General features: G+C 36.5%; 2 protein-coding genes across 2 annotated transcripts; both read right to left on the reverse strand.

The window, feature by feature from the left end:
* Positions 1-7,954: 7,954 nt before the first annotated feature.
* LOC127499478 (sucrase-isomaltase, intestinal-like) lies at positions 7,955-71,397 on the reverse strand. The gene is made up of 48 exons (XM_051869827.1): positions 71,246-71,397; positions 70,198-70,321; positions 66,954-67,039; positions 66,740-66,860; positions 64,024-64,133; positions 63,784-63,938; positions 59,319-59,490; positions 58,560-58,659; positions 58,209-58,321; positions 55,896-56,021; positions 55,139-55,270; positions 54,854-54,970; positions 52,413-52,526; positions 51,693-51,777; positions 51,472-51,589; positions 48,968-49,139; positions 46,869-46,985; positions 46,264-46,418; positions 45,406-45,490; positions 43,606-43,662; positions 42,276-42,400; positions 41,476-41,564; positions 40,768-40,817; positions 40,444-40,617; positions 39,345-39,488; positions 38,987-39,181; positions 38,586-38,740; positions 35,692-35,860; positions 34,708-34,804; positions 32,701-32,813; positions 32,244-32,369; positions 31,445-31,576; positions 29,783-29,899; positions 28,399-28,461; positions 27,784-27,900; positions 27,339-27,429; positions 27,073-27,211; positions 26,843-26,976; positions 24,646-24,680; positions 24,287-24,403; positions 16,276-16,424; positions 15,529-15,613; positions 15,015-15,071; positions 14,695-14,819; positions 12,641-12,729; positions 11,711-11,760; positions 10,912-11,073; positions 7,955-8,972 (listed from the first exon to the last, which is right to left on the reverse strand). Exons 2-48 carry the CDS (start codon positions 70,319-70,321, stop codon positions 8,892-8,894), a joined length of 5,439 nt encoding a protein of 1,812 aa, XP_051725787.1. The 5' UTR covers positions 71,246-71,397; the 3' UTR covers positions 7,955-8,891.
* Positions 71,398-103,771: 32,374 nt separating this feature from the next.
* On the reverse strand, positions 103,772-110,609 carry slitrk3a (SLIT and NTRK-like family, member 3a). The gene is made up of 3 exons (XM_051869835.1): positions 109,304-110,609; positions 108,899-108,973; positions 103,772-108,045 (listed from the first exon to the last, which is right to left on the reverse strand). Exon 3 carries the CDS (start codon positions 107,994-107,996, stop codon positions 105,381-105,383), a length of 2,616 nt encoding a protein of 871 aa, XP_051725795.1. The 5' UTR covers positions 107,997-108,045; positions 108,899-108,973; positions 109,304-110,609; the 3' UTR covers positions 103,772-105,380.
* Between the last annotated feature and the right edge of the window lie 33,570 nt (positions 110,610-144,179).

Below are 144,179 nucleotides of genomic sequence, written 5' to 3' on the forward strand. Positions count from 1 at the left end.
GCCATTTCAGACAAAACTGCATATCTCATTTGGTTGGTCATGGACGGTTGCACTGCGGGAACTGTAGTCTTTCAGCAAACTTCTTGAAAAATGTGTTTGAAGGAATTTAATGGACATTTTACATATACGAGCTATAACGTTATTATATTTAATAATACTATTAATTATAATTTATAATTATTTTATTTTGTATCGTTTTTTATAATTATATATAAAATAAAACTATACATTTACTATTAAACTAAAACTATAATTATATTTATTATATTTATTTTTTATTAAAAATATTTTATATTTTATAAAAATACAAAAAATATATAAAATTAAAATGAATTAAAATTAAATTAAATACTTTAAATAATATATTATTTAATGCTATATACTATATTCATATATTAAATTATAATATAATATATTTAAAACAACATAAAAAGCTAGTTACAACAATTTTCAAGAAACATGACAGTAAGTTTACTGTAAAAAAAACCCATTAAATTTACTGTATTAAAAAAAAAAAAAAAAAAAAAAAAAAAACCTTAAAGCTGTGGTTGCCAGAAATTCACTGTAAAAAAAATGTGAAAATGTAGTTTTACAGGATGCCTGCATATTTTACTTATACAGGATGAATTAGAGTTCATCGTAAGCAGCCTGTCCATAAAAAATGTCAATACCCGTGTATATATATATGTGCACAGGGTCATACACACAAAGACCATTAGTGCAACACACAACACTAAAATTTTGCAATCAACATTAATTAAATAACAGAAAATGTAACAAAACTCACTAATGTACATTACTGACAACAAAAATAAAAAGAAACAAAATTATTTATAAAAAATGTAATCATATGTGATGTGTAAAGCATGGACTTCTGTGTTTTTTTTTTGTTTTTTTTTGTTTTTTTTTGTTTTTACAGTAAATGATATGGTAGCTATTTCTGTAAAAAATACAAACATTTTTCAAGTGTTGCTGTTTTCAAAATATTGAAAGTTATCAGTTACAACATAATTTTCCTGAGTACCAATGTGGAAAGTTGTTCATTTGGACATAAAAAAACAATGTTATAAAATGGATAGTTCCAGCCCTTGATTTTGATTGGCTTAGCCGTGTTCGAAGCCGTTGTAAAACTCCTGAAAATATACAGCTGACCGCATTACATAAGTATAGCCAAAGTCCCTTTAAGACAAGTCATTTCACTCAGCGGCCATCTTTGAAACGCCCTTCGGGCATTCAAGTGCAGCTCTTATCTCTTTAAATGTGGAAACATCAAATTCTCCAAAGCTGTTTGCCAAGCTTTTGATTAAATTTGAGATCACCATTGAAATCTGACAACAACTGTCTCATAAATTGTTTCTAAATGCTCGAATCATGACAAAAAAAAACTGTATTTTTTAGGCTGGATCAAGCTAATGCGCATGCACAGTCCCAAATGCACGTCTCGCGTATAATTTCGGAGGCGTGCATCTGACTGTTTCTATAGAAACCGGAGCTTCTAACTGCTGCTGCAGTGATGTGATGACTTTACCAATTGTCGAAGAAGGCGGGACTTATTCCGCCATATTGAGTACCTCAGAGATGACGTGTTTTTGTATGCAAAACCCGGAAGCGAGTTAGCATTTTAGGACTTCCGGTTCCATCGCCCTCAAGTCTATGGGTTTTTTGAATGGGTTTTTGTTAAATCGCCTGAAATAAGGTCTGTGGTTAACAAAGCCTCTAAATATTTTCATGTTTTGATCTATGACATAAAACACACCAGTTATAACCCGCTTGTGATTTTTTAAACCTTTACTGTGTCTTAAAAACGGCGGTTGCTAACAAATTGCTAAAAGGGACTACTTCCTTTGGCGGGGACTTTAGACGTCATCATGACAAACAGGACATTTGGACAGCATTTCTCATGAAAAAGTTGATAAGTATTCATACACAGCGCAGATCATAATCAGCGAGCATGTTTTTAAACAAAGTTTGAGGGAGCTTGGTGGTGGTGACGTTGTTCCGCGACCATGGTGTGCTGTAGTCTGTTTATAGCCTACTGTTAGCTTTTTATATCTGATGACTTTATTTAGGCTTCAAAATGTATCAATGTTAACTTGTAAAGATTATCTTGATAGACAAAACGTGTAATTGTCATAACCCTTTGTTAAACACAGAGCTTGTGATTTTCCAAAAGTCTATGGGAAAAATGCATAGGCTTTCGATCGAGGGAACCCGTGCGCCGCTAACTTCCGGGTTGGCCTACAAAAACACGTCATCCCTGAGGTACTCTATTGCGCGTTGCACTTTCTCCCATTCAAAACAATACGAGTGATGCGTCTTGTGTTATTCTATAGTCTTTGGTATCGCTGTGCTACTGAGTGTGTATGTTGCTTAGCAACCACTCTTAGCAATGTAAACATATGTTTGTTCTCAACTGATTTTGTTCATTGAAGCCTACTGCATTATGTAAAAGAGTATTGTGAGAGTATTGTGAGAGACCGCATCGTGCCTAACAACGCCCCTTAGCGGTTATAAATTCACTGTAAACCACGGCTTCTTGGGGCTTACTGCTTTATTAAATAATTACATATTCAAATCCCTAATCTTGTAAAATATGTAGAAGAAAGCTGCTGTTCATCACTGTTTTCAACTCTAGTTTGTTAGTCATATTTAACAAACATTTATCTTTTAAGTTCATTGTGGTAACCCTAATCGAGATTGCCTATTTAATTAATGTCGTGCGACAGAAATACTGCTCTGATTAAATTCCAATTATATTATCTGATTATATTAAATTACAAATAGCTTATAGCCAAACTAGGGTTTCAAAATAGCTGAAGAATGGTTCTTGTAGTCTGGAACAGAGGTTAACAATGTGGAGCATCAATGAAGAAATTATAGCAGAATCAACTCTGTAAATGAGTAACATCTGGTTTGAAATGTAAAAGTTCACGCAGTGCTCTGTCTAAAAGAAATAACCTGACTGTGAGTGTATTTATGTGTCCTCAGGAGACTGTCAAAGGCATAGAGTTTTCCAAATCAACACTCTGCAGGGCAAAATCGAAACTAAAAGCAGATAAAATCACAACAAAATGAATGTGGAGGGTCAAACAGAGATGCCACATCAATACAAAGTTTTATGTCTTAGACCTACAGAGAAATACTTTAACACCCTTTGAAAATTTAGTGCAAACTTGTGTTCTTTCAATAGTGACAAAATCCTTCATTCTACAATATTTGCACATCATTTTGGAATAATATATAGATTGCAAAATTGTTTGCGTATATATTCCAAGCGTATATATTCTAAGCAGGTGCAATCAATGTCCATCGATTTAAACATTATTTATTATAAAAAATCTAATTGATTAAAGTATATGCAAATTAACTAATCGGATTTGATAAATAATATGTGCCTCCATTGTGTTGCATCTTGCAATTTTTCAGCACCTCAAACCATTTGTGCAAAATCAAAATGGAATATTCCACATAAGTGTACATTAAACAACATATATAATCTGATTGCCTGTCGGGCAGCTTTTTTTTATTTTTTTATGATAAATTACTATTTGTCATTGCAAACTACAAATCAGTATGTGAACAACATGGTAAAGCAAGCACACTCAATGCATTTTAAACATTGTTTACCTACATATTCATATCCAAACAGGAATGAAAGTCAAATCAGACTGAGTAGTTTCAGTTAGACTCAACAAACACGCACACGTACACACACCTGTCATAGCCGGTGTGAACTGAAGCATAAGCAGCTGCAATTACCAGGTACCGACCCCCTCTGCCCCCTGTCGTCAGTGGCCAGCCGTAATTGGCGTACGAGTGAAGGGAAAATTGCGTGGGCGCGCCGCGGTGTCACCGAGTGTCACGTGGTGAAATGACTCGTGAGGAACTGCTCAGACGGCCTGTTATTGGGCCTGTCAGCAATTTAGTGTTGCTTTAAGACTGACAATACAAGTGTGTGTGTGTGTTGGTGTTTGTGTGTGTGCTGACATAAACTCTGGCTTTTTGCATCTCATATTTCAATCTCAGCTTCAAATTTTAAGAAAAAACCTGCATCTTAGAAAATTTGTATTAGCTTCATTGCTAATAAATTAGCATATTGGAAAACTGTTGGTCTTGTAAGTTTATTTGACAAAATGTCTGACTAAAAATCAAGCTTCATTAGAAGTTTTATTTGAGGAAACTTTGGGGACATTTTTTTTTTTCTATAAATCATATTTAGATGTGTCGTCTTTTTAAGACAATATAATGCCATGTTCTTTTATTTATTTCAACAAATTGCTTGTTAATGAAATGGTAACACTTTACAATAAGTAAAGTCTCATTTCTTAACATTACTTAACTACATTATTTAAGATAAACTAACAATGCAACTTTTCTAGTATTTAGTAATACTAATACAAAGTTGGAACTGTTAACATTAATGCATTGTAAAACTAGTTATTTCCATACTATTTATTTACTTTTTTTTTTAAATTAGCTTTCATTTTAAATTTAGTTTTAGAATTTTGTCATGTGACTTTGTCATATGTATTTATTAGTTATTGTTTTTCTTTTTTCTTTTTTTTTTTTTTTTTTCAATATTTATATTTAACTTTAATATATACTTCATACTTAAAGGATTAGTTCACTTTCAAATGAAAATTGGAAGCTTTACTCACCCTCAAGCCATCCTTGGTGTATATGACACAATCGGAGAATAATTAATAAATATCTTGACGCATCCGAGCTTTATAATGGCAGTGAACCGGTGTCACGAGTATGAGCTGAAGAAAGTGTCTCCATCCACATCCATCCATCATAAACGTACTCCACATGGCTCCGGGGGTTAATAAAGGCCTTCTGAAGCGAATCGATGCGTTTGTGTACAAAAAAAAAAAAAAAAAAAAAAAAAATCCATATTTAACAAGTTATGAAGTAAAATATCTAGCTTCCACCAGACCGCCTTCCGTATTCTACTTATGAAGCAAGCATAAAACTCTGGCAGTTCAGCTTATGCTACGTCCTACGCCTTCCCTATTCAACTTATGGAAAAAGCGTAACTGACTCGACGCTAGTGCTGGGCGGTATACCCGTTCATAGACATTATAATGTCTATGTACCCGTTCATATGGTATACCGGTTTCAATTTCGAGACTGATATGTATTTTTCAAAAACCGACATACCGGTGCGTAGCTGAAACAGCTGCTGTCTCTATTCATTGGCCATGAAGCGCCATGTAGAGTGTATTGAGAGCGGACTTCTATTAACTGCATTCTTACACTAATGGAAATAACTTTATAACACAACAATAAATAACTCACAAAACTAACTCTCTTTAATACGTTACTGCAAATACCATGTAGAGCCATATGATTTCCGCGATGCAGAAAACACGGATGAAATCACGGAATCCAGTCAAAAATAGAACTTACTGTATAAAGCGGAACGTCACAGAATTTGACAATTTTTGGATGAATAAATCAAAAGTAGGGTTGTACAATGAATCAGATATCGATACGGACTAGTGTCTGTGAATATTTAAGCTAAAAAAGGCTGCTATTGAAATCTGAAGTCTGTATGAATGAGCGCCGTATTTTCGTCTACTACTACACATGCCACGCGTGACGCTCGCGATGATTTTTTAAGTGTCTGCTGTCTCACTCACTATATACATGAACTTCATCTGCAGAGCTGCTCTTAGAGTCACTTTATGAACATTTCACCATTATAAACTATCGACATTTGTCGTATCATATACACAGGAAGTCAAAGGTCTTCACGACCCTGTCAAAATAAAAGTTTGGTATAACTTGAAATAACAGAAATATACTATTGTACAATCGAGTATACTTTAACAGAGATAATAATAATAATAATAATAATAATAATAATAATAATAATAATAATAACAACACCGTTTATTAAAACACAAACTCAAAGGTCTTCATTGAAATGACAGAAATTGCACAGTAAAAATGTAGCCTACTTATTAATATTATTAATTTAATTAAATAATCTATATTGTTAGTTTTATGAGCTGATCTGATTACATTTTTAAATACATTTTTATTTGTCCTCACAATGTTTATATAATATATTCCCTGTATGCCTGAGAGTAAAATATGCCAAAATAAAGGTCCAGTGAAAAAAAAACGTGATATACCGTGAAACTGCCAGAATCTTAAAAAAAAAAAAAAAAACGTGATACAGAATTTTGGTCAAACCGCCCAGCACTACTCGACGGCACTTCTGTTTTGTTCATAATTTGAATACGGAAGGCAGTCTGGTGGAAGATAGGTATTTTACTTTATAACTTGTTAAATATGGATTTTTTTTTTTTTTTTACACAAACGCATTGCTCCACTTCAGAAGGCATTTATTAACCCCCCAGAGCCGTGTGAAATATGTTTATGATGGATGGATGTGGATGGAGACACTTTCTTCAGCTCATACTTGTTGATCCTCGCTCACTGCCATTATAAAGCTCGGATGCGTCAGGATATTTATTAATATTTCCCCGATTGTGTTCATCAGAAAGAAAAAAGTCATATACACCTAGGAAGGCTTGAGGGTGAGTATAAAGCTTGGGCCAATTTTCATTTGAAAGTGAACTAATCCTTTAATTTAAGTTTTAGTTTTAGTAATTTTAGCACTTTTTAGTACTGATTTTGTTTCAGATAGTTGCCAGGCAACATTTCTAATTTTCAGTTTTTAAGTTTAAGTTTTTCATCAAATATTCATGTTTTATTTTTTTCAGCTTTACTTCAATTAACAAAAACAAATTTTAGTAGTTTTAATGATAACACTGTGTAAAAACAATGAACAATTGATTTTTTATTAAAGGATTAGTTCATTTAAAAAAGGAAATTTCCCCATGAATTACTCACCCTCAAGCCATCCTAGGTGCATATCACTTTCTTCTTTCAGACAATACAATCGGAGTTATATTAATAAACACCCTGACACTATCAAGCTTTATAATGGCAGTGAATGGGGGTCACGAGTTTGAAGCTCAAATAAGTGCATTCATCCATCATGAATGTACTCCACACGGCTCCAGGGGGTTAATAAAGACCTTCTGAAGTGAAGCAATGCGTTTGTGTAAGAAAAAATATCCATATTTAACACGTTATAAAGTAAAATAACTACTGTAGCTTCCGGCCAAACTGCTATACGGAACATCCTACCTTATACGTCGCAGAAGTTTTGCTTAAGGTTTTTAATCCTTTAACTATTATCAAAGATTCATAAAAGCTGTAAAAATATCTTGCTTATTGTTAATTCATGTTAGCCAATGTGTTAAACACAAACACCTTACTGTTACACCAATGAAATAATTGTGTGCTATTCAACACTAAGTTAAACTACATTTCCAGAATTCTTAAAATTGCATGAAATTGAGATCATTGATCACACATGATTCTCCATCATGAAATTTCAGATACAGTATATTTTATATCTGTTATATTTCTTAATACTCCACGTGAAAACCTGCCCAACAGTAAATAGGAACCTGCTTGAAAACAAAGTGTGAGCATTCTGGTTCAGCTGACCTGTTATTTCAATGTTTTCTTTGCGGTTTTATCCCCAATCCATGTTTTTTTTTTTTCTAATGTACTCCAGCACGCATATATAGCAAACACTCAAAATCACATGTTGATGCTTTGAAGTCACTTGAGTGTATGTTTCATCTTTCATGTTGTCTTTTTGTTGTCTCCCCCCCCCACCAACCCCTATATTTATATATTTTGAGTACTTTAACAAAAAAGTCTTTGTTTGGAGGGTTGGTTAAATCAAGACAAAATTCTCTGTCTGTGTTTGATTTATCTGAATCAGATTGATTGTTTTAATGCACCTGAATTTTGACTGATGTCTGGTTTGCCTGTATGCAGGAAAGAAACAAAAGAAAGTTTGTTCAGAGATTAAAGCAAATATTACCATGAAATCAGCAAGTCAAATCAGTCACAACCTTCCTGAGGTTTAAATCACTTTATTGCAGTTTTAAAGTCTCTCTCCATGTTACAGCTGTATGATTCTTTCACATGTCGCTTAATGGACAGCAATGAACTTAAGATGGTTATGGTTACGACTTTGTATAAACTCCATGAATAATTGTACATTTGACTAAAGAAGAAACGTTGTTATATAAAAAACAGAATGCAGGACCACTTTTCTTTGCTAATTAAATACTGGATAAACACCTTTCGCGTAATAGAAAACCCAAATAATTACAGTCTCAGTCAGAACGGCTCCATCCTGTTTCACACTCAGATAAAAAAAAAAAAAAAAAAAAAAAAAAAAAGGTTCTCAATTATCATTGTTTTTGGCTAGTGTCTAAATATCGAAGGCACACCCTGAACGCCTCCTTCCCCGCGGCGTCCATGTTTCCAGCTCGCGATGATTGCCAATTAGAGCAGAAATCAATTTACAGTCTCCGTTGCTTAATTGATATCATTATGTTTACTGTAGAATGAATAATTGAATATTGTATCATTACATCAAAATGTAGTCGTGCATGAAGCGAGCCCGGCAGGTAGCCGTCGCTGAGAGGTTTTCTCGTTAAAAAGCAGTGATTGCTGATAATTAAGGGTTATCATTATATTCCCACTTCCCCAAATGCCGGCATTAGACATTCCGTCTTCAAAGTTCGGCCTAAAAAAAAACAAAAACAAAAAAAAAAAAACGCACAAATGCTAATAGTTTTTAATATGAGATCCGAATCAAAACAACATCAATGTATCTTCGGGAACAAAACATTTATATTAGAGGAAATTATTTCAGATTTTAAATATTTACCACAAAACGCTCTTAGTGGGAATGCTAAATAAATTACTAGCTGACTGAACATTCATAAATAAACAGAAATAATCATGCTTGGCTCAACCCCGTCTTCATAGACTTGTGTCCATGTCTAAGCTGTCCTCCAGGTGATTGTGAAAGGCTTTTCAATGGTGTGAGATTGTGATTCTACGTCAATCAGCAACTCCTGAACCTGAAGGAGAGGAAGAGAGAATTATTCAAACAGGAAAAAAATAGCACAAAGGAGATTGTGATGCAACTTTTCAGATGGAATGAATGCTAAACTACACACTCATGGTCAACAGTTACTACACAAATCCTCTTTAGGAGCTTAAACTCTTGTGTGATTACAGGCTGATTCCGTCAGTGACCTCGTAATGGCATGATGAAGAAAAATAAATGGTGTTCGAGCGAATCGTTGGAAAATGCCACCTCTGATCTGACATACGCCGCTGAGGGCAAACGCATGCATGGAGACAGATGGAGCTGCCTCGCCTCTTTCAGACTTATTATGCAGTCGGGAAATACTAAGAAAGATAAATGATTTGGTGTGGGCTGGAACACTAGTTATTCAGATTCACATGCACACAGTTTCTTTGTCATTTCCCCCCCTTCGATTCTTCTCATGGCTGGTATAAATCTCAGTCTCTGGAGCTCATGCCTGCATTCTTATTAATAGAAACGGTGCGGTCGATGCGCACACAACTTTTTAAAGGCATCTCTTTTTTAACAGCCCAGGAGAATGTAAACTCCTCTCTGTATTTCATCAAGCTCACTGCTTACAAAATACAAGGAGGAATCAATTAGGTGAATGCATTCAGATGTTTAGCTTTGAAATTATTCTTATTCTTAGCTATTATAGTGATTATTATTACTGTAATAAACAATATATTTTTATCGTTCTCAGCGTAATTTAAAGGTGGCAAACACATACTTCCATGATGCATAATAATCATGGATCATAAATAATTTGAATATTATTATAAACAATATAAATAATTTGCCATTTAAATAATATATGCCTGGTTTCACAGACAGGGCTTAGACTAAGCCAGGATTAGTTGCTTTCAGCTCAAATATGCATTTTAGTCTGGGACTAGCTTAAGCTTAAGCCTTGTCTGCGAAACTGGGGGATAATTATTTTTGCTTAATTGTCATGGAAATGATATCACTTAAAAGTATTAAAATTAAAATATTTTTTAAAAAATAATTTTAAATAAAACATAATTTTGTATTTCTTTGTATTGATTATGGGGTAAAATATGGGCAGGATCAATGAAAGGCAGCAAACAAATAGTTCCATGAAAATTTGAATTTTTCTAAAATTAAATTTAAAAACATATTATAAAGCATAATTTGAAGGCGGGCTGGCAAACACATACTTCCATGCTGCATAATAATCATGGATTATAAATAATTTGAATAATTAAATATTTTTATTGAAATATAATTAATTGTCATGAAAATAATATCTCTTAACATATTAACATTAAAATATTAAAAGTTCTTTCAAAATTTTGAAATCATTTTAAATAAAATATATTTTCATATTTCTTTGTATTGATTTTGGGGTGAAACATGACGAGGACATTTTCGTGAGATTTAAATGTGTATTCCAAAATGAAAAGTTGAAAATCACTTTATAATTTTTTTTTTTTTTTTTTCATTTTAAACATTCCATATAAAAATTATTACATGTATTAAATAATTATTACATTTCAATTTTATATTTAAATTACATTTTATATTTTTAAACATTGTGATCAGGGTTGCCAGGTTTTCACAACAAAACCCGCCCAATTGCTACTCAAAACTAGCACAAAAACTAGCCCAACCGCGTTTCACGGGGGGTAAAATCCGCAGTTTTGGCGGGGCTCCCCAGATAAAAGTCACATTCCAGGGGCTAAATATCATGTTATTTGGGGTCACTTCAACCCCCAGACTAGCAACAGTGTAGAAGTAGCACAATTTCGCAGGAAAACTGCAGACTTGGCGACACTGATTATGATATATTCAATTTTTTTATTTTCAAATTACTAAAACAGAATAAAAATTAAATAGATTCCATTTTTTAAAGCAGCACCTCTTGTCGTCCTCATGACTAAAGTATATGTTTGCATGAAGCATCTCACCTCAGCATTATATGTGAAATCCAAGGTGGCATTAGGCTTCTCAGCCGCAGTCATGGTAACATCAGTGATGGGCCCTGTTACACCCCACACCTTCACAACACCCAGGGTCAACCTGTCAGCCTCGGCCAGACCATCTGTGGTAACCGTGCTAGTAAGAACACCCTATAAACACACAGCACAACTGTTACACAAGATACACACAGATGCATATTTACAGTATGAGCAAAAATGCTATTGCAAGTGATAATTACTGACAGTAAAACATCTGGATACATTATATTAATGAATATTTGTGGGGGGAAATGTACTTAATTATCATGAAAATAATACCACAATGCAAAAACTCGAACATATGACCCGTTTCTTGAGATTCAGTCATTTAGATCTGACTAGAACAGAATGAAAAACAACAGAAAATTGTGTTGTTTCAGTATTAATGTAACATCTGTGCAGAGACAACTCAAACTAGCTGAGTCTGACCTCGTTTTACAAAGAGTTCTCAACTCCATAGGGCCGTGTTTTCCCCACCGCTCAAATAATCTCACCACATATGACATCAAACCCACAGGAAGTCCAGAGAGCTCTGACCTGGGCCAAGTGGCCTTGAGCTGCTACAGCATGAAATAGTTTTGGATCTGGATTTTGTTTCGAAATAGAGAGTGGCCACAGATGTTTGGCTTCAAGTGAGATGGACAATCTTGGATTCCCTATAGGATTTAATGGCAACTGTGCATGACCACTATCCAAATAAATCTGAAAGAACTGCACACATAGCTTTCTTCAAAACACATGAACGTACCGAAGAAACATCGAAAGATGTCAAGAGGAAACGCTTGTCCTGAACAGTATCTGTAAGGAGAAAGAAAGAAAAAAAGATTAAGAGAAGAACAGGAAAGGACATTTTTAAAACACTGTGGTAAAATTCATGACTTTAGAAAAAAAATACACAAACTAATATAAAAATATATACATGTTAAGAACACAGTTTTATTTTATTGCTTCAAATGCTGATGAGATCTTAAATTAAAATATGTTATCAGTAATAGTATTTACTATGAGGAAAAAGTAATAAATTCAACATAAGTTAATCTCCAAAATATATGTTGAAATGAACACTAGTGGAAGTAAAAGACCAACAATTTTAATTCCTTTTCACACAAATTATGATTACAAATATATGATTACAGGGACAGATTATTGTTTAATAATAACTTATTTTCAATATTATGTTATGATGACCTTAAAATGTTTTGTGCATGATTTGATATTCAAATCACGTAACCAGCTCCATACGTATGGCTTTTCTGATGTAGTAAACTGATGTAGTAAACTTGCACGTTAGCACACCTTATAGCACTTGCGATGCAAAGAATATTTTTTTTGTTTTTATCTCACATTTTCTTTTAACTCTATTGTTAAGGTTTAAGTATAGATGGTACGTTATTTTCAAACGCGATGGAACATTAATCTTTTAGCGCCACTTCTGCAATACGTACAACCACTGAACTGAATGCGCTTTTAAAGCCACTCACTGGACATTTCACTTTGAAAGTGCTGCGAAACGGTGCAAGAATCAACATAATATCATTTAGCAGAAATGTTGCCAGAGGCACATTTGTCCTATGAGTCCGGGTTGAAGAAATCATTAATGGAACTGGAATTATCAAGTTAAATCAAAACCATTCAATTCCTCACGATTCCCATCCCTGCACACACAAACATAACCCACCGATTCCCTCTCCATCATCCCAGAACAGGGATCCATGTGCTGAACCTGCATCATCAAGAGCAACGAGCAGACCCAGAGGATTCCGACGACTACAAGAAAAAACACAAAATAATGAAAACTACATTCGTGTTACAACATCACAACCATAAACATATGAACAAATATTTTTACATAATAATACTTATTATTCAATGTTCAGAATCTTGGTCATCTTGATAAACAACAGCGTGTACTCTTAAAGGCACAATATGTAGTTTTTCCTCACAGCTGGTGTAAAACAATCAGGACAGGACTCGGGCAGACATCACGTTCATGGATGAGATTATTAACGTTACTGTAGTATGAAGCAGAGCAGGGCCAAGTGCTGTGGGAGCAGAACGAGGCCGCTGGAACGATTGCTAATGAGAGACGAGCGCAACACATGGGTGGAGAGCAGCAGAACTTTTATTATGCCACAGCCGTTGCTTCCGCTTCTTCCGGTCAAGCGTATGTGGGGTAACGCAGTGCTTTTTTACATATTAGATACATTTGAGTGTGAGATACAAAATGATGTTATAACATTACTCTGAGCATTCACTCGGCGGCTGCTTTAAGACACCTGTTGCACACTGCAGTAAGCTAGATCGATATTAGAATATCATATTAATAAATGCTTATTAAATGGCATGCAATTAATTTTAAAACACATCGTATGACGGAGAGAATGCTGTATTACTGTTAAGACTAAACGTGTTGAGCTATATAACAATTAGTTTTTTGTCTATAATGTATCCAAGCAGTTCCCTGTCTAATAAAACATATAATATATTAAAGCGCCTTTGGTGTTTTTATGGTTTCTACAAAATAAAACCGGAAATCGAGGGTAACGCAGGTTTGTTGTCATTGATAGGCGACGCGCAGACATGGTCTGTGTCCTGGTTAAAATTGCTTATTTCTCTGGATTTAAACATTCTTGGAAACATCTGGGATAATGTAAGTATGCAAGTCAACAAAATATATAACACTGTTCTAGTAATTTTTGGACACATATTGTGCCTTTAAAGACACAGAGAGTGGGTGGAAAATGAGCATATGAAAAAAAATTGACTGTGTTGTAAGTAGGGTTAGGTATCGAGAACCGGTTCCATTTTAGAACCGGTTCCGAATTTCAAAGAACCGGGTATTCGATACGACGCGTGCATTTCGATTTTGTTTATCGATTCCTGACTTTTTTTCAGTCATTCTCGCACGGTAAACAGCAGTGAGCATTTTACAGTTGTATCTATCTGCTAGGACCCGCGACAAGGACCTTATCTCATTACGCACATACGCAGTTCATTACAATCGGCACTGACTTTTGCTTCAACACGGCATTAATCTGAAGGAATGCACCGTGTTTGGGGCCGTTCACATGTCGCGTCTAAAAACGCGTGGAAAGCACAGCCGCGCCACTTTCTCCTCCTTTCCAAAGCGCTTTCGCTCCCGTGGCATCTGTCGTTGCTATGCAACCTGCAAGATGACGAGCTGAGGAAGTATCAGGAAAGGATTAATTGATTTCTAGCCCTTGCATTAGCTTTACTAGATATATTTATGGAGATGAGAAATAAAACCCGGCTGAGCTTTTGATGTTGTTACGGAAAGGCCGAAGCTGATCGGTTGGTTCTTGTCACATGACCTGCGGTGCGCATTGAAATAACGAACATTTGAAATAACGAACATTTGAAATAACAAACTGTGAACTCTAACCCAGCCGCGAGTACAGTTACAGTTACAAAAACAGTTACAGCCTATTGGTTATAGCCTAAATGTGGCAAGAATAAAAGGTAAAAACATTATTCCCAAAGTATTTGCTCTTTTTTTCTCTCCATAAAAATAAATAAATAAATAAATAAATTCGATAAGAACCGGATTTGATAAGCAGAACCGGAATCGGAATCGTTAAAATTAAAACGATACCCAACCCTAGTTGTAAGAGACCTTTCGAAAGTGGAAAAGAATACTATGCAGCTATAGAAAAATGTACCAATTATACATTAAACAAGTCATTTAATAAAGATGCAGGGTAGCTTCTTCACCTGTAGTGTGTGTTGTTCTCTGGTTTCTGCCAGGGCAGGATGTAGCCTCCTCTCACGTGCAGGTTAATTTTCGTTAATGGTGTATTCATATCCACAAACTGTTCTCGTACTCCAACAACTTCACCCTGGATGATAAATCACATACAAGCAGATAAGATAGAGGACAAATATATAGAGGACAAAGTACCGCAGGTTGAAATTGTTTGGAAGCCAGCTGCATTATGACTGGTTGTTTAATTGACATGCTAATAAAATCTTGCTAATAAAGATTTGCATGTTTGCTAATAAAATGCTTGCTTGCATGCTGTTAAAATGCTTACCGTGTGGTAATCGTACCAGCGGGCATTTGGCACGTAGCCCCTGACCACAGTAACGCCCTTCACAAAACAAAATCAATGAGAAAAATAATAAATAACAACATAAACAACACTAAGAAGAACTGTCGATCTCTCTTTACTGATTGAATATAGTGCTATGTGACTGTGTGTGACATTATTAAAAGGCAAATAAATTTATTAATAAACTAATATATATATATATATATATATATATTATAATTATTACATAATAATTATAATAACAATTATTAAACAATAATTACATAATATTATAATTATTACATAATAAAATATTATATAATAATAATATAAAATGTATTAAATATATTTAATTACAAAATATAAATATAATAAATAATTTAATAAATTGATTAATAAATTAAACTATATATTTTTATATGTGAGTCAGTTTAGGGGCATCATTTATAAGGTTAAGTGAACAACCACAAAACAAATGACTTATATAAAAATAGCCAAGGTGTTGTTGTGAGCATACCTGGTCCAAAGCAGGTGTTATCAGAAGGGCAGGACCCCAGAGGAACTGCCTGTCGATGCTCCATGTGGTTTCATCAGTGACAAACCTACATTACAGAAAATAGCAGAGACCATTCAACACTGTACATGCAGATCATGATAGAAAATGAAAAAAAGTGAGAAAAAGAGAGGGAGGTTGAAATAAAAACATGAGATGATGAACAAAATAGGCACACAGAACATTCAGTCCAATAGATCAGGCTGCTAAAAACAGAGTGGAAGAGGAAGGTTACACAGGACAACGGGAAAGTGAAGAGCAACAATATCAAAGCAGGCTAAACAAAAAAAAATAATAATTAAATACAGGAACATAAGACCAATACACAGGCAGAGAATTTGGCCTGAGTTCTGATTAGTTATTCCTATGATGCTTTCAGGGGAAATGTAATTGAAACGAAAGGATGGACTGAAAATAGTGTCAGAAAGAAAATATGGTGTTAATGAAGATATATTTGGAGGGAAACTGAGGAGCAGAACATAAATGAAGGTCTTAAAGGGATAGTTCACACACACAAATGAAATTTTGTCATCATTTCCTCATAGGCATTGTTACTTTTACTTTTATTGCATGGAAAAAAGAATATCATGAACATTTTTTTTCTGGTAAACATCATGGTTTTGAAATAATATGAAGGTGAGCAAATGATGACAAAATTATTTTAATTTTTGGGTGAACTATTCAGAAACAGAAGTACTGGTAGACACTCACTCGTGCAGCATTGGTCTGACCACAGTGTTTCCGTAAACGTGAGCTTCATACATCAGTGTGTACAAATATGGCAGGAGGGTATAGCGAATATTCAGCACATCACGAGACATATTAGCAAACTCCTCTCCCCAGGCCACGGGATCCTGCCTCTGTGAAAGATCACAAAAACTCATGAGATTATAAATACCCAACACTACTTCTGAAGAAAACGTGAATGGGTTCTCCTCCAAACCTTGTCACCACAGTGTTTGACAGGTTGCTAGAGCATTACTAAGTGATTGTTCTGGGTGGTTACAAGTGGTTTCTAGTATTCTATTCTTTAATCAAGGTTCTTCACTGGCATCTATGATTAAATGAAGAATCTTTATAGATTCTTCATTTAATCTTTTATAGTGGAAAAAATGTTCTTTAGATTATTGAAATGTTCTTCAAACTAAGAAAAAGTTGAATGAAAGGTTTTTTAGGGAACCAAAAAATGTGTCTTCAATGGCATCTCTGCAAAAAAACAATTTTTGGAACCTTTATTTTTAAGTTCCTTGTAATGTACATGCTAAAGTAGTTTTGTTGTTTATTGGTGACATTTTTATGAATGTTTTCCTCATCAGTTTTGCCTTAAGCTAGTTCAGTAATTGTATTAAAGGATTAGTTCACTTCAGAATTAAAATTTCCTGATAATTTACTCACCCCTATGTCATCCAAGATGTTTCTGTCTTTTTTTCTTAAGTCAAAAAGAAATTAAGGTTTTTGAGGAAAACATTCCAGAATTTTTCTCCATATAGTGGACTTCATCAGGGGACAACAGGTTGAAGGTCCAAATTGCATTTCAGTGCAGCTTCAAAGGGCTCTACACGATCCCAGGCGAGGAATACGGGTCTTGTCTAGCGAAACGATTGGTCATTTTCTAAAAAAATATTAAAAAATTACTTTTAACCACAAATTCTTATCTTGCACTAGCTCTGCGATGCACCACGCATTACGTAATAACATTGGAAAGGTCACGCGTACTGCAGTAGAGCGAAAAACTCCATCTCATTTTCTCCTCCAACTTCAAAATCGTCCGACATTGTTGTTTTACCTTTTTTAGTAAAGGGCATTTGGTTTAGTCTTTGCATGTTCGCTTTGTATACACTGGATCTGTACTTTTGCCTACGTTACACGTGACCTTTCCAACGTGATTACGTAATGCGTGGCGCATCTCAGAGTTAGTGCAAGATGAGCATTTGTGGTTAAAAAGTATATTTTATTTATTTTTAGAAAATGACCGATCGTTTCGCCCTTTGAAGCTACATTGAAACTGCAATTTGGAACTTCAACCCATTGCACCCCATTGAAGTCCACTATATGGAGAAATCCTGGAATGTTTTCCTCAAAAACCTTGATTTCTTTTCGACTGAAGAAAGAAAGACATGAACATCTTGGATGGTATGGGGGTGAGTACATTTTCAGGAAATTTTAATTCTGAAGTGAACTAATCCTTTAACTGCATTTTAAAAATATATAGCTACACTTATATTTTAGAAATCATCATATTTAGCGGTTCTTGGCATTCAAATGTTTAAAGACCTCTGGAATATATAGCAACAGAAATGTAACAGATAGTGTTAATATCAAATTTTCAGTAAAGATGTGTATTATCTCAATAATCGATTTATTTATGATCCAGTTGCAAACAGATCAAACTGAAACAACACCACATTTCCAGCATTATCCATTATGACACCATGGGAATAAATACTTTAGCCCAGAACTATTTTTGCATGATCCAAATATGTACAGCTGTGTCCTGCTGAATCCAGATGTAACTGTACACCACACTGAGCATCTGTGCCCATGTATGTGTGAGCATCTGACTCCATATACAGGCAGAATGTTAATTGTCTGCCAGAAAGAGAATCAGTTTGCCCCCTTTGGCGGCCTGTACGTGGGTCTAGTGCTCACAATGAGTGGTGTTAAGAGTGGTGGGTGTGAGTTAATGTGCTCACAGATATAAAGGTGAACCATATCTGATAATTATTTCTCAAGTACCACACGTTCACAGGTCTGACTACTAATGTGTGCATGCTAACACTTAGTTCTTTCCTCGCCACTGATGGAATTTTCCATCATTTATCACACAACACTTCCCCGGCAATAACGAAAATTAGTATAGTATGGGTAGTATAGGTAGGTTTGGGTTTGGATTAGGCAATCAGGTAGTGGCTTCAATGAAGAGGGTAATAATTTGGCAGGGAGTCGAAATTTAGCACAACACTGGAAATCCATGTTTTCACTGTTATATGGTAGGGGGGCACGATTATGCATCTTCTTAAATATAGCACAGAATCTCCAGATCCAAAAACAAGTGAAAATTAAGCAGAAGCAAGCGATAGAAGCATTGCTTATGCACATGCAAGATAACGCGATCATCAAAGATTAAACAGCATATAAATCAAAACTGCCTAATGTTAGCAAATGAAATGTCAAAACCAAGAAGAGGTCTGTGAGGTCTATGTTTTGATCATTGTTCTGAATCCAATCCGGACATAGTCTTTGACAAAAAACATGACTTTCTCAGCTTTTTGTTCAAATTGTTTTTTAAATAAAACTTACCCACATTTAAGCGTTAATAAAAAAATAAAAAAAAAGGATAAAGCTAGAATGAAGACTGGCAATTAAGAAAAACTTAAGAAAATTAAGAAAAAATTAAAAAGAAGAAAAAAAAAACACTGGCAGGGAAAGTTGTAAGTTATAAAAACAACTGTTCGTGTCCTGTAAACGTCCTTTAAACCAGACACATTTAGCTGTTAAGCAAAACTGTGTGAGATATTAAGGCTTGTTTTCAGAAAATGTCTTCCACCTGCTCATGTTTAAAAGAAGTGAAAAAAAATGCAATTGCCTCAAGACAAAATAACTTTATATTAAAGATAAATTAACTGAAAACGAACCTTAATATCTTATGCAGTTTTACTTCTTAGATAAATTTGTCTTGTTTTAAGGATAAGAAAAATATTTTTGCATATGAACATTGCATATGAAAGTTGCTTTTTAAGGATTTATATATACATATATATATTAGTGAAATTGTGCTAAATACGTAACATATAAAGTCTTTTTTTTTTCACTAAAAAAAAAAAAAAAAAAAAACGTCATTTTGCAAGCAAAAAGCACAAATGTTTTTAGGACAATGGTTAGTATACTAAAACCATAAAAAAATGTTGTTACTTGATATAAAATAAATGTTAACTGAAATAAATGATATAATATATAATATATAATTTATTAAAAATATAAATATATGTAAATATATAACATATATAATAACTAACAGAAAATTAAAAAAAAGAAAAATAATCCAAATTATTAATAAAAGTTACAATAGTACATTATCTAAATTATACTAATTGAGATACGTTTGTAACTGTGTGGGACAACTGCTAAATTGAATTTGTTCAAAAGACCGAACCTTAACTATTGAGAAATAATAATAATAGTGATGCTAGGCTTAGTAAACACACTGAGTGTTGTATTGTTCTTAACCTGTAGATCCTCTAGTATTTTCTTCTCTCTTCCACGCAGAGCAAAAACTCCTTCTAATGTAATGGGTAAAGCTAATATCTCAGTGTTAAAGTGTTTGAATGAACTAGACCTTCCTCCTGTTAGAGCTAACTGCTTCTCGCAGACAAAAAGCCAAATTATTCCAAATGTACTGCTCTCTGACTCCATTAGCATGTGACTTAGTGTGATGGAGAGACAGCCGAACTTGGAAGCCTTGGCAGGAGCCTAAGAATTATGACCCTCACTGCAGAAGCTGGTTTCTCTCTCTCTCACTCTGGCAGCTGGCATCAGAGGGAACATTTGCACTGGCAACTGACTTTGCCAGACATTAGGAGTAAATAAGGTGGTCTTTTCAAACTTCTTTCGGTGGCTGTTCATCTGTTAACTCCCTCCTCTTTTGTTTTCCCTTCTGTACGAATTGTTATGTTTGCTCCCATGGTGCTTTTTAGGATTAGCCTATTTTACTCACTTGGGCAAACACTTCCTATTAAAACAGGAAGTTGGAGCTGGTGCTTGTCCCTTTTTTAAATAGCTAGTAGGCTTTAGTTTACTTCAAAGCCATGAACCATTTTCATTCAAAATCTGACAAAAATATGGTCACTAATATTAGTCAGTTTCCTGCAAAAGAAAAAAATAAATTTAAAATGAATTTATTCAACTTTCAAGCGTATCATACCATATAGATGAGCTTGGACAGACTAAAAGCTACTAAAGTTCCCTTTTTGATTTCATTAAGTGTGTCTCTGTCTCTTATTCAATATCTGACATGTCTTTCTCTCCATCACTTTGTAATTCAGGCCACCTTGACGCCCTCCATCCTGTCTCTGGATGACCTTCCATTTGCCTCCGTAGCCACATTAAAGCTAATGACATCTTGGAGGGGTAATTACAGTACCAAGGGGACGTGCAGGGATAAATACATCCGGGTAGAGGCGAGCTGAAGACAGTCTCTTATTGGAACTGTCATTGAGACACGCAGAGGGCACATCCACACCGGTGCAAGTGAATGACTCGGCAGAATAAAAGCAGAAAAAAATATGCAGACATGCTGTCTTGCAAGCGCTGTTGTGCACTTTTGTTTTAATAAAGCCCTCTAAATTCCCTGGTCACTGTCAGTGCGTGTCTAACTCTAGAATTAATACATATTATGCCATTTTAAAAGCGTTTTTGTTAGCATTTTTACTTTTGTGTTTTTCTTTTTCATACTCCAGCCAAAATCCCAAAAGACTACATATAATATTGCACAAATGTTTTTTTTTTATTATTATTATTATTATGCCTTTTTGCCCCTTTTTTTTTAAAGGGGTCATGACATGTATTTAATATAGTCGGCACTGCATCATCTTTTATTTTCAGTCTCTCTGAAAAGCCTGCGTCAAACTGCGTCTTATTTAAAAACAAATCTGTAGTAAAATGAAGCGAGAAAAACGAACAGTGTCTTACTGACGTGATCTGGAACTTCTTTAAAAATAAAGTTCATCCATGCTTTCTTAAAGGGTTAGTTCACCCAAAAATGAAAATAATGTCATTTATTACTCACCCTCATGCCGTTCCACACCCGTAAGACCTTCGTTAATCTTCGGAACACAAATTAAGATATTTTTGTTGAAATTTAATGGCTCAGTGAGGCCTCCATAGCCTGCAATGACATTTCCTCTCTCAAGATCCATTAATGTACTAAAAACATATTTAAATTAGTTCATGTGAGTACAGTGGTTCAATATTAATATTATAAAGCGACGAGAATATTTTTGGTGCGCCAAAAAAAAACAAAATAACGACTTCAGGAAGCTTCAGAGCATTATGAATCAGCGTATCGAATCAGCGGTTCGGAGCGCCAAAGTCACGTGATTTCAGCAGTTTGGCGGTTTGACACGCAATCCGAATCATCATTCGATATGCTGATTCATTACGCTCCGAAGCTTCCTGAAGCAGTATTTTGAAATCGGCCATCACTATATAAGTCGTTATTTTGTTTTTTTTGGCGCACCAAAAATATTCTCGTCGCTTTATAATATTAATATTGAACCACTGTACTCACATGAACTGATTTAAATACGTTTTTAGTACATTAATGGATCTTGAGAAAGGAAATGTCATTGCTGGCTATGGAGGCCTCACTGAGCCATCGGATTTCAACAATTTGTGTTCCGAAGATTAACGAAGGTCTTACAGGTGTGGAACGGCATGAGGGTGAGTAATAAATGACAGAATTTTCATTTTTGGGTGAACTAACCCTTTAACATTAGGATCATAAAGAAGGACTGTTCTTCCAAAACTTGAAGCATCTATATGGTTTTGTTGCTGGAATAATCATGTGTTTGTGTCTCTCGTATTTACTACTACATGACATGTGTGAATTGATGGGTGGGGCTAAAGAGGTAATGATGTAGAAGTAGGCGTTGGTCTTTCATCACACTATGACATCATACTGAATGCGAAACAAGTCATTTTGGCACCTTGGTTTCAATAAAAGCTGTTTTTAGACTAATGAGGACATTTTGAGTTCTGAAACTGAAAGGATATTTTTATAGTACAATGACTTTATATATTTTGAAAGATTAAGGAAAATCTGAATTCTCAATTCAAGACCCCTTTAACAAAGATAACAAAAAAGATAGGGAGTAGATAGCAAACGCTATGTCTCCAACTCTCCAATTTCTATCATAATTTGGAACAAATCCTGAAGGATTCTAATCTGAATTCATATATGATTCCAAAATAACACAAAACAAAAACTTGATCTTTTAGTTCCCAATATCCTGTTCCCAAAAGGTCTATTATAATTACCAACATGGATAAAAAGATGTTGTATGATAGCAAAAGAAATGTAAAGAAAATCCTTCCGGATTTTACAAATCCCAGAGTTTCCCTACAGATTTCCTTTAACCGTTCAGTAGCAAGACATTATTCCAATACAATATAAGTAGGATTCGGGTAAAAGTAAAAGTAAAGAAATATAAAACAACTTTCAACAACTCTAGAACTCTAAAAACCAAAAAAGAATAAAAATAAGATCAACAAGGTTTTTCTATTTATCTAGTAGAATCGTATTTGATTCCCATCGGATTACATTTACATTTATTCATTTTGACATACCATTTGTGTCCCATGCTCTACCACCTGAGCTACAGGATCCTTTAGGGCATTCTGTGCACAATCCTTTAGGATTTTTAGACTACACTTCCACTCCAAACTCTATTTCTGTTTGTTCGTCCTTTGTTTAATCACCCATTAGCAATTCATTTTTAAATGATTGAAGCCCAGAAGGGTTCTGGATAACTTTGAGCATTTAATTATACCCCCAAATGAATCTGTTAGCAACAAAGCTGCCACGTCCACTCACTGAAGAATTTTCCCCACGCCATATCGATCCCACTCACTCCTTGGGCTTATTGGATTTTTGTGACAGGTCCCAGCACTTGCAAAGGTCACATTTTAAACAAGTGCCAGAGTGAATACCTGACAGCCCACCTGTCTACAGATCCCAGATATTAGTCAGCAGCCGGTGCGGGGGGCCCTTTTCAAGTGCCGCCGTGAGTTTTGGGGCATCGTGATGGACTGCTGTCTGTCTCAGGGATTTAGAGATCATTTTCATACTCCCTCAGGGCGCCACACAGACAAGGATTCATGTAGGAAGTTGTCATGGCTGTCTGTACAGTAACAATATCTTGTTTCACCCTGTATTTTGATGCCTGTCACTCAGTGTCAGTGATTATCAGGCTTAACACCATTTAAGTCTCAATTAAGGGTCCGTTTCACACTGTCTGCTGAACAATGGCCCCACATGTCCACTGCCACATGTCCAATAATTTTCTGTCAGACCAAATTTCTAGATGTGCAAGATTATCTTGCTTTTCGTGATTGTTAATGGTTAAGTACAATTCTCAAATAGTAAAGGCTGCATTTTAATTAAATAAGTATATAGATTTAATTTGAAAATTAAGAAATGAAGACAGCCATAAATTTTAGTATTGTAGTTAGTATTGCAAAAGGTGTACTGTAAAATAAAATTATTATTATTATTTCTCTTAAATACTCTTTCTTTATAGTGAAATATTACAATAGTACTATTTCTTATTTTGTTTTATAATAGTAATAAATTATATTCTATTCATCATCATCATCATCATCATTATGATTATTATTATTATTATTATATAGTCATATTTATATATAATCACATTTTGGCCAAATTGTACAGCACTACAAACAAGCAAGGAGTTTTTGCTTCTTTTTTTAAGTCATTTTAAACTGCTTTTTTTTTCTTTTCTTTTTTCAAAAAATTCCCTTTTTCAGATGCAAACATTATTACAACGTGATTTAAAACATGAGAGTTTTTAAAAGGAAAAAGAGGTCTGACACAATTTGACTGACTAAACTCATATCTAAGCCTAAAATATGATATTTGTTTTGGTTAACACTGCTAAAAAAAAATAAATCTGTCTAAAAAAAAAGGTGCTGCGTGTGTTCTTACTGGCATGTTTATGGTGTTGTGGTTTCTGGAAAATGGGTAGAAAGCTCCAAGCTGCATCCAACGCAAGCACATCTCGTATTCGGCAGGGTTAAAGAAGCCACAGATATCAGCACCCGTCTGGAACGCAAGCGGAAAGGGAGAACGAGAAGGGAAAGGAGACATAGAGAGAGAAACATGATTATAGATCTCTGTAAAAACAGGGCCAACTCCAAAACATTAATAAATAAACTCTAGAGTCAGTGTAATGGCTACATGCTAGTGTAATGCACCCAAATGAACTAAAACATTGTTTGATAGGAAATAAAGCACAAATGAAAAATCAATAGCAAGTGCTGCGGTAGGATGAGAGAGGCACTTACGTAAGGGATGCCAAATATGCTGAACTCCATCATGCCTGAAAGACAGAAAGAGAGAGAGGGTTTATACACTGTACTGTACAGTAGACATTGTTCAACACAAAAAAAACAGCACAATTTAATGGAGGCAGGTCAAGAATAATATGCAAGGACAAAACAGATGTTTATAATATGTGAAAAAGTTATGACACCCTATTGAATTGCATGGTTTTCAGTATCAGGACTTCTTTAGAACGTTGCTTCAGTTCATTGAAGTTTGTGTCTATGCACAGATTTTTAGTCAGACTTTGACTGGGCCACTGCAACACCTTTATTCTTTTCTTTTTCAGCCATTCTGATTTGCTGGTGATCCTCAGATCATTGTCCAGTTGCATGACCCAATTTTGGCCAAGCTTTAGCTGTCAGATGGATGGCCTCACATTTGACTCCAGAATACTTTGGTATACAGAGGAGTTCATGGTCGACTCAATAACTGCAAGGTTCCCAGGGCCCATGGCTACAAAACAAGCCCAAAATCATCAACCCTCCACCAGCATGCTTGACTTTTGGTATGAGGTGTTTGTTCTGATAAGCTGTGTTTAGTTTTCACCAAACTTGGCGCTGTGAATTATGGCCAAAAATCTCCACTTGGTCTCGTCTGTCCAAAGGACTTTTTTTCCAGAAGTCTTGTGGTTTGTTCAGATGAAACTTTGCAAACCTAAGCCGTGCTGCCATGTTTTTTTTAGAGAGAAGAGGCTTTTCTCCTGGCAACCCTTCCAAACAAGCCATACTTGTTCTGTCTTTTTCTAATTGTACTGTCATGAACTTTATCATTTAAAGGAACACTCCACTTTTTTTGAAAATAGGCTCATTTTCCAACTCCCCTAGAGTTTTTCCGGGTCTGGCGGTACCACTTTTAGCATAGCTTAGCATAGTTCACTGAATATGATTAGACCGTTAGCATCTCGCTCAAATTACCAAAGAGTTTCGATATTTTTCCTATTTAAAACTTGACTCTTCTGTAGTTACATTGTGTACTAAGACCGACGGAAAATGAAAATTTGCGATTTTCTAGGTCGATATGGCTAGGAACTAATAATCAAGGAACTTTGCTGCCGTACCATGGGTGCAGCAGGCGCAATGATATTACGCAACACCTGTGACCCCCTGCTTGCACAGGAAGCGTGCCTTGCAACCATGGAGACATTTGTGAAAGACGCTGCATAATATCATTGCGCCTGCTGCACCCATGGTACAGCAGCAAAGTTCCTTGATTATTACGCCAGAATGAGAGTATAGTTCCTAGCAAAAAATAACTTTTCATTTTCCGTCGGTCTTAGTACACAATGTAACTACAAAAGAGTCAAAAGTGGTACCGCCAGACCCGGAGATCGGCTGAATGGATTCGAAAACGGTAAAACTCAACTGTTTAACTCTAGGGGAGTTAGAAAATGAGCCTATTTTCAAAAAAAAGTGGAGTGTTCCTTTAACATGTTAACTGAGGCCTGTCGAATCTGGGGTATAGTTCTTGGGTTGTCTGCAATTTCTCTGAGCATTACACGCTCTGATCTTGGGGTGAATTTGCTGGGATGTCCACTCCTTGGAAGATTGGTGTCTGTTTCCATTTATGAATAATCTTCCTCACTGTAGAATAATGGACTTCAAATTGTTTGGAAATGGCCATATAACCCTTCCCAGATTGATGGCAGCAACAATTGCTTCTCTACGATCATTGCTGATGTCTTTCCTCCTTAGTATTTTGTTAACACACACCTGAAGGCTCCAGACCAGCAAACTGCCAAAACTTCAGCTTTATAGAGGTGCTCACACTTGCTGATGATCGATTAATCAAAGACATTTGATTAGCAGCGCCTGACTGCTACTTACCCTCTTAAATCCTAAGGAAACTATAAGGGTGTCCTTAGTTTTTCACCCATGGCTTTTCCATTTTTCCCTAGTTTTTGTTAAATAAATAATGACACGGTGTGATATGTCATGTGTTGTTGTTTTATTTTCCAAATTTGAAGACCTGCCAAGGACCAGGTGATTTTTTATTATGTCCTGATATGGAAAACCATGGAATTCAATAGGGTGTCCTAACTTTTTCACATGACTGTATATATATATATATATATATATATATATATATATATATATATATATATATATATATATAAAAATATAGCATCATTACAAGAACCACTAATAAATAAACTCATACCTATGATGGACTTCAGAAGCTGGTCCCAGGCAGAGTAGTTGTCTCCCAGCCAATGTCCTGCCCACCGACCACTAGATGGGTATGTTGAACGGGTAATAACGACACCTCTCTTGCCAGTGGTACTGAGCAAAGCACTGTGACATACACATAAACACACACAGAAATTAAAACTCATTCCAGAAACCCAAGAAATAAATACATCAGTGAATATGGAGGAACAGAAAGCTCACTTGTAAGTGGGTTCCGTGTGAGACCAGCCGTACAAGTTGTGGACATCATAATGTTTGACAGTTGTGCCATCAGCAAGGATCTGCTGGCTGTTCATGCATAAAGTCTTATGGTTCAGACCTCTTTGCATGGATTCCAGTGCTGGGAATAAGTATTAACAGTATGCAGATTAATTTCAGATGCACAGTGCTAAATACAGGTTGATCATCTGTGTTGTAAAATCTCTCCAGCCATGTATACACGTCAGGATGCATTCATTGAAACTTACGGGGCATATATGGAGGATTTTCCAAATTGGGATCTCCTAGACAATTTCCTCCAACTGTGCCATGCACGAAACTGGCCGGCTCATTCATGTCCTTCAGAAAGGAAATCAGAATGACAATGAAGGCAAAAGAGAAAACGGTAATTATATGCATAAATGCATAGACAGTGGCTGTGCCTATGCTAAACCTTCACTCATTGCATGCTCACCATGACTTTCTCAAATAGGATGTTTTTCTGATTCAGTATCCTTGTTTGGGTTTCAACAACATTGTTATGAATCTAATATTTCACATTTGACTTTATTTAATGGTTATGGTTAGGGTTATGTTGTTTCAAGAGCAACAAATGTGAACACAGATGTCCTCAAAGAACATCTTGCACAATTGTAATTATTGAAATTGCTTTACTTTGCATTCAAACATTAAAAAAAGAGACAAAGCACTCACAATCCAAAGTCCGTCAAACTTAGTGATGTTGTTGTAAAAGTCTTTAATCTGATCCTGCCACCAATTTGCTGTGCTTTCCTTGAAGAAATCAGGGAATGCCACGAAAGCTCTGAATAGCTGAAAGTTGATGAAATAAAAAAGACATTTTTATAATTGTGCTTTAACCGTTACTACACTTCCACAAAGTGCTTTAACCATTGCTCCAGTATGTGCTGATTGGATATTACAGTAGTTAAACTACAACAAGCCAATTTGTTTAAATAATGATGTGCTGATTCGCTTTTATAGCAGTGAGTCTGCTATGTTCTGATAAGATGAAATGAGTTTGTTTACTACATGCTGATTGACAGATATACTAGTGGGTGATATAAAATAATATAATACTAGCAGTATAGTACAATGTGCTCATTGACAGATAACATGTCTTCTACATGCCGATTGACTGAAAGTATTCTAAGATGTCACACTCATCTCTCTTGACTGCATTTGCAATTATAGTCCATTGTACTGATGATTTCAGTATGAATAGGCTTGACTATGCGGGAACAAGAGAAAAGATGTATGGTTCTCTGATTAAAGTGAGATAGAAAGAGATGGGGGTGGGGTGGCAGATACCTCTACTTGAGTATCCCAGTCCAAGGTATTGTCCACAGTGATATTGGGATAGTCAGGCCACACCTATGACGGACAGAAACAATAGCTAAAACCTGTGTTTCAGGTTAGGCTAAAATAAAAGGATCATTCCTGCTTGCAGTACAGTACATGTCATTGGTCATCTCATTGGTCGGCCAGTTTTTAACGTGGCGCGTCAAAACCGAAAAAACGAACCTGAGGCGTTTTCTAAAAAATATAGGTGTGCATACTCACATTGGCGCCCTTTGTTTAGTCACGAGGCGTTAAACGTCATCAATAATCGTGAGAGATATTCGTCCCGGTGTGTACAGGCCTTTACACTGTAAGTCCTTGAGTTAATTTATCCGCGTTTTAATATGCCTCTGATTACAGAGGTTTTAAGATGGACTTCGAGGCTTTTTAGATTGGGTAGAATCTGCGATCTCTGAACCAGTTTACTGGCTTCCATGGCTACAATATGCTGTGTTTCCCACCAACTGGCAACCCAGAGTGTCGAAATACTAGGGAAAATTGGGAGTGGGTGGGATCACACAGACTAAAACAAAAACAGACATTCTGACACTGAACACACATTTCAAAGTAGAATAACTTGCTTTAGCATTGTTTTTCGAAGAAACAAGTATCTGAAGGACCATAGCATGTTTCCTAAATATGCAAACATATTATGTTATTTTTATGCTTTAGCACAGTCAAAAAAATAAAAATAAAAAATACATACAGCACCTTTAACTAATCGCATTCCAGATGAATTTGGAATTTCCCGTTCGGTTCCCGACAAATCGTAACTCTGAAATTCTAATTCTTCCAGCAACGCTTAAAAATAATCGATGGAATTCCGCTTCAGTCATCACCATTTTGGAGACCATTTTTTCACCATTTTTTATTAGCAATGAATTTTATGAATTTAGTGCTTTTTTTGTGGTATTATTTGGTTTGTTTCACTCTAAAACATTAATCCAGTATGAGAAAATCGGTATATGATAATATTACAATTTCAAAAAATCATCTAAAAATAGTTTTTATGTAAGCTAATGGTCTAACCCTCACTGAGCAATGGCGATCTGTCTTTATTTCCATCTTATCAGGCATCCTGTTGATTGTTTTCCTGTTGTGTAGATAATCAAAATATACGTCCCTAAAGCAAACCAATGTTTTAAAAGCCATAGTATGAAAGGTACTGCAGAACATGAAGGACCCCAAACTTGTGCCACAGAGTAGAGAAAAATTTAAGACCCCCATGAAAATGAAATAATGCATCTCAAGGGGTTTATCCTAAAGAATAAAATTTGTTACAAAAATACATTGTCAACAAAACTATGAGATATTGACACAGAATCAATAATGTTCCTCTTTGCGTTTGCCATACCTTTCCCCACACAATGTCACTGCTGAGCTCAGGAGGCCATTTGATGAAAACGTCTTGTTCCATCCCGAGTCGAAACGCAGGGTAGTCTTCTGTCTCATTGGCCGCTATAGCCGGGTCCTGAAGCACACAAACAAATAAAGCATGTAGCTCTGACAACCCTTATGAAAAAGAAGTATACTTCAAGTTCATTTTATGAAATAAGTATAGTAATATCAATGTACTAGTAGTAAGCTTGTAAGTGTACTATTTCAAATTTCTGCTTGGGACTAAATTGGCCCACTTTTTAGTATATAAAAGTATACGTTTAAGTGTACTATAAGTGTAACAGTAGTAAACTTTAAGTGCACAACTAGTTCACAAATACGTTTCTCATTTGTACTGCATCTGTATTATAAGTGAACTTGCAAGTATACTAGTAGTTTACTATTTTAATACTTGTAGCACATTTAGTAGTTTTATACTACAAGTATACTTTTCTTTAAGTGAACATAATATCATACTTATAGTTTACTATTTATATATTATTTTTGCACTTAAGTATACTACTATGTTCCTATTTAGGTGTTAATTTTGTTATACTTGAAATATACCTTTAACTGTACTTTAACTCTTTCCATTTATAAAAAAAAAAAAAAAAAAAAAAAAATTATTCTAGCTTCATGCATCCCTTTTTATCAATACTTAATTGTGGGTAAGTTTCATAAAAAAAACTGCATTTTTGTCAAAGTCTAGATCCGGATCAGACTTCAGAGTGATGATCAAAACACAGATGGAGTAGATCGCGTCCATCAACACCCCCAAAGCTTCACAGTCGTTTCCTCTTCGTGGGTTCAGCACTGCATTCAGTAACGTAGGCAGTTTTGATTTATATGCTGTGTAATGTTTGATGATCGTGTTGTTTTACATCTGTGCAAAGCAATCTTCTATCAATTGTTTCTGCTTCTTCACGCGTGTTTTGATCTGGAGATTCTGTACTAGAAGATGCTTAATAGCGCCCCCTACCATATAACAATGAAAACACAGATAGCTGGAAAATTCAGTCAGTGGCGGGGAAAGAGTAAAGTAAATTTTAAGTAAATTTTTATGTACACCAACAGTGGCCTTGCCTTCACAAAAATTAAGATACTCAGAATTAGGAACATATCTGTTTTCTTTATAAATCAATATTTTCAAACAATGTAAGTTTATAAAACTATGTGAAAAAAAGTATTTAATAGGCTGCTCAATCAAAAGATTAAACACAGCTACAAGCCAAGTATACTATGAATACTTAATTATACTTTTAAGTATATCTCGATCAAAAGATTGGGTAGCCTACATGTATAGTCCAAATATATTTACACTTTTCTGTCAGTATAAGTCAAGTATACTTAAGTGCAATTCTGAAAAGTGCATAAAGTATATTTCTGAGAAGTACATACAAAGTAGACTGAAAGTATACTTTTTAACTTTTAGTTTAAAAGAAGTATACTAATAGCACACTTGAATAAACTTCTTTTTCCTAAGGTAAGGTACAGAATAAATCTCACTGCATGCTCCTGGCCAGAATAAGAAGACAAGACTGATGTCAAGACCATACCAATCCATATTTATGAACTCTTTATGAATTTACCACTTTATGATAACAACTTTGTTTTTCTAGTAATTGAGAACTGTTTGTACCAAAATGAAGATGAAACGCATCCCCTCAGCCCTCATTTGGTCCACCAGAGCTGGCAGTCCCTTGAAGTTCGTTTGGTCCAGCGTAAAGTCCATCTGCCTCTCCATATAGTCAATGTCTGCATATTGCACATCCTTTAAGGGATCAAAGGTCAAATATTATGATCATTAAATCTGAATGTGAAGTTCCAAGTTAATTATTGAACAATTTAGTGAAAAACTAGCAATGCTTTGGTTTGAAACATGGCTTTAAACTTTACTGCAAATGCAGACAGTGAGATGGTATGCTGTTGCTAAGTGGTTACTTACGTGCCCATTTTCACAATTTTATCATCTACCTTGCAAAAATTGCCTTCTGAAAGCAACAGCAGACTTCTAAACAAGCCGAGCATTGGAAGTTTTATTCATTATCAGTAACCCAAATGGTGCAGGACAGGCTACATGATGAACTTAAATACATAGTGTTAGGGGTTTATTCAAGTCCTACTAGTGATGATTATCTTAGAAAGAACTGCCAATAAAAAGGACTAGGGGATTTTTGTGAAAAGATGCACTTTTATGAGTCACTAACACACTCCTGGTACCACTTTAAGTCTTAAAACGGTCACAGAATGTTTTGTGTTGTCATTCAAGTTGCACATTACAGTGAAATAACTTGATATTTATGGTGAGAAATGTAATATTCCTAAAATTCTAATGAAAGTTCTGAAGGTCGGTGAGAGTTACATAACTGTGCTTATTGTTACATTCAGGGGAAAACTGAACGACACACCTGCACACACTAAAAGATGAGATTGCTTACATAAGGAATTCCAGCAGCTTTCATGTCTTTGTAAAGATCTGCAATCTCCGTATCATTGGCGTAGCCGTAGCGACAAAGCTGGAATCCAAGTGACCAATAGGCTGGAAGAACCGGACGGCCAATCATCTGTCAGACAAAATGCACAAACCGAGAGAAAATTGTTTTACATTTTATGCAAATACATTTTAGAACATAAATATTCAAGTGGCTTAAGAGAATCTAATGGCCCCTTCTGTCTATGTGACAAGCGAGCTTCTTTTAGATAAATATTTATGTATTTCATTTATGCATGTGAGTTTTTGGATGTTATTTTGTGTGTGTGTTTAGATTGAGTACACTGTGGGCAATGAGGCAGAGAGACTCCAGCTGCTAAACCTCATCAAGCCAGGAATAACACACACACCCACATGCAAGCACACACACACACACACACACACACACACACACACACACACACCTCAGTGTACTGCTGAACCACAACTTCTGGAGTAGGTCCCATCACCATGTAGAAGTCCAAGATACCTCCGATGGTGCGGTAGGTCAAAGCTGGATTAGGCTGGAAGGACACATCTAAGAGCAAAACAAGCAAAAAAAAAAAAAAAAAAAAAAAACATTACATTACATCACCCTTGTGACTCAATGTAGCACCTTTGTTAACCCAACTACACATTACAAAAAATAATTGTATTAATATTATAACAATATTGTTAATAATGGATCAAGTGTACAGTTTATTTCAAATTTAGGCTTACAACCAGGGTATGGAGCTTCTACATCAGTGTTATTCACATATTATTTCCCTCTGATTTTAAAGACAAGTTATTGGTGGGGTTAGGTTTAGGGGTAGGGATAGGATTAGGCCGTGTGTCCACCAAAGCATTTTTTCCAGCAGCTAGCACACTTTTCCAATTGTTTTCAAAGGGAGCGCCACGTTTTTTTAAACACCAGGAGCGAGTCGCTGAGCGTCTTTTTCACGCTCAAGCGCTGAGAGCTTGGCGTTTTTTACCGGTTGAGTTGAAGAATGAGTAAAATGCTGCACTCATCACTGTCACTTTTTAGCCAGCCGTCCAATCAGAGTGGAGGAGAGGTGGGACAAATACAACACCGAACAACTGTCACAACATTCTTGCTATACAACGACATTAACAAGCAGAGAATGGAACAAAATGGATGAGAAATTAATATTGCTGGTCTCTGAACATACATAGCAAGTACTCTACATTGTGTTGACATTTTTAGTCTGAAACAAATTACCTGCGAAATCAGTTACAAGTAACAGTGCTTCCGTATCATAGCAACAAAGCGCCTCAACTGAAAAGCGCTATCAAGCGCTCAGATAGGCGTTTTCAGCAGAGCGCCTAGCATTTTCAGCTGGCTAAAAACTCTTAGGACTAATTTTTCTGACAGGAATGTTGTTCCAAGATCAACAAAATATGCCTTACTTCGCAAAATCACGGTGATAAAGGAAATATGTCAACATACTGTAGACAAGAAAACCTTCAAACCATTTCAGAGATCCTTACACCTCCTTTACCATCCATTTCTGCGTTATTATGTATGCAGTGAGGTGTTAAACACATCTGCATTCAAATTAAAGGGCACTACTTTGAACTTCTCTGAGTAAAGTGAACTACATCAAAGCTATTCTCCTGCTGCGGTTTTCAGGACGCTCATGTACTCGACTGCCAGTGCGTGTGTTTATGTAAGAATTAAAATGTGTGTGAGAGCATTTGTGAGACAGCAGCTGAATGCAGAACTTTCTGAGAGCACAACTCGGTTAAAAGCCCCGCTGCAGCTCCACCATTATGTGAAAGCAAAGTCCTGCAATAAGCATAACCGTTTCTCACACAAAAGCTCAATGACAGCCTCTCGCGTCTGATAAATAGCACCTGCTCTAATCACGACCTTAAGACCTGCTGAAAAACTCCAGTCAGTGTTGGAGCAAGTGGTGAGCGACAAATTTATTTGTTCCAATACTAAAGATGCAGCTAGTGGCCGACTGGCTGAGTTTAGACTCATAAATATACAATAAAAACATTGTTCCCGGACATACTGTAGTGCCCTTTACATAAAGATAAATGTGAGGGGCACATAAAATGATGTTTTCTACAACTTAATTGCAGTGGTGAATACATTAAGAACAACTTAATTAGGAACTTTGGGATGTTTCTCTCGATTCAACCCAATGCATTGTGGGATTGTCTATCCATTTAACAGAATATCAAACTACTTAATTGTAATCTGGGTCTTAATAGCCTATAATCCTAATTTTACTTTTAACCTGCACCTGAAAAAAAAAATAAATAAATAAATAAATAATAAATAAACTAGCCTAAACTGATTTTCTGATCAGCCTAGTCTTAGTACTTTTAAACAGGAACAATTTAACCAGTTTAAACTAGCAAACCATCTTAGGCTTGGGTCCAAGTGGACACACATGTTTAGTATATGCAGTTGTACTCACCCATGGCATTGCTGTTGAGCAGGAGGACACCATGTGCATTTTTTGATTTCTCCAGACCCATGTAGAAGGGATGGACACCATAACTGTTCAGCTTATACTACAGATGAGGAGAAAGAGATTAGAGTTTGTGATGTGATTTCAGTTGTTCTCAGTGTTAAACAGACAATTAAGTGTTAATGAGAGATTTTTATTTGGCTTAAAGGAATGAACCTTGCAAATCCCATCTCTCTGTTTTCATTAACCTAATTACATCTCTCTCTCTCTCTTCCTTCATGTAGCTTTCTTTTGCTTCTCTTTATCTGGGCATTGTGTCATGAAGTGAGTCAGAGAATAAGGCTGTTAGCACGTCCAGTATGAATGAATGATAACCAATAACTGTCACGTTCTGTAGTGTGGCTTTCCAACACGCACATCTCAGGTAATAAATACAAATAGTCTTTAATGAACAAGGAGAATACAAGATTTGTAGGAGAACAACAAAGCATACACACTATAACCAAAGACGAGAATACAACTGAAAACACAGGGTTATATATAGAAGCTAAGAACAAAAGAAACCAAACTAGACTAAAGACTATAGAATAACATGTGTAGATCAAACATGCACTGAATGGGTTTGAGAGATTATTAGAGTTCAGTGCGACTGTATGTTACTGTAGTTGTCTGCTTGCACAACTGATTATATCAGATTATTATTTTAGTTGCTCTTCATATTAAAGTTATTACTAATATCTGTCCCTTAATGGCTGCATAGAAACCAGGTGTTACATTGTAGAAAAATAAAAAAGGGAAGTAAGGTATACCTACGCGAGGTTCACAAAGATGAACCGTCGCAACGATTACTGCTTGTGATTACTGCTTTGAGTGGCCTTCAACCAGGGCCAAACTGTACACTCGGGTCAGCTGTGTTACTGATGTGTAAAGTGCGGATGACATATCATGCAGAAAGGCTTGTAAAACATCACCAGTGGTTCTGACACTCACCCCTGGAGGCTGGTCTTTCGCAAACAGGCCGTATTTGTGAAAGTTGAGGTCATGTTTGTAGCTGAAGTGCTCTGTTTCACCAAAACCATAGACGTAGTTTGAGGGGAGGAGTGTGGAGATCTGAAGGAACATGTCGGAGAATGTGAACCCTGGCACAGCAGAGTCCCATCTAGAGAGAATGAGATTTAACAAAACATTGAAAATACTCAAGATGTTTTCTGTCTTCTGAAAAATAAGTTCCTTTCATTAAGAAGGCAAACTGTGCTTTCATAGTCCTAAAACTCTCAGAAAACCCTAAAAGTGCACCATCAGCACTGTTATTTCTGCACTAAACTCCTGTGCTCCTCTACAAAACTGCTTCTTTGTTGCTTTCTCCAATTAATTTGCAGCTGCAATACCTTTGGGAACTTTGCAATACCTTTGGGAACAGGCTAATCTCCTTCTAAAATGATTTTAAATAGCATTTAGCTAATTATTTTATATGCATGCATTTTAATTAATATATAAAATAAATATAAATAATATAAATATTTAATATAATTAATATATAATTAATTATGTATTTAATATACATTTATTTGTATTTAATGTGTTTTATTTAATATATAAAAATATGTAAATGCATGCATTTATTTATTCTAACTCAGTTCCTAAAGGGCCAGGAAGTTCCAACCCTGCTACAACAAACATACCTGTAGTTTTCAAATAAGCCTGAAGGATTTGATTAGCTGAGTTTAATTAAGGGTTGAAACTAAATTCTGCTGGACTGTGGCCTTCCAGGAACTGATTTCGACACCCCTGATTTAACCTAAACAGTGGGCTAGCAAAACCAATGTCATGGATTCATTTCCCAGAGAATGCATGATATATTGTTACAAATTGATCATTTTGGGAAAAAGTGTCTACATTTTACAAACTGTCCCAACTTTTCTGCAAATGGAGTGTATATATATATATATATAACACCATTTCCAGAAAAGTTGGGACAGTTTGTAAAATGCAATAAAATCCAGAATCTGTGATTTGTTAATTCTCTTTAAGCTTTATTTTACTGACAAAAGTCCAACTGACCAAATTAAGGCCTGGTTTCACAGACAGGGCTTGGATTAAGTCAGGATTAGACCTTTAAAAAACATTTCTGCTGTGCATTTTGAGACAAAAAACAAAATAATGACTTATATAGTGATGGCCGATTTCAAAATACTGCTTCGGGAAGCTTCGGAGCATTATGAATCAGCGTATTGAATCATGATTCAGATCGCGTGTCAAACCGCTAAACTGCTGAAATCACGTGACTTTGGCGCTCCAAACCGCTGATTCGACAGGCTGATTCATAACGCTCCGAAGCTTCCTGAAGCAGTATTTTGAAATCGGCCATCACTATTATCACTAAGTCATTTTTTTTTTTTTTTTTTTTTTTGGCGCACCAAAAATATTCTTGTCGCTTTATAATATTGAACCATTGTACTCACATGAACTGTTTTAAATATGTTTTTAGTACATTAATGGATCTTGAGAGAGGAAATGTCATTGCTGGCTATGGAGGCCTCACTGAGCCATCGGATTTCAACAAAAATATCTTAATTTGTGTTCCGAAGATTAACAAAGGTCTTACGGGTGTGGAACGGCATGAGGGTAAGTAATAAATGACATTATTTTCATTTTTGGGTGAACTAACCCTTTAAGCCTTGTCTGTGAAACCGGGGATAACTGTATTTTGTAAATATAAACAAATTTTGATGGATGCAACACACTCCAAAATATTTGGGACAGAGGCAAAATAAAAGTGAAAAGGTTATAAAATATCGCAGTTGAACTGTTCCGAAACAGTCTACAATAAGCAGGTGAACTGGTAATAGGTGAGGGTATTTTATTTGGGTATAAAAGGAGCATCTCAGGCTTACTAGCAAACATGGGTATTGGCTCACCACTTTATGGTGATATAATATATACAATATCATGAGAGAATTCTCAAACAATTCAAAAATCACATTTCTCAATGCAAAATTGCAAAGAACTTAGGTCGTTCAGCATCTAGCATACAAAATATTGTGAAAAGATTCATGAAATCCAGAGAAATCTCTCAGATGGCATTGCATGAGAAACCGTCATACTACTGTGTTAAAAAAATGGGCTCATGGGCTCGGGAGTATTTTGGAAAACCGTTGTCATTTAACACAGTCTGCCGCTGCATCAAGAAATGCAACTTGAATCTCTGTTATGCAAGGAGAAAGCTATTCATCAATTCTGTGCAGAAATGCTGCGGAGTTCCTGGACCCGAGCTCATCTCAGATGGTCCAAAAGACAGTGAAATGTGTGCTATGGTCAGATGAGTCCACGTTTTAGCTTGTTTTTGGGAAATATGGACATCAAGTTTTCAGTCCCAAAGACGAAAGGGACCAGCTAGACTTTCATCAGCAAAAGGTGCGAGAGCAAACATCTGTCATGGTATGGGGGTGCATCAGCGCAAACGGCATGGGTGACTCGCACATGTGTGAAGGTACCATTGACGTGGAGTCATTTATTGGGAATGGAAAAGGAGAATCGGACAATGACGACCAAAAACTGTCTTGTATCAGGCGAGATTGGGGAAAAATTCCACTTGCAAAACTGCAAAAATTAGTATCATCAATTCCCAAACCTTTAAAAAGTTGAAATTGAAAGGAAAGGTGATATGACACAGTGATAAACATGCCTCTGTCCCAACTTTTTTGGAGTTTGTTTGCAGCCATCAAAAATGGTCATTGGAAAAAATATGTTCTTTGTACTTTTGTCAGCTAAATAAAGGTTAAAGAGACTTAACAAATAACAGATTCTTGATTTATATGTCCCAACTGTATATAAACTACAGTAAAACTACCACAATACTGCCCAAAGAACCTCTCTGGACTCACATAGTTTCATCTGTGTCCTTTCTGATCACTCGGATCCCAAATGGCTGGTTATTGATTTCGACCTTATACAGTCTCTTGGTTTCGTCTGTCTCTGGTGTGGATGGCAGATTGAGGGAAATGGGGACTTCGTAGCGTGCATTGTCTGGGTCGAAGATCTAGATGAACAGGACCAAAATCAATCTTAGTCTTAATCTCAGTCTTAAATGTATTCATTTATTTTCTTATTTAAAAAATCCTGTAGCTCAAACAATAGAGCATGGTTACACCAAGGTTATGCATTCAATATCCAAGGGAATGCATGAACAAAGTACAGTATAACTTGATTCCAATGTCGCTTGGATAAAAGAGTCTGCCAAATATGTACATTTGAATTGTAGGTTTAGTTATTGTCTTGGTTTTACCTTCCAACGTAGGCTGTGTTCACTAAGGTATGTGATTTCCACACGGAGCTTGTTGATGTCTCGAGATAGAGAACGCTGACTTTGGAATTCTGTATTGCGGTCGATATCTAAACTGATGCCACTTTGTGACTGAACCACATTGCTGGCGATGTAGCCATGGGTCTCGGCGTAATAACAACTGGGAATACTTAAAGGCTACAAAAGAGAATAAAAATATACAAAGTATTTACATTACAGCAAATGCAGCAAAAGTACAAATTCACAGCTGTAATAGGAAATCACAAGTCTTTCTGTATACAGTTCAATCAGTCTTTTTTAAAACAATAGGGTTAAATATTGAATATCATCTCTCTCTGACCTCCCAGATACAGCCACGGGCTTTGCATTTGGTCTCATCGACGTCACCTTCAGGGTAGCAATCAAAATTTACAGAGGCTGTGGCCTCCCATTGGACTGTATAGCTCTTCCCAAGCTCCAGCTCCAGATTCGTCAGATGGATCACCTAGCAGACCACAAACACCCAATGATTTATATCACACAAAAGAGAGCAGGTGTATTCACCTCAGAATCCTAGCCGGCGCCAATGACACCTCTAGTTAAAGGATGCGAATGACAAATACTGTTGCATTTCACAAAGTCTCTTTGTGTTACTTGCTGGATATATGCCATAAATTACAGCAGCTGACATTAATGTGTCATGTGTAGTTTAAGACTGAAGTCTGCACGTCCTTGTGTTGTCATTCCAAGACCTTGAGCTCTGGGATAAAGCAATGCCCTTCATCAGCCTAATATGTGTGTGCTTTTGAGAGCCCTGACAAATTCAATCACTGGTCTGTGAGCATCCCTGGACACTCACTTGGAATGACATGGCCTCTCCTGGTACCCTAGGGAATGCTGCTCGGTATTAAACAGAACGCAGGCTCTATTTTGTGGATGCAGTTTGTTGGACTGACTTAAAGTCCTAACTACTCTACGTTACGTCAACGTTTTTATATTATTATTATTTTTCACTTCATTTAGAGATATTCTACAAATGTAAAGCCCTTTGAAGGACAGCTATTTTCAGAGGTCTTTTTATTGGGGAAACCTTGGCTTTTAATGGAATTATTAGATGATGTGGTAATAGTAATGTGGTATTATTTCTAACTGTAAAGCAAAAACAATCTCACTACTGTGTAAATGATTACTTTCATTTCAAAAGTGTGCAAAATGCAACTGTATTTATACTTCATGGTGGTATTTGTTGTACTATATTTAAATTATTTTTAGGTAAAAAAGAAAAGTGGCTTTCGACAGACAGACAGCCAGATAGATAGATAGATAGATAGATAGATAGATAGTAATGTGTTAAATATCCTATTGCCAATCAAAATAAGTAATTGCTCACAAAAAATGTTGACTTTCATTTTGACTTTGGTGGTGAAGAGGAAATGCATTAATGTTAAAACTATTATTACCTGCTTGGTAGAATCGTAGTTAACCTGGGACTCGGACAGAGCGTAAGAAGCGGTACCGTCTGACACAAGCACGAGAGTGGGAGCAGTAGTCACTCCCATCACAGTGATGTCCTCGAACTTTAAGTTGTTTGGATCCGTGTACCCATTGTGGACGACGTCCATTGACAAGATACTCTGATCCAGCAGAAAAATATCAGATATTAATACAGATTAAAATTTTACAAGATGTAATTTTAAAAATGTTGCTGTTTGGACATACAATGTAATGTCATCTAAAAGAAAATACAAACAAACAAACAAAAATGTGACATTAGGATGACGTACATTAACCACTGAAAACTGGTAGCGAATGTTAGAGCCAGATGATACAGTATCTATGAAAGAGAAGTTATGAGAGACAAATAGACTTAAATATGAGTCATACAAGAGTTATCAAGAAACATTTGCCTAAATTTAATAATTTAACTTCAAAAAAGCCTATTATAGGGCTCAACAATAAGGATAAACCTGTGACCAATTTGACTTTTTCACAACATCTTAAGATTGTTGCTCACATTCATGTCTTTTTATACCTTGCAGACTCTAACATTTGTTTTTCTCTGCACTGTTAATTTATTGAACATTTTGATGTTGCAAATTCTGCTAATGTAAAAAACAAGGTAACCTAACCAAGGTAAAGTTAACTACCTGGCTAACATAGTTGAGGTCTTGCATGCACCCAAGCAAAATGTTTCTTTACTGTATGAATTTATATTTGTCATGGGGTTAAATTATAGCTGTTCTTGCGAAGTAAAAATCTTTAATGAAACATAAATACATTTTGTTCTGATGAAAGAAAAAAAAAGTAGCTGAAATAAAATGTTTTTAAGTGTAAACATTGGAAGTATAAGTAGAAATCTGGACTTCGGGCTTAACCAGGCTTGCAAAAAAAAACATCCGTATTATTGAGCCCTCATAAGGTAGACTTTTGTTTCTGAGAGTGAACTGTAACAAAAAACAACTTTTAATTAATAGCAAGTCCCTCAAAAATACCTCGAGAGTCTCCGTCATCCCAGAATAGCTCGCCTGACGCAGCCTTGTTGTCATCGAGAGCAATGATCAGTCCCATGGGACGAAGTCGGCTGAGGGAACACATAACTTTCATCAAACAAACGTACAACTTTTTACCAGAAACTGAAGAGCAGATAGAAAATGGATCCTTTGAAGTTCATATGGGATTCTTGTTTGTGAATAACATGTCACAGACACCTTACAGCAAAGTGGGATGAATTTTAAATAAGTTGTACTTCACCTTGTATTCATGAAGCATTCTTGTATCACCCCTACTTTATGTGCAAGTACACCCCAAAAGATACTTTGAGAGATACAGTACATTTCCATTTCTATTGTTATAGGTGTAAAATATTCAGAGGGAAATAAAAGCGCTATAAAATAAATAGCTATTGAGCACAGAGGGAAATTTGAACAATTTCCCTAATGTTTAATGGAAACTCAGGCCTCATGCAGATGAACAGGAATGAGATGAATGAAAACACAGAACTACCTCTGAGAGGAAAAAAAAAAAAAAAAAAAGATAAATGTTTGAAACACACAGAGACAAGTGCAAAAACAAACCCATCTAAATATTGTCTGTTTTCAATATAAACTCACACTGTAATGTTAATCATGTTATGGTGATGTTGTGAATCATGTTACAATGGTACAAAATGATGATCATAATTATATCTATCTATATGCTCAAAGAATATTATGGTAGTTTTTTTAGACATTTAATGATACAAATTTTTAGGTAAAGTCTATTTTTTTTTTTTTTTTGAGGTTCCAATTATTACCTGTATGTGGTGGTGACATCTGGTCTTTGAACAGGCAGAATGGCTCCACCTCTCAGGTGTAAACCAAGTTTATCTTCAGGCAGGTTCATTTGAACTTTTACTTTTCGTTCTGTAATCTTCGTCTCCTATAAAACCAATCAAAACCTTATATACATACATACATATGTGTGCATGCACGTTTTTGTGATTTATGAGGACACAAATTTGTATAACGAAATGGGTATTGCACTGGTATTACGACGTAAACATTAAATATGAGGACATTTCATGAGTCCTCATATTGAAAATAGCTTTAAAAAGATACTAAACAATGTTTTATTAAAAATGTAAAAATCCAGAATGTTTTCTGTGATGGGTAGGTTTAGGAGTAGGGGGATAGAATATACAGTTTGTACAGTATAAAAACCATTATGCTTATGGAATGTCCTCACTTTGATAGCAAAACAAACCTGTGTGTGTGTGTGTGTGTGTGTGTGTGTGTGTGTGTGTGTGTGTGTGTGTGTGTGTGTGTGTCTGTGTGTGTCTTTGATTAGAGGGAGGGAACAAAAATGGACAAAAAAATCTTGTATTAAAAAAAAAATACCCTATAAAAAAATAATACACTACCGTTCAAAAGTTTGTGAACAGTAATTTTTTTTAAGGAATTAATACTTTTTATTCGATCAAAAGTGATAGTAAAGGCATTTATAATGTTACAAAAGATTTACTTTATGTTCATCAAAGAATCCATAAAAAGTATCACGGTTTCCAAAAAAAAAAAAAAAAAGTTATAATAACTTATAAAGTAATAACATTAACTGTAATCACTATAATATTTCATTAGAAACTGAGCTTAACATACTTATTTTCAGCATGGTTTTCATTGTTGTTAATTCACCTCACACTGCCTGAATCACCCGTCTCTTGCACAAGACCCCTCACCCCTCTCTCTGACTGTGCGACTAGGTCAATGCTGAGATGCCGAGACAGACATTGAGTCTCCGCTCTATCCATAAGTCATTTCAGATCCAATCAGGTTCTCCATGTAGCTCCTCTCCATCAAACTCTCTCTTCCTCTGCTAGGGTCATTCACGACCTGCTTTGCCAATCACGGCTTCTCTAATCGACCTATTCTGAGACGCAAGGGACCAATCCTATCAGTGATCTGAGTGGTGGTAGTTTATCTGGCTAAAGCACTAACCAGACTCTAGAGGGGCTTAAACGAAAACCTCTGGCTCTGACTCAATAGAGGAACAAGTCGGTAGTTTCAAGCATAGATTTTATTGGAATAATTCACCCAAAAAATGTACATTTTATCATTATTTTTACTGATGCAAGAGGATGGTCTTACCGTCTCAAAGTCATACCAGATGGCATCTGGGATATAGGCATCCACAGTTGTAACACCCTAAAACAGAAGAATCAGCCGTGTTAAGACGTAAATGCATACATGCATGTTAAACATAATGATAGACATTCTTTTAATAATGAGCATTATTCATTAAACTAATGGGCATGCCATCATGAGTAGTGATTTTTCAGAGAGATTTGGTCCTCCTGACATGTTTTTTTTTTTCAAGCTTCAGAAAGACAGAGTATGAGCGAGATATTGGAGAGTATAAGCTGACAGAAAGAGAAGCAGCAAACGAACTAAAAAAAAGATGATTCATGCCTGTGCCTAAGGGAAAACCCACTGTACACTTCTGATGTTGGTACTCTAATATGATATTCATATCAAGCTGAAAGCAGTCTGCACTGAGGAACCGGTCATGAGTGACTTTAAGACAGCAACAGTGTTTCTTAAAACGGAGAGATACGCCAAATAATGATTAACCTGAGCCACATTTGATGCCAATGTAAATATAAACACATAAACAGCCTACAGTTAGTAACTATACTAATTAGCAGAAGGTCCATATTATTGTATTTTTAATTTTTATTTATTTTATTATTATTATTTGTCCTTTTAACCTAATCCTAAACCCTAGGGATAACTTAGGAGGAAAATAAATAAATAAATAAATAAATAAATAAAATACTATTCAAAAGTTTGGAGACTGTAAAATCTTTTAATGTTTTTGAAAAGTCTCTTATGCTCACCAAGGCTGCATTTATTTGATCAAAAATACAGTAAAAACAGTAATATTGTGAGATATTATTTCTATTTAGAATAACTGTTTTCTATTGCAATATATTTTAAAATTGAATTTATTCCTGCGATGCAAATCTGAATTTTCAGCATCGTTACTCTAGTCTTCACTCAGTGTTACATGTTCCTTCAGAAATCATTCTAATATACAGATTTGCTGCTCAAGAAACATTTCATATTATCACCAATGTTAAAAACAGTTTAATATTTTATACAGTTTCCTTTTTATAAATCCTGACCCCCACAGAGTGGTGGCTTCTCACTCTTTGAAGCTCACCAACATAACTCTTTAATTGAGAGCGCAAAGATGAACAAGAACATTTGAGCACTTAAAAAAGATGGCTAAGATGACAAAAATTCTGAAGGTGGGAATAGATTTCCCTAGTCAAAACCCATGTTGAGAAGATCAAAGTTCAACTGATCTGCAAGTTAGATGTCGAGTGTCATTAAATTAATGCTTGCGAGATGAAAAACAACAGCAGTTTTTCTTCTTCTCTGAAACTTGTTATAGCACCTAACAACATTTTTTCCATACCACATGGTCCAGTAATTATCATAATCTTTCATGCATCTGATGCATATGGATTTTGCTGCTGATTGAAGTGTTTACATCACATACACTCCCTAAAGAATAACCCCAACACACGCGTCTCTTGACGTATGCGCATCAAACTTTCTCAAAATGGGCCTTTTGCCATGTTCTCCTGGGAAGCTCTTTGAACATGAAGATTTTCAGTCATATTCTTGATAAAATGCACAAAGCCTGTTCAAACAATTCATCACCCATTTTCACATGGCCGCAATCTATATTCAGTTCTAATTTCTTCATAATGAGGTCGACGAACTCATTAGAAAGAGAGAAAAGGAGGCGATGGAAATGAAAAGAGTGAGAAAAAAGTCCCATCTTCCTCGTATTTGTCCCAGAGGAGGTCATCTGCATGGGCCCAGAGGAAGTCATACAACAGTGTGTGTGTGTGTGTGTGTGTGTGTGTGTTCACTCACAGGATCCAACACAGGTGTGATAAGAAGGTGTGCTCCCCACAAGAACTGCTTGTCCACCGCCCAGGTTTCACTGTCGGAATAGAACCTGCAGAGCAACAAAACAGTCTTATAAAGCATATAGTTCCTGGATGCTGACTGGTTAATACAACCAGCTAACTAACTAAAACTGAAAAAAAAAAAAAAAAAAAAAAAAACGTAGTAATTAAAATATGGTTTAAAAAGATAATCTGTGAATATACACTGTATAATTCAAAAGTTTGGTGTCGGTAAGTTTTTTTTTTTTTTTTTTTTAAAGGAGACTCTTAAGCTCACTGAGGCTACACTTATTTGATAATACTATTGTTAAATATTATTACACTTTAAAATAACTGTTTTCTATTTTAATATATTAAAATGTAATTTATTCCTGTGATGTCAACACCAAATTTGCAGCAGCCATTTATTATTATTATTGATGCTGAAAACAGTTGTGCTTTTTTTTTTTTTTTTTTTTGATAACTGATTCTTTTTTTCTCTCTCTCTTTTTTTCAGGATTCTTTGATGAATGGAAATTTCAAAAGAACAGTATTTATTGGAAATAGAAATATTTTGTAACAATGTAAGAGTCTTTACTGTCACTTTTGATCAACGTAATGCATCTTTACTGAATAAAGTACTGACTGCAATTTTTTGAATGGTTATGTATTTACTTAAAATAATTAAATTGATGAATTAAACTCAAAAAAGGCATTCAAACTACAATATTTTTCTTCTACACAGATCTCATATAGAAACACACAAAGTTAATATACAGAACCAACTGTTTGTTGTTGAGGCTGACACTGTTGCACTGCTGTTTGCACATGCATACGAACTCACTCATGCATCACGGGACGCAGTACGGTCTCTCCATTAGTGTGGGCCTTGTAGAAAAGTGTGTAGAGGTATGGCAGGAGGGTGTATCGGATGTTCAGGTAATGCTTGGAGGAGTTCACCAAGAGAGAATCAATGCCATATGATGCAGGGTCCTGGTCCTGTTAGAAAAGGGACATAAAACTAGTCATGGAGAGTAAGCTGAAGAGCAAAGAGAAGCTGAGTGGGAAATGGATTTTACTGTGTGGATACTGATAATATGTTCATCATGGCGGAGAGCCATCGGTCCCGGAGACAGCCGTGGAATGATTACTCTCTGACTAAAAGGTCAAATCTTATTCATCTAATTTCACCAAGAATATCATTTTCCATTCATCCTCATTTGCCCTCTCAAACTCTCACTCCGGAGGTCTGATTGCTTCTCTCACGCCAATCTCACAATGATGATTAGAGAAATAAATCTTCTACAAATAGCATTTAAAGAGAGAGGACACGCTTGTAATTCAGAGCATTGCCGTTGGGCTAGTAACACATAGCAAAGATGTTAGAAGAAGAAGATGCTTTGTACACTTAGACTAAATGTTTATTGGTATTTAGAGGGCAGGACGTACTTTGTAACCTTGTGCGTTGTGGTTACGGCTGAAGGGGTAGAACGCGCCAACTTGCATCCAACGTCTGCAAAGCTCCTCTGTTGAGTCGTCGAAGAACCCACAGATGTCCGCACCGATCTGCCGAATAAAATCATGAGATTCAGAATCTCTCCAGAGATGGGGAAGAAAAAAATCACAATGAGAACTCTGTTTCTCTAAAACAGTGAGGCAATTAAATAGAGATCAAATGGCGATTCAGGGGAAAAAGACAGCAGTCAACTCATAAACGTCTCCCCAGAGCAGTGGTTCCTAACCACGTTCCTGGAGGCCCCCCAACACTGCACATTTTGCATCTGTCCTTTATCTGACACACCCATTTCAGGTCTTGGAGTCTCTACTAATGAGTTGATGATCTGAATCAGGTGTGTTTGATTAAGGAGACATGGAAAACATGCAGTGTTGGGGCTTCCAGAATGTGGTTGGGAACCCCTGCCCTAGAGTATAAGAAAATGTGCTCATTTTTGTCAAAAATCAAAGTCTGCTATTAAAAGCCTCAAATATGAACTCATTCCAAGATCAAATTGTCTCAAAAAAAAAAAAAAAAATGGTTACAATTTAATTAGACAGTCAACTTTAGACATTCTACTAACTATAAGTAACTTTGCAACTACATGTCAACTTTCATTAGAGCAACCGAGTCCTAACCAGACACGATGTGATAAGATTCTAGCGACAAACAATTTGTCTGTCCACAGCAGACGCGACGTGACTATGAGACGCAATAAGTCAATCAAAAATCACAGCCAATCAGAAGAGCGAGTGGGCGGGCTCTCTTGGCAAGCTCCAATGGCACTCGCAACGAAATGGATGAGTAACTTACATAATCAAATTCATGAATATTACACCATTTTAACATTATTGGAAATACATACTGAGTTACTGAAACAATCTTTGTCATAGAATACACTTGTCTGTTCACAATGAGTTGACAGTTTGAACGTTCTTGTTTCCTTTAATTATTTTGAAGATCTGAGGTGAATTATTCATTGTTGCTTTTAGTACAGCTATAAAAGACGCACAAAATGATATTCAAACTCACATTACACACTGTTAACATTAAATAAAGCACATAAACAGTACCTGTGATTATCATTTCCATAATTTGTGTTGTTGTTCCAGCTGCAACGTCACAGAAAAATAGAAACCGTTTCTAAAATAGAATCATCGCCGTCGCAGCTAGGAAAAAACTCTGATTAACATGGAAATGATACCTTTCATCGCATGTCACGGCATTGCATCGCGTCTGGTTAGGACACGGTGTAGGGTAGGGTTCAGATTAGTAGAATAAGTTGATGTACTTGCAAAGTTACTCATAGTTAGTAGAATGTCTAAGGCACCATCAAAATAAAGTGTTAGCAAATATTATTATAATATTATTGACTCATTTGTGTCTATTTTTAACTCCCTTATGGAATTTTCAGAGAGGTAGATAGTTAAAAGAAATTGCTTAAATAAATCTCCTGATCTTTGAAAGAAAAAAAATCGAACTCAGTTGAGATTAAGTGGAGAGTTTTTGCTTGAGTCTCATAGTTCTTAGATGTTTCTCCTGAGAAAAAGACCCAGGAGATTCTTCATAAGAGATCTTAACAATGTCTCAAACTGTGCTCAAATTTGCAAAGATACCAAAATCTGAAATCAAAAGTGAGAAATTTCAATATGAACAAATATTAATAATAAAAATAAGCGGTTTAAAAATGATTTACCTCAAGGTACAAATCACAGTAAGTTTGGTGATCAGATATTGTGCAACGCCTGCTTTTAAATGCAGCAATAGCAAGAGATGTATACATCATCCGTCCAATGATGAATTAATTGGATCTGACTGTTGAGTCGGCCAGTCAATGTTAACTCAATTCAACCTGAACACTGAGTCCAAATGCCTATTCAATTTCTCACTGCATTTCATGGAAACACAATCAAAACCAAAAGCTTTCTCTAAAGCTTTCCATGTCTCACAGTGGGGGCTGTTGTGTTATGAAGAAGGACTGGTGTCTACCATCAATTACCTGTGTTTGAAAAGTCATTTTATTTGGACACTAAAACTGATTCAAATCACTTACGTAAGGTACTCCGAAGAGGTTAAACTCCAGCATGCCTGGTATAGCCCACTTAATGTCATTCCAGTTGGCGCCATTGTCGCCCAACCAGTGCCCAGCGTATTTGCCCACCCCGGGGAAGGAGGAGCGGGAAAAGACCATGGAACGGCTGTTCCCAAACACTCTTCTCGACGCCCTGGAAGCAGAAACACAATTTTAGAGCTAAAGGGAATGTTGGCACCAGAATAAAATGACAAAGAGGGCATTTAAAAGACACAACGCCAAGTAGGGTGGCCCAGGAAACTATAGAGATGAAAAACATAAAAGCAGGAGTTAAGTGGGAGTTAAGCTGAATGAGAGAGGGGGCGTAGAGGAACGAGAGTGGAACAAATCAATGATGTAGAAATTACAAGATGAGTAAAACAGATTTCCTGCTGAAAATAAAAAGAGCAAGCATGATACAACTCAACCTTCCTTTGAGGAAAACATCCTGCCATATGACAATATTGGGTGTATGTTAGTAAAACACTGAATCACGCGTGATGCTGAGTCACTACTACTGACTCAGAGCTGTTGTGTGCTGTTCCACATTCATTAAATAAATCATTTCAAATCTGACAAAAGGGGGGGGGGGGCATTTATTCCCTTTTTTTTTCTTTCTTAATTCTCTATTGCTTGCACTAGGAAAGAAAAAAGTTTGATTCAATTTTCTTGCATTTAACTGACCTCATTATTACAATATATGAATTTAAATTAGGAAATTCTTTGGAAAGAAATTAAACTGCTAAAGAATACAAAGAAAGATAATGAAAATAAAATAAAATAAAATAAACATTTTTATAAGAGGAATTATTATTACCGAAATGAAAAAGTTTTCCTTAATCCTAGCTCTATTATACACTGGTATGGTTCAGTTTTCTTGTATTAAATGGACATCCTAAAACTTTTTTTTTTTTTTTTTTAATGCAAATTCTTTGAAAAGAAACTAAAGTTTTTGCTGAAGAACACAAAAATAATGATTCATTTATTATTATTTAACTTAAATTTAAATGTGAAGTAAATACTAAAATAGTAGGTAAGGATATTTAACAGTGGATAATACAAAAACAAATAAAAACAATATTGCATAACTCTGATATTCTCTATAGTATCTGCATTCATTGCATCCATATCACAGCATTCATATCTATTCCACTGTCATGCGATGTTGAAGACAACAAAGATAAGTAATTCCCCATAATGCACAAATAATTTATATGATTCCAGCTGTTTTAAAATGTTTACTTCCAAAGAAATAGGAATCATATTTCTGAAGGCAGTCTCTAGAGCAAAAATATGCATCCTCCACAGTGCATCATGCTAGAAAAAAAGATCTTAAAATGAAGAAATATCAAGAAATATCCTTTTACTGGTTAAATTAAAAACCATCCCTGCATTTTATTTCCAACTTAAAAAAGGTGCTTGCAAAATGAAGAAAATGAGTTTGTTATCCAGAGGGTTAAAGTAATAATAAAAATAATAATAATTTGATAAACTTTATAAAACGTCCTGTCCTTGATTCTGATTGGCCAATACCTGTGTTTTATTCACGTTCTGTGTATCACTACACAACACCCTTAGCAACCACTCTTAGCAACGTAAACTGTATGCTCTCAATTGATATTGTTCATTGAAGCTTACTGTATTATGTAGAAGAGTACTGTGAGAAGATCGAGTGAGCGAGTTTATTACCACCATTCAGATTTAGCATTTTTCTTTAGGTCAGTCCTATGCTCATAATAAAAAATCTGTTTAAATGTCCGATGTATTATCTTGTCCTTTTAACACTATGGGGTTTTCCCGTGACTGACAGCATTAGTCAAAGCATTTGTCAGTTGCGTCTTGTTCCGTGTTCACAACAATTCACAACAAGTCTTTTCAATGTAAAAGTCTTCGCTACTGACTGACACACTCATAAAGACAGTCTTTGCCGCCATCTAACGGAGTAATAATGTAACTTCTGTTGCTGTTCACGGTCAGGGACTATCTTTTTCCAGAGGAAGGAAGGCTTTTAGCAAAAGTTTACTTTATGAAAGTTGCATTGATACATATTTTTGGCTTTAATATTTGTATTGTGTGGTAACTGTTTTATAAAAGCAATAAGGTACTCAAGGGTAGTGCTGTATCGTGAATAAGTCACGGCTTCGTGTCGTGCCTAACAACGCCCTTCAGCCGTGACTTATTCACGATACAGCACAGCCTCTCGTACCTTATTGCTTACATATAGCATAGGCTATCATTCACAACATAAACCTCCCTCCCACAACCACCCAGAACATTAATGAAAACTAAGCATAAAAAAAATCTGAAACATTCATGGTTATGCTGTCACAACCATGAGCACATTAACATATGACTATCCACTGGTAAATATGACATTTTGGTGATGTTCACCTGCATTAATCATTCTTTGACAAGATTAGAAAGCAGCATCAGCCAATCATAAGAGAGATCATTTGCATATAGAGTGTAAAAAAACCAACACTTACTTCTCAGTGGCCAGGACCATAGAGTACCCATAGAGACTGTGGACATCATAGTGGGTTCCCCATTTGTGTTTAGCATCCATACATAAGGTCTTACTGTACATCAGGTCATCAATGATACCTTTAGAGTAGAATTGAAATAAAGAGTACAGATGGTGAGGAAATGCTTAGCTGATATGCATCTGCTATGAATAAATCTAGCCGTAGATGCATTTCAGACTCACGTGGGGTGAATGGAGGATAGTTGAGTTTGTTATCAGCGCAGCCTTTGATGCCTCCCTTCACAAAATTGGCCACCTCATTCATGTCCTTAGAAATAAAACAGCAATTAGTTCAGCGCTTCCCTAATTCAGGCAGCTAATTATCTCGAGATTAAAGCATCACCCTTTAGGGAGGCTTTAAAGTCAACACGAAATGGCATTCGCAAAAATAATACAAGTCAAATTATTTGGTGAGGGAAAAAAAAAAACAAAATCCAGGCAGGACTTGATTTTATCAATCAGGAATTTATTAAATGGTGTAAAATCTGTGAGTCTCCACTGGCTTCTTGATTGTAATATTTTTGAAAAATGCATTTTCTGTAAAGCTGCTTTGAAACGATATGTAGGCCTACTTAAAAAAAAAAAAAAAAAAGTGCTATACAAATAAACATGAATTGAAATTTTGATTTTATGTTGACTTTAAAGCTTTTGCAGTTTATACTTTACTGTAGATCAAATGGAGTTTAAAATCTTACAGTGATGTTTATAGAGATTTGCTGTGTTTGAATATCATGATTAATACATATTGAGTCAGTGGCATATATAATATTGATTTGGAGACTGTAGGAAGTTGGAGATCGGAATCAGAACATTTTTCATGACCTTTCGTGACCTTTCCACCAAGTCGTAAAATTATCAAGTTCAATATTTGGTCACGGGTAATGATCTCTGCGGGTTACTTACAATCCAGATAGCATCATGATCGACTTCTTCGTGGAATCGCAAAATTTCATCAACCCACCATTCAATGCAAGCATCGTTAGTGTAGTCAGGAAACACGGTTTCCCCTGGCCAGACCTGTGACAAGAGAGAGAGAGAGAGAGAGAGAGGGAAATGTGCTTAACTGTCATGAAAACAGTGTCACTACTGAATAAATAAATATGTATATGCTATTTATTTTGATTATTTGGGTAAAATGCCTCTGTTTTATAAGATTCAATCACAAACATCCCCCCCCCCAGTTTTATTTATGTCTTTATGTTTTTAAGCCACTGGCGTTTCCATTTCCTCTTGTGTTCTTTTCTTTTCCTCATCTCACATGGCTCTGAGCTGCATGAAAGCGTGATATTAAACTCTAATGCAAAATCAATGCCCACATTGACCTGAAATAAAACTATGAAAAAGCAATTAGCATCTGCCTGTGCCTAATCGCCTAAATAATCACAAGTGATATTATTGCCATGTGATATGTGTCTTGTTGCCCTGAGGGGTGGTTGATATATGATCTAACTCAAGGTTACAGATGTTAAATTAATGACCTCTCTCATGGTAATCACATGGCAACTCCAGATGTCCTTCATTAAATCCTTCACTTATGCAGTGTCTCTTTCCTTATTCTATACTTCATTATAAATATCTATTTTTACACAAGGCTCAATTTTGTTTTTATACATTTTTACATCACCACCAGACTTAAACTAAGTCAGTAAATACAATATAATCTTTTCTTAAAATAGAATTGGAAAATTAATAATGTTAAATGGATTAAAAGATGGATGGTAACTCTGAGAATTCTAATAATTCTGGCTCCAATTCTTATTCAACTTGATGATTTCAGGCTTTTAGTTCTTTTGATTAAGTACTCTAGCATCGATCCTCCACCACACAATTGTTATGTAAACTGTTAATAATTATACTTAATATATATAGAGAGAAGATATTTAGAAGTCTCTTAAGCTCATTAAGCTTGCATTTATTTGATTAAAAATACAGTAAAATCAATAATATTGTAAAATATTATTACTATTTAAAAGAACTGTTTTATACATTTTATTCCTGTGATGCAAAGCTGAATTTTTAGCATCATTAGTCCAATCTTCAGTCACATGATCCTTTAGAAATGATTCTAATATGCTGATTTGCTGCTCAAGAAACATTTATTATTATAATCAATGTTGAAAAAAGTTAATATTTGAAATATTTCTATGGAAACTGTGATTTTTTTTTTTTTTTTTTCAGGATTCTTTGGTGAATAAAAAAAAAATGAAAAAGATCTGCATTTATTTGTACGGAGCAACTCATATGACATGCAGAAAAAAAAAATATGTACAGTATATCGTGGCCATGATTATGAATTAACAATTAATTCCCACAACTTACTAATATGTTAGCATGTCTTATTAATTCATTCCCTCGTCTGAATGAACCAAAACAATGAAATTATGCTGTGTTCACGCCATGTCATAACCATAATTACAAGATGGCAACCCGTGACGTTCTACCCGGAGCTGTTCACGTCCTCAGACTTGGATTTATGCATTTCTATGTCAACACTATCAACGCCAAAATGAATTTGCAGCAGTCAGGTGGTACAAGTAGGAGCTCTGTAAGTTGTTTATGTTTATGATTATTATAATGTTATGTGGTTTGAGACATGAGGTAATTTAACGCAGCCTCTCGTGACGCTTTGCAGAATCTGCAGAATCTTTGAAGAGTGCTCTGAAGGGAGGGGATCTTATGCTTTCAAAGCTAACTTGCTATTACTAGCCTCTCCGCAATTGCCTACCCTACCTTTAAAATGAGGTAATGTATTAGTTCAACGTGGCCATGATTCACTAAATTGAGGGAACAAATTAATAAGTCTTGGGAACAGATTCTTAATTTGTGAACTGAACTAAACTGAGTAAACTAATTTGTTCAACGTGGCCACGATTTCTTAAAATGAGGGAACAAATCAGTAAATCATGGTTGCAATATACTAAAACGATAGAATGAATTCTTAATTTGTGGGAACGAATTCTTAATTCATGGCCACGATATACTGTATATATTTTTGGACTGGGCTCGGTATATTTGAAATAGAAAAAAAACATTTAGTTTAATTTTTTGAGAGGCTTAGTTATTTTAAAGCAATACACCAAAAATAAGTCCCAGATCAGACTACTCTAGACACACTCTATATATCTTGTAGCGTGCAACCAGCAAGGACAATGCAATACAATGATATGTTATCTGTCCCCATCAGTGTAAATATGCAGATGTCCAACAACAATTACTAAAACCAAACATCATGGAAATCATTCAGTTCAATAAGTTTTATAAATAAGAGCCAGTTCTCAATTCCAACTGTGGTAACAATTAGCCAACATAATACCGTGATCAGGATTATCTTTGGAGGATCTTACCTCTCCTAGTAAAGGTGTTTCCCCATCTGGTTCAGTGACCCAAACATGAGCTTCATGTCCCCTTTCAAGTGTTTCATAGGGTCCATTTATCCTTGAACCTGTGGACACAGCAGGATCCTACCAAAAAGAAAATGATTTGAGGTACTCAACTAAACACTCTCAAAAAACACTGAAATGTATGACACAAAACTTGCTATGGCCTACTGTCCAAAAGTCAGAACTAACTTGTCAACCTATAAAACTCTACACCTTAGCATAAATGAAACTTCGATAGCAATGGCTCACCAGTATGATGATGTATTTCTGCCCTTTTTCATGCATGTATTCAGCAAACTGAGGCAAGTCCTTAAATTTATCCATATCATAGGTGAAGATCTTTTTGTCCTCCATGTAGTCAATATCAGTGTACTGGACATCCTGGAACACAAAACAATATGGACATAAATAATGGTTTGGCTTTGAGTCCCTTAAAATCAAAATTTTCTTCTCTCATTGAATATCCTGTTTCACTTTAGCATCAAATTATGGAAGTTAAACAAGTTTTTAAAGTTCATATTTGTGTCAAGCTATTCTCGTTCTACCAGCACTATGGCACTGAAGTCTCGTCCTTAATTTCTCCTTTAGAATCAGCTCCTTCAGCCTTTATGATGGCTTATGCCTCTTTTGCATGCTAACATTGTCCAGTCACTGTTGTCTGTTTTGATTTTTTAAGGCTTGACTTCCATCAAACATCAGCAGATGGTGAGATTCTCCTGCCAGTAATTTGCTAATGCTAATCAGGCGGAGATGCAATATCCTGACATGCTAATGCCCTCTTTGTTTGGATTACATCAAACATTGAGCTTCAATACATCTTTCAGCAATTAAAACCCAACCATAAGGTGCTAAACGTTTCTAACTGCATATACAGGTGAAATTCACGCATGTGAAGATATTATTTATAAAGCTTTGGTCTGTGCTCTCAATCGTGGCTTTGAAGTGCTGGGTGGAATCAAGTTTTGTAGAACAAAGCGAGGACCCTCCTTCTGTTCCTGGCACTTACATACGGAAGGCCGGCCAGTCGGGTCCTCTCCACAACTTTCTTCACCTCGTCCAGGCTGCCATAGTCCCAGCGAGAGAGCTGGAAGCCCAGAGACCAGTATGGAGGGATGAAAGGCCTGCCAATCAGCTGTAGACACATAAAGCAATGTTAAACATGCTGAACATCACAGGACTCCCTCAGGCTAATCTGGAGGTTTCATCTGGGCCTATATGATTTTTACTTCAACCTTCAGCACGAGACAACATCAATTAGCAAGGATAAAGTTTTGGATCCTGATCACCTTACCAGGGTTTATTTTACAATAACGACTGGCTGACTGCTTATTACGGCTACTTACCAATAAATAAATGAATGGTCCAGTGCAATTTTACTATCATTCTTAGTTTTTTTTAAAAATTGTGAATTAGTTGTTAATATTATATTTTTCACTTTAAATTGAGTTAAAGTTTTAGTAATTTTGTTGTGTGTTTTTGTCATCATTATTATTATTACTATTATTATTATTATTATTATTAATTATTATGTCTATACAGTTCATATCCATTTTTATTTCAGATTTAGTACTACAAAGAAAATAAAACATTATTGGCAACTACCTAAAAAAAAGTTTATTTTTTATATATATATATATATATATATATATATATATATTTATTTATTTATCAAGATATAATTCATTTTGAAGATTTAAGTGTTAACAATGAGATTATGTGGTTTTTATAATCAGTTAACACTGCTTCAGTAATTTTTTACAATATGGACAAATTTTCTCACCAAAAAAGTCATTCGGTTTAACCAAAATTTCGGTTTTACACTTTTGGTTATACCGAATGACGATTTCAAACAATGCTAACAGGCTGATATCTAGCTAGTTAGCTTGCTAGCTAGATAGCAAAAGGACAATCAAACATTTTATATTTAGTAATTTAGTATTTAATATTTAGTTTTTAAAATATTACAACATGTTCCATGTTTTATAGCGGTTGTACCAAATGACCTGATGTTTCGGGACATGCGTATGAGCAAGTGAAAACATGAATTTTTCAAAGAGAGTTAGTTATTTTGCTTCACGACCATGTGGTCCTCTGAATGATGTCACATCCTGTCACATGATACTGACCGCATGACTTGATCCAAAATGGTCTCTTTATATTGGTTACTCCGAATGACATCGATGAAATTCATTTTTCCGGACATTCTTTCTCATAACAAAGCAACGACTTCTACACATAATTTTAATACCATTTGGCACTATGTTAATATATGATGTCATAAAATCATGCCAGAATAAAAAAATATATATACATTTATGACATGTTTAGATATTTTAATCACAAATGAAATGGCTGTATTGGCCTTCGGTTAAACCGAATGACCTTTTGACACTTCAAAATCATATGTAGCAAATGTAGCAAAATATAATTAAAACCTTTGAAATTCAATAAAAGAGATCTAGTTGTACTACATTACATACTTTGGATGTCATATCTTTGTTTTTTATTATTATTAAGGCCTTTGGACAAAAAATGACCCGTCACGTCATTGACCCATATTCTTTAAAAGTTTATTTTATATATCAGCTTATGTTTATTTTATTTAAAGTAACATTTGTTTTATGGTTTTGGTTTTAGTTTTAAGTCTAGCTTTAGTTACTAATAATAACCCTGATATGGACATGAAATAACGATGTGATTTGAATTTGTTAGGGTTAGTTAGTATTATGTGAGCAGAAAGAGAGTGCGGAGCAATACAAGTGACAATGACTTATAATATTGTTATGATTATATTTCATAATAGTTTTAACTTTGAATTTAATAACATTTGTAAGTAATAACATAACATTTAATGGTTATTATACTGTACAAAAACATTTGACTGCAGTATGCCGCAAATGACCAATCAAAATCAAGTATTCCAGAAAATTGTGCAATCAATTTTATTTATTTATTTTTTTATATATATTTTATGTAAATTTAATAGAAATAAACATTCCTAAAATAGTATTTATAAAGTTTATAATTTATAATATAGTTTAGCTGTCAATTTCCACAAAAAAATCAAATAAATTTGACTGCAGAATACTATAACTGACCAACCAGAATCAAGTATTTTTGAGATCATGGTGATCATAACATGACAGAAAATAACATGACTTGGGTTGCCCACATCCTTCCACTGTGCCACATGTCCTAGCATGTGTACTGCCCACCACACCATGTCTCTATCCAAAATGAAAAAGCATTACCAAAATGTTTACAATTTCGGCCACAAGTGTCACTGGTGTTTCTATTTATATCCGACAGCACCGCTCACCTTTGTGAATTCGTCCACCACTGCCTCCGGTGTGTCTCCAACCAGGATGTAGAAGTCCAAAACCCCTCCAATAGTCCGGAAGGTTACAGCCGGAGCAGGCTGGATAGTCACCTCTGCGCACAGACATGAACAGACAGACATAAACAACTTAAATTGCCCTAATTCACTAACCTTAAGCAAAAGCAACCATTCCAAACACACAAGCAAATCTAGACGCTCTATATATGCTGTGCACAGACATCACAAATCATGCTGTTAAAGATTATGACTTTAGCCCAAGGCAAAAGCTCATGTTTGTGACCAGAAATGCCAAAAAAGCAATTCCAATGACAAAATAAAACAACTGTTTACCCATAGCATTGCTGTTCATGAGGAAAACACCAATGGATTGGCCGCTCTCATCTTCCAGACATGTCAAATAGGGGTAGTGGCCATACAGGTTGTGTGTGCCCTGGGGAAGGAAAAGGCATTAAGGTTTGTAATGGTAAATTTCAAACTTTTAATCAATTTATGAGACAATTTAAAACAGTTATGTCTCATGATCTTGAAACACAAATGCCAGGCTAATCCTACACAGAAGTGCTGCACTGTAAAAATGTTTTAAGTAACCTAAACAATGTGCTTCATGTAAAATATTTAAATGAATTGTTTTAATAATTTCATGTTAATACGAAAAATTGAACCTGATTACATTGGGTTATACCAACAAAAGTAATTTATGAGTCAGATCAGTTAGAAATAGCTCATTAAAGGAAAAGTTCACCAAAAATGACAATTCTGTCATCATTTACTCATCCTCATTTCTTCTCTGGAACACAATATATTACTCATGCATTATATTCTAAGTCATCTGACATCATACTTAAGCTGTTATTCACTGAAAATCTTGATAACTGCCCTAGATCTCCTCAGAAAAGTAGCTATGTTGTTCACACTGATTCATTTCTTAGGTTGTGTATGAACTACTATAATTATTTTATTATGATTTTGCATCCTTTTAGAAGTTTGACATCCTCAGTCCTTCATTCCAGAGTGGCCAGGATTCCTCAAAAACTTTGTATTCCAGTGAAGAAAGTAAGTCATACTGGTATATAAAATGTTATGACTCACGCCATTGGGAAAAGCATCTCTTGTGAAAATAGGCCAGGTCCTCCAGTTGGTGTCATGGAGGAAGGTCTGATGGACATGCTCTCCTAATCCATAAATATTGTGAGAGGGGAGTTTAGCCGAGAGCTGAAGGTACTGATCAGCAAAAACCAGCGGCCCGAGGGTTGTGTCAAACCTGACGGAGCAAGAAAGTCAGAAATGTTGTAAAGAGTAAGTTTATATAAATCCTGCATCACAGTTCAGTTTGTGGGTGAATGTCATGAAACCTGTCAAGAATTGATTCACCCTTCTAGCATGTCATCAAGAGGGGTCCAAAAACACTTAAAATTAGGGATGCACCGATATGATTTTTTTGGGGGCGATACCGATTTTAACAAACAATTATTGGCCTATACCAATACCGATATTTGTCACTTCCTCTCTTATTTGAAATTTTGTCATCAAAATATATAGTATTTTGATCATGTTTTAAATAAGCAAAGTTCAAAAACACCTGCATTAAAATATACTAGCAGGTTTATTGCTGCATCATCAAATAATTTTTAATGAACATGGATTGGATCCATTTAACATTCAGCAGGCCTACATAAAGACAACAGAACAAAGATACATTTGAAATAAACAGTGCTTTTTAGGTAGGTTTAAAAGTTTTCAGGTACAGAAATAAAGTAAACAAATGTAAAATAGCACTGCATATTCTTCACTGTATAAATTATAATCCTTCTTTATTGTAACAGACTTTATTGTGATTAATCTTCTAATTTGATTTCGTATACATTTTAATATTTTTTGTAAGTTTAAATATGTATGAGATCTGCACTGTCTCCTTTACTAAGGCGGGACTCTAATTTTGACGGGTGTTCTAGTCTACGGACTGACAAGAAGAGCAAGCAGTTCTTCAGAGATATTTTGCAGATTTAAAGTTTGTCCGTTTATTAAGCATCCCCCGAAAAGGCATAAGATCTGTATGTATTTGTTAACTGTTAGTTGTAATAAGTGTTTTTGAGTAATTCGCTGTATGTTGATGATAATGCAGTGGAGAGAGAGAGTTTAATGTGCACTCCTTGTGCTCTATAACGTTTAGCTTTTGTGGTGATGTGTTTGGAGTGAAAACGGACGCAATAAACTTAATAAAACATCAGTAAAGTTTTGGTCAAACCATCGGTTTGTTATATCGGCCTTTTTCCTGCCACAGCCGATATGCCAATGGTTGTAAATTGAGCAAAAATCGGCCAATAAATATCGGCGGCCGATACATCGGTGCATCCCTTCCCTAAAATGCATGTCTAAACCACATGAATACACAATTGACTGGCAGATGGATCGGATGGATAATCTTCTGTAACGTAAGGAAAATGACAACCTATTCTCAAAACCACAGCTATTAATCATTCTGTGACATATGCAACTTCTTATCTAAACTTCTACTTGGAGTTTTAAAAATAATATCACTAGAGATAAGGTTAATCAGCATATTACACATAAACACATCTTAAGAAATACCAATATGCTGAAACCTCTATATGAATCATGCATTCCTGTGATTAAAGCCATAATCATTAATACAGTTCAGGAGATAAAAGATTACTGAATCATTAAATCATTGCAACACGCATACAAACAACAAAAGTCACGTAGCTAAAGGCAAATGTGGCTTTTGATGACTGTGGTTCCCTATTCTTTGGAAACAAGACCCATTTATTAATGGGCAATCCTGCTATATTGAAAGTTTTAATAAAGAAAGCAGCATCTAATTCAGATCATGTGATGTACGTATAAGGTCTGTTTCACCCATCTTGCATCTGCAGTGTTTGAGCATTGCAACAGCAGTCACACGCTGAGCTTTCACAGTGTTAAAACAGAACTGTAGCTTTGTAATGGAAATAAAATGATGTCTAGCTTACTACACTGAGTATTTCCTTTGATACCTGCCAAAAATTATAAAATAGTTGTCAGTTTGTTGATAACTAAGGCACTTTTTTGGAAACTGCCATTTTAAATAGTAAATAGGCAATTGCTAAATTAATTAATTTACTTAAAGGTAGGGCTAGGTAAAAAATATTGATTTCTCGATTTTAATCGATTCTCATTTTTACGAACCGATATCCATTCTTAAATCCCAAGAATCGATTAGTCTAGTCTGTTTTCAGTTGATGAATGAACAACGTGTAGTGCGCCTCCCATCCAATAAATCGCAATGATCTTTGTGCTTTGTTACTTTTCATATGAAGCAAAGTCTCAGATTTCAAATTACGTCCATCTTATTATGAGATTCAAAAAATAAGTACCGTTTTGGCGCTGTTTAATGTGACGTGACAGATCGCTTTAGCGCCTCAGTTAAAGAGAAGCGGCAGCACGGAGCGCATGTGAACATCCTCTCCTCCCCTTTAATACCAGTTACAGCGCGAAATAAACATGACTAAACATCTGAAGGTATGTTAAAATACACAGGACAACATACCGAAATCCATATCATGTCTCTTGTAATAGCTCAATCAGTGTTTCAACCGCGGAAAGACGTCAATAAAACAGCTTGTAAACAATGTCACGTAACGTCACATTTACCTCAGAAAAACATTCAGTGACCATAAACTCATTAGTCAGCTACAAAAGTGAACTCTAGAAAGCAGCTTTATGATATGCACCGTTACATATTCAATATAATGTTCTTTAATATTTAATGCATGTTTGAATAAATCAGTTATGACAGCCACGATTTAAATGTTTATATTTCAAAAAAACGAATTGGAGTAGAAATATGATTATGTAATTCTAAACTTCATTTATTATAAAAATACATAAGTGAGTGTAATTTAAGTGTTTGTATATTTATCTGAGTGGAGCTCACAGACACCAGGATGGATTAACTCAATGGTTTTAGTTCTCAGATTTGGCTCCCTTGTTCTGGAAACCAAAGTGTTTCTGTTTAGATGTCGTATACATCATATCTGTAGGCATATTTGTACCTAGTAAGTTAATTTTAACCTTCAATATTATAGTAAAGTAGTACCAACTGACTCCCATGTGTAGTTTACAGCATTAGTTGAGAGATATACTGATATACTACATCCAAAATAATTGATATTGAATTGAATCGTAATCGAATCGAAAGCATGCAAATAGAAATTGAATCGAATCGTGAAAATTGTGTCAATACCCAGCCCTACTTAAAGGGTTAGTTCACCCAAAAATGAAAATTCTGCCATCATTTACTCATGTCGTTCCAAACCCATAAGACTTTCGTTCATCTTCGGAACACAAATGAAGATCTGTTTGATGAAATCTGAGAGCTTTCTGTCCCTCCATAGACATCTACGTAAAAACTAATCCATATGAATTGAGTGGTTTAGAGACTCGATCGCTTTATATGATGAACAGGCTTTTTTTTCACATATAAACATTCATCAACTCACACATCAGTTGTGTAAACGGAAGCTCAAGCATGTTCTCTTGACTTGACCAGTGAGGTTCGTTCTCATGTGTTATGCAGCACGTTTGAGCCTCCAGAAGAGGTTTGTTCTCGCACATGAAGCAGGTTTGAGGAGAAGGTTGAGCTTCTGTTTATGTTCGCTGATCGATGTTTATATGTGAATAAAAGCCTAAATTCAATCATATAAAGCAAACAAGTCTTTTCAGAAAATTTGGATTAAACCGGTCAATTCATATGGATTAGTTTTATGGTCTCTTTATGAACTTTTTGAAGCATCAAAGTGGTTATGTAGCTGTCTATGGAGGGACAGAAAGCTCTCAGATTTCATCAAAAAGATCTTTATTTGTGTTTTGAAGATGAACGAAAGTCTTACTGGGTTGGAATGACATGAGGGTGAGTAATTAATGACATAATTTTATTTTTTTGGGTGAACTAACCCTTTAAGCATCATACATTGCATGTCTACAAGTATACTGCAAATATATTATAATAATATATATTAAAAAGAGCCCTGCTTTCTTTAATATTTCTTTAAAAAGGCCCCCAAAATGAATATACATTTCTTATGTGACAGATGCAACAGGCATAAAGCAGGCCTGATAGTCACTGTGACTTAAAAACGATCAAATTCAACTTGAACATGTGTAAGAACTAGGAATCTAGACTGGCCATTTACCTGCCTGTCATTTGCAACTGTGCACAAAAACCCACAGACGACAGCAGACAATAACAAAAGGAAACAAAACAATTTCTATCAACAGCATGTAGACAGTGAGACGAAGACTGGCTTACAAAAAGCTTGTTTGCATTGCTTTAGGCTTCTTTCAGACCTCTTCGGAATCCCTCATTCTATTCATGTCTCTACACTCTGTCTTTTTTGGTGTTATTGTGATTGCTCTTCATTTAGTCAAAGAACCACTTTAAAATGATTATGTGCTGCATTGTTAGCTATGCACTGAGCTCACAAAGAGTCAACATATGATCACTGTGTGAAAGGGAAGAGAAAAGATGGAAAGCTCCCAAGTGGACTGCACTCACAGGATTTTTTCAGGAGATGTTCTCCAAACTCTCAGTCCGAAGGGCTTATGGATCAGCTCCAGTCTGTATTTTAGGGGTCCGGTGGGAGAGCTGGAAGGGAGCGACTGCACATGCTCGTGAGGAACCTCATACCTGGCTTGCTTTGCATCAGTGATCTGGTAACAAAGATCATGCACGCCATTATAAATGTGTTTACACTGACATGAAGGCGTGGCTATTTGTGTCAGTTTATAAACAGACCTTAAATCGAAGGCGGTTTTCTGTCTGCATTTCAGCGTAGAAGGTCAACTCTTTAATATCAGCTCCAAATAGAGATGGCGCATCCATTCTCGTCAGCTGTGCCTCAACATCTACAACAAAACATTTTCCATGAGGTCTTGGTGAATTATCTGCTCTACTTGCTACATGGTCAAATACAAACTTTTCAAAGTACACTGACAAAAAGTTCTAGTAAATTTCATAAACAATTACAAAAACACGGGGAAAAAACACGCTGAATTAAACCATGAAATTTTGAAGTAGAAAAACTGAAATAATATTTTTGATGACACTTTAATATGGTCTCATTTGTTAGCATTGGTTAATGCATTAACTAACACGAACTAATAGTGAGCAATACATTTGCTGCAACATTGATTAAACTTGTTTATGTTAGTTCATACATTAATGTTAAAAAATGCAACTTTTGAAAATTTAAAAAAGGTATAAAATGTTGAAATTAACATCAGCTAAGATTAATAAATGCTGTAGAAGTGTTGTTCATTCTTAGTTCATGTTAACTAATGATAACAAATGAAACCTTATTGTAAAGAGTTTTCTTGTAAAACACTCCAATAATCTGTTTCATTCACAATTTTGAAAAATAATTTTTACAGCGTACAATGGAAAGTAGATTTGTGCAGTTTCTGAAAGAAATGCGAGTTGTGTTAATCCTAGAAAATCATTCAATGTCAACGGGATGATCGCTTAGAAAAGTAAAGGCAAACCTCTCCGCAACAATCCAAATGATTTGGGGGTGACCAGACGGTTTTCCGGGACAGTCCCATATTTCATATTTTTAGTGTCCCGATTTATTAAGAAAAAAATCATGTTTTGTCCCATTTGTCATCTTTCCTAAAATTTCGTTATGACTGATAGAACGAGTAGTAGTAGTAATGTTCTGTCACGCGAGAACAGCCCAATCAAATTCGTCGTAGAACAAAATTACCATCCAATCACAATTCGTTATCTATTAACTTGCCGTTAGTGAAGGCGGGATAAGAGGAATCATGCTGAATGACACACACCAGACGCGCTCTCTCTCTTTTTCCTTGCAAGCGATCCAGTTCTCTCAGCACGCGATCAGTTCTCATTGCACCCGAATGGTCAAATGCACACATAGTTGCCAAAATGTCCATCGTGTGGAGTATCGCATGTAAATACAGTCGGTTATGGCTTAAGTGGACGTAAACAGGTGGGTGAAAACCGGTTATGTGTCAGTATAGAGGGTATGCATAGACGTGACTTTCCCGCCGGAACGCGCTCCCTCAGCTGGACTGAGTGGCAAAAGAACCTGCTGGATGACTGGATTTAATAGAGGAAACTGCGAAAATGCGAGTAAAACAAACGATTACACTAAAGGTTGGGCTCGAAAGTGTTCCTTATGACATGTCAAAAAAAAACGTGTTTCCTGACATTTATATGTGCCTGATTTCGACGCCGGGGAAATACATAAAGCAAATCGGCCTGTGAACGCTTTATAGGTCTAAATCGGAGCTATCACTTATATCAATGTTATATATATATCGTCCAGCCCTAAAACTTGTATAGTTTTTGTCAGTGTTTATTTAAAAACACCCAATTATGCAGAATATAAGATGGTAAATATTAAATTGATGAGTTGTCAACACAATATATAACAATACAATATATAGGGTATGATTTTACCCCAAAATCCAACATTTTGACACAAAATGATAACTGCAAAACATGTTTCTTTGCCTGGAGTCCAGCTGTTTCTGTGAATTGCAGCAACCTATTTGCTTCTTTTTTTCTGTAGCTTTCAGCAGTCTGTAAAAATATACCTCATATTTTGTGTCAAAGCTATTTGTACAGTCAGTCGCAGAGCTCTTTCCCGTTTTGGATGTGTTTTGTGTGTTTTTCGCGGCATTCACGCTGAAAACCAATGCTGCCTCTCAGTCTTTTGCTACTCAGTGGGCGTAACCGCAGTCATAACGGTCCACGGTGACGTCACATGAATTCGGTCTTAAAGGGACAGTAGCCTAACTACATATTTGTCGTATATGTTAATCTAACAACAAAATGTTAATTGTATACATGGTAAATAAACATACTGTATCTGAAAAACAAGTTTATTTAAGTTGTATCTCTATTGTATTTGTCGTATTGTTTGTAAATTTCTTTTCTTATATAACAATAATTATCGTGAAATAAAATTTCTCATTTTACAAATAAAATGGTCATATTGCCAACCCCTTGCTCACTCATCCCATATTCCACAAGTAGAAATATGGTCACCCTAGTTATCATTTATGTCCATAGCACAAATGTTTGCAAGTTGTATAAGGTGTTTATTAAAATTCCCTAACCCATATTATGAGCAACAGTAATGGTAAGCAAACATTAAAAAAAAAAAAGTGCCTTCCTTTAAAGCCTTGAACAATTTATTTGAATAAATGATAATCATTATTTATCACCACAAGACCAGGGTCAGTGGAATTTGATTTACACAATATTGGCATATAATAGAATTATGAAAAGAGACCATTCACCTGATATAACCTTGCTCAAGGGTACAATGGTAATATCTCATGGTGATCCACTATGCCACACCATTCCAAGTAACAAGTAACAATGGCTCATGACAAAAGCGGTAATACAAAGACTTATCTTAAACCCAAATGATACGTGTCATAATGTTTTATTACATCAATGTCTCGGCTCAGGCTGAACTCACGTGTACTGTCAGGCTTGTTTTCGCTGACCACGCTGTAGCCATGGTTTTTGGAGAAGAAGCACCAGGGGACGTTAGTCTCATTCAGGGGGCTCCAACAGCATGCTCTTTCTAAACACTTTTGCTGTAAGGACACACAGGAAGACTCAGAAAAGCATGCTGGGAGTTTTTTTTTTTTTTTTTTAATGGAATGTAGGCCATGAACACTGCAGTTTACCTGGGAAGCACTGCCATCTGGAAAACAGTCCACTCTCTCTCCTTCTGGAATGTTGGGACATTCTGGGACGATGTCTGTTCCTGAATCTGAAGTTGGGGACAAATGGAAAAAAGCAAATGACCATTGTGATATACAGATTTTAAACAAAATACAGTGAAAACAGTAATATTGTGAAATATTGTTATAATTTATTTGAATGTATTTTAAAATGTAATTTATTCCTGTGATGTCAAAGCTGAATTTTCAGCATCATTTCAGTCTTCACTGTCATATGATCTTTCAGAAATCATTCTAATATGCCGATTTGCTGCTTGAAAAACATTACTCATTATTATCAATGTCAAAAACGGTTGTGCTGTTTAATAATTTTGTGAAAAGTGTGATACATTTTTTTAGCGCTTGTAATTTCAAGACTGGACTCGCTCTAGCAGGCCTTCCAACCAGCATGACTAAGCCTTTGCAGATGATCCAGAACACGGCAGCATGTGCAGAGAACCCATGTTAACTAATCTCACTCCACTGGCTCCCAGTTGTGGCCAGAATCAAATTTAAAGTTCTAACACTGCTTTCAGGACTACCACTGAAACTCCCTACCTCACCCACTACTGAAAAATTTGTATGCTCCCTCCCGCCAGCTCAGGTCAATGAATGAGCGACGTTTTGTTCCCTCACGAGGCAAAAAGTCACTCTCCAAAATTTTCACCCTCTCTGGTGGAATGAGCTGCTAACCTCCACCCAAACTGCTAAGAACAACACATCTTTTAAGAAGCAGCTGAAGACACACTTCTTCCGCCAGCGCTTAACCACCCCACACTCTTAAACCAATGCACTCACACAGACACAGGTGCACCTAGCATTATGAGGACATTCCATATGTGTAATGGTTTTACAAACTGTATATTCTATCCCCCTACATAACCCTACCCCTGAAGCTAACCATAACTTTCTGCATTTTTACATTTTCAATAAAACATTGTTTACATTGTTCAAATACTTAAACACATTTCAAGTTTTTATATAACTTAAAAACAAACAAACAAACAACAAAAAAAAAACGTGTTATCACACATCAGTTGAATTGCATAGCAAAAGTAAACCTATATCTGATTTATTTAACATTGTGGTATTTTAACCCCTTCCTTAAACCTTAACTGTTGTAAAATCACTAGTAACCAAACTCTGGCTTATTGCCATAGAACGTAAATATACAAGGTCAGAAATCTTCAAACGTACATCTTACATAATCAGACAGATATCATTTTGTAATCATTGACCAGTATGCAATCTGATGTAATCATATCAAATTGATCCTATAACCTGCTACACGTGATGTTTTTTCACATTTTTTTCATATCGCAATATATATATATATATATATATATATGTATATATATTCGCAGAAAAACAATATATGTGATGTGATCTGGGAAAACCCGTTGGATGTTGCGATGGAACATTTTCAGTAAAGTCAAAAAATAGGTTGAATGTTTTTTTTTGTTTTGTTTTTTTTTTGTCAAAATTGGGTTTTTATTAAATTATCATTCTATAACATCTTGTCTATCATCTCTGAAAATATCTTGGCAAAATTCACCTGTTAAGTGCAGAAAACTAGCGGTTTATAGTGGCATGGCTATCTTTAACGTTACTGTTTAAGAACACACACACACACACATACACACACAAAAAACGGCCATAGCTTTCCCTCTCTTAACACTACAAAGACAGTTCACCTATCAAAATAAACCACATAACATGTAGAATGAAGGTGTATTAATGCAAATTTCCCACCAACGTTATCGTGAGAAGGCGGAGCACAAGAGAACCAAGGAGCTATAATGAACACACATGTTCTAATTATGTATTAGAGGTTGAATTCAAATCAAATACTGCCAAACTGCCCATACTACTTCTGAATAGGATGTCTACTTCATAAAATGTATGAAAAGTTAACTCAACTAAACATAAGTTAACTCAACTTGAAGATAATCTTTGTTTCAACTCACAAATAGTCAAGACAATGCATTACTTTAAGTTTAAATTTTAACTTAAAGTAATGCGTTGTCTTGACTATTTTTGAGTTGAAACAAAGCTTATCTTCAAGTTGAGTTAACTCACATTGAAAATGTTTTACAGTGAATGCTTTGAAATATAGTCTATGGTTGGCCTTGTTTTAAAGAAGACACTAGTCAGATTATTGTAGAAGTGAAATAAAGTGAAATAAATTATGAAAGTGAAATAAAAAAAAAAAATGTTATAGAAGTTTATGTTTGGATAGTGCATTTTCATGTCTGTGCGAAAAAAGGGGGTGACAGTTATTTAAACCTGTTTTTCTCAAAATTCCTTTCCTGAAAATCAGAGCGATCAGTCGACTTCAGTTAACCATAACTTTTGAAAGTTTTACTTTACTTATGAAAGAAGTAAAAACAGATTTGGAAAGGGCTCGAATCCAGCTTTCATACGGTATTGAAACCCGTGATAGGTAAAATTTCACCATGTGATGGGTTTTCATAGATCACATCATATATATATATATAGCTTTTGTAACCTGATTTCCATCAGTACCCTGTACCCCTAAAACAAGGTCATATGCATGAAATCATAGAGACTCCCCCACCCATCCAGCTGTCCTAGGCTCAATTTGTTCCCTTTAAATATAAACCACTTGACCAACATCAGGGCGGTAAATTGAAATTAAGAGTGACAGCTGTCATAATAACCCTGTCTGTGCGTGCTTGAGTCCTCGTCCCCGTGCGAGCCATTCACCAATGTCTCTGTACACTGTCTCTGCATTTGGTTTTCTCACTGCTGGGTGTCCTTGATAAAAATCAGGATGAACATATTTGTTTTATTTTAGTGGAACATCAAAGACTCGCATTTCTCGCTGTCCTTGACGAGGCGGGCGCAGTTTTTTGTTGTTAATAAACTACTCTTCAAGAGCTGCAGTCCCACTGGACAATACATTTGCCCTCAGTCCACAGTGCTTTTTTGAGGTAATAAGCTGTGTCTAATATCTCTGTTAAACAGTATACAGGTCATTCCTACTATATTGAATGAAATATTAAACTTGTAAAGAGGGAAATAATATTGGTTATTTTGTCACAATATCACAATTAATTGAACATAGGGTGATTTTTTTTTTTTTTTTTTTAATCCACGAATAGTTTATACATGCGTGTTTGTGTCTCTGCATTAGTGTACAGTATGTTGCCATTCAATGGGATAATACTGGCATCTCATCACCTACCTTCTCTGATCACCCCTGGTTCCCCAGTGGCCAGTACAACGATCAATGCGACAGCGACCACCAGCGCCAATGAAAACAACACAATCAGGGTCACCTCCAACCCTGAGAAGCGCCGCTTTCCCATCTGATCAACACACACCCACAAACACAAAGTGTAAACAACCATAAGCATACCATAATTCATCTTCCTGCACGTCTTTGACATACACAGTACATGTCCTTGAGTCTGTGTATGAAATGCACAGGCTAATGTTCAAAAGATTTTTCAATTTTGCCATATTTTGTTTCTCTGTCACTGAGTTTACCCTTTTCTGTAATACTGCTTTTTGAGATGCATTCTTGTCCATGAAAGGGTTAAATGCATGAAACCTCCAACAACAGGACAAAACAGTCAGAAACATCTGAAACACGGACACTAATTTTTTTCCCTCAATTCTGCATTAAGTCTGTCCAATTGGTGTTTATCATATTTCTTCTCCATTTTCTGCTTTGTTTCATACAAAAAAGATGAATTTCATGCTGCATCAGTAATAATCTGTTCTCAGTTTGATTTTAGCCAAAGAATACTGTACCATCTTATATTGTCTTTCATCTTTTCTTTGAATCCAACTTGGTCTTTTTCAACAAAACACCAGATTTTTCAGTATTTAAAAAATGATTGTTCACTTGAACATATTCACATGACAAAAAAGAAAAGCCACGTAATTGTTCTTATGGATCAAACAGTTTCAATTTAATTTCAGTACTTCAAAGTTAAAATGATTGTTTTTCATTTTCACAGCAGATTGTGGGGTAAAACAATCCCATCAAGATAAAATGTTTGGAAAGCATTCTCATCTAGCTAAACAACTGAACATTTGTACATGCAGCAAATGGCCTATGAAGCGCCATAAAAATGTCAAGATAACAAAAATCATCTTTCAACAGCCATGTATTTCAGCTGAATTTATATATGGACATCTTATATTATAAGAAATATCAAACATCAAATTTCAATGAAATTTTATAAAAATTATATTTAAATATATAAATTATATTTCTCCTATACCTTCACTGTTGTTAGTTGGAAATTCGCTGCTGTTTATTCCTTCTTTTCCAGTCCTGGGTGCAGTTGAAGTCAGAATGCACTAAAGAAGAGCAGAGCTAGACAGTCTGTTTTACCGTTGCAAAGGAATAAATTAAAATCCTGAGTGGGTGTGTTTGTGTTTTACAACTTTACAACCAGAATTTTTGTTACGTTATGGGTCTCTACCAAAGGTCATGGTTATGAAGCAGTGCTCCTTGAGACAAGTGTCTTTGTATTCATTAAGGAATCATTCACAGACAATGGCTTAACCAGATGTTCCTCATACTGTGCTGTTTGTTTATGTAAGACATGACAAAGCATTTCTTCTTTATTGATAATGTATATGTGACCACATCCACCTGAAGTGATATTAATGGGCACTTTATCATTGCATTGTTTATCAGAATATTTTTCAATCCCCATGCTGAATTTAGCTGATTTAAATGAATGAGCTGTTACGGAAAGTCTTTAGCACCACATCTGTGTTAAATAAAAATCATTTCGCAAGATATTTTCTGTTCCAAAAATATTGCATGAACTCTTTCAAACTGCTTCAAAGAAGCAATTAGACAAGACTGGCTTCATGAGACATTCAGATTTAAGCCCGAAATGTGCGATTTCCTTTCAGTGATGTGTTGAATGAGAGCTTAGAGACATAAAATTACTCTCAGACTAATAAGTATATTTTAATGAAGCAATTACATGTGTCATTTATGGGCTTCTTTAAGACTTTATTAAGTTTGATTGTTTTATGATCTGAGGATTGACCTTTGACCTGAAATAAATGAGACTTGCAAGCAAGTGATGAAAAATTGTCGTTTTGAATGTTTTGTTACTTTCTGTCTGTCTGTTTTTTGATAGATAGATAGATAGATAGTCGACTGACTCTTAGCACCACAGATGTTTCAGTGAAAGCACCAGAGTTCAATCTAGTCGCCAAACTCACATCCCCTTGTTTACCTCCCATTTCAGACCATCTAAGGTTATCAGTTCTACAGAAAAGCATTGTGTGACGGGGCTCTGCTTAACCCGACCCGTAGAGTCTATTGCATGCTTTAGCACTTGAAAATGAAGCTAACTCTCGGGTATAATAGCTCACTTTCACCTCACTGAAAACTACTCTGTGGTGATGATACCACTAGAGTCAGAGCTAGTGCTGACGGCATCATGCTTTCTCTAGCGCTAGCACAATGAGCCACAATGAGCTAGCATAGCGATTTCTCCAGATGTGCCTATACGCCCGCAGTCAAGCTTTGATGGCCATATCAGGTTAAGAGCAACGCAAGCAGCTATCAGAGCTGAGAGCTGGTCCCAACTGAAGGAATCAATACCTCAGGATTGAATTGCCAGTTCTACTTTCAGGTACCAGAATTGGATTGGAGCTGCAGGTCCAATGTGTGAGAGAATAGATTTGGAGTCGGGCAGTGGGAAAATGGATATGGAACAAAACTGTAACAGATTCACAATTCACAAATGCGTTGAGTGCAGAGACTGTAGTGGATAATAATGGAAGATGACAAGACAGCATCCCTGTGTATAAGAAATATAAGTTGACATATAACTGTTTACATATTATTAATCAGATACACATATAATTATTACTACTGCTAATAAAAACAACAACATTAAAAATACAGAAAGTTTCGGTCATTTAATATTATATTAAAAGACAAAAATATATATGTACTGTAAATAAATAATTGTGAGTAGGAAAGGTGCAGATAAATTAATTATAAGTAATAATAATAATAATAGTAATAATAATATGAATGGATCACAGTCCTATAGAATCTTGAAGTAATGCAATATAAATTAAAATGAGATTCCTACACATTTTCATTCTTAATTTATTATGAAAAGCCTTTCTATATATTGCATAATCTTAATTGTTTTGTACATTGTGTAATCTTAGTAATAATAATAATAATAATAATAATAAAGATAGAATCATCTTGAAGAAACATAATGGAAATGATATTGTAATGATGTGGTAAGCACGAACAAAGTCTTTATTTCAAAATACACAGGTAAACACACAGGGATAATCACTGACCACATTAAATCATAAACGAGAACCGACAAGGGACTGAACATAATGGAGTATAAATACAAGGTGAACATAATGAGACACAGGTGCAAACTATATACAGTATAACCATTGAAACAAATGGGTAATAGGTAACCCAGAAAACTGAAACTAAACAGAGCAGGGAAACAGGAACCAAAGGGGGAAAAAAAACCCAATAAGGCTGCATCCGAAAGCTTAAAAAGGCTGCTTTCAGAGGATGCATTTCAAGGTAGAAAGGCATCATGACTGAATCCAATGTTAGCTTCACTTCCTATTTCCTGAGATACCTTCCTCTGATCAAATTTTGAAGGCAGCAAACGCTGCCTACAAAGTCATTGCCTGATAAGTCAGTGATGCAACAAGTCAGCTGCCTAAGTTTTCGGACGCAACCTAAAGGTGGGTGGCACACACTGAGATTTTGGCCACGATTTGGGCGTCTGAGACAAATTTTGAGAATCCTAAGAGATTCCTATAGGCTAAAATCTGTAGTCTCTGATCTCTAGTTTAAATTAATAACCATTGCGATCAAATTTGTCCTCAGACGAAATTCTGGCAGTGTCAGAGGATTTGGCGCACAGTCCTGCAATGTGACTTCTCCTACGATGAACGTCAAATTGTCTTTGTTTTTCAAGACAAGGCTTGATCAAAATTAATGCTAGAAATTTCTTTGTTAGCCACCATTTCAGTCCCGCATGTAATGCAGCTCACAGTCACCGAACCTGTATGGGTTGATGATGTAAAACTCCGGGCAAGTTTTCAAGTGCGCGTCTGTTTTTAACGCGTCTTGACTGTCGTACAGTCTGACATAAATGACAGCTGAGATCCCACAGTGTGACATGAGGATCATGAACGTACAGTCTGAAAATCAACAATCGCAAAGGACTATTATAAATCACACAGTGTGCACCCGACTTAAGAGTCCCTGGAGCTGTGACAGAAGTCCCCCCTCCCGGAAGACACATCCTTGCAGCATAACATGTCCAACTGTGGAGGGAGGGAGGGAGGGAGGGGGCTTTGGAGGTGGGTGTAGAGCATGGCCCAGAAGCCCACAGTGGAGCTGCTGGCTAGCGGGACCAAGGTGAAGACAGCGGCTCAGCAGACTGGGGCGACTACGGAGGGAGTGAGGATGACAGGGAAGTCATAGGGAAGGATGAGCCCAGTGGAACCGAAGGGGTGGATGGTCGAGGCACAGCCAGAGACCCGGAAGTGCATGGCGGAGGCAGAGTGACAAATGACCGAGGCTGAGCCGGAGGGACAAGGGATCCCGGAGGAGTCTGAGGAGCTGGTTGATGCCTGCGGAGAAAGCAGATCCAGGGGACTGAATGGAACCAGCAGAGGAGATGGAACCATGAAGTCGGGCAGGAGCATCGGAGGAGGAGGGTCTCCAGATGAGACCGGAGCATCCAAACAGCCGGATGGGACTGGCGAAAAAGGCTCAGATTCGAGGGTGGGGACCTTGGAGGGAATTGGATCCGTGGACCACAGGTCATTAAGGCAGCGGTGGACTAGGCAGGGTGCATAGATTCCGGGACTGTGAGCAGTGAGCAGCCTCTTAAATATACAGGAACTCACACAGGGATAATCGCAAACCATATTAAATCATAAACGAGAACCGACAAGGGACTGAACATAACAGCCATAGAAACAAAGAGGACCTAATTAGTAACCCAGGAAACCAAAACTAAATAGAGCAGGGAAACAGGAACTAAAGGAAACAAAACAGAATATCACAATAAGACCTGTTCCATACCACACGTGTAAGCAGCACGTATTTTTTCAGCACCAATGTTAACCGATTAGAGCATTCACACTGCACGCAGAAGTGGCGCAGCAGCAATTAGCAGGAGCGGCGCAGAAGTGCGGCGATCATTTCGCCACCAAGTCAATTTTTGCTGCGGCGTTCACGCTAAATTAAAACCACAGTGCATTGTTCTTGTTCAAAATAGACCTGAGTTAACACGAAAAAGAACAAATTTAACCATAAAATCATATTAGTGAGGCTGTCTGTGTTTCACAATCACCATATGACATTCAGCGCTGTAAAAAATAATAAAATAAAATGCTCGAAAACACACCATTGCCACGAGTTTTTGCCCAAACTTCAAAGGTCTGTTTAAATTATTAAAACTAGAGGTATATAACTTAAAAATTACTTTTATCATGCAAAATACTTATATACAGCATGTTATACGCATATGTGTGTGGGATAGAGGGGAACACGGTCGCATCACACCAGAAAATCAAACCACGTGACAGACGGTGCAGGAGTAAAACACCTGAAAACACGATTCAAACTGCCCACGACAAACGCTGCCAGTGTGAAAGCACAATGAGTCTTAAATGAGACTTATTGAGTCCTGCTCTGCATACACACAGCTTCTGTGATGCCTCCACACTGCTTGCGCATCCAGTGTGAAACAGGAGTGACACATATGAGATTCCTACTACTTTTTTTTTTTTTTTTGATTATTAAAAGCAGTTTTTTGGATATTGTTTAACTTTTAATCAGAGCTCTAACTGAATTTTATTGAAAAACTGCTACTGGAGTTTTAAAACCCTAAAAGATTTTCTTTACATTGCTTTTGATGCTCTAAAACACCATTTTCTTCTATTATTTATTTATTTATTTTTTTCCTGGAAGTGTGTTATGTTAGCATCCAATAAGAAATAAGATTTTGACAGAATTTCCAATAGGAAAATCCTGCACGCATTACTCTAGGATTTTCTCACCTGAACTTGAACAGTATGTTCATATCACCTCCTAATCTTAACTAACTGTTCCTGCATGAACACATAAAACCTTCCTTATCAGTTCATGAAAGAACAATAATGTAATAGTAGTGTCTGTAATAGTACAAGGTGTGTGATATAATACAATAAAATCACATGCAAGTCACATTCTAAATTTGATCTTGGACTCTATCCCCTATTGATTCTAGACACTGATAAAAATGATTCTGTGGTGTTGTAAATACTACAGAAAAAAACAAACAAATGGAATTTCTACATTGAATAAGTTCGGGAAAGTATTTTTTCTAAGTACATTTTATATTAGTACTCTATTCAAGCTTGTAGAAATTAAAGCTTGGCCTTATAAGTACATTTTACTTGGAATTGTTTATGTTTACAATGATTCTTTGAGTAAGTATTAAAGTTATAAAATTAAGTAAAACATACTCAACTTTCAGTGTTCAAAGTTATAAAATTAAACTTACTCAACTTTCTGTGTTCTCATCATGCACTGGGGCATGAAAAATCAATATGGTTTCATTTTTTCACAGTTTTTAGTTTTATCATTGCTTTTGTTGTTACGTTTAGTAACTTGCAGTTTTGTGACATTTGGAGTTCATTTTCTGCTTAAAATGACCCATTCATACTCAAAAACTATCCACTGATTGATACCGTAATTGTGTATTGTGTACCAAGTATTGATGTCTGTGTTCGGATGGATATCTACTTACCTATGTTCTGTAGATATGTTGTCTTATAAAGTGTAACATGCAATCTACTGTGTTGTTTACGTAAATGTTTAAGTGCATGGCTTAATTTAGTGATACGTTGTTTGAGTAAAATTTACAAAGAGTGAGTAATGAGTAAGTAGAAATTACTCAACAAACTTAAGTTAAACTGACTCATTCTCTGTTAATTTACACATTTATTTTACTTATACATATATTTTACTTAGTTTTTCTTTTCTTTTTCTTTTTTTTAGTGCAGTTCTTGACATTGATTACATTCACAGAGTGGCTGTGACAGTCCTTTATGAGGGAAATAAAGTAATCTGGGTTTTTTTTTATATACATATATAAAAAGATTGACAGGAAAAGAGAAATACACTGCTGAGGGGATTAATAATTATCAGACTGGATGTCAGGTGAAGGCTGTGGTAGGCAAAAGTTGTACATGGTGGACTCTGCACATGAGCAGCTATTTATGGATAATCGCATGGGCATGTTGTCAACTAGACAGGAGAAAATGACAGAAAGTAAGAATCCGAGAAGTAAGTTCTGTAAGTGGGGTCAGTATAATTAAAATAATAATAATAATAATACATATAGCTGCAAGAAGCAGGTTCAAGCCGGGGTTCAAGCGCTATAAGGCCTGACCCAAAATTTAGGGCTAACACCATAACACATTCACAATGGAGAATATGCTTACACACACACACACACACACACACAGAGAGAGAGAGAGAGAGAGAGAGAGAGAGAGAGAGAAATGAAAGGGTTAATGAATATTACTTAACTCTAAGCATGCTTATACACACGCATTTTGTTGTAGATACAGATATTTGAAATAAATATTCTCCTCTTTATAACACCATTTTCAGGTTTCACATTAATAACAATGTGGCACAATTGTCAACTGATACTTCAATAAAAATTATGTGATTAATTTTGACAAAATGAGGTGGTAAATATTATAACAGTGATTTTATAATGTTTAGGGATGCACCGATACCGGGCCGATACCAAGCTCATGTACTTGTACTTGTCTCGTACTTGTAAAAATACCCCCAATACCAAAGATCGATACCTCACGTGATGTAACTGACAGAATTTTCCGTGCAGAGATACACCGGCGGCAGCAGCAGAAACAATGTTAGCCTCAGAGGTGTGGAAGTACTTCAAAATTAATGATGACAACCCACACATTGCGAACTGCATGCTTTCAATCATTCGTTATCGATTAGTGAAGACGGGATAGGCGGAATCGCGCTGAATGACACAGACCAGAGCGCGCGCTCTCACTCTCTCTCGCTCTCTCTCTCTCTCTCTCTCTCTTGCGCGCGATCCCAGTTCTCTCAGGCAGCGCGCGATCAGTTCTCCTCGCGCCTGAATGGTCAAATGCACACATATAGTTGTCAAAATGTCCATGGTATGGTATCTCACGTAAATACAGTCGGTTGTGGCTTAAGTGGAGGTAAACATTTGGGTGAAACTATGGGATTACGTTTCTGCCACAATTCTGCGCGCGCAAGATCGTATTTTCACTTGCTTGCTCTCCCGATACCCATGCTGAGTGCTCTCAATCGCCGATGGCTCACGTGCTCTACACAACCCAGAGTTACAATATGCCATAATTCCAGCTAATCAGAGATGAGGATGCTAAATTCTGATTGGCTGGCTTGACAACCAATCACAACTCCCTGCTTTACCGACAGAGGAAGAGGAAAAATACATGGCGGAAGAGACGTTTGTTCAAAGTCCATTTAAGATTATATAAAGTCTTTGACACTATTTATTTTCAAGTTCAAATGTCTACCATTCGAAGTAGCTTATTTTTAATCAAAATCATATCGTATTATTATATAATGGCATGTTTCAGTGTTTCCTACACCTCAGTTAACTGGTAAGTAACTTCTTACTGAACTGCAGGTTATGTAATTAGTGGAATTTAAAAGTGACTGAGCTGGGGTCTCTAATGTTACATGCTTTCAGAAATGAAGATGGTCAGACTTTTCCCCTTTTAATTAGTTAAGTAAGCAAGGTACAAAACTTGCCTCTGGATATTTAAAAATAAAACATATCAGATAAACGCAGAAATGCAATGTAATAACGGTAAAGTAATTATCAGAATACTTCATATCCTTTAAGTTATTTAAACAAAAACATTCACAACAGAGATGTTCTGTAAAAATATTCACCATGTATTTATCCTCTTCCTCTGTCGGTAAAGCAGGGAGTCTTGTGATTGGTTGTCAAGCCAGCCAATCAGAATTTAGCATCCTCATCTCTGATTGGCTGGAATTATGGCATATTGTAACTCTGGGTTGTGTCAAAGAATATACACTAACAAGAAGCGACACTTAATAGAATGTTCCATTGCAACACCAGCGCCCAGCAGCAGCCCCACCATTTCCACCATTTTGGGGTGAAAGCGAGTCGGCAGTCCACTAGTTTCTATGGCAATATCAGCTGCTTTGTTAAAAAAACAAAAACAAACGTACATTAAAGCTGAAATCCAACCTGAATGATGACAACACAGAATAAAATACTATCACTAGTGATCGTCAAATCCTTTTAACAGTTTATTTTACACACTTTGTGTTTAAGTCTTCCACTTTTTTCACAAAACCTTTGCTCTCTAGAATCCCAGTCAGTTTGGGTTAAAATTCTTTAAAAGGCTTATAAACACTGAATTATTACCAGCATATGAAATTAAATTAAGGACATGCATCAGAAAAATTGGGAATGTTGGACAATAAATATATGAATATAACAGCTTCATTTTGCAGTGTTGTCTAATGTCCATTGAAGCAAAAGTGTCCAAAAGTGTGAATTATGTGATAACGGACACAGCAATGCATCACGTATTATAAGATCATTATGTTATAGCGTGATCCATTAAAACGTACAATATAGCCTATTTCGATTCAGACCTAGATATTATTACTATTACTCCACAAGGTCTAAAATATATTGTTCGCTGCAAACATGATGATCTTAAATTTATTAATTGTTAATTTACTATTAATAAATATGTAAAGTTGCATAAAATGGAAATACTCAATAAAGTAGGCTATACGTTACCTCAGATGGTTGAATGGTTGGATTCCACAACTGGTAAAATAAAACATATATAAGACAATACAACATTTTCTGTGGGAGCCATACAATTTACTGGTGACTTAATTTAAACTGTTCTACTGCGCTTCTGATTTGGCAGTGAAATTCGCCGATTTTGGGTGCGTAAGATTTGAAGGATTCTATGGTCCAGTTAGTATTTTCACCCCATAATGGCGGCCGCGCTACCGGAGCGCCATCTAGTGGCTGTTACCCAAAAAGTATCAAAGTGTCGCCTCTTGGGTTCTTAGCTCTTTGTTTGTGTTGAGCACGCGAGCCATCGGCGATTGAGAGCACTCAGCATAGGTATCAGGAGAGCAAGCAAGTGAAACGTTGCACACGCGAAAGAGAACATCTGCGCACATCCAAATAAACTTCTTTTAAATGCAAAATTGATTTTCGTTCGCTCAAAATACTTTTTTATTTGCGAGACGAACATTTCTTCGCAAAACTCAGTGGAATTGTGGCAGAAACGTAATCCCATACAACCTCTACCGTCAGTCGCTAGAGCATCTCTTGAGATCAGAGGAGTGAGGTTTACTTGCACAGCAACTACTAGCTGGCCTCCGTTACATATATATTTTTCATTTTAATCTTGAGCCAAGGATTCCAACGATATAAGACTGAGCCTGCGACCAACGGTTTAAGAGTTATGAGCCATTACATACTTTTGATTGCTGTAGCGCCACCATCAGGCTGATTGGGACGAGCCTTGGCGATGTTGTAGAGGATCTGGGTACTACCATCCCTCAAAGTTTCAAGTCGACTTGCAGTTTGGTCTGCCCAATCACTTTTAGGGGAGAATGCTGATCCTTGGAAATTCTAACAATTACAATAGGGTTTTAGCACTATGGCTTGAACCCCTGATAATAATAATAATAATAATAATAATAATAATAATACTGTTATTTTGCAAGGATGGATTACATTGACCAAATGTGGCTGTAAAGATAATATATAATATAATAAGACAAATAAGAAGCAAGACATTTGTTTTCAATGCTGGTAATAATAATAATAATAATAATAATAATAATAAAAATAAATGTTTCCTGAGCAACAGATCAGCATAATAATGATTTCTTAGAGATCAGCTTTGAGTCACAAAAATATTTTTTCTTTCAAAAACATTAAAAATCTTACTGTCTCCATACTTTAAATAAATGTAACATTATTTATTATTTATTTATATACTATTACTCTATATTTAACAGCTGAGAAAATATACCAGGCCATGAAAATGTCTCACTAGTCTTAGAAAATGTCATCTCTGTTTTTCATAAACATTAGCTTCTTACTGGGTAACTTCACAATCTGGGTCTTACACTGCAATTTAAACCATAAAAAGTTTCTGGCAAACTGATAATGTTATATTTACTTGCCAACACCAAATTTTACTCACATTTGGCACTTGGCAAGTGTTAATTCTGGATCCTGTGTGTGTGCAAGTAGAGTATGGTTGTGTAGGTGAGAGCTCTTCTCCTGTGTTTATCAGCTCCAGCTGAGAGCAGTAATACACTCTGACAGCTAATTATCTCCTGTACTAGTCTCACAATACAGGGATACAACCCCCCCCCCCCCCCCCCCCCCCCCCCCCACACACACACACACACACACACACTCACACTCACGCACGTGCTCGTGCACACGCACGCACACACAAACACACACACACACACACACACAAACAAACACACACACATATAGCTCTCAGCACTTCAGGAAGTAATCGAAAGTCTCTTTTTCTTCAAATGTTTGTATAGTCATTAATCATTTATTTGGTGTTTGAATTTGCCTCAAACATTTTCTGTCTTTGATGTTCTGACATGTGAACCATTAGTTACCCCTGCACACCTACAGTATAAATCGCATTGTTTTACACTGAAAATTAGGTCTAAATCCAGGTGGTACTTGGTACTTGGACATTAAAAAAAGTGACAGACAGCATTTTTTTTTTTTTTTTTTTTTTTAATGTGAGGTCCACTTATAATGGCGATCATTGTTTATTTGGGACAAATTTATCATCCTTATAATTTGATAACAATAGTAATTTATTTTTTTAGTCATATATGCACCCTCTCTTACTCTTAAAATTCAACTTTCTTTCTTTCTATATTTCTTTCTTTCTTTCAAATATGAGATACCGTAAGAAAAAAACAACAGGATGAGGAAAAAAAAAATAATAATAATAATAAACAATTTAATAACATTTCTAGAATGTTTAAAGAAAATAAATAAATGAATAAATAAATATCCTCTCACTTTATGTGAATAAATTTTATTATGAAAAGACATTTATTTACCCTGATATATACAACATGGATGGAACCATGGCGACGGACGTACGTATGGACGGACGGACGAACAGACAGATAGATACACTAAATCACTATATATATTGCCAAAAGTATTGGGACACCCCTCCAAATCATTGAATTCAGGTGTTACAATCACTTCCATGGACACAGGTGTATAAAATCAAGCACCTAGGCATGCAGACTGCTTCTACAAAATCTGTGAAAGAATGGGTCGCTCTCAGGAGCTCAGTGAATTTAAGGGTGGTACTGTGATAGGTTGCCACCTGTGCAATAAGTCCATTAGTGAAATTTATTATTACTAAATATTCTACGGTCAACTGTTAGTGGCATTATAACAAAATGGAAGTAATTGGGAACAACAGCAACTCAGCCACGAAGTGGTAGGCCACGTAAAATCACAGAGCGGGGTCATCTCATGCTGAGGCGCACAGTGCGCAACTTTCTGCAGAGTCAATAGCTACAGACCTGCAAACTTCGTGTGGCCTTCAGATTAGCTCAAGAACAGCGCATAGAGAGCTTCATGGAATGGGTTTCCATGGCCGAGCAGCTGCATCCAAGCCTTACATCACCAAGTGCAATGCAAAGTGTCGGATGCAGTGGTGTAAAGCACGCCACCACTGGACTCTAGAGCAAAGGAGACGTGTTCTCTGGAGTGACGAATCACGCTTCTCTGTCTGGCAATCCATTGGACGAGTCTGGGTTTGGCGGTTGCCAGGAGAATGGTACTTGCCTGACTACATTGTGCCAAGTGTAAAGTTTGGTGGAGGGGGGATTATGGTGTGGGGTTGTTTTTCAGGGGTTGGGCTTGGCCCCTTAGTTCCAGTGAAAGGAACTCTTAATGCTTCAGCATACCAAGACATTTTGGACAATTTCATGCTTCCAACATTGTGGGAACAGTTTGGGGATGGCCCCTTCCTGTTCCAACATGACTGCACACCAGTGCACAAAGCAAGGTCTATAAAGACATGGATGAGCGAGTTTGTGTGGAGGAACTTGACTGGCCTGCACAGAGTCCTGACCTCAACCCGATAGAACACCTTTGGGATGAATTAGAGCGGAGACTGCGAGCCAGGCCTTCTCGCCAACATCAGTGCCTGACCTCACAAATGCGCTTCTAGAAGAATGGTCAAAAATTCCCATAAACACACTCCTAAACCTTGTGGAAAGCCTTCCCAGAAAAGTTGACGCTGTTATAGCTGCAAAGGGTGGGCCAACTCCATATTAAACCCTACGGATTAAGAATGGGATGTCATTAAAGCTCACGTGCACGTAAAGGCAGGCGTCCCAAAATGTTTGGCAGTATAGTGTAGATAGATAGATAGACTGGTCAGTGTAGTCTGATTCATTTATCTGTTGTAATGAGCTCTTTTGAATTGACCTCTCATCTATAGGTTCCTTTTATTTTATGTGCGCCTTATTAGACAAGAGAGAGAGTGAGAGAAAAAACCTCTTCTCTGCAATAGACTGGGTTCAAGGTTAATCATATCTGCAAGTGCAGGTAGAAGGGACAGAGCCTAATGTGAAATATTTACACCATTAGACCTTGACCTCTCTAAACACGCCTACACATAAAAACATACATATATTAAACATTATTCTCTGGATCCTACACATGCTTTATACAGCCTCACAGATCACTTTATAAATACTAATAATCATACTAAATGTCTCATTACCCTAAAAAAAAAAGTTCATGTCAGAGTTTTAGGATGTTTAATATTTAAACAAGTATAAAATAATTGCGTAATAGTAATAATAATTACGAGTGGTCTTAGGGACTTCTGAACCCAGTGAGCATCTCTGGCTAGATTTTATCAAGGGTTCAGTAGAAGCATCATACCAGTCTCAAAGCCTTGGAGTCTACTGGATCAATATCTTCATATCTTCATATCTCCACTCACACTGGGACACACAAACGGTCGTGCCACACGTACAAGCTGATAGATGATGCAGCAGTCATGTCTGCTAATAAATTGTGGTGTGGCGTCTGTTGTTTGTCACTGAGATGTGACTCACACACACTGCATTGAAAGCGGTTTATTCTGATGTCCTCAGAGTTTATGGTGACCCACTTCAGTGCAGCCCATCTGACACTGAATGGGACACAAGTATTACACACAAAGGACAGGAAGAGAAGAGAACCGGAAGAAGTCGGAGGAACTGAAGAATGAATTCAAAATAATAAATTGAAGGCAATGTAATAAACAAGAAATAAAGGGCAGGTCAATTTATTTTAATCAAGCAAACTTAGACTGAACGAATATGAGTAACTGCAAAATGATGACAAGCTCCTTCATAAATTCAAATGTTAAAGGAATAGAGAAAGAAATTCTTTACTCACCCAATGTCATTCAGTTACACTTTACAACAAGGTCCAAATAGGTAACATTAGTTAATGCATTAACTAACATTGAGCAATACATTTGTTTCAGTATTTATTAATCATTGTTAATGTTAGTTAATAAAAATACAACTGATAATTGCTTATGATAGTTAATGTTAGATTACAGTTGAGGTCAAAAGTTTACATACCCCTTGCAGAATATGCAAAAATGTTAATCATTTTAACAAAATAGGAAGGATCATGAAAATTGCATGTTATTTTTTATTTAGTACTGTCCTGAATAAGCTATTTCACATAACAGATGTTTACATAAAGTCCATAATTTATAAAAATGACCCAGTTCAAAACACTGTAAAAAGTAATACGCTCTATCTACTCACTAAAATTGTAGCAATAGATTACAAGCAATATTATTAATTAAAATCAACATATAGAATTAATCAAATTAATTCCCTAAAAGTTAACCATTTAAAATGTGTAAAATGAGCAAACACCATTACAAAAACCCACAAACTGACATAAAAAGCAGAGTCAAACTGCCCAACTAAATGAAACACTGATCACCATAATAGTGACCAAACATTTTCAATCAAATCAACATCATCTAAACCTCTGTTTATTCTTGTGTTTCTCTTTGCTTCAGTGATTCTGCTTGTTATCATCAGGTGTCTTCAATGTTGGCAATAAAAAATAAAGAGTTCTTAATTCATCTTTGATGTCTGTCTGTTATTTTTGTTTAAATTTTACTTAAATTTTACTCATTTTAAATGGTTGACATCTAAGGAATTCATTTGATTAATTCTAACTTAATTCTATTTGTTGAATTTAATTAATAATATTGCTTGTAATCTGTTGCCAAAATTTTATGGAGTAGATATAGCATATTACTTTTTACACTGAAATTTACATATTTTTGATTCTTAATACTGTGTGTGGTTACCTGGATGATCCATGACTTTTTTTTTTTTTTTTGATATGGATGTTCATGAGTCCCTTCTTTGTCCTGAGCAGTTAAACTGAGATCTGTTCTTCAAAAAATCCTTCAGGTCCTGGAAATTCTTTGATTTTCCAGCATCTTTTGCATATTTGAGCCCTTTTCAACAATGACATCCAGGTATCGACACACAGTATTAAGAATTAAGGATATGTAAACTTTTGAACTGGGTCATTTTTTATAAATTCAGCTATTTTTTTGTCTTGTGAACTTTATGTAAACATCTGTTATGTGAAATAGCTTATTCAGGACAGTACTAAATAAAAAATAACATGCAATTTTCATGATCCTTCTTATTTTGTTAAAATGATTAACATTTTTGCATATTCTGTAAGGGGTATGTAAACTTTTGACCTCAATTGTAGGTCCATTAAACCAACCTATCAGAATCCACTCACCGCTAAAAGTTTTTGTTCAGCGCCGAGTTCTGCACACTCGCAAATCCTCTCATTAATAAAGTGTATATACAAAGTAAATAAGAGATTAATTGTACAGTGTTAAAAACTTTACTGACTATAACAGAACTTTGTGAGATTGTAAACTGAGATGTGTGTTTGTAAAGGGAGTGGTCTTTGCGCACTTTCTAGGATATATCCATTCAGAATTTGAATAAAGGTCAACACATAACGGTTATTGATATGATTAGCCTTTGACTTGAATACTTTATCAAAAACCTAATAATGATATGATTAGCCTTTCTCTTTACACAAACCATGTTCCTGTTTACCACCATAGAGTCTCACAGCTAATCAGCATCCCTAGAAATAATGATAGGAAAAGCCTCGCCCCTCACATAGACTGGACTGGTTACAAGTTTTTGATGTAGGAATTATGGGATGTTTCAAACCGCATTTTTGAGACTGTCTTTGGTACACTGTAGTTTTAAAGAGAATATACTCAGCAATGGTGTTGACTGATGAATTTGCACATGGTTTGTCTTAAAGCATATTAAAACACCACATAGACATATAAACAACATTAAAAACTTTTTCACCACAGGGTATTTTTAGTGTTAGTTCAACTTTGTGTAGAACATAATTTAAGTCTTAAATGTGCAACGCACCAACTTTGCGTGATGAACAGATTAAAATGTAAAATACAGTATATTCAAATAGAAGACTTGGACTATAGCATCATATTACTCATGACACTATATTTCAGGTCATGGAGTACTCTTATTTTTACGGCTTTTTGTCATTTCTGAAGCTTGTCATTGTGTGTCACCATTCACTTTTATTGCAAGCAAAAGAACAGCTTGGGAAATATGCTAAACTTATTTTGTTTCATGGAAGATATTAAGGGCCAGATTTACTAAACGGGGAAAATTAGCGTGAGAGCGCAATTCCGAAAATGCGCCGATGTGAGTGACAAGTTTTGTGCGTGATCTACTGCTGACGCGCAAATTAAAGAACACAGATGCAGTCAAATCATTTACATAATGACCAACCGTAATCTACCAAGAGCAGTGAAAATTAGCTTTGGGTCGCATATAAGCAGAGCTGATGCTCATCAGCTGCGGGTCGACACAGGTGCAACTTGTTACATGTAATATACGGAAAACGTCTTCCTCTGGCATTCCAAAGAAATTAATACAAGTGGAAAATATTTTCTCCTTTCTACCACGCGATCTCTGTTCTCTGCTATGTGTCCTCCTAGCAGCAATGTCGCAAATGGGTTAAGACATGCTTTTTTTTGGGTGTTAAATAATGGTGCAAATATCAGTAAATTGACTAGCACAAACATTAGTAAATTGTGTTGCGTGATTGATTTAAATACTGTCCTCCCATAAATTTTGCGTCTGAAAGGGAAACTCCTACAAATGCATATGCAATAAGGCCAGTCATGCTTTTTCAAAGCTAATTTTGCACTGCGTGTCTTTAGTCCAGACAGTAGTTTTTTAATGCCAAAAGAGGGTTTGCGCTGGCGCAAGCTGTTAGTAAATCTGCTCCTAAATGTTATACATTAAATTATTAGCCTTTAAGTGATGTAAATAAACTTTTTTGAATCAGAATTCAGCCAATTCTTGTATCAGGATGGTAGATCATGATAGATTCACCCTGAACTCCTAATGCTTGTCGCCTTATTGCTGTGCATTAGCATGAACATTGTCACTTCGCCTATGGTTACTGTCACTCACGTCGCCTCAAATCACCAACTCTCTCTGAAACTGAATGACTTCTGGTCACTTTGACACTACAAATCACCCCTTTACAAGGTCAGGCAGCCTCCAGCTTCACAGGGCAGCCCACCCCCTGCTGCTTTCACCCTGTCTCAGTTCAGATGTCACCTTCCCTACAGTCCTTTAAAAGTAGGATAAACCATTAGTTTCACACATTGTGTATATACACACAGACATGCATGCAGACTAGAACCCAAAAGACTGAAAAATCAAAGAAACAGCCACAAACCAGTAGGATGAAGGTGGATCAAAGTGCAACATTTCTTTGCTCTTCTGAAGCAAGAGAGAAAAAGTGAAACAGCCTCCACTCTACAACAGTCAGCCAGACAGAGAGAGAGAGAGAGAGAGAGAGAGAGAGAGAGAGAGATTGCATATGTTGATTCACATAAAATGACACACAAATGTAAATCACTGCAGTTATGATCAGTCAAAAACAACATTGAGCAGTTACAGCTGTTGCTTTTTAAGAAGAAAAGCACAGACATACCTTATAAATGACAAATATGTTCTGAGATATATTATTTATTTACTTTTTTATCTATTTGTAATTTTAGTGTCTGTAGTGTTGCTCCCAAAGGCTGCTTTTTAAAAGAGTCCTGACATGAGAAATCAAATTTGCCTTGATCTTTTGATCTATAAGAGATATCACACAAGCAAATAGATTTACATATGCCTGCCTCTGGAGCAAGACATTGACAAATAGTTTTACAGCATTGTACCATAGGCCAATGCTGTCAGGGGGCTGTCTGCCCCCTGACATTCAGTGGCTTAACAGCTGACACTTGCTTACACCAGATGCAAGCATTGATCTAAATTAAGGGCATTTTACTTAAGTAAAATTATCTGCCAGTGGGGTAATAAAAATAATGGAAATACTGGAAAACAATGGAAAACAAGATTATTCAGAGTATCTTTTACTAAGTGCAAATTTACACTAGCTCCGCCCGCCAATGTCACACAAGGTTAAAAAAGACAGTTTCAGTGGTGTAGGCAGTAGCGCGTAGAGCTAACTTGTGACGCAATTGACCCAGGTTCGAGTCCGACTTTCATCAAGCTCACTCTTCTCCCTTTTCCCATCACATATCACATCAAAAAGGCATTTATTTTCAATAAAAACGAAGAAAATGTTATAAAAGTGGAAGTAAAGTATAAAGTATGAATAGCATCTAATAAGCATCTATGAACTGCTACTTTTACATGGTAAATAGAATATATCACTATTTTCACTGTGTAAATAGCATCTATTATTTGCACTTACTGTAAATAGCATCTATCGCTCAGAAAGTATACTATTTCCACTTAGTGCAAATAGCCGCTGCTGTATTTTTCTTACCCCATTGGCAGATAATTTGCAAAATAAGAAAAATGCACTTAAATTATTATTATTATTATTATTTAGGCTATTTTTTGCCCATGGGATACCATGGAAATGAATAGTAGTTCAATAACTTACCGTCCTGCCAGTTGTCACCTCTGATATTACCTCTGATGGTGAATCATTATATCAGAGCTCCATTGATCATTGATCACAAAAAGTATTCTCATCGGTTCATAAAATTAAGGTTGAACCACTGCAGTCACGTGGACTATTTTAACAATGTCCTTAGTACCTTTCTGGACCTTGAAAGTGGTAGTTAAATTGCTGTCTATGGAGGAGTCAGATACCTCTGGGATTTCATCAAAAATATCTTAATTTGTGTTCCAAAGATGAACGAAGGTCTTACGGGTGTGCAACGACATGAAGTTGAGTAATTAATGACAGAATTTTCATTTTTTGGGTGAACTAACCCTTTAATCTAATGATAGTGCTGTGTTCTTCTTCTTTTAAGAATTGATCACAGAAAAGTTCTTTGGGGAACCCAACTTTTTTTCTTATTTGGCATCACTGTGAAAACACCCCTTTTGGACCCTTTATTTTTAAGAGTGCATTAAGATATTTATATAATATTTGTAATAAATATAAATATATACATAGATATGTATATGTACATAGATGTAATTGATAAATAAATAAATGCTAGCTATCTGTGCATCCCATGCAGTCTTCCCAAGCAACCGACTCTACATGGAGGTGTGCTGAGACATGCACAACACACACACACACACACACACATACACAAACACAGCAGAGTTTTCAGCTGTCTGTGGTCTCAAGAGTAAAAAAAAAAACCTTGTGCTGACACAGAATTGTGCAAACACACACATCAAAGGATACCACACTAAAACACTGTGGAAAAAAAAATAATAATAATAATAAGTTTTTCCTGAAATGAAAGGCAAGTGAGGAGAACTAGAGGAAGAGAGAAGCAGATGGTGAGTGAAACACACTTAAACACACACCTCGCACACACAAACGGCTGTAGCCGACAGAGGCGGATCAGTCAGGCAGATCACGGCAGGATCGGTGGGTGCCTGGCTGACCCCACGGCCAAAGGCTGCGTCGGAAATGTTGGTACGCTGCATCCAAGCATGCTCAGAAAAGCCTGCTGTGAGGATAAAGAGAGAAAGAGAGAGAGAGGGAGCTGGAGAGAGATGGCAGAGGAAGGCTGTCAGAAGGGAAGGCCTGGAGTCATGAATCACCCCAGACAGATGCACTCACTGTCCACAAACTGATGCCATCAACCCTTAGACAGAGCCAAAGAGGCAAAGGACGTGAGCTAGATCTGTGCGACTCATAAGCAAAAACTGCATAGGCCACCAATATGTAAAATGACTGACCTAATGCATTAGCATCAATGAACAGAAAATTTGGCAAAACATACTAAATGTCGTCATGCTCTCACTAGTCAAGTCAAGTCACCTTTATTTATATAGCGCTTTTTACAATGTAGATTGTGTCAAAGCAGCTTTACATTGATAACTGGTACATTATTTGGCTGCACAGCAGCTCTTAAAAGAATAGTGTCAATGCAGGCAGATCAAAGCACTGTTGAATATCAAATGTCAAGTCAAATGTCAAGTGTCCCCAACTAAGCAAGCCAAAGGCGACAGCGGCAAGAAACCTAAACTCCATCAGGTGACATCAGGTGGCAGACAAGTGGTAAATAGGTGTTTAAATGGAGAAAAAAACCTTGGGAGAAACCAGGCTTAGTCGGGGGGCCAGTTCTCCTCTGGCCAACAGTGCTTTGTTACGATTCAGGTAGCTATCATAAGTCCGACAGGATCGCAACATTCAAAGTATTTATTCAAGTTCCATCCAATTGAGGATTGTATTCATCACGGCTGTTGAGGAACTGTGTCGTGGCTGTCGTGTCGATGAGGCCCTCAGAGTGGATGATCTAGTTGACTCAATCTCTGCTGATACTTCAGGGCTGCGTTGTGGTCGTGTCAAGGCGCAGGTCCTTGGTCTCACCTGGATACGGCCTGGATCCGGTTGACTACGGTGAACCTCGGGATAACCAGAAAGACTAATATTAGCGTAGATGCCATTCTTCTTCTGATGTAACGAGTACATCAGGTGTTATAGGAAGTGTTCCCGGATCCGGCTGACCTAATTTATGCAGCCTAATAATCCTTTAACAGATTTGAAAATATAAATTGGTAATGTGTTATGTGTATGCCAGGTTAAAGAAATGCGTTTTTAGTCTAGATTTAAACTGACAGAGTGTGTCTGCTTCCCGAACAATGCTAGGAAGATTGTTCCAGAGTTTAGGTGCCAAATAGGAGAAGGATCTACCGCCTGCGGTTGATTTTGATATTCTAGGTATTATCAGCTGGCCTGAATTCTGAGATCGCAATAGACGTGAAGGACTATAATGAATTAGGAGCTCGCTCAGGTACTGGGGAGCTAAACCATTTAGTGCTTTGTAAGTAATTAGCAAGATTTTAAAATCTATACGATGTTTAACAGGAAGCCAATGCAGTGTTGACAGAACTGGGCTAATATGGTCATACTTCCTAGTTCTAGTAAGAACTCTAGCTGCTGCATTTTGTACGAGCTGTAGGTTTATTTATCAGGCGAGCAGAACAACCACCCAGTAGAGCGTTACAGTAATCTAGCCTTGAGGTCATGAACGCATGAACTAACTGTTCTGCATTTTTCATTGAGAGCATATGTCGTAGTTTAGATATATTCTTAAGATGGAAGAATGCGGTTTTACAGATGCTAGTAACATGGCCTTCAAATGAAAGATTGGTATCAAAGAGCACACCCAGGTTCCTAAGAGACGACGAAGACTTAACAGAGCAGCCATCAAGTGTTAGACAGTATTCTAGGTTATTACGTGAAGAAGTTTTTGGTCCAAAAATTAGAATCTCTGTTTTTTCTGAATTTAGTAGTAGGAAATTACTGGTCATCCAATTTTTTATATCAGCTGTAGTGAATCTGTACAGGTATTTAATTAATTTATGGGTGAAATATATGAATATAATAAATCATAAAGCTTTATGATTAATTATAATACATATACCGACCCGAGAGGGAATTATACATATATTGTGAATTAATTACAACGAATTATAATCAATTACATATATGATTAGTTCTGGTTTGATAATACTTTAGAGAAACTAGTTTGTCCAGCAAACCGTTAGCTCTTCATAGCCGATTATAAAAGGAAGGTTTTTCTCTGGCCACGAGAAAGACTTCCTATTCTAGCATCAATGCGTAAAGCAAGGATACTGGATCGAAACGTTAAAGTGACCTGGGTTTGTTGCATGAGCAAAAAAAAACGAACAGTTAAAACCTTTGAGAGCCAGCAAGGAAACTCAGCTTACACATCGAGCTTAAAACGCTTTGGAAAGAATGGTTCTATACTTGCATAGGTTCAGGTGCTGTGGTCGTTTCGTGTTTCTGCAGGAGTTTCGGTGCGTGCGGCTGAAGCGATTGGTCCTTTTCCGAGAAGGTGTTCTTCGGCGGGATTTTCAAACAAGGGTTTAACTTAAGAGTAAGATAACCGGAAAATAAAGAAAAAGAGTCCGTCTCCTAGACGATGAAGAGTGAAGACTTCGGGCGACGGATGGAGAGGGTTTGACAAAGAAACTTGTTGCCAAAAGATGGTCGTACCGAAGAGAGGGGGCGCGTGATGGAAGCGCGGTCGCCGAGACGTCCGGGAGAGACGGGTGTTAAATGGCGAGAGACAATCGAGAGACCAATGAGAGATGCGTGTCATTGTGTTTTAAGGACAACAGACCAGAACGCCTCCTGGGGTACATCAGCCAATGATGAGGGTGCGATTTTGGCGGGCAAACTCTTTCTTTGTCTCCATTTATGACCTAATTTGCATGGTTTATGAAGTGTCAGATCTGAGTACATTTTCTTCAAAGTACCATTAAAATAGAAGAATGCATTTTACAGTCATGTGACATACATTTTCAATTAGAGTATAACGAAAGCTTTACAATGAGACTAAACTTGTCATAAGAGAAGCATATAAAAGAAGTTATAGTTTACAGTCAAATGTAACCGTTGGAAATGACACTAGTATCACTACAATCCTAGCTAAGCTTATACAGTGGGAATAACTATATGCAATTTGACAATACAACGGCGGTTACATTTATATATAATTATATATCTTACACATACAGTCTTCAGTGCATGTTTGTGTGTCTGTGTGTGTGTGGTGTGTGTTGGAATGTGATCTGGCACTTAGTCCACATGAGGGGCCCTTTGATGTCTCAAGAGCTAGGAAATGGGGTTCTCTGTTTAACCTCAGAGGGTCCATGAAAGTGCCAAAATGCTCGTCTTTGTCAGACCGGCCGGGGCCGATGTGAGATTTACAAACACAGTTCAGCAGGCTAAAAGCATTCTGATATTTCCAAAGTTGATTGACTACGCCGGATCTATCCAGATGCTACACAGCTAAGCATTCTGTTAATTTTGTGAATTGGTAAGTTTCGTCAGGGCGCGAAGAAATATAGAGCTGAGTATCATCAGCGTAACAGTGAAAACTAACGCCATACTTCCTAATGATATCTCCCAAGGGTAGCATGTACAGAGTGAACAGCAACGGTCCTAGTACTGAGCCTTGCGGTACTCCATATTGAACTTGTGATCGATATGACATCTCTTTGTTTACTACTACAGACTGATAACGGTCAGATAAGTATGATTTGAACCATGACAATGCAATTCCACTAATGCCAACATAATTTTTGAGTCTATTTAAAAGAATATTGTGATCAATAGTGTCAAATGCAGCACTAAGATCCAGTAACACTAATAGAGAGATACAACCACGATCTGATGATAAGAGCAAATCATTAGTAACTCTAATGAGAGCAGTCTCAGTACTATGGTACAGAGATGGTACATCCTCACAGATACTATTTCTTTCTAAAAAGGAACATAGTTGTGATAGTAGTGATGATACTGCCTTTTCTAGTATTTTTGACAGAAAAGTGAGATTTGAGATCGGCCTGTAATTGACTAATTCTCTAGGATCAAGTTGTGTTTTTTTAATAAGAGGTTTAATAATAGCCAGCTTAAAAGTTTTCGGTACATATCCTAGTGATAAAGATGAATTGACGATATTAAGAAGAGGATCTATAACCTCTGGAAGCATTTCTTTCAATAGCTTAGTCGGTATAGGGTCTAACATACATGTTGTTGATTTTGATGATTTAACAAGTTTAGACAATTCTTCCTCTCCTAAAGCAGTAAATGAACTGAATTTTTCCTCAGAGACACTACAGTGCACTATCTGACGCGATACTGTAATAGACGGTTGCACTAAATAATTCACCACACAAACAAGTCACACAACCTGAGTATGTTGTCATCTGCATTATTGGATACACATGAATTTGCACTAAAATATCATAGAGTTTCTTTGTAGGACCTTGGGTTTAGTGAAAAACCTTCTTTGTATCAATAACTATTTTCTCTGTAGGGCAGGGCTTTTCAAACTCTTTCTGAATCAAAGGCCCCTTTCATAACCCCAAACTACTTAACCTACAATCCCAAAGTGACATCTTACAACCAGAGAAGTGATTGTTACCATGGAAACTGATATCATGGCAGTGACTTCCCCTTTTGTGGAACTTCTGGCATGACGCTGAAAAATGTATGAAAGGTCATCATTGTGAGTTATTGCAGAAATGACTCATTGGCCCAATCCGAATGGATGGGGGGCAAATTCAGTCATACATGACACAACTTGACAGACGGCTGCAGTCTAACGGCTGATCTCTGCTCTCATTTCCACACATTGTTTTGTGAAAACAACATATTGTGAATAAGAGCAACACTCTGTTTAACATTCTTGCTAATTAAAACAAAATAAAATGATAGCAATCTCTTACATTGTCAAAGGAAGTCAGTCATTCATATTTTTTACGCATTTTCTGTCATAGGAATATGAAATGCACGCAAAATTACTGTGTAATTAAAAGGTTACTTCACCCAGAAATGAAAATAATGTCATTTATTACTCACCCTCATGTCGTTCTACACCCGTAAGACCTTCGTTCATCTTCGGAACACAAATTAAGATATTGTTGATGAAATCCGATGGCTCAGTGAGGCCTCTATTGAGAGCAAAGCCACTGAAACTCTCAAGATCCATAAAGGTACTAAAAACATATTTGAAACAGTTAATGTGAGTTCAGTGGTTCTATCTTAATATTATAAAGCGACGAGAATACTTTTTGTGTGCCAAAAAAAAACCAAAATAACGACTTTTCAACAATATCTAGTGATGGGCCGATTTCAAAACACTGCTCCAGAGCTTTACGAATTGAATCATTGAATCAGCAGTTTAGCCATTTGATAGGAGATCCGAATCACTAATTCGAAACAAAAGATTCATAAAGCTCAGAAGCTTCATGAAGCAGTGTTTTGAAATCGGCCATCACTAGATATTGTTGGCCTCACTGGCCTCACGCTCAATCAATAGAGGCCTCACTGAGCCATCGGATTTCATCAACAATATCTTAATTTGTGTTCCGAAGATGAACAAATGTCTTACGGCTGTAGAACGACATGAGGGTGAGTACTTAATGACAGTATTTCCATTTTTGGGTGAAATAACCCATTAAGGGTATGTTTACATGACAACAATGTACTAAAAGAGGAAAACTTTTTCCTTTGTATTTTACGTGCACAAACGTCAACGTTGTCAAAACAATTCCTGTTCACACGGATCCATGAAAATGGCTGTATTATGTATGTCAGGCCATTAGATGGCGATGTCACTTTGTAAAGAAACACTATGCGCGTATAGACTGAACACGTAACACGCATGTGCATGACGTCACCGTTTTCACAATTTCGTGTTTTTGTAGTTTACACAGAGATGATAGCAGTCTCGTTTTCAAAAACTTGCACTTTGAAACTCATTTTCAAATGTTCACGTTTTCAGGCCCCCAAAACGCTGTTGTCGTGTAAATGAATGGCCAAAAGCATAAAAATCTTCAGTTTTTTAGTTGAAAACAGTGTCATGTAAACAGACCCTAAAATTTCAAATACTTTGTGTATCTCATGTGCACAAAAAAATCACATTGAATCATTAATTAAATATACAACCCTTTATCATATTCTGATCTTATCTAGTTAAACAAATAAAACTCAAGAGTTCTCATATTGAAAAGAATGACCTAAAATCCAAATTGCCAATAAATTAATGAATTAATTCAATTTAAAAACTATTTTCACATTATGAGTAAAAACATATATTGCTCTCAGTAAGAGCCAAGTTCAGTTTGACTGTTGCATCTGCAATAACAGATCTTTCCTGAAAGTGCTTCAAAACCAGAGAGCTCTGGAAACACTCGACTGTAAGTGCACAACATCCATTTACAGAATTCTGTTGTTTCTACACTTCACATGGATGAAGTCCACAGTGAAAATGGAGGAGAATGTTTTAGAGCTTGAAAGCAGAACACACAGAAGCCATTTCAACCAATAACTATTCAGCTGCTTGTTTGCATAGTGTTTTTCTGCTTCAATGGTGTATAAAACCCTCACTGAGAATATAACAATGTACATTGTACATTGGTTACACTCAGTGTAGTGGTACTCAAACCCTCCTGATCTTAGTTTTGGGAGAGGAAAAAAAAAAAAAAAATAGCTTTGACGTCACTGTAGTGGCAGCTGGAGAAGCCTTATATTCACAAAAGAGAACCCACTTACACACTATAAGTCTTTTGAGATCAGCCTGTGGGAAAGAAAAGGCACAAATAAGGATATTTCTTTAATATCTTTACAGTCCTATACATCAGTGAGATTAAATGTTCCTTCAAAATCACCTGCTCCTCGGATGTTTTGAGAAAGACCCCTTTAAACAAAGCATAAATTATATCTCCATTATGTCTCCTGTGATTTGAGAGGACAGGTGAAATATGAGTGTTTCTGTGTTAATTAACCTGCAGGTTCTTATCAGATTTTCAGAGCAGAACTGTTTGCACTTATGAATCAACCAAACACAGAAGTTAACAGCAATAATATCTGACAGGCTTAGGCTGAACCAGAGCTGATTACACAGTTATAATTTAACAGGGGGAAAAAAAAAAAACCCAATATTTAAATGAAGCAGTTTTTTTTAGCAGCTACTTAATATTACAAATTTCAGGATTTATGATCCAACAAACAAACACACACACGCACACAAAAATGCACGTCCCCCTCTAGCTGAATCTGACATATCCTGTCAAGACTGTCTGTCATATTTTACCCCAAAATAATAATAATAATAAAATCATAATGAAAATGTAAGCAACCTATTTATTATTATTATTATTATTATTATTATTATTTTTTGCTATTCTAAATTATTAAAGTTAATATATACTGTGTGTGTATATATATATATATATATACTGCACAATGGCAGTATTTACTAAAATTATTGCGGTATTTACAAAAATTATTGGGGGGGAAAAACTTATATTATACTTATACACAGTATATTACATTATTTCAGTACATTGAGAAATTAAGAATCATCCCAGAAAATAAGAATTACAAAAAAAAAAAAAAAAAAGATAGAAATAGGAAGAAAAAAAGAAAATTAGAAAATTAAAAAATTAACAAAAAATTGTCAATTTTAGGTTGAAATATGACCTGCATGGGGCCATATGAGTCAAATTTTAGTCTTCTTAAGTGTGTCAAAATTCTAAGACTGACGAAATTGTAGTCTTCTTCCTAAATTTAAGAATAAGTGTGATTCATAAAGGTTCCTGTGCGTTAAGACTAGGTCTCAGTTCCTAAATGATTTAAGAGTGCTGGAGAGGTATCCTAACCTAGTTAGGAGTAACAAAATGGCAACCGATAGGAGATGACCACACACTTTCCGAAAAACATATAATGTATTGGAGTTATATGATGACAGGGAGTTGATAAAACGATACAAGCTTGTAGGTCAAGATATTCTTTTTGAGGAGACATATATCAATGGAAAAGAATTCCACATCATCACTACTTATTCAGGATAATTTTGCACAATGCAAAGCAATTATTTAAAATAAATGTAAATATTAAATGTTTCAGTGTCTTAATTAAATAATTTTCTAACAGTTACATTAAACAATTGCTGTTGTGCTGCAGTGACTATCCTTCCTGGCTCATTATTGGCTGATTCAGAGGTTGAGGGTGGCCATTTTTGGGTTGACATCATTGTATTCCTTAGTTTGCAACACTTAAAGTATTAGTTCACTTTGAAATGAAAATTACTCCAAGCTTTATTCACCCTCAAGCCATCCTAGGTGTATATGACTTTCTTCTTTCTCATGAGCATAATCGGAGAAATATTAATAAATATCCTGACGCATCCGAGCTTTATAATGGCAGTAAGCGGGACCAGCGAGTATGAGCTGAAGAAAGTGCCTCCAACCACATCCATCCATCATAAACGTGTACACCACACAGCTCCAGGGGGGATAATAAAGTCCTTCTGAATCCATATTTAAATCCATATTTAACAAGTTATGAAGTAAAATATCTAGCTTCTGCCAGACCGCCTTCCGTATTTAACTTCTGCCTTCCGTATTTCTTCAAATTCAAGGAAGAAAGCGCAACGCCTCTTGCAGTTCAAAAAGCTTACGTTACGTCGCCTTCCCTATTCAACTTACGGAAAAAGCTTAACTGACGCGATGCCAGTTCCGTTTTTTCCGTAACCTGAATACGGAAGGCGGTCTGGAGGAAGCTAGATATTTTACATCATAACTTGTTAAATATGGTTATTTTTTTTTTTTTACACAAACGCATCGCTTCGCTTCAGAAGGCCTTTATTAACCCCCCGGAGCAGTGTGGAGTACACGTTTATGGTGAATGGATGTGGATGGAAGCACTGTCTTCTGCTCATATTCGTTGGTCCCATTCACTGCCATTATAAAGCTCGAATGTGTCAGGATATTTATTAATATATCTCCGATTGTGTTCATCAGAAAGAAGAAAGTCATATACACCTAGGATGGCTTGAGGGCGAGTAAAGCTTTGTGTAATTTTCATTTGAAAGTGAACTAATCCTTTAAGCACCACCTCCGTTAGAACCTAAGAGTCTCTCAAACAAGTCTCTTAAACAAGTCCTAATTTTTTTTTTACTAAAAATTTGTTGACACTTCAAAGCTTAAGCCTATTCATAAGAGCATTTTACCATCAAGAAAAGCATCCATCCAGCAACATAAACTGCCATTGTAAGTTGTTTCTGAAGAACACCTTATGAATGTGCACAAAAACACATACATACAAAACGCACAAGCACACAACACTTCCTCTTGTGCATCCGCTGTATGTTAATAGTCTAGAGGAAGTCAACAGTGCCAGATTGAGGAGTAAATGTCAGCATCGCAGTTATTAATGATGTGGCTATGTGCAGCTGTCGCACACAAATGTAAACAAACAATGCTCTGATTTGCATTAAGCAGGTATGAAAGGGTTTGCTGGAAGAAAAAAAAAGGTAAAAAGGTAAATGCCTCATTGATTGATGTGGGTTTCATCATCACCCAGTGACAGATTATGCAAGTAACCTTGCTTATGCAAAACTTCCACTATTAACCCACTCACGAACACAGACTAAACGTAGAATAAACCTCGCAACTCTGGCTCAATGTTTTAAACTTATATGCACAAATGCAAGTATTTCCCATTCCCCCCTCCCACCATAAGCACTTACATCACAAGAAAGTACATACACACAAAGTCACGATCAAGTGCTTGCATAGATATTTCTATCGAGCGGTGGCAGGCGCTGCCAGCTTGGATCGATACACTCAGCTGTGTCTGTACCATTCTGAGGTGCATTCTAATAGCTCCGAGAGCCAAAGGAAGTTAACTGCCTGCTACAATACAGTACACAACAACCTCTTTCCAGCATTCACACAAACCTCTCTGATGCATTAAGAACACCTGGTAATGTGATCAGAACATTTCCAGGAATATTCACGTCCACATATCTATGTATCTATCTATCAATCGATTGACTGACTGACCAACCTATCAGCCTATCTATTTATCCGTCCATCCATCCATCCAAGCTGTACTGACATTGAAAAATTTACATTGGCAAAGCGTCAGTACCATCATAGGCTGCCCTGTAACAACAGCAGAATCCAGAAAAGTATGTGTGAATGCTTTTACACTGCTACCGCCGCAGATACAAGCAGATGACACCCCCCCACCCCACTTCTCTCCATTTATCTATCTGCTCTCATTCTTTGTCCTACATGAACGAGCTGCAAAGAGAACCACGAGACAAAAGAAGAAAAAGAAAACTGCTGTCTGCTCACACCTAAATATCAGCCAGAACACAATGCTGTCTAACACAATACTTGGAATTGCAACGAAATTCAGGGAGAGACTTTTTTCACAAGCAGGGTATTCAGTTCTCTGCCTCCCTCCTACTGTCTCTCTCCTCCTTTAAACTAAACTCACACATGCACAGATATGACATGTGAATGGCTGCTCACATGGGGAGGTTTGATGTCTATCAGCTCTGACTTACCGCACCTCTGCACAGAAAAAAAAAAAAATGGGTAATTGAATACATTGACATTAAACAAACACAGTTTTCATATACAGTAAATGACATGAATTTCTGTAATTAACTTTGCACTTAAGTAATGTGCATTATTAATACTGTGTATAATGGGATTTGAAACATTTCAGCCCTCAGTTCATAACATATATAATATAAATGCTGTTTGGTAATGGGAAATGCAAGACTTCGCATAAGGAATTTTAGCAGATGCAAATCAAACTTTGAAACAGTACAATTCTAAGGATAGGGATAGAACTGGAGCTAATTTCTATTCCCTTTGCATGCAAATTGATTTCAGCACCTTGGACAGCAACCTTCAGCACCGCCACGAGTCATTAGACATTCTCTATTCCCTTAGGCTTTAAAGCCAGCTTCACTATTCTGACAACATCTCTCAAAATGCTAGCAAATACTACAGTAATGAAAGGCATCCATGTAAGATAGATATACAGTGATCCCAGAAAGGACACTTAAGCCTCACTTAAAATGTCCGAATGCCATTGTATTAGATAACTGAATATCAAAGCAAATTACTTTTATTTTAACGCCAGAAAGCATACACACACTTTAAGTAAAGTAAAATAGGAAAATTAATCACAAAACAAGTTAGGTTTTAAATTATGAAACAACAGATACTTTTGACAATGGATACAAAATGTGACTACACCTGTGGTTACATGAACTGTATGAACTTAAAGGATTAGTTCACCCAAAAATGAAATTTCTGTCATTAATTACTCACCTTCGCGTCGTTCCACACCCGTAAGACCTTTGTTCATCTTCGGAACACAAATTAGGATATTTTTTTATGAAATCTGAGAGGTATATGACTCGTCCATAGACAGCAATTTGACTGACACTTTCAAGGTCCAGAAAGGTACTAAAGACATCGTTAAAACAGTCGACGTGACTGCAGTGGTTCAACCTTAATTTTATGAAGCGACGAGAATACTTTTTGTTTAACAAAAATAATGACTTTATTCAACAATCTCTTCCCTTTCATTATCCTTACATATCCTTATTGCCGCAGTAAGTACAGTGAAAGCTTCCGTGTTTACGTCCGAATGCCATCTCAGTATTGGCCAAAGCTGATCACGTGAGCAGCACGACGCATGCGTGTGATGCTGACGCAGGAGCCGGCCAATAATGAGTCGCTGTTCTGGCGTAGAACCTGAAAGCGCTGGATGCAAACAATGTATGAGAATGACACAGAAGAGAAGATATTGTTGAAGTCGTTATTTTTGCGCGCAAAAATTTTTTAGCTCATCGCTTCATAAAAACAACTGCAGTCACGTCGGCTTGTTTTCTCTTTCGTATCTTTCTTGCCAAGTGTCAGTTAAATTGCTGTCTATGGACGAGTCATATACCTCTCAGATTTCATCAAAAATATCTTAATTTGTGTTCATTTGTGTTCCGAAGATGAACTTACGGGTGTGGAACGACATGAGGGTAAGTAATTAATGACAGAATTTTCATTTTTGGGTGAACTAACCCTTTAAGGTGAACTAACTTCAAATCTCCACTAAAAATCATCAAAACACTAGCTTATTAAAAGACATTGAGCAATTATGGAGTTATGACGAAAAGTAAAATTGGTGAAGGATAAGCCCAGACACAACTTGCTTTAATGTTTTGTATCTCATGCAGTGGCATTTAGACTATTTTAATGTCTGTGGCTTAAGTGTCCAAAAACTTTCTGGAGCCAGTGTAGAAATATGTCATACACAGTAATACTAATGGTTGCATTATTGGTTGCATTATTGATTGCATATTGATCTTCATTCAACTGCACTCCAACAAATATATTTTCAATTTTGGGTACATTCCAGAAGATCTGAGACTATCTGATTCTACATGCTTGGCCTGTTTAAATTCAACTCTTTATTCCTCCCCCGTTTCCTTTTTAATTTTCCCCCTCAATCCACCTCCTTGGGTTTTGATAATTTTTAGCTAATTAAGCCCTTTGAAAAGCCCAAGAACAGACCATCAAGAGGAGGAAGAAAGTAAGTGAAATTTAGACTCAGTGCTCCATCTCCCAGAATGAATCACAACAAACCCCCACAGCAAAGACCACTGCAACAAACAAGCAAGCGAAAGACGGAAGAGAAGGCAGCCATGTCGATGGCTCGTCAGTATCAAGCCACAAACAAAACAATGACATTGATGTAGGAAATCGCTCGATATTACAAATGAGCTACGATATGTTGACATAAGTATAGATTACATAAACCCTAACCAACCAAATGATAATTTACCAGGCACAAATCTAACAAGCAAAGATTAACCTAAGGGGAATGTATTAAAATGCAAAGATGTGGGGGGAAAAAAAACTATAAATAAACACATATGCAAGAAGGAGAACAGTTAAATGCAATGAAGGTCTATAACATGGCATGAAAAAAAAAATCTATAACACTACCTTATTCAGCAAAAGACAGCAAGGACAAATTAGCAAACAGCAAATTTGATCTGGGTAGTACATGTAACTACGGTCATAACATGGTCCGGACTCCCCTGGAGTCTCTAAAATGGTGTGTTTTGTTCTTTTGAGATAATAGCGTTAATTTGTTTTAGAGTTGTATATTATATCATAAAGGAAGGCAATTAAAAAAATACAATAACAATTAATTGTAGCAAAGACAAGAATGACTGTTCTAATTTCACCCAGGTCAACTCTTAGGAACATCATTCATTCAAAAAAGAGCTGTGTTGACACCACCATCATACATCATTAGCTTCCCTACCCTTTAGCAAAAAATAAAGATCATTACATTGAAATATAGAGACAAGGACAACCTAGATGTAATCCACAGCAAGGTGACATTGTCCCTACCATTACTGTCCCCTGAGCAGTTCTTCATCACAGTGAAGAATCCAGACAGCAGCTGAACACATCTTTAGTGAACACCAAACAATCTATAAACGACACATTCACTTACAACAGTAACACCTCACATTCAGAAGAATGATTCACAGTCCCTAAAAGAATACACGGAAGAAACAAACCCAGTAAAAACACTGAAAAACAGCATTTGTATGCACTTTAGGGCACCACACTAACAATCATTTATGAAAATTTCTGACAAAAATGTAACATTATTGATGTGAAACAGATTTCCACAAAAGGGAGTGCTGTTAAATATGGACCAAGCAAAATTTATTGAAATATTGACAAAACAGTCTGGATAAATGATGAATGTAGGGACAAAATATAAATAAAATTCTTGGTGGGTATTGAACAAAGGAAACAGAAGCTACACTAGTCAACTGAATGATAAGAACAAATAAAGAAATACTGTTCTGCATCCTTGACAGCCTCAGGAAACATAATTATACTTAAAATTAGATGAACTGTCTTTCAATGTTCGTATTAAATGGTTATGGATAGAACTTCAAGGTAACTGGCACTGGCAAACAGACATAAAATATTTGGTTTAAAAAATAGCCACTTTGTTGTCAAAGGGGAGTAGAAAATCAGTTTTTATCTTTCTAGTTTGTAATTATGTCACTTGAGTGATGCATCAACAGAAAATATAAAATACCCCCAACACACACAAGCAGAATTTATAATCAAATGTCATATGTTTCACGAAGCTGTATATCATACCTGAAAAAATAAGTGCCGTTCCTCAAATAATCAAACATCAGTTTTGTCCATCCACAGACATGATGTGAGCGTGTCTCTCTATCTCTCTCTTGTGGACACATGTAAAAGTGGCATTGCATTAAATATTCATCTCAAATGTTGTGTAATTTAATAAGCAGTGGACAGGTATAAAAACATACCTTACAGAAAGACTCAAATCTAATCCAAGGTCTCCTTTTCTTGTCCAAACCCATCGATGACACATGCATACAGGCAGGACCATCAGACTGTCTCAACCTGACTCTTCTAGCAGCAATGAGACCTTGCTAGGTTAATGTGCATTTTATAATTTGTCATTTGAAGCGCCATACCAATACGTCAAGTCTATTTCTCACAAACAGTATTCATTGGTACCCTTTTTATTTGATTTAAGACTTTGTATTTTTATTAAGAAGGCTATACCAGACGCATAATCACTATACATTGATTTAACATTACCTTTACAATTAAATCTTTCACTGAAATTACAGAATAAATATATGCACATTTTTTAACTTTGTCAAATCTTTGTGAGAGAGAGAAAACATTAAAAGTGCTTCCTAAAAAGCTGTTAGTGATAGTATCCAGAAGCATTTTTCTTAAGAAAGTGCGTCGAACTCCATAAAATCTTGAAGTGTCATTATATATTCACAAATATTGATCCTCGGGTGCGTCCTTGAGATAGAACTCTGTCTTTTGCTGTATAGAAAATTAAATAGACCACTCAACGGGTAATACGTCGCTGTATCTCTATAGCAGGTGAAGTTTTTGATCAATAGCCTCCATCTGCAGTCGAATGCATGCAGCAAACTGCAAATATTCTACAAACTGTGCCAGGCGCTCCGGAGGTTCAACGACAAATCTGTTCCGTACAAAAATAATGGGTGGTAACATTGCTGGCTACTCTGAAAAAAAGGCACTTCATTGAAAAATCTGAGTATGGCCTTTCCTCCAAAAGCGACTTGGGGGAAATGTGTGTGTGATAGTGTACGTGTATGTGTGTGAAATATATAATCTTGCCATGCTTCTTTTTTGATACGTATTCTTTTTGGGTGTGGAGGGGGAGGGCTTGTGAAAGTGAGTTTACTCTTTTTTTTTCAATTCAATTAGAATCTGTATGATTTCTCTAAGACTTCGAGGTAATCCGGCTTGGTTTGGAGTTTCGCCCTTAACTCGAGGTATTCACTTTGTGTTTGCTCAGGGAATCCTTTCCCCGTAGTGAAAAGTAATGTTTCTTTTAATCTGGCGTCTTGCTGTAAATCGGGGTATTGCATTCCGGGGGGATGTGCATGTGCAACGTGCATGTCCTTTAATTTGGGAACGGTGCCGTACAGGCAGTCTACAAAACCAACCGTAGGAGTCGGCCTCTGGCTGTCAATCACGGTAGGGCAAAGCACTCCGTTCTCGTGAAAGCCTGCCATGTCACCGGATTGATTGATGGTGACAATGGTGTTGAGCTGGGAATTGGACACAGCCATCGTCCATTCCTTCTCTTTCTCCAGAAGAGTTCGATAATTACTGTTATTTTCCTTGGTTTCTGCAAACTGCTCGCCCTCAATCTCTCCTTCTCGTGGTTTGTAAATGGGATTGTTACACATTTGAGTAACGGGATGGGGGATGTAGTCGTAGACGTGACCGGGTGGCTTCTCAGGCGAGGCAGTCTGTCTTTCTTCAAAGATCTTGCACTGCATTTGAATGCCTGTAAGATCCACCTCCTGTCGCTTCCTGAAGGGAAGTTTCTTTCGCCTCCGTAGGACAAATGCGAAGAGACCGGCGGCCACAAAAACAGAGGAGATGAAGAGAATCAGCAGGCTGAGAATCAGCACAGAGAGCGGGACAGCTCCCGTTGCCGGCGCTTGTCCTAATTCAGAGCCGCTGGTGGCCGTCATGTCATTGGGTAGAACTGGAGATGAAGCAGTGAATTTCAACTCGGGGCAGATGACCTCAGCCTCCAGGGTGCGCAGATCCTTGCCAAGGGCGAAGTCTGGGGTCTTGCAGGTCACTTCCCCAACGACAATGACGGAGCTGAGCTTCTCTATCCATTGCTTGAGTGGAATGATGTCACAAGAGCAGTCCCAGGGATTCTGGTGAAGGTCGATTTGAACGATGGAGTGAAGATGCTCCAGTACTCCGTTCACGGGAAGGTACAGAAAGTAGTTGTTGCGCAGGTTGAGTCTAGCCAGGGAAGTGCCGGCAAAAGCATCCACAGGCAAGGTGCGTAGCAGGTTGTCATTGAGAAAAACCAACTGCAGGTTTGGCATGAGGCTGAAGGCAGCCGGTTGGATCTCTCGAATGACATTGTACTCAAAGTACAGGTAACTAAGTGCCTGCAGACCACGAAACATGCCTGGAGTGAGCCTTTCGATGTCGTTGCCATTCAAATATAAACTTTTTAAATTAGGTAGGTTCATAAAGGCGCCTTCTTGAACATATGATATCCGATTGTTACCCAAGTGCAATAGATCCAAACTTGAGAAGTTCCAAAAGTCCGACCTGTAAATTTTCTGAATCAAATTCCCACTTAAATAGAGTTTCTTGGCATTGAGTGGTCGTGGCAGCAGCTCAGAAATGTTGTGGAAGCCTTTTTCTTTACAATTGACGGTGAGGCCCAAGTCATTGATGTGTAAATTGCACATGCACCCTGTCGGGCAAATGATTGGTATAGGGGGTCTGGTCTGGTAGGCAGCGACTGGAGGCTGATTCAGCCCTGGGTAAATGCTACGAGGAGTGGGTGGTGTTTTTGTGGGTCTGGGCCGTTTAGTCGGCTTTACGTGTCTCTCTCTGTACTCTACTGAGGAGGCTGTGTTATGAAAAGATGACAACATAGACGAAGGCTTGGTGGGCCAGACATTTTCGTTATTAAATGGTAATCTGGGAATGCCATGTTTGGCCTCCAGCTCGGCTTCGGAGAGTAAAGGACAAAGTTCACTTCTTTTGATCTCACGAAGGTCCTTACCATGTAAATGAAAAGGGTATTCACACGTAATGTCACCCACCAATGCTGTATAGGGTATGCGCTCCAGCCAGGTTTTGAGCTGCACAATGTCACACACACAGTTCCATGGATTTTCCTCTAGCTGAATCTCCATCAAGCTGCGACCGATGTATTCCAACGTCCCTTTATAGGGTAGAATTTTTAAGCGGTTGCCACGTAAGTCAAGGTGCGTGAGCGATACGGACCTGAATAATAAATTGGGTAGCACAGGTATCAAATTGTCATTCAAAATAAGTACTCTGAGTTTGTGCAGGTTCCGAAACGCCCCGCTCTCTATTCTCTTGATGACGTTGTAATCCGCCTGAAGATACTCAAGGCTCTCCAGCCCCATAAAAGTGTCATTCCTAAACACCTCCAGTTTGTTTTCATGCAAAAATAGCTTTTTCAAGATGCTCAGGCCATTGAACGCGCCCACATGTATGTCCTGCAGAGCATTATTCCCCAGATTAAGTGACACAGCATTGTTGAGATGCAAAAAGCTGTTAAAATACAGCTTGCGCATGGAGTTCCTCTGCAGATTGAGTTTAAAGGGTCTCGTCCACGTCTGGGAGATCTGGCTGACATTTGTAAATCCTTTGCTGTCGCAGTGGACGTGGAAAATACCCTCCCTGACTTCACAGTAGCAAGGGTCAAAGCAAGGCTCATCTATTTCTTCCGACTCGTCCAACAGAGGGATCGGCGTAGTCCATCCTAAAGCTATTGTGCTTAGCAGGGTAAACCACAGCATCCTTCCGCCGAGTCCTGATGAAGTTAAGGCTGAGAGCCACTTCACAGCACTGCAATAAAACAGAAAAAAGAGAGCGTGTGAGATGAGAAGGCTCAGACAGCGAGTGACAGTTGCAATGCTTTGAGCGTTTCGCACAGTAAAAAAAACACCTCCTTCCACATCATGGCATGTTTACGATAGAGATCACGCATTATCATGGGTTGGACTGGACATCTCTCACTCGATGATAGCTTACACTACACCCAAAAACAGGACTCAAGGGCATCACCACTAGTGTTTTAAAGTACTACATAAAAGAAAGCACATCTAAACAGTACTTCAACATTTAAAACAGTCTGCTTTGAGTCTCACTACATCTGTCACACACATACAAACAGGAAACATTTGACAAATATTACTTTTGTTACTTCTGAATAATCATGCTTTGCCATGTTCATGCAAAGCTCAAGCGCATTAGATCAATAAAAACATGAAATGAAAATAAATACATACTTAAATTAAATCAACCACTGCATCCACTTAATATTTAAAAAAAAAACAATGGCAGATGCATCCTAAGACTGTCGCCAAAACGCCAATTAGACCTTTAATGCGTAACGGAGGTTATTTGCTTTCCACAGTCTGAACGCACTTAATTAGCGCAGATGTTATCAGAAGATCAGTGGAGAAACTCAGAGACAAATGCTGCTGAGTGTGCCACACTCTGCGGATCTCCTGCCTTTCGAAAGGGGGAAAAAAAACCAAAAGCTCTCGAAAGATCCTTGTTTTCTGTCCAGAAGAGACTGCAATTTTCCATGAATAGCGCACTTTGTATTTTCCTCCCACCCTTCTCTGGTGTCCTGGCTTTAGCAATCAATTCTAATGTCCTTCCATTCCCAAGCGATAACGTAGAGGATACCTACTCAGTTTTAGCGGTGTCCAACTTTACATCTCCAGGGTTTGGAGACGGGTGGTCCCAGGTTGCCTCAGATGGTTGGCTAAAAAAAGAAAAAGACAAAAGAAAAAAACATGCATTGGAATGAAACAGTTGAAGATCTCCATGTTTTATGCACTCATAAAGAAATTCTAATGTATAACTAAATTTAGATTTATTTAATTAGTTTTTTTTTATTATTTTTTTATGTTTGACTAATATTCGTTTGCTAAAGTACCATTTGAAGCTGAGTGATTTGTAAAGCAGTCTGCGCAGTTACATCAAAAACAAATCAATGCATCATTTTATTAAACACAGAGATTATGCTGTGGATCACCCAGGTCATTCTCCCATCTCCAAAAGTCTGTGAACATCTGAAACGCTCAAAATTCACCTTTTTTTAACGGAGCATCCGAAAACGGCGACTTTAAAGATTTCCTGTGCTTTTCCCTTATCTCTCTCGCTCTCTTTCGGTCTCTCTCTCTCTCCAAGACCAAGAAGAGAGAAGATGAAGACGTGATTTGAATGAAATCTCCTTTTTTGTTTTGTTTTGTGATGCCGGTTCGTTCAGTTCTGGAGCTCAGTTCCGTTAGAAGCGGCTCGGTTCGGTCTGTCCCACTGCTGCGCTGCTCGCGTCTCTCATCGTGTCGGAGAAAAGCTTCGGATCGTCACGGAAATGAGCTTTAAGAAAAGCGAACAGGGAGGGAGAGGGCAGAGATTGGAGAGACGGCGTTGGCGGATAGGGTTGGGATGGAGGAGGCACGAGCTGTTGAGCGCGCTGAGTGCCGCACCGGGAGCGCGCGCGCATCAGTGTGTTCTCTCTCTCGCACTCTCTCTCTCTTTTTCTTCGTCAGCGATGTAACGTTATGTTTGAGGGCGATCTCATCACCGATTCGTGTTTTGAGATAAAAGCCACAGCTTATTTAACACCGAGCTTCATCGGTGAACTCTTCTGAGGCTTTTTTCAGTTCCGTTTCTTTCCTTGGAAAATGTTACTTCATTCATTGGAATAAGTGTCCTGGGTTCCTATGCGTAACAGAGCAAAATGACAAAAGAAAACTAAGCAATAGATCTTTTTTTCTCTGTATATATTTAGTTTGACTTCATCTGCAGTGAAGGCAGCTGAGGTAAATTCTTTCGTAGCGTCCTCTTGTGTGAAGCTCCGCGCGCTTCCTGCGCCCTGTCTTCCCGCGCTCTGCCTGCAGCGGGCAATCTAGCTCTGCGCGTGGGCAGTGGCGATGACAGGATACCTTTATTCTGCAAATTTACATGGAAATGAAGGAGAGGTTATGGGGTAACACTCTATAATATGATTTAATAATAACATAAAAAAAAAAAAAAAAACATTATTACTTTAAATATTGCTAATTATATAATTAAATAGATATGCAGTCAAACTTTGGTTTATAGGGAAACATGAGGCTATTGTTGCACTTTTACTGTGAATATTTGTGTTAATGTGGATTTATAATTTCTATAGATACATATACAGTAGTCTTGGCAACCAAACGGTAGAACATTTCCTTCATTATTGCCCTGAAAAAAACAAAACAAAAATAAACAAATAAACAAAACATAGTTCATTAAACACACATTGAAATTTAGATATGAAACAAGAAAGGAAGGAAAAAATAATTAATAAAACTGTAAAAATGTAAAATGTATAACATTTAAAAACGTGATAACTTGCCCAATAAAATGTGACAACTTACCCCAAATTACATTTATGGCAAAGTTTGACCTTTGTAAACAAAGAAAACAGGCATTTGTGTACATTTGACTTTTTGACATTATAGTTACTGATATAGAGCTGTTGTGACAACTTCCCTGAGCAACTAGCCCAGGTCTCCATTATATTTTCCATTTATGAATGCACTTGAACTACTGATCTATAAATGTTTAACATTTAATCTAACAGCTAATGTTTTCAATTACTTAATGAAAGTTATTATAAAGTGTTAGGAGTGGCTATATGTTTAAACAAATTTAAGCAGGAATTCTTAATGAGATATTTCTGTAATTTTCATGAGTCAAGCTTAATTGGATTGTTCAAGGATGATAAAAAAATATGTTGAGGGTGATGTTGATGATGACGACTACAACTATAATTATAATGACTATCATTTTTGGTTATTACAGATTAAATCTGTGATGCTAATTAAAACTGCTTTATGATGCAGACATACTCTATGAGATTGTTTTTCAGTTTCATTCCCCTGTAGTGTTCTCACTCACATCTGTCCTTCTGAATAGATAATTTCCCCCAAATGGGTGTCCCCAAATGTTTAAACAGACAAAATGATACACCAGAACACATAATCAATATGACTTATATAATGAAATTGAACTAAGCTGAGTATAATGTTCAACACACATTCACTGTGTTTTACTGAAATTGGTGGACTCCAGGTTTCCATCTCCTATCGCTAATATTTGTGTTCCTGTATAATCAGGATTATAACATGAACTCAGCTTGTGTAACCCGCTCCATTATATAAAATATTGATTATAATATTTGTAATAATAAGAAATGGATTGTAAAAACAAAAGCATCCAATTTTCAGGTTTTATCATTGCTGTTATCTCATAGCATGGCTACCAGTGAACATTTTTATATTGCAGAATCACTGTGTAATTTCATGTGTTGCCTTTAGATGTTTCACATGATGTACTTGAGGTTGTGATGTGCATTTCTCTGTTCTTGGGTTTCTCCACCCCCTTTCCAAGGCCTCAATTACTCAAAGGTAATAAGCTGCAGCCACCTAAGTGGTCTGTACTACTCAGTCACTCCAGAGACACAAGGGCTGGCATCCACCGTCACTTCCTTTCTTATATAATGTCATATATACAGATTATACCGATCAGGCATAACATTATGACCACTGACAGGTGAAGTGAATAACACTGATTATTTCTTCATCATGTAAGTGGGTGGGATATATTAGGCAGCAAGTGAACATTTTGTTCTCAAAGTTGATGTGTTAGAAGCAGGAACAATGGGCAAGCGTAAGGATTTGAGCGAGTTTGACAAGGGCCAAATTGTGATGGCTAGACGACTGGGTCAGAGCATCTCCAAAACTGCAGCTCTTGTGGGGTGTTCCCGGTCTGCAGTGGTCAGTATCTATCAAAAGTGGTCCAAGGAAGGAACAGTGGTGAACCGGCGACAGGGTCATGGGTGGCCAAGGCTCACTGATTCACGTGGGGAGCGATGGCTGGCCGGTGTGCTTCAATCCAACAGACAAGCTACTGTAGCTTGCTCAAGAATTTAATGAAACAAATTGCTCAAGAATTTAATGCTGGTTCTGAGGTTGCTGGGTTGACCCCTGTACACCGCTGAAAGCACCAACAGTGGGCACGTGAGCATCGGAACTGGACCATGGAGCAATGGAAGAAGGTGGCCTGGTCTGATGAATCACGTTTTCTTTTATATCGCTTGGATGCCCAGGTGTGTGTGCGTCGCTTACCTGGGGAACACATGGCACCAGGATGCACTGTGGGAGGAAGGCAAGCCGGCGGAGGCAGTGTAATGCTTTGGGCAATGTTCTGATGGGAAACATTGGGTCCTGCCATCCATGTGAATGTTAATTTGACACGTATCACCTACCTAAGCATTGTTGCAGACCATGTACACCCTTTCATGGAAACGATATTCCCTGGTGGCTGTGGCCTCTTTCAGCAGGATAATGCGCCCTGCCACAAAACAAAAATGGTTTGGAATGGTTTGAGGAGCACAACAACGAGTTTGAGGTGTTGACTTGGCCTCCAAATTCCCCAGATCTCAGTCGATTTGAGCATCTGTGGGATGTGCTGAACAAACAAGTCCAATCCATGGAGGCCCCACCTTGCAACTTACAGGACTTAAAGGATCTGCTGCTAACATCTTGGTGCCAGATACCACAGCACACCTTCTGGGGTCTAGTGGAGTCCATGCTTCGACGGGTCAGGGCTGTTTTGGTAGCAAAAGAGGGACCAATACAATAGGAAGGTTTATAATTTAACATCATGCCAGCTATACCACGGCTATATTCATGTCAAGAAAAAAGTGAAAAATATAAAATTTTGTGTATAAAAAATATAAAAATGTAATATTTAATATTTTTATAGAGGATTTTTAAAGTTTATCTTTGATAATTATAAAAATAAATCTAGTCTCACTTTATTTAAAAATCTTTTTTTTTTTTTTTCATACGAATCAACAGAAAAGTAAAAGTCATAAAAGAGTTCAACACATAACAGTCCATTAAAATATGCTTCAAAATGGGATTTAAATTTAAATTTTTAAATTTGGAAATAAATAAAGTTCTAGAAAAATTTAAAACATGATGTAAAATGAATAAGATTCCACTGAAGCACTCTTGAAGATGCTTTTTGGAACATTTTCATATCATTGCAGTGCAAGATATCAGGATTTTTTCATGTCAGCTCCACCACCCTTCTAAGTCATTTGGAAATCCATGCACATATTCAGTTCAACATTTCACTCATGCTGTTATGCTGATAATATAATTTTGAATAAGAAAAATTTAAATGATAAAAATAAAAGGATTTACTAGAGGTCTCAAGATGTTTGGACTCCACTGTATTTATACAGTGCTCAGCGTAAATGAGTACACCCCCTTTGAAAAGTAACATTTTAAACAATATCTCAATGAACACAAAAAACAATTTCCAAAATGTTGACAAGACTAAGTTTAATATAACATCTGTTTAACTTATAAGATGAAAGTAAGGTTAATAATATAACTTAGATTACACATTTTTCTGTTTTACTCAAATTAGGGTGATGCAAACATGAGTACACCCCACAACAAAAACTACTCTATCTAGTACTTTGTATGGCCTCCATGATTTTTAATGACAGCACCAAGTCTTCTAGGCATGGAATGAACAAGTTGGCGACATTTTGCAACATCTTTCTTTTTCCATTCTTCAAGAATGACCTCTTTTAGAGACTGGATGCTGGATGGAGAGTGATGCTCAACTTGTCTCTTCAGAATTCCCCATAGGTGTTCGATTGGGTTCAGATCAGGAGACATACTTGGCCACTGAATCACTTTCACCCTGTTCTTCTTCAGAAATATGTTTAGGATCATTGTCATTTTGGAAAAGGGCATGGAGTGATGGTAGCATCTTCTCTTTCAGTATAGCGCAGTTCATCTGTGAATTCATGATGCCATCAATGAAATGCAGCTCCCTGACACCAGCAGCACTCATGCAGCCCCACATAAGGACACTGCCACCACCATGTTTCACTGTAGGCACCATGCATTTTTCTTTGTATACCTCACCTTTGCGACGCCATACAGTTTTGAAGCCATCAGTTCCAAAAACATTTATCTTGGTCTCATCACTCCAGAGTATAGAGTCCCAGTAGTCTTCATCTTTGTCAGCATGGGCCCTGGCAAACTCTAGGCGGACTTTCTTGTGCCTGGGCTTTAGTAGAGGCTTCTTTCGTGGACGGCACCCATGCATGCCGTTCCTCTGCAGTGTACGCCGTATTGTGTCACGGGAAATAGTCACCCCAGTTTGACTTTCTAATTTTTTAGATAACTGCAGTAAACTTGCATGCCGATTTTCTTCAACCCTTCTCATCAGAAGACGCTCCTGTCGAGGTGTTAACTTCCGTGGACGACCTGGACGTCTCTGTGAGATGGTTGCAGTTCCATCTTTTTTAATTTTTGTACCACTTTTGCTACAGTATTCTGACTGATAAGTAAAGCTTTGCTGATCTTCTTGTAGCCTTCATCTTTCTGGTGTAAAGAAATTATTTTCTTTCTCAGGTCTTGTGACATTTCTCTTCCATGTGGTGCCATTGCTGACAGCATGAAATGGAAGAGGTTTTAACACCCCTGTATTGACACTGTCTGCTGGACACCAGTGTAATGAATAATTAGACTCACCCGTGGTTGAATTCTTGTTAAATTAGACATTTTAGTCTAAAATTTAGCTTTGCTCCAGAGACTTCCAGTGGGGTGTACTCATTTTTGCATCACCCTAATTTGAGTAAAACTGAAAATTTTGTTCTCTAGGTTATATTATTAACCTTACTTTCATGTTATAAGTCAAACAGATGTTTCATAAAACTTAGTCTTGTTAACATTTTGGAAATTGTTTTTGTGTTCATTGAGATATTGTTTAAAATGTTAATTTTCAAAGGGGGTGTGCTCATTTACGCTGAGCACTGTATGCATCTAGAGTTTTATCATGTGTTTGAAATAAACAGAAGATAATTGATTTTTCCTAATACACCTACTGTTTGGCTCAGAGAGAGAGAGAGAGAGAGAGAGAGAGAGAAAAAACTTCTCTCACCACTATTATTTTATAACTTGAGAATTTAGAAATTCTTATTACACATTATAGTTTATTTTAAGGTGTCAGTATTACACTGTAATTATACATTTAAGTAATAATAATAAACTACATGTACTTACTATAGGGTTGGGTTTAGGATGAGAGTTTGGTTTAGTGTTAATTGCATGTAATTATGCATAATTTATAGTTATTACTACAGTAACTACATGTAACTTGTAGCAATAACACTGTAAAATAATGTGTTACCCAATTTGTCTGTGTTTGTTTGATTTTGGACCTGCATTTAAATGCAACACAAGCACAAATGTTTCCCAATGACCCTGTGGTTACGGGGTCCTTTTGGATGCATAGTTGTTATAGTTGCTCACCTTTCAGAACTCACTGACGCATGCAACATAAAGCCCCACCTAGAGGCCTCTTCTGGCTGGTTATTATTGGTTGTGACGGCACAAGGCGGATTAACGTCTGCAAGAGAAAGAAGAGGAGAGAGAGAATGAAGGGGTGAGTGAAGAGAAGGTTTAAGAACAGCATTCTGGTTGGTGTGCAGCAGTGTGTAAAACTGCCAGTCAATCATCTTGTGTGGAAGCCATCTTTCATTTCTGCCTCTGCCAGTCACTCTTAAATCCCCTTTTTTGTTCTGCTGTTTTTCTCTTATAAATCCCAGTGTACTAAAGCCAGTTTTTAACATGATGTTATTTTTCTCTAGCTTAATTTGCATTATTTTTCCATCATTATGCAATTCTCTAATCACAATTTGCCAATTCTAATCACTTCTGATGTCACGTCTTGTTTTTAATTAATTCCAAAACATGCATGTTGTAGTGTGGGAAATGCAAATTCTCACATCCAGTTGTGACAGCTTTGCTCTGAGCAAATCTTTTGTCGCCAACCTTAAAATAGAGTGGTCAACAATAGAGTGCATGCATTTTCTCCATAGGGATTTATTAAAAATAAATAAATAAGAGCTCTTGTAAATGGTTAGTTATGAATCAAACTAATTAAGCTTTTTATAAAATAATGATTTACAGATCTCATGTTTTGTGAAGTAAATTGCTGACTTATTGCGTGTAACATTTAGGTTCCAGAAGTAAAAATTCTGTTCCTTTTCTCCAAAGGGAAATATATTTTTAATGATAATTTATAAACCTTAAAAGACAGACCTGTTGTGAGCTATGAGGTTAATCAGTGGTATATGATTTTAATTCCATCAGTTTGCATTATTTTTTACATTAAAAAAAAAAAAAAGAATCATGTTTAAAGGCTTAGTTCACCCAAAAATGAAAATTCTGTCATTTATTACACACCCTCATGTCGCTCCACACCTGTAAGACCTTCGTTCATCTTCGGAACACAAATTAAAATATTTTTGATAAAATCTGATGGCTCAATGAGGCCTGCATTGCCAGCAAGATAATTAACACGTTCAGATGCCTAGAAAGCTACTAAAACCATATTTAAAACAGTTCATGTGACGAACCACTGATTCGACACAAAAGATTGGTAAAGCCTCGAAGCTTCATGAAGCAGTGTTTTGAAATCGCCCATCACTAGATATGGTTGAATAAAGTCGTTATTTTGTTTTTTTGGTGCACAAAAAGTATTCTTGTCGCTTCTTAACATTAAGGTTGAACCACTGTAGTCACATGAACTGTTGTAAATATGTCTTTAGTATCTTTCTGGGCATCTGAAAGTGTTAACTATCTTGCTGGCAATGGAGGCCTCAATGAGCCATCGGATTATATCAAAAATATCTTAATTTGTGTTCCGAAGATGAACGAAGGTCTTACAGGCGTGGTACAACATGAGGGTGAGTAATTAATGACAGAATTTTCATTTTTGGGTGAACTAACCCTTTAACAGCAGAATTCCTGGTAAAAAGCTGAAGAAAAAGTGGGCGGGCACTGTTGCAATCTACAGTCATTATTATAAATATAAAATAAAATATAGGCTATTTGAAGGTTTTTTTGTGCAGAAAATCAAGATATTTACATAATGGTATCCATGTCATTCACAATGCATCAGAGGAGCGGAAGGAATGTCTTATTGCCATTAAAATGTCATTATACCATTAAATAATAAATGTTCAAGGTGGCCTTAAACAACATTTCTCTTGTGTGCTTCTGTCATGGTTCATCAGCCACTCCGTAATCTCTCGGTCAAAAATATGGCAATGTCAATCACATACAAACTCGTCTTCCATCACTAAAGTAGTTGACATGTCCAGCCTTAAATGCAGCAGCCATTACTCACAGTGACAGTAAAGTGACTTGACATTGGAAAGGTTATTTAAAGTATCGCACTTTGATGAAAGTGGCATGCTTATACCTCTACATATGTTGGATCTCTACAAGACTTGAGTCAGTTTGTGTCAGCATATTTTTTATTTCAAAGAAATGTTGACACATTAGTTCATTTTTATAACTTTTCACCCAGCTAAGTGCAGTCATGGTCAACAAATTTAATAGATCTCCTGATCTGAGGCAGGTGCCATGTTATGCTTCAGCTCCCTTTGATGTATCAGGTCACGGATGCACATGAATCTTTGGACAAGCAGCACCCAAAAATAACACCAGGAGCATGAGGCAGTTGGTGGAGCCATGTTTCACAGTGGCAGAAAGCCCGGGCACAGTCTGTGCCACCACTGTGAGCATGCCACGCTTGTGCCAAAGAGACATGAAAGACCACCAGGATTACTAGAACACAGGGTAAATCCCCCTGTCCACCATAAAACCCCATTAAAACTCATTTCCACCACAGCAATAAGTGCATTCCAGTCAGATATGCAACTATGAAAATTCACCCAGTATAGAGTGATAAATTTCACTTTTGCTTATATGTTCGGTTAGAGGTTTGTTCAAATCCCTAACCCTAAGTATTAACCTTCAGCACAAAACACTCTAGCAAATTCATAGCAATGAGCTAAAAACACTCAAAACACTTTAGCAACAGCATAGCAATGCCCTGGCAACCAGTGTCATCACACTAGCATCAAGCGCCACTCACAATTTCTTCTTAAAATGTAAAAATGCACACCACTGTTCCAAAGTTTGTGGTCGGTTAGATAATTTAATTTTCAGCATCATTACTCCAGTCTTCAGTGTCACATGATCCTTCAGAAATCATTCTAATATTCTGATTTGCTGCTCAAGAAACATTTCTTATTATTATCAATGTTGAAAATGTCTTTAGTGCTTAACTTATTTTCAGGATTCAGAAATTATTTGAAATAGAAATTCTTGGTAACAAATGTCTTTTGCTGTTACTTTTGATGAAAACAATGCATCATTGCTGAAAAAAAGGATCATACACTATAAAAAGTAATACGCTCTATCTACTCAATAAAACTGTGGCAACAGATTACAAGCAATATTATTAATTAAATTCAACATATAAGAATTGAGTTAGAATTAATCAAATTAATTTCTTAAAAGTTAACCATTTAAAATGTGAAAAATTAGCAAACACCATTACAAAAACCACAAATTGACATAAAAAGCAAATAGTCAATCTTCCCAACTAAACAAAACACTGATCACCATAATGGTGACCAAACATTTTCAATAAAATCAACATCAACATCTAAACCTCTGTTAATTCATGTGTTTCTCTTTCCTTCAGTGATTCTGCTTGTTATCATCAGGTGTTTTCAATGTTGGCAATAAAAAATAAAGAGTTCTTAATTCATCGTCTGTTATTCAGATATTTTTGTTTAAATTTTACTTAAATTTTACTAGTTTTAAATGGTTGACATTTAAGGAATTTGATTAATTCCACCTCAATTCTGTTTGTTGAATTTAATTAATAATATCGTCCCCTTGGAATTATAAGGTTCTATCTGCATTCTGAACAATTTTGAGATATTGAGCTTCAAAGTTTTTGCATTCCATATAGCAAAAATTATATGGGGAACAAGTTTCTTTCAAACATGAAAATGGCAGGGGCCCTGAGTGTATTCTAAATGTACAATATCAAAATCCTCTCAAATTTGTAAATAGGGATTTTTGAAATGGGTCAAACGCATATAGAACCTTCTAATTCTAAAAAAAAACAAAAAAAAAAAAACACACACTTTTCGCTTGGAACTATTAGGTTCTATCTGCCAAAAAATGTATTAAAGCAATAATTTTCAAGAAACACAAACAGTTTACTTATAATTTGTTTTAAAACACAAAATTAGTGTTGTAACAATGTGTTGACATGCATGAGAAAGTCAAATTTAATGGTTTTTATGACATTTGTTTCATATTTTAAATGAATATTTTTTTCTTGTTCAAGTTAAGCATAAAAGGCAGTGCTAAATATTTTGTTCAGTGCAGATGTTAAATTTAGGTAGGAATATGGTGGGTAATTTAACACATTATTGCAGGAACCATTTATGTTTAAGTTTCCTTTTGTTTAGAAAGAAAGCAGCTTCTGTAATGCATCTGAGCAGGACTTTATTCCACAGAAAGTGGGACAGGTGAAATGGCTTTCTCTCTGGACATCAGCATGGCTGAAATAACATGCTAACGTTTATTGTTGTAATTAAGACCCCATCAATTAAATTGTTGAGTATTTGACCTTTAAGCCTTAATATTGTAAAATTTAAGACTTTTTAAGGCTAAAAAACTGCAAGAAAACAGACAATGCTTCAGCAAAGGTGTTTAACAAAGTTTAATAAACATTGAAAAATGTTTCACTGACTACATATAATTAAAAATATTTCAAATTTAAAATATTTAAATTACTTCAACTATGCAACAACTCAGTTTTTACCAACAATGTAAAATTTAACTTAACTTTATTTTAACTTTAATCCAGTGTGCCATTGCATATAGCTTTATAGCTACATAGTACATACAGCTCAATACAAGTACACAGGATGGATCAAGGTTAAAACATAACATAACCTAATATATATATATATATATATATATATATATATATATATATATAAAAACTTTCCCTCGTATGACAATGACATGACTGGAGTAAAGAAAATAGACTACAAAAATTAGACCTATCCTCTTAATAGTGCTGCTGGCTATCATGGTGTCTAACTGAAAATAACTCCTCAGCAATCAGATACAACAAAACACACAAAAAGACTAATTCCATGGAATTTGGGCTGCTGTCATTGACAAGATCATAAATAAAATAGTCCATCATGAGGTTTCTAATAAACATCGTGTTGTGTGAAATTATTTAGTCTTCTCTTCACTGATTTAGCATTTTTCTGCGATCTCTTCCGCTATCGCGCCTACATAACAAAGAAAGCTGATCCTGATTGGTCCTCGTGTCTGCATTCAAAGTGCTGATTGGCTCACGCAGATAGAACCTTATAGAACCAAGTTAGAGTTCAACTTTGTAGATAGAACCTTTTTGTTTTCTAAAAAAAAAGTACCAAAATGTGCACAACTTAAAAAAAGAAACATCATATAATGTAAATAAGTTGTTACAGAATATGAATATGTGAATAACTAAATTTTGACAAAAATGTCAGATAGAACCTTATAATTCCAAGGGGACAATATTGCTTGTAATCTGTTCAAAATTCTATTCTATCAAAATTCTATGGAGTAGATATAGCGTATTACTTTTAACAGTGTAAACATACTGACCTCAAACTTTTAAATGGCAGCATAGTTTTTCTTTATGACTTAAATTAATTTTGACTCATGAATAAAACTTCCAGTTGTCTAATTTCAAAAGAGACCAGATCAGTTATGTCTGTAGTACAAAGGAATAATGAATATTTCATTTGGAGTGTGTCATTTTAATGCTATCATGTTAAAAAAAAAAAATTGAAGGACTGAAGAACTCCTTAGTGCGAATTTCATCTGGGCTTTACCTTGCTTCAGATCCACTAACGCAAAAGCTTGCTTAAATTGTTTATCAACCATGTATCACTCTATCTTTCTCTGTCATTATATTCTTCAGTTTTGATTGGTGCCTGGAATTACCACCTTGTTCATTATTGCCTCGCTTTGAAAGTGAGATTTTACAGTACTTTGCCAGAAGCTGGAAAAACACACTGCTTGCTTGGCTGGCATTACAGTGTTCCAGATCTTTTGCTGAGGTTTCTCCAAGGCTGACCCAGAACATCAAAAGCACTCTAAAATATCAAGCATGACAGGGCTTTTTTTAAAATTCTCTTTGATTCAATGTTTTAGCATGGAGTCTGCTTTCTTCCCAGTCTCTGGGTCAAACAATCCTGCTCTTCTTCAATGGGGTCACAAGACATCATCCAAAGGATTTTCCAGAAGCTAGCAATATGGCGAACCTACCTCAAAAGATAGCCTGATGGGAACAATAAGGCATCATGGGAATTAGAGGCGGGATTTCTCAGGTAATTGCATGATTTTCACATGCAGCTGTGTAGATAAACACAAAATACATAATGCTATTTTAGGAAATTACTATTAAAATGTCAAAATAAACTTTTTTTTTTCCTCTTACAAAATTAGTGTCTGCAAATAATATTTAGCATGGGGCAGATGTCAATCTCCCAAATGGGGGGGAAGTAAATCATCTTTGTCTTGGTTTTATTTTTTCCACAGGAGTAGTTTGCTATGGCCTAAAACTGTCCCATTTTGCAAGCATAATATCTCAGAGGTATACTAATTTACTCAGAATATGAAGAGAGAAAAAAAAGGGGTAGAGAATGAAGGGTAAATTCCTGCAGAGGAAGTACTAATAGGCTGAAATTTACCATAGTAAGCTAAAATGTTAACAGCCTCATCACCCTCAATGCCCACACCTGTATAAACACCATTTCTTTTTTGACAATGTGAGACTGCAAGAGAAGTAGGACACAATTAATCAGACACAAATGCATAAAAATATGGCAAGAATGCATTTATATCACATTATGACCAATAGTTGCTAGCTAGTGCAGCCATTTCAACAGAAAACAATTAGATTTTTACCTTTTCTGAAGAAAATATGAGTGCTACTCGAGGTTGGCCAAAGTCAAAAGAGTCCACTCCCAAGTATTCATGATGTTCTCATGTCTAGACATGGCTCAGGTGCCTCCTTCAAGGCTTCAGGGATATTTTTGTGCCAGTGTACATTCCTAAATTTGAATAGAAAAGAAAAAGCACATGATTCGAGGTCTTAGTCATAAGTGTAGCACAAACAGCTGGGGGTCAGGAGTTTGATCAAGGTATGAGCAATAGCAAACAGCACTCAAAACAAGACCTTGTGCTTGCTTTTCCAAACACGGAAATAGGACTGGCCTACTTTACAGCTCCTCTGTTTGGCTTGCACATCACAACGTTCCCTGTCTTTGGGCCACAGCTGAGTAATTAGGCCATGGTAGCGTTGACGCAGCGTGTGGTGACCCCGTAAAATGATCAACACGTTCTGTATTGCCCTGAGAAGGACAAACAGGAAATCAGAGAATGAGAAGAGGAAGAAAACAAGGACAGTGAAGATAGGAAAGGATGGAAATATCTCAAACTACAGTTCAAAAGTCCAGTTTTCAACATTGATAATAAGAAATGTTTCTTGTGCATCAAATCAGCATATTAGAATTATTTATACTGTTACGATATACAGTTGCAGGAAAAAGTATGTGAACCACTTGCAAAATAAGAGAGATCATACAAAATGCATGTTATTTTTTGTTTAGTTCTGTCCTGAGTAAGATATTTTACATAAAAGATGTTTACATATAATCCACAAGACAAAAAAATAGCTGAATTTATGAAAACTTTGAACAGGATGAAGATGTCCCAATTTTTCTTATTTTGTTTAAATATCTTTTTTTTTTTCTTCGTTTAGTACTGCCCTTCAGAAGCAACAGAAGTTGCTTATGATAATCTTTATTTACAAAATCAAGCAAAAGAGGGTCTCAGATTCAGAAGGGGGTATTGCCAAAACAACAAACATAACTAATTAACCAAGCTACCTAAACTAAACTAAAAAAAAAAATAATAATAATAATAATAAAAAAAAATACATCGAAATAAGCTAACTCCCTATCACTGTAAACCTAAATGCTCAAAATAATTAATTGGTTTGAGTAGGGCAAACTCAAATTAAACAAATTAGTTCAATCAAATTAACTTTTATTTAGAGTATTGAGAACATTCTTTTTTCTTTTGAGTTCACGAAACTGACACATTTTAAGTAATCGGAATTGTTTCATTGTTTTGAGTTTTATGGACTTGTTTCTTTTAATTTAGACAAACTTAAATTTACCTGAAACTGGGCTGGGATTTCTATTTCCCAGCATGCTTTGCCATGACATTCGGAAGGGAAATAAATGCAAAAAATTTTTGTTAATGCTCAAAATACTCAGAAATTTCAAGTTAGGAGTAATTAAAATGTATGACTACACAATTGAAATCTGCCAGTTCTGCTTACTTAAACTTTGAGTTTTTTAACTTAAAAAAATTGATGTAACTAATTACCTAAATTTTTTTTTTTTTTTTGCCAACATATTTGGGTTTACAGTGTACCTAATATAAACTGGAGAAAAAGAAGTCAATTTCAAAATAAAATGGCACCCACCTCCCTACTAATCCCACGATGAAGAAATAAATGAATCATTAAACTAGTAGACTTTAGTGTTGCCAATTGCTTTCAGCTGAAAGTAGCTAAAACTGGTCACTAAATGTCACACTGGCGAGTCCACTGATCTATATTGATATAGATCAGTGGGCGAGTCACAGAATCTAGGCAAGGTTTGTCCAAGAAGTTGCTAGATTTGTCACTAGGCTTTTGAAAAAAAAGTCTCAAAAAGGGCGGGGAAGTTGCGAAATCTAGCGACAAAATCGCTAAATTGGCAGCACTGGTAGACTTCAAGTAAACCAAAAACAGAACAGATGAATCTAAACATACACTCTACTTCAAAGAGTTAAACACAGATGAGGTAAAAATACACAGAGCCACTAAATACTTGTGTTAAAACAACATCAAGTCTGCGTTTGAAGATGAGAACTCAAAGCCGTTGCACAAAGTCAAACCGCCACCAACATAGCTCTGATGATGGTTGCAGTTTAAATACTCTCATTCCCCTCTCATCATCCAATCACAACGGCACTGATTATTAAAGTCAGGTAAAAATGACTTCTCCTACAGAGAGAGACAGAGGCTGCATCCGAAAACTTAGACAACTGACCTATCAGGCTATGACCTTGCAGGCAGCGTTTGTGCACAAAAAAATCGTATACTTCCCTATTACATAGGCGAAAAACTATATGTGACAAAAGAAGTACGTCCGAATTCACAGTACTCATAAAAGAGTAGGCAAAAAGTCCCCGGATGACCTACTGAAGTGTGCACATGATGGACACTTTACTATTCCGTGAGGCCAAGGGAGAGGATTTGTGAATGGCAGTGACATGATGCAACTGATGCTGGTAGGTCACGTGATAAAGGCAACATGGCAAATGTAGTACGTCTAGATTACATTCTCTCATTCTCTCAGCCAGAAAGAGAGAGAAAAGACAGAGCACAGCTTGGGCACAACATCAAACCCTTACGGCTCTGGATGTAACACCCCCACCACCAAAGACTATAACCACTCACACTGGTTATAAGTCAAAGTACTTAGTCACTTATCACAAAACATTTTAACTGTCTAACGAATTATTTCAGGACAGGGCATCAGCAATGATGTTGTCAGTTCCTGTCTTGTGCCAGATATCAAGATGATATTCCTGCACAATTAAAGACCAACGCATTAAACTTTGATTAGTGTTAGCATACGAGTTAAGAACACCAATGGATTATGTATAAACCAAATACACAACAAATCAAGAGCTTCCTTTTCGATTACACTATAATTTTGCTGACACTTAGCAAATTTCTTTGAAAAAAAAAAAAAGATACAGGATGCTCAATTCCTGCTCCATCATCCTGCATCAGGCCGCAGTGTGTGGTGACCCCACAAAATGTCTGTATAAAATTGACATTGCTCTGAGAAGGACAAACAGAGAATGAGAAGATTAAGAGTAAACAAGGACAATGAAGATAGGAAAGGATGGAAATTACCTCATAAACTACAGTTCAAAAGTTTGGGGTCAGTAAGATTTTTTTTTTACAGAAAATGTCCTCTCACTTCTGACAATGAGTGTGAGTGTGTGTGTGCGTGTGTATATATATATATACACAGTGCTCAGCGTAAATGAGTACACCCCCTTTGAAAAGTAACATTTTAAACAATATCTCGATGAACACAAAAACAATTTCCAAAATGTTGACAAGACTAAGTTTAATATAACATCTGTTTAACTTATAACATGAAAGTAAGGTTAATAATATAACTTAGATTACATATTTTTCAGTTTTACCCAAATTAGAGTGATGCAAAAATGAGTTCACCCCACTACAAAATCTACTACATCTAGTACTTTGTATGGCCTCCATAATTTTTAATGACAGCACCAATTCTTCTAGGCATGGAATGAACAAGTTGGCGACATTTTGCAACATCTATCTTTTTTTCCATTCTTCAAGTATGACCTCTTTTAGAGACTGGATGCTGGATGGAGAGTGATGCTCAACTTGTCTCTTCAGAATTCCCCATAGGTGTTCGATTGGGTTCAGATCAGGAGACATACTTGGCCACTGAATCACTTGTTCTTCTTCAGAAATTCAACAGTGGCCTTAGATGTGTGTTTAGGATCATTGTCATGTTGGAAAAGTGCACGACGACCAAGTGCACAGAGTGATGGTAGCATCTTCTCTTTCAGTATAGAGCAGTACATCTGTGAGTTCATGATGCCATCAATGAAATGCAGCTCCCCGACACTCATGCAGCCCCACATAAGGACACTGCCACCACCATGTTTCACTGTAGGCACCATGCATTTTCTTTGTATTCCTCACCTTTGCGACGCCATACAGTTTTGAAGCCATCAGTTCCAAAAACATTTATCTTGGTCTCATCACTCCAGAGTATATGGTCCCAGTAGTCTTCATCTTTGTCAGCATGGGCCCTGGCAAACTCTAGGCGGGCATTTTTGTGCCTGGGCTTTAGGAGAGGCTTCTTTCGTGGATGGCACCCATGCATGCCGTTCCTCTGCAGTGTACGCCATATTGTGTCATGGGAAATAATCACCCAGGTTTGGCTTTCTACTTTTTTAGGTAACTGCAGTGAACTTGCATGCCGATTTTCTTCAACCCTTCTCATCAGAAGACACTCCTGTCGAGGTGTTAACTTCCGTGGACAACCTAGACGTCTCTGTGAGATGATTGCAGTTCCATCTTTTATTAATTTTTGTACCACTTTTGCTACAGTATTCTGACTGATAAGTAAAGCTTTGCTGATCTTCTTGTAGCCTTCATCTTTCTGGTGTAAAGAAATTATTTTCTTTCTCAGGTCTTGTGACATTTCTCTTCCATGTGGTGCCATTGCTGACAGCATGAAATGGGAAGAGGTTTTAACACCCCTTTATAGTCAACTGTCTTCTGGACACCTGTGTAATGAATAATTAGACTTGCCTGTGGTTCAAGTGGTTCAAATTCTTGTTAAATTAAACATTTGTAGTCTAAAGTGTGTGCGTGTGTGTCCTCAAAAATAAGCAGTACAACTTTTCACAATGCATCAAATAAGCATATTAGAATGATTTCTGATAGATCATGTGACAATAAAGACTGGATCAATGGCTACTGAAAATTCAGCTTTTCGGGGAAAAAAAAATGTTTTAATTAGAAAACAGTTATTTTAAAATGTAACAATACTTCACAATAACACTGAAAAATAATACTACTGAAAAAAAAAATGCAGCTTTGGTGAGTATAAGGGACTTTTGAACAGTAGTGTACACCATAAAAATGACTCAGCTCAGGTAAACTACAAGCTTGCATTTGCATATTGCTGTTGAATTTGAGAAAGAAACCTGCATGGTCAAAAGAATTTTTGGGGGGGGGCCTGTCCCCCTACCAGAGGTCAACTAAAGACTCTGTGAACATGTTAATTATTGCAATTATCTTCATCAACTCACCTGGCCAAACATCAAGATGGAAAATTGGCCACACTGCCCCCGCCAACCACAGAACAAATACGAGACAGTGACGGTGAAGAATTATCGCTTGGGGGGGGGGGACTTAGTGGTAATTACTGTAATTCACAATAATTATTGCTCCAATTAAAATGTAATATGAAGTGAAGAGTTAATGATGTGCCAAACATCAGAGGTGAAACACTGAAATGAAGGTCTCAAATTAGCATATTCAAGCATTTCTTAAACCTAAATGTAGTAAAATGTAGTACGTAAAGCTGAGCTGAATAACATATACCAACCTTTCTTTTGCGAACTAATCAAGCAAACTGAACTACTTTCTTTTCTTTGTCATGTGGACAATAACTGAAGCAGAACACAGATTGAGATTGAGAGAATTGAGCTTTTTCTCTCTCTCTCTCTCTCTCTCTCTCTCTCTCTTTTTTCCGGAACACTGCCACAAATGAGAGGAAATTTTCTTTAAATTACTATTGTACTATTGCGGGAATTGCAACCTTATGGGAAGACTACAAAACGCTTGGTGTTAGTACAAATGAGTTTGAAATGATGGCAATTATGGTAATGACGACAGTAACGCAGATGACAGAGAATATGATTGTTTATTGAAGTACCACAATTTGTCTGCAAATCAAGCCATTTTCCTGTCGGATGAGGCCATCTGCTTTCTATTAGGATGAACATAACATCCAAGTACAGTACTAGTTAAATGTTTAAAGTTTAAAAATAGATTAAAAGTGCAATCAAAACAATTGCATTAAATGCTGATTAATGAATTCATAAAATAGTGACTGAAAAAATAATCAAAATAAGACAACTCAAAGATATTAAATTATCGTGGTTATGTTTTAATTGGGTAACACTTCATTTTAATGTCATTGTTACATATGTTACATGCATTTACTGTAATAATAATTAGAAATTATGCATAATAACATGCAATTAACCCTAAACCAAATCCTCATCCTAACCCTATAGTAAGTACATGTAGTTAATTACTCAGTACTTAAATGTATAATTACACTGTAATACTGACACCTTAAAATAAACTTTAATTGTTGTTCTATATACAAATGCATCAGATGGACGCCTTGCGCCACATTTTTAGGACACCATGTCCAAGTTAAAAGTAGTTAAAGACCCCTGCAACTCATCTATTCTGTTACGTTCCAGATCAAATCACTGAATGCAAGAGTGTGAGCGGCTTTTTAAAAAGAAAGGGTGTGTTTTGATCGCACATGCTCAGTCTGTCAACTCGACACCTGTATGCACGCCTTCCATTTTGTGTGTCATCACAGAATAGGATTTGTTGACATCAAGCGCAGTGAGATGGAGAATTGAAGGGCCTCTATTTTTATCATTGTGCTTCCCGCCCTAAAAATACTACCTTGTCATTCTGCTTCCAGCTCTTAATACCTGGCGTGTTCAGTATGCTTTTTTTAAGCGTGCAAGCAACTGACTGACTCAATAAGGTGTTTCGGGCATGGAGCAATAAATGGGTTTGAAACACTTAAAGTGGATTCTGATCTTATAAGATTTTTAGGCACTTTTGTGCGAAAATGTATTCTATGGTTTTACAAACAAATCCTCCGGATATTCAGCTCAGCTCAACACATTTTCACACTAATACACAGCCGCAGAGAAGGTCTATTGAGGTACCACCCGCCTGATCCCTTAAAGCAGTGGTTTTCAAACTGTGAAATGTGTGGGAGACTTTCCAAGTTTTAAAATCTCATTTACTTTCTCACATTTAAATCTACTGCACTGACAATACACACAGGAACCGATGAGCTTTGTGCACAATGCACAAGATTTTAATGACAGAGGGGTAGGTTACCAGTGGCTTAAAGTTACCATTAAAGGGTTAGTTCACCCAAAAATGAAAATTCTGTCATTTATTACTCACACTCATGCTGTTCCGTAAGACCTTCGTTAATCTTCGGAACGCAAATTGAGATATTTTTGTTTAAATCCGATGGCTCCGTGAGGCCTACATAGGGAGCAATGACATTTCCTCTCTCAAGATCCATAAAGGTACTAAAAACATACTTAAATCAGTTCATGTGAGTACAGTGGTTCAATATTAATATTATAAAGCGACGAGAATATTTTTGGTGCGCCAAAAAAACAAAAATAACGACTTATTTAGTGATGGCCGATTTCAAAACACTGCTCCAGGAAGCTTCGGAGCATAATGAATCAGCGTGTCGAATCCACAGTTCGGAGCGCCAAAGTCACGTGATTTCAGCAATTTGGCGGTTGACACGCGATCCGAATCATGATTCGACATGCTGATTCATTATGCTCCAAATCTTCCTGAAGCAGTGTTTTGAAATCGGCCATCACTAAATAAGTCGTTATTTTGTTTTTTTTTGGCGCACCAAAAATATTCTCGTCGCTTTACGATATTAATATTGAACCACTGTACTCACATGAACTGATTTAAACATGTTTTGAGTACCTTTATGGATCTTGAGAGAGGAAATGTCATTGCTCCCTATGTAGGCCTCACAGAGCCATCGGATTTAAACAAAAATATCTTAATTTGTGTTCCGAAGATCAACGAAGGTCTTACGGGTGTAAAACGGCACGAGGGTGAGTAATTAATGACAGAATTTTCATTTTTGGGTGAACTAACCCTTTAAATCAAAATAGGCTATTCTTGTTTTATGGAATATTACAGTATTTATTATAAATGATTTATCTGTACACATCATTATTTTTTTTTTTTAATTCATGTGCCTCATAATCTTTAATCAAAATAACTTGCTCTCCTCTTGCAGCGACATCTATTCTCGTCTCTGATGGTTTACTGGTGCGAGGGCGGGACAACCTGTCACTCACATAAGATCGACCAATAGCAAACCACAACCATTCAAGCATCCAATCAGTTCCCCATAGGCAAAATCAAGTCTCACCTCACATTTTTTTCTTGTTCGAGAAGCTGTTTCACTTGGATATTATGTCTCAATAGGGAAGAAAAGACTATCGCAACTTCTGTTTCATGCCGACTTTAAATTCCAGTCATTCTCTCATACAAATCTATCAAATGACTCCAGAAAATAGCATGAGTTGACTCCTTTTATGAAACTTTTATGTGCTTTCTGGAGCTTGACAGTTACAATCTTCTCATCCATCTCCTTTTGTATTCCTTGGAAGATTTTTTTTTTTTTTCAAAGGTTTGGGAAGTTTTCATTGTGCTGTTATTGTTTTGTTTTTCTCAATAAAGCTGTTTTGGGGGTTCAACAGAAAGAGACAAACCAAACAGACACTGTTTTTTCTTGTGACAAAGGGAGCTGTGACAGAAACAAATATGAGAACCTCTGCTTTAAAGGTACAGTTCACCAAAAAACATTACATTTATGTCATTATTTACTCACACTCATGTTGTTCTAAGACTTTCACCTGTGGAACACAAAAGGAGATGTTCAGCAGAATGTTCACGCTGCTGGCCAAGTTATGGCAGCTTGAAGTTATGGTCTAAATATTTTTTCTTCCATATGCCCTTTGTCTCATTACAAGAAAGATTTAAGATATCATTTTTTATTATTTCATACCATTTGGTTTTGGAGATGTCTGAAGACTTAAAGCTGAAGTGTGAAACTTTTTTGATGTACAGTACTGCAAATGTCATGCAGTTCAGAACCAAATAATATAGGGGGTGGAGTAGGTGGAATCAAATTTGGGTTCGGACCAAGCGATCAAACCAAGTGAGAAAATAACCTTAAACATGATGTGAGTCATTTTCTTAATGTTAAAATACTTTCTTGTATCCTAGCTTAATATACAGAGACAAATACTTATTTGATTCCACCAAAAAGTGCAAAGCAATAACCATTGGCTAAAGAATATAATTTTGTCACCAATACACAAATCATAGAATCAACTCAGTTGAAAAAACAAACAAACAAACAAACAAATTGAAATCAATCATTAATCAACAATTAAGCATTCAACAGATAAACTGGCAATAAAAAAACAAAAACAAAAAAAACAACATCTTCAGAAATTTCACACATCCAGATCATAACAACACAGATTTTATTTTTTAAATACAGCCTCATGTCCTAACACACATCTATTTGACTTTGCATTTCTAATATCAATAAAACACAATTTTCTTAGATTTAGACACAGAAAAAGGCGTCTGAAGAAATAAACTGGACTCTTCTGTTTGCGACATCTGTTTGGCTTTGGGGAGTCATTTGCACAGTGGATCAATGCTTTTTAGCACTCGCCTAGGGCTACTGTCGTTACTAATGGAATTATATCAAAACAATTTACGTTTTACCAAGAAACAAGACAAGACTTCACTATCTCCATTACTCTTTGCCCTGTTTATAACCATTATCAGCTGCAGTACAGCCATGGGCAGACTTAACCAATAAGCGAGATAAGAGGCCGCTTATGTGATATTGGTGAAACACATTTGAGACCATCTCTGGAAAGCGTCAAAGGTTTTTATTTACAACGTGTTTTGCATTGTTGAGCAGTGTAGCCAATCACAGATATATCTGTTGATTTCCTGAACTCAATGGCCAATCAGAGGTGTTTACAATCCACTCAACAGCTTGAAATGCTGGAGTTTTTGTTCAGTGATGAGTTCTGCACACCTGTGAATCCTCTCATTGTAAAAAAGTGTAGACACAATGTAAATAAGAGATTTATTGTGAAGTGTAGACAGCTTTATTGATTATAACGGAACTTTGTGAGATTGCAATGAACTGAAGTGAGTAACTTATAGGCTATATAATTCATTCAGAATTTAAAATAAAAACCTTGATTTTCATGCTGCTAAGAGGACCAGCGGCCACATACATGGTGCAAAGTGTCAGGAATAACATGCATAATAATGATAATAATAATAATGTAAACAAAATCCATTTCAAGACCTTTTCTCAGAAAATAAATAAAGAAACATAACTTCCAGCATATCAGAGCCTTATGGAAAAGTTAGAGACTTTATCGACACTGTGGTTTTAATCAATAATTTACCAATAAAAATAAATAAATGGAAAGAGGAAGACATTATTTTCAAATGAGAAAGTGCAAATTAATAAAATATATGGGTCAATGATGTGACAGGTCATTTTTTTGTCCAAAGGCTTTAATAATAATAAAAAACAAAGATATGACATCCAAAGTATGTAAGGCAGTACAACTAGATCTCTTTTATTGAATCCAAAAGGTTTTAATTATGTTTTGCCACATATAAAGGTATTTTAAAGATTTTGAAGTGTCAAAAGGTCATTCGGTTTAACTGTCGAAAAAGCAATACAGCCATTTTATTTGTGATTAAAATATCTTAAAATGTAATAAATGTATATATTTTTTATTCTGGAGTGATTTTATAACATCCTATCAACATAGTGCAAAATAGTATTAAAATTATGTGTTGAAGTCATTGCTTTGTTATGAGAAAGAATGTCCAGAAAAATAAATTTATGTCATCTGGTGTAACCAATATAAAGGGACCATTTTGGATCAAGTCATGCGGTCAGTATCATGTGACAGGATGTGACATCATTCAGACACCTGCAAAGGACCACATGGTCATGAAGCAAAGTAACTAACTCTCTCTTAACTATTTGAAAAATTCATGTTTTCACTTGCTCATACGCATGTCCTTAAACATCAGGTCATTTGGTACAACCGCTATAAAACATGGAAAATGTTGAAATATTTTAAAAACTTATACTAAATATAAAATGTTTGATTGTACTTTTGCTAGCTAGCTAGCAAGCTAACCAACTAGCTTGCTAGATATCAGCCAGTTAGCATTGTTTGAAAATATTGTCATTCGGAATAGCCAAAAGTGTCATTCAGTAAAACTGAAATTTTGGTTAAACCGAATGACTTTTTTTGGTGACAAATTTTGTCCATCTAGTGAAAAATGACAAAAGCAGTGTTAATTGATTATAAAAACCACATAATCTCATTGTTAACACTTAATAAAACATTAAAATTAATTATATCTCCATTATGTTTTTTCACACTTTTAAAAACCTTATTTGTCAATGACCCATATCCCAAAATCTTTCTATAAAAATCGTATATATCACTTCCCTTTAGAAAAAGTGAAAAAATTGGAAATAAATAAATATAAATATAAATACCCCCCCCCCCCCCCCCCCCCCCAGGCAAACTAACCTACTTAACATTTTGTTTATTTATAAAATACTCTAAAATAGATTTGCTACATTACTGGGACCGTGCTGTTGATGTTTGTTCCTAATCCTTATCAGGTATTGTTTTCCTTTCATCAGGCACTTAATGATTCAAGTCATCTCTTGGAATATCTGAAGGCCAAGCAAGGCCAGATTTTTCCCTATGATCAAAGATCATTACAACAAAACAGAGAAGGAAAACTGAAAGCTCGGTCCATAATTCATGGAGGTACAGACTTTAAAGACCTTGATTCTACTTTGTACTTGCCTTTATGAAAATTTACTAAAGTCCTTCATAGTAAATAATATGGCTTTTGAAATATTAAGAAAATAACCACAGATAAGAACATGGATTCCTCCTCATTACTGTGGTAACTGTGGTGTCATTGTAAATAGTTTTTCCTAATAAACAAACTATGGTATGTGTTACAAAAAACGACACCCTAATACATTTAGAAACTGGGCTATAATTACAACTGCTACAATTTAAATAAAAATAAAGCAGATATCCCAGAATGGATTATTTAATATGAACATTATACCAAAATACCATAGCTGCTAGATATCCTTTTTTTTTTTTTCTAGCTGTTGTTTTTTAATGCAGGAAAAAGCCTCCAATGCATCTCTTTTGCTACCAATACATCTTTATTAGGAAGAAACTCTCACCAATTATATTAAAAACAATATAATTATGATTTATGTTTGAATAGTTGAACCAAAAGATCAAAAATATCTAAATATAATAATTCACAATGCTGGAACTTATATCATAAAAAAATGAATAAATACAATATAAATTACATGCTGTAATCAGCTCTACACAAATATCATAAATCACCTAAATCATCCAAACTGATTCTAAACCTGGCTGAAACACTGTTTGCCTCCAAACAAAATCAAGCCTATTTAGTTCATTTTCACAGCATGTACTACTTTTGCGAATCCAAACTCAAATGGGTTTTATGGTCGCATGGCCATTGCAAAAGCACAGCACAGTTCGCTACGCAGCCTATTGAGAAGAGATGTGCTATTACTTCTGATTTTGATGGCTGATAAAATGGGCAAAAAATACCACAGATTTACATTAATTTGGGATCTGAGCCCAATGTAAAGACCAGAATATCACAGAAAGTTGAGGGTTGAGGTGACCTTTTGACTTGATCTAAATTAAACCTAATTCTAGTAGCCTGTTATTTTGTAATGTTCTGCATATTTTTATTTATTTATTTATTTATTTTGTCTTATTTACCAAACCAACCGATAGCTTCTTCCTCCTTTGCTATGGATTTTATATTTTTCTGACATTCAAAACAACAAATGTACTAACAAACTTAAAGTTATTTTCTTAAAGATGTTTACATATTTGAACTGGAAAAGTGTGAGCAAATAATGACTGAAAGAAAATTTTAAAGGGGTCATGAATTGAGAAATCAACTTTTCCTTGAACTTTTGATATATTAAGAGGTCATCGTACTATAATAATATCCTGTAAGTTTCAGAACTGAAAACTTCCTTGTTGGTCCAATAAAAGCTTTTATTGACACCAGGCCCATTGAACGACTGATCCTGGAATGTGCCTATCATAGATAGGTGAAACGCTGCCTCTGCAGAAGAAATCAATGCCTACTTTATCATTGCAACGTTAGCCCCGCCCGCTGGCGTGTTAGTGAGATGAGGAGGAGAGAAGAGCAATACAACAGGACAAAAATAACATTATCTTTCAAAGGATCCTTATGCTAGGAATATGGCTATTTATTTTCAACACTGTGAATGTCTCAGTTGAGCTTTATTTATTAGTATTCGGTATTTCACTATGGATACTTTGGTAAATCAATCGCATTTCGGTGCAGGATTGGCAAACGGACTTTTACAATATGGACTCGACAGTAATGCAACAACATGTAAGTAACTGTGTTCATTTTAATGCCTGATCTGATATGTAATGATTCATTATTCATTACATATCAGATTACATATCTGTCTATTTGTCTATAAATCAAACCAGTGACTAAATGGTCAACTTCACTTTGTTTCTCTTAGTAGGAAAATAATCTGTTTTTAAACGGTGATTAAATTATATTAAGAAAGTGATCAAAGAACGCTTGCTTTGCAATCGCTCGAACTGTCAATCAAACAGCGCGCACTGAAGCTGTCAATCAAACAGTGCGAGTTTATCAGTTCTGGACTCCAGTTTTAAAAATACTCCTGTTTTATTCAACAAATCTCTTAGTTATATCACGTTTGCACTGTTAGTTATGATTAAAGCATTCGTTAGTGTACAGAAATTGAGCTGCAATGACGAGATCACTGCTTTCACATGCTCAACAACATGTCTGTGATCGGCTACAATCTTCATCACTGCAACCTTTCATGCCACTATCTAGATATAATGGCATAGATCTAAATGTAATGCAGCACTTTTCACGATTAGTTAACCTTGAGAGCTGTAATAGTAAAAACGTGCTAAAAGAGAGAGTAATACCTGGCTGTTTCAAATGGAACGATGTTAGCCAATCACAGCAGTGGGCGTTTACACTGAAGTCTCACAGCAGACACGCCCCTTAAAACAGAGCGTTCAAATCAGAGAGCTAAAATCAGGGTAGCAAAAATGCCTTTTATTTCTAAATTATGACTATTTTTGATGTAAAAAGCATACAAACATTATAAGTGCACCCCAGGAAACATTATAAAACAATAAAACAACGCAGTTCATGACCCCTTTAAGGTCTTCAACTTTCAAAGGTCAAACTGTCACTGAATAAATGATTGAGTATAACCAACCCATCAATGTCACACATAAAGTAAAGTGCTTTTCCCACCATCTCCTAGCTCCGCCCCTCTATATATACTTGATTGACAGGTTATCATCCAACTGTCATCCATTACATATGATGCCCTTGCCAGGAGGGGATTAGGTACAAAGCACAGGGGAATTCATGCCAATGGATGCTTAGCCATCTGTGATTGACATGAATGAACCTTTGGTCGTGTTTTTCCCTGCTGAGCCAAAGCTTAAACTAGCAGGAGTGAGGGTTTATATGTGACTGATGTCACTATACCAGGAGCTTCAATGCCAATAAACCTCACAAATTTTTAAGGAAAGTCTCATTATAAACTTACCACTAAAGACCTTATTCCAAATAATACCTTTCTGCACTTTTTTGCATGGATTTCTGGGTAATAGTCCACTGTTCTGAAACCTAAAAAGACAAGAAATACCTTATGGTCTCATGAGATTTATGGACGCAGACAAGCAAAGGCCACAAGACCGCAAGTCCACTTCATGAGCGCCATTTGAGAAGACACTGCAATTAGACACTGGTTTGTTTTCTTCTGATATGATGTTTGAGTTTAGCCTGAAGAAGAAGAAGAAAAAAGTGAAGATGGTTAGAGAATAAACAGGTGTACTGTGAGAGAATCAAGGAGATGGAGGAAGATAGAGTAGCTGAGGGACACAGAGGGATTGATAGAGCATTGCTATAAAGTGTGTGTGTGTGTGTGTGTGTGTGTGTGTGTGTGTGTTCGCTCTCTTCATTGGCACAAACTGTTGAGAGGTACAGCAGGCTCATTGGATTAGACTGATTCCTTCCTGATTTCCCTGCAGGGCTCCATCCAACAGGAAAAGGCACAGCACCGAAAGCTCAGCACCCCAATAAGACAATAAACCATCTCCCTGTGTCCCTGCAAACCTGCACAGTGAAGGGAGGTGAGTGAGAACTGGAAGTTTGGGAGGACAACATTGAGGTCAAGACATAAAGACAGAGTAAACCATAAAAAAGGAAATAAAAATATAAAAAGTCAAATGTAACCATTTTAAAGGTTTTTGAAGCTTCTAAAAAGTAATTTTTTTTGTCACTTGATCTTTCAAGAAATCATTTTGCTCAAGAAACTTTTCTTATTATTTTCAGTGTTGAAACAGTTTTGGAGGTTTCAGACTTTCCCCACTCAAGTAGGCAAGATACTTGCATGACTAAAAAAAGGACTGTTCGATGGTGTTGGTCGACGAGTGAACCGACTTGCCATGTAGGGTAGTTTATCTAAACAATTTGGCAGAACAAGCACCCCAAGAATGCCCTCTCATCCCCATCTGAGCACGTTGTGATATAAAAAGCTTGAATGAAATGCAGAACAGCAAAAAGAAAGAACGATAATTGCTAGAAATCCCAGTGACCCCAGGCAAACACAGCAGAGGCACCAGAAGTGGGCGGGATCCACCGAGGGGGATGAGATCATTGGCTGTGGGCAGGATGAGGGCAACAGCGGGTCACAGCGCTGATCTGTGATTGGCTAAGGCAGCTGATCTGGGTGGATGAGTAAAGGGGTGTGATGCTCTGAGCACAGAGATGGAAATGCCTATGTGTGGGCAGCTCTGGGCCAAAGAGTGCTGTGTGGAAAGCTTTTGATGTTTCTCTCTGAGCTTTTCACCCTTCCTCTCTTATTCATTAAGGGCCAAGCTGGAAGAGTTTATAATTATATGCTTGTATGAAAATAAAGCACATATTTTTATCAGTGCAAAATAGTACCTCGTCACCAGAACGGTTTGCTCCCACCAGTTTCTTCCTGTGAACATAAATGTCAAAGTCTCTGAGCATTGGAAGGTTTCGAGTATCTTCCAGCTGCCTTAATACACCTTTAACCACTCTTGCCCTGTGCTTTACAAAAACCTTAATCTTATCTCACATAAAAAATAAAAAAAGTCTAGTCCACAGGGGGTATTGGATCTCAAACAGTGTTAAGAGAAATATTCCTCCAAAATGGATCATTATGAGATAATTTACTCACCCTCATATGGTTCAAAATCCATATGACTTTTCTTCAGCGAAACGCAAATAGGGTCCTGCCCAGCCACAGACTGTTCACGTCATGCCTGCCTAGCCAGTCTGTTCACATCATGCCTGTCCAACCACAGACCGTTCATGTCATGACTGCAACGCCAAGGCCTATTCACGTCATGCCTGCCCATCCAGAGTATCGTCCAAAGATGGCCGCATTCCAGAGGCTCGTCCCAAGATGGCTGCCACACCTGAGCCCTCAGCAAAGATGGCTGCCACACCTGAGCCCTCAGCAAAGATGGCTGCCACACCTGAGCCCTCAACAAAGATGGCTGCCACGCCTGAGCACTCAGCAAAGATGGCTGCCATGCCTGAGCACTCAGCAAAGATGGCTGCCACGCCTGAGCCCTCAGCAAAGATGGCTGCCACACCTGAGCCCACAGCATAGATGGCTGCCACGCCTGAGCCCTCAGCAAAGATGGCTGCCACGCCTGAATAAAGCACATATTTTTATCAGTGCAAAATAGCACCTCATCACTAGAATGGTTTGCTCCCACCAGCTTCTTCCTGTGAACATAAATGTCAAACTTTCTGAGCATTGGAAGGTTTTGAGTATCTTCCAGCTGCATTGATACATCTTTAACCACTCTTGCCCTGTGCTTTACAAAAACCTTAATCTTATCTCACATAAAAAAAGTCTAGTTCACAGGGGGTATTGGATCTCAAACAGTGTTAAAAGAAATATTCCTCCAAAATGGATCATTATGAGATAATTTACTCACCCTCATATGGTTCAAAATCCATATGACTTTTCTTCAGCGAAACACAAATAGAGTTGTTTTGAAGAAAGTTGCTGCTGGTAAAGGTCTAAGAAAAAAAAGAAAAACATCACAAAGAAGTAAATATGTCTCCTGCATTATATATAGTTGTCATTAGAATGTTTTTGTAAGAAGTCTCTTATGCTCAAGGCTGCATTTATTTGATCAAAAAATACTGTAAAAACAGAAATATTGTGAAACATCATTACAATTTCCAGTGAACTATGAAATAGAATATATATCATTATAATATAATTTGTAACATTATAAATGTTTTTATCAATTTAATGCATCCTTGCTGAATACAAGTAATAATTTCTTTCAGCGATCAGTCACAGGAGAATGGCTTTTAGCACTAAATCTGATAGGATATGGGATATGAGAACTATTTTTTTTATAGAGCAAATCCTTCAAGATTGTTTGGATATTATTTAGGCAATAAGTACTTAGAGGTGTTATTAGCCACAGCATACAGTGGTTGGAACGCTACATTGATCAATCAGAATCCTGGTACAGACTATTGTTTTTTTATTTAAAAAACAAAAAAAACAAAACGTACATACCTTCTCAGAAGCCAAAGAATTATGAAGCTGCTCTGCTTTATGAGCCTCTGTAAGCCCAAACGCTGCTCCGCTTTGAGTGACAAGCTTAACAAATGAGCTGAGGGATCTAAAATTCACAAGTCAGGCCTCTTTCAACAGCAGATCCTTGAACAAATTGAGGCTTTTCTGAGTATCTCTGCCCTTGAGGGTCAAACAGGCCATATGCTGAAAGTCTTGGAGGTGGTCGAGGTTATTTCATGAGCTTCCAGATGACCCTGGCTCAGCGGAGTGTGTCATAACCAGCCTGGATAATTTCCCAATACAGGAGTGTCAGATCAGAGCTCGCTTCAGCAAACACACCCGGGGCCGAGCACCTGGAACTGTGCAGCTATTTAGCATACAGTCAATTAATGTTGACACACACACATACACACACACTTCAAAAGAACAGCATTTATTTGAAACAGAAAATAATCTTTTTGCATTATTATAAAATTATTTTACTGTCACTTTTGGTCCATTTAATGCGTCCTCATTGAAGAAAAGTATTAAAAAAAATAGAGACCCAAAGTTTTGAATGTTAGTGTTTACACACACACACACACACACACACACACACACACACACTTACTTTACCTTTCTAAGACAGCTGACCTGGTTTAATTGACAAATTTTGGAAGTGTTTATTCAGTCCAGTTAGTTCTATCACAAACCTCAGTGAGCTGCCTTGCTGTCTGCTCCCTACATAGGGAGCATCATAACAGAGATGGTATATCATAAGTGAGTGATTTGTCGTGCTCTACATAAGTAGCACCTCTACTCATCACACTCTGCATGTAATACTCCACTGACAATTTATTTCAATAGAGTTTTAAGTTAGCATTTTGCTAAGCTAATGGCTTGATACTCTAAAAGCGTAACATTTACATAGCAAACGCAAATACTGGGTTAAATAGTACATTTCTAATTACACTGAACTACTTTTAATACTCACGAATACTACTTTATGAATACTTTGCAGTAATGCATGAAATATTTATAATTTCTCTTCCAATGCACAATGAGACTGCCTTCAAATGGTACATGGAGATTCCAGACACTCTTTGAAGACAAGCAACAGGTCCCTGTCTCCAGTAATGAGACATAAAACACTGTCCCAGACTCTGGCTGCTAAACCAGCCCCTCATCACTCTGTTCACTGAATGCAGTACGCATACAAGCATAATCCGACATGGATTATATGGATAAGAACATTTTTAAGCTGTGTTTGAGCTGTTTATGTGATGGCATGGCTGCACGTGAGCCAGTCCATTTTCAACATAAGTCAAGGCCCGTTGACATCGAGAGATAACTATATTTAATGTCCACATCAGTGGACTATATTTTAGAGCTTTAGTGTTTAAATCCGAATGGCGGCTCAGTATTGGCCGCACGACGCATGCATGTGATGCTGACACAGGAGCCAGCCAATACTGAGCCCGCGTTCAGATGTAAACACTGAAGCTCTGCAACGAAAATAGCGTAGCAGTATGACAGAGTACAACCAAATTTGTTGAATAAAGTCGTTATTTTTGTTTTATTTTTCAACACAAAAAAGTATCCTTGTCGCTTCATAATATTTAGGTTGAACCATTGTATTCACGTCAACGGTTTTAACAATGTCCTTAGTACCTTTCTGGACCTCAAAAGGTACAATGACGTTGCTGCCTATGTGTGGATCAGATACTCTCGGATTTCATCAAAAATATCTTAATTTGTGTTCCCAAGACAAACGAAGGTCTTACGGGTTTGGGATGACATAAGGGTGAGTAAATAATGACAGAAATTTCATTTTTGGGTGAACTAACCCTTTAAGATATTATGATTAACCATTGACATCATGATTTTCTGCAAAGGTGCTTTAAAACAATGTGTATAGTGAAAATCACTATACAAATAAATGACTTATAATGCACATCATACATGTAATATATTCTAGCAATGCATATTAGTGCTTATTAGAGTATTGAGTCTTTAGCTTAGCAATGTACAGAGGCAACCAACTGTATTGAAACTGTAGTGCTAGGAGAGACAATATAGGAATAAGAGATTGTTTGTATAAAAATGAATTGGAGAAAAAGAATGGAAGTGCCACCTAAGAGTTAAAAGAGGCAATATTTAACAGTATTTGAGTTAAAGAATTTACATTTCTGATGCCATTGTTGTCAGATTTTGCTGAAACGTAATCTTGGCATACAGCAACTGCCATTGAGCTGAATGCAAATGCTAACGGACACCTTCCTCCAGGCATTTTGGACAGCCTTACCAGTTACCAATATAGCTACCAGTAATTGAATTAATGTGCTCCAATACAGACTTTGGAAGTCAAATCATTTGCAAATTACTTAACTTAGGTACTACAGTTGAAGACCATTTCAAAATAAGTCACTTATGAGATTGCATTTCAGTTTGCATGCTACTTAAGAAGTTATCTACTCATGTAGAATGCGAGGCAGTTTACCAACTGTAGAGCTGGGATCAGAGAATTTACTGTATCTGCAATATGGGACATTCCAGCTCTGATTCTTCCAATGGTTTCCTTACAAGATACATACAGACAAACACACATACTTACACCCCAACTCTGCTTCATCTCACTGTCTGACTATATGTATACACATCATTAGTTACATAATGCTTCATAACATTCCCAGCCATATGATTATGGCAGCACGATAGCTTTTTCCAGCACTATGTGCCATAACAGGTATTAGACCAAGAATAAAGAATACTAACATTCCCAAACCTCCTCCCACTGCACAGCAGGGCCATTCCAACAGTTGAAGAGGCGTACTGTAAAAATTAAAATTACAAGGTTTCAGTTCATATGTCTGTTAGGCCCTTCAGAGGGAGCTTGATTGCGATACAAAACTCGGCAATGCTCGAAGTCCAAGCACAGATTGTGAAGCAGATTGGTTGCTAATGTAATGTAGGCAGGAATCCTTCAGGTTCATGAAAACAGTTCAGAGCGAACCGAATGACCAAATGTATTTCTTGTATTTTTGTTTGTTGTGTCGCTTCATGCTGTTTGGGGATCAGCTTTGTGATGAAATCAGATGAATACTGAAAAAATCCTTGAAATATCAAGACAAAGGCCTGGATATATAATGATAATCATGTGAAGCTACATAATCTACAATTTAAAATTTTTAAATTAAAAAGTCATTTTAATTTGGTGCTTTTTAAAAGTAAAGTTTTAATATGAAATGTCATTATTCATATAATGTCATTTTTTATTTATTTATTATTATTATTTTTTCTTTATTATGTATTTCTTTATTTATTTTCTTTGTCATTTTATTTGTTATATATTTTTCTTTTTTTCCCCCATTTTCCCCTTGTTATTTTTATTTATTTATGTATTTATTTATTTATTTATTTTTTATTTTTTGGTAATCACCTGCTACCTATTGATTAAGAGTAGCTGGTAGCAATTTTTAATTGTGTCTATAGAAGAGTGTTGTTGCTGTTTGTTCCATGAGCACTGAAGAAAGCATGAGCTGAAACGTCTGCTCTTTGGTCTGTTTTTAAAGGATTATTTCACTTTCAAATAAAAATTACCCCAAGCTTTATACTCACCCTCAAGCCATCCTAGGTGTATATGACTTTCTTCTTTCTAATGAACACAATCTGAGATATATTAATAAACATCCTTACGCGTCCTAGTTTTATAATGGCAGTGAGCAGGATCAATGAGTATGAGCTGAAGAAAGTGCCTCCATCCACATCCATCCATCATAAACATATTCCACACAGCTCCGGGGGGTTAAAGGGGTCATATAATGCCACTTTGATGGCATAAAGATGTAAAATAAGTCTCTGATGTCCCCCAAGTTTGTATGTGAAGTTATATCTCAAAATACCCCACAGATCATTTTTATAGGATGTTAAATTTGTCACTTTTGAGGGTGAGCTCAGTTTTTGTGTGTCCCTTTAAATGCAAATGAGCTGCTGCTCCTACGAAGAGGGTGGAGTTTCAAGATCTCCTGTTAGCAGCTCTGATTACCTCAGGCAGACTCACTGAAAATGTCAGGAACTGTTCAGCCTTTTATGTTCAAACTGGAGTCGGACAATGATGGAGAGACTCAAGAAGAAGTGACAACATGTAGAATACAACAGGATGTTTCTGGTTAGTTGATGAATTTATGTAGCTGATGTGGAGTTAACTATCTTAAAGTTATTGATTCCATATTCTGTCTTGATAATCTATAAATTGCTCGTGTGGGAACTGTTGTCAGATGCCTACAGAGCCAGAGAATATATGCTGCATGAAGATAGAACAGGTATAGTTTAGTTTAATTACGGTTATAACTTGTCATGTTGTCATCTTGCATTTGTGTTACGTACTGTATTGAAATAACATGGCCTCACCCCTTTGTTGCGTGTTCTCGGGGGCAGGGTTTATGTAAATTTTAGGGTTAGTGATGTCACCAACCCGGGAAGAAGCTCCTTGTAGTCCCTACCAGCCGTTTGTTGTAGTCCTTAAACAGAGGATTCTTTAAAAGAAAATATCTCCCTTTGCTTTGAACTTTGAGCGTCCTAACTTGGCAGACGTTGTTTATGCTCAAACAGCAACATTACACACTAGCTAAAGTTAAAAAAGTGAAAATCGCAATGAACCACCCCTTTAATAAAGACCTTCTGAAACGAAGTGATGCGTTTGTGTAAA

The sequence above is a fragment of the Ctenopharyngodon idella genome, chromosome 18 (assembly GCF_019924925.1).
Source record: "Ctenopharyngodon idella isolate HZGC_01 chromosome 18, HZGC01, whole genome shotgun sequence".
NCBI lineage: Eukaryota > Metazoa > Chordata > Actinopteri > Cypriniformes > Xenocyprididae > Ctenopharyngodon > Ctenopharyngodon idella.

Bases quoted from the DNA above. Each gene is read 5' to 3' on its own strand.
- LOC127499478 (XM_051869827.1), bottom strand. From the start codon at position 70,321: ATGGGAAAGCGGCGCTTCTCAGGGTTGGAGGTGACCCTGATTGTGTTG. The intron at 26,977-27,072 runs GTGAGCTTTCTG...TGTATGTCACAG, and splicing joins CACACGGAACCCACTTACAA to TGCTTTGCTCAGTACCACTG. The intron at 24,404-24,645 runs GTAAGTGCCTCT...CTTGCGTTCCAG, and splicing joins GCATATTTGGCATCCCTTAC to ACGGGTGCTGATATCTGTGG.
- slitrk3a (XM_051869835.1), bottom strand. From the start codon at position 107,996: ATGCTGTGGTTTACCCTGCTAAGCACAATAGCTTTAGGATGGACTACG.